Here is a 128936-nt window from a genome sequence, read left to right as displayed (position 1 = left end):
TAATTGCAGTGACACTGAAAGCCTGCTTCTAACAGTGAGTGACACCTTCTAAAAATGATTTTTCGTTATTTTTCCTTCAGCAGCCACACATGTCTTTGGATAAAAATAGCTTGGCTTGCCTTAAAATACAAACAGCATACAAATACACATGCAACGAATGTGCTGATAATGAGCCATTCCCTACTGTGTCTGAACACTGCTTTCTCGGGAAGAGCTCTGTGGGCAAACATTAAACTTACACGCTGATCATATCCTTTGGTTTCCACAGGCCTGGGAATACTTGATTTAATTGCAAGCCACTCCACTGAAAAAACCAAATCTTTATGTTTGCATGAAAATATTATGTAGAAAATCACTTCCACAATTCCAGTAGCCAACATCAGAGTTGCTGCTGTCATCACAAGATTATATATATTATATATATATCATATATATTAGGGGTGGTGGTATTCGGATAGGCACGAATATCATGTTTTTTACGAATACTTATTTTGAACAAATACTTTAAAAAATATTTGTATTCGGGAACAAGAAAAAACATTTTATCAAAAAGCTGAGTTTCCTTATTAGACATGCATGCCCAGATGAGTGAGTGACGTGTAAGAGGTGAATGCGATAAAAGTCGGAACTACATCGCTGTTTTTGTTGAATAGATTTTTTTGTACCTTAACTGGGTTCCAGAGGCAGTTTATAACTTTTGCGAAGATCTGGAGATTATTCCATTACGCTGCATTACCGACGTCTACAGTCGGGTGTTCTCATGTTCGCTCTGTTTACGTAGCTCTGTTAGCTCGGTCATTTAGACCAGCGGTCCCCAACCCCCGGGCCATGCACCGGTACCGGGCCGTGCGTGTTGAGGTTCGGGTGTGGAATTTATGGTTTCCAGGGTTTTTATTCGTTTTTATCGTTAATATTTATTGTTTTTGTCGTTACCTCAGTTTCCCCGTGTCTTTTCCCGTGTGTTATGAATACATTTTATTTATTTATTTTTGGTACCGGTACTCGTTTTATTTGGTTGTATTTATGCGCGACACCTTAAAGGCCGTCCCGTAAAAATATTGTCGGACACAAACCGGTCCGTGACGCAAAGGTTGGGGACCGGATTTAGACAATAGGCTGTTGACAGAGTAACGTTAAAGTCCGGTTTGAAAGGATAAAACAATGCTTGTGTAGTTGTGTCGAACTGTATGCACTTGTGGGAATTATATGTTACATATAAGTTACTCTGTCTTGTGCAGACAGCAAGATATAGGCTATCCGGTTGTTCAGTCTGACGTCACTAGCCGTTTCTGGGTCTAAACTCCGCTGCAGGTCCATATATCAAACGATCACTGTGGCATTACTGAGAGTTGAAAAACTGTCTAAAGTCTTTCATCTTTAATAAAATGATCAGCGTTCTGCTCTACCAGGTGTAACAATTGAGTTTAACATCCAGGCATCCATGAAAACGGACATTTATGACATTTAACGGAGTTAGAAGTTAGCAGGAAGTTAGCTTGCTAGCTTCTATCTAAATACAATATAGGATGTCCTGACTGCGGGGTTTTGGAAACAAATTAAAACGTACAGCTCTGTTATCACTTCCAACATATATGAAGACAGAAAACGAAACAGCAGTGACGTTTGTAGGGTCACTGAAGTTTGGCTAGCTGGTATATAATGATGTGCTACGTGACCGCTAGCGACACAGCTATGTTAACATAATATAAACAAGCTAACTTTTTTTCCACTCGATAAAAGTTAACGTGAGTGTTCTCGGTGGTCAGGAACAAATGTAATCGCATGGCAGGATGCTGTAAAAGGACCAAACTTCAGCCAGGAGAACAACTGAGATAATGCAGCCACAATACGAGGTTAGTCATTCATATACTGCTGCATGGGCTGGGCTGTAGTTACATCCTAAGGTTTTAAAAACTGAGCTTAAATAAATGATTAGCGGTAATAAAAGCCGAGGGAGGTCAACAGGGATCACTGACTGTTTTAGGAGCTTTTTGAGATCAAATAGAAGAAAATACAAAACATTAAACATGTTAACAACACAAAAGCCATATCAAACGCAGACTACTTTAGACCCGGAAGTAGGATTCGTCGCGTCATCACTGAACAACCGGATAGGCTAGTTAACCTTAGCATAGCGTTCCGTCGCTCATTAACTTAGCTGAAACTCCCCACATGGATTTGGTCAACCAAATGGAAAAGAGTGTTGCTGCTGCTGAGCCACCTCTTGGTCCTCCACCAGCCAAAACAACTTGATCAAGTTCTGTGTGGAAGCATTTGACAGTCAGTGTTGTACCAAACTGATATGTAATGTGTGCAAAAGTCAGATCAGCAGAGGTAGTTATATCAAACATCTGTCAACATCTGTTATGCATAATCACATGCACTTAAAGCATCTTATTACTGTCTGCCAACCCCCACCAGAAGCACCAATCCCCCGCCAGCACCAATTCATCATCACAGCCATGTTCTGCCCCTCCAAGTCAGTTTCACTGTTTGTTCAGTGTCCTTGGGGGGGGGGGGGGGGGGGTTCATAATGTTCACAATGGTATTTTATTATTTGTTGGTTTTAACCATGGATGAGGCGATGGCTGTTGTTATTTTCTTTTCAATGATGTTCCTTGTTACATGTTCATTGCTGGATTTATGCAAAAACATCAACTAATATTGCATATCCATAATTATTATAATGGATATAATGAAAGAATACTTACACTATAACGTTAATTAGAAGTGTAATGCAAGAAAAAATAGATTTTTATGCCTATTTTGAATTTTACTCGAATACAAATACAAATACCGGCTGCTTTGCACTTCTCTAATATATATATATATATTTTTTAATATATATATATATATATATATATATATATATATATATATATATACATACACACACACACACACATATATATATATATATATATATATATATGTGTATATATATATATATATATATATATATATATATATATATATATATATATATATATATATATATATATGTTAGGGGTGCAACGATATTCGTATCGATATTGAACCGTTCGATACAGTGCTTTCGGTTCGGTACGCATATGTATCGAACAATACAACATTTGTAATTTATTTTATCAATTTTCCTTCTGACGATGCTGTCTGTGTGGAGCGCTCAGTGAATCTGTGTTCGACTACTCCGCCTAGGCTGCACTGTCCAGCGCAGATCCACTGAGCGCTCAACACAGACAGCATAGTCAGAAGGAAGAGCACAGGGCAAGCTAGCGAGACAGAAGTTAAGCTCTCCTTGCAACAGGCAAATTGACCCTCATTCAGATCTGGCGTTTGGAATTATTTTGGTTTTCATGTGATGTATGACCCTGAAGGTAAGCGAGTCATGGACTAAAGTAAAACAGTATGTTGGATGTGCCATGCAATGCTCAATTACATGGGTGGGAACTAGTGTGTTAGCGCAGTTAGCTCGTTAACGTGTTGGCCGTCTAGCCCCATGCACGGAGCGATCGGCGGTAGCTCGTTAACGGAGATTTGCCGTGTTGTGGCGTTAAGGTCATTTCAACGAGATTAACCTGAAAGCACTAGTGGGAACACAACGAATATGACTGCACATTTACGCCGACATCATCCTAGTGCAAAGACAAGTGGAAGCAGACAAAAAAAAGCAAGCATGCTACTAACTTTAGCCGAGTCATTTAGACAGCTGTTAGCACATGATTCTCCTTATGCTGCTGAGAATATAGCCCAGAAGAAGCGGATAGTATAGCTTTTATTTTGGAAAGAGCCATTTCTCTGTAATAAACTCTCTTTTCCAAAGATGAGTGATTCCTCAATCAGATACAGGGCTTGCAATATCGCTAGCCCGACGTCCCGGAGCTAGCGATTTTTTCAGTCGGGCTACCAAAATCTATCTCTTCCCTGCCCGTCGGGCTATTGTAGGAAGGAAAAATATATGTCAATGCTTTTGCATTCTTTCAGAAATGTAGCTGGGTAATTATGTCATTGGCATCGGTGAGCCACTGTCAATATGTGACATATTGAAGTCGCGTTTGAATTTGCGCTTGTTTTTTTGCTTTCACTTTGCAATCGTGCGAACTGTGTATAGAGAGCGACAGCACTGATCTGTGAGTGATGATAATTTGCGCACCAATTCCTCTGACATCGTCTTATTAATCGTTAGCTTACTATGCAAACATGACAAGTGAAATCTCCCGCAGCAAGCTTAAACATGTGAGAGGTTGATCGCGCAGAGAATCGCTGAGCTTATGTGAGTGAGTGTGTAAAAGCATTTCAGTTCTGCTGAGCCAAATAAGACAGGTCAGGGTGAAGAAGTGACAGCCAAATAAAAGCTTACCACAAAACGGAGAAGTTATGACAAATCAGACTATAAGGCAAAAAGAAAGTGCAGCTTTATGGTTTCATGGACAAAATAATTTCTGTGGCTGCAATATGACGAGCTAAATAACCAGGGCTGCACATAAGTGGTCCGCAGGTGCGCATTCGCTGTCAAAATAAAAAACGCGCATAAGGGTTAGGGTTAGGGTTAAATTTAAAAACTGTACTTTTGAGTTAAAATATATATTTATAATTTTAATAAATGACAAATTAAAAATGCATGAACATTTTTTTTGTATCGAAAAAATATCGAACCGTGACACCAAAGTATCGAACCGAACCGAACCGAACCGTGAATTTTGTGTATCGTTGCACCCCTAATATATATATATATATAGATATATACTATTTACTCTATTTAATTTGTAAAATATGTGTACACACACACACACACACACACACACACACACACACACACACACGTAGAAAAATATTTAGTATACACATCCAGAAATGCATATACTATTATATATTGTACATATATTTATTAGTTTCAGATGTAGCCATTCTTGTATTTTGCTTGTTTACATTATTGTATTTTGCACAACTCTGTTGCTTGTGAAGCTCGCACACAAGAATTTCACTCACATGTGCTGTACCAATGTACCTGCACATGTGATGTGACAATAAAAGTGATTTGATTTGATATCTATATATCTATATCTATATATATATATATATATATATATATATAGATATATATATATATATATATGTATGTATGTGTGTGTGTGTGTGTGTGTGTGTGTGTGTGAAATCATAGATTTCATAAATAAACTAAAGTAAAAAGTCAGTTAACATTACCAGAAGGGGGGAAAAAATCAGGATCATTATCTTTAAATATAACGAAGTCCACATTTATCTCTTTAGCACTCCCTGCAGAGTTAACAGCTGGGGGAGCAGATGAGTTCATTTGTGTGTAGCAAACAGCGAGAGCTTTAAAAATAATGCACCAATATGAATTCTTATGCTGGTTGTCTGTATGCATGTCATGAAATCCCTGAACTCTTACAGGGGGAAAGAAAGCATACAGGTTACAGACACCATCCAGAGGATCAGAGTGGTATTACAGGAAGTGAGCACAAAATGAGTTGCAGTTGAATTTCTGTCTTTGCTCCCCCCCCCCCCCTCCTCTCTCTCATTCATATGTGAGAAGTTTCCCTGAATCTCTGCAGTCGTCACCAGATGGTGCTGCAAAGGCAGGTTTGATCCATGTGTTGCTCACCCAGGCAGGAGCGTGAAGGAATGAGGAAGTGCAGGGGCGCTCGCATCAACGTAATCATCATAACTCTGGCGTCTGGCATGCAGACAACTGACTGGTGGCGGCTATAAATCCAGACCAGGAGAAAAGAGGCTATTATATATGCTGTGGAGGAGAGTGATGCGTTGCACTTTGGAAATTAGAGAGGTCCAAGGGGGGCATGACGCTCCTTACTTCCTAATGGAATACCCATGTCATCACCACAGACGCTTCATAATGTACTTGTCAGCTTGAGCAGCTTGAGCATCAAATGAATGGGGTGTTGTTGTGCAGCACACCACATCTAAGATGGAAAATGTGCCTGTGCTTTAAAGGATCTGCTTTTATTTACAAATGTGGTGAAAAGTGAATTAATCCTAGGCATCTCCATAGTTTTTTTTTTTTGAAAGAGCCATAGGAAGCAGAAAACAAACTTACAGGACAAAGAGGCTTTTTTGTGCTAAAGGTAAACATGAAAGCACCGCCTGAATGTTGCTGGTGCCATAATGTGGTTCAAGGGTAGCATTACATATTGAATGTAGTTATATGAAATGTACTCCCTTTGCATATTTGAGTAAGATGTCAGCCATCCGGTATATAACACAATACACAGTGGATTGCTGGTTTCATCAAATCTGATCATTTGCTCTTTGCTTTCATCCACCACAAAAGTTGGAGTGTCACTGTGCATGATAAATACTGTCATGATATGATGAGATGCCATTTAGCAGCGGAGCTCAGGACATTTTCTAGAAGCCCAGAGATTGGAACAAGGATGGGTGGCAGGCAGGAAAACAGGAGCAGCAGATGGAGTGTCCCATTAGCAGTTGTCCTGTTAGCCACGGCCAGCTGCCACTCTCTGGGTCTCTCTCTGGGCCTGTCCTCTCCCCTGAGTCAACAAAGTAAAACCTACTTTCATTTCAGGTTTGTTGCTTTTCATGGGTTACTAGTTACACAACATCTGCACGTACAAAACTGCAATGCACGGAGAATTATGATGTCAATTTTACAGTCGTGTACCTCGCTTTCACGTCCTGGAAAAGAGTAGTTTAAGAAAAAACGAATGCATGACACGAAGATTACACAGAGCGAGAAAAAGGCAAATTCCAAGAATAAAATAAAGCAAACATGTGGAAAAATTCACATTAAATGTGGCAAATGCCTTTTTTACTTGAACCCACAGATTAGTAGGAACCAATTTATCATCACTCACTTGTTCTTTTTAACTTGTTCGTTTTTTTTTTCTTTGCGCGTTGCATTATGGGAGCATAGAGTCAAAAGTGCAGTCAGAAATCAGCCATATTGAATATGCACGGGGTCTTTAATGTAACACATTTCTACTCAGAAGCTGTCAGGTTTGTGGTATGAAATCACATGCCACGAACACAAAGCATGCCACATCTAATACAGACACACAAATGCAAACATACTGTACAGAATGAGAATACGAGCAAATTGTTGCTTTCTTGATGTCATTTGGGAATGATGGGAATTTCTTGCTCAGACAAGCTGGCTGTATCTTTCACTAACTCCACTCCAGTGTTTAAAGCATGGTCGTGTTGTGGCTTCACACCTTTTTCATTCACCAGTCAAAGATGTACACAGATAACGGAAACACTCATGCCCTTTGATACACACACGTCACACTTTTTTCCCCTCACAACCTTTCTTCTTCACTACTCTTGTCTTCTTTTTCTTCTTCTTTTTAATAGCTCTTTGTTCTCTGCCCATGTCTATTTTTATCTCAGCGTTCACGGGAGGAGTCAGAGAAATGACGAGGCTTGGGAGACTTGCTCATCTCCATGGCAACTATATTGCAAGCCTTTATTGTCTAATATAGTCCCCCCCCCCACCCCCACATTGTATACATTTGCAGCACTTATCTTATTATCAGATTTGTTCAAGTCTCTATTTCGGCGCGCTCCCTCACCGGAAGATCTGTGGAGGTCCTTTTTCTTAATTATTATTTTTTTCTATGCATGCTTCCTCGCTTGGATCCTCCACGCTGTCCACCTCTCACCAGCCCCTTCCCCCCAGGAGCGGATTGAGCTGTCTTTTCCTCTCTGAACCAATGGGCGTGCTGTTGTGGAGTAATTCTGCACTAACCCATGCCTCACTCATGAGACACACTTTGGATGCCATTTGTCTTGCTACCACTGTGAGGCCTGCTTTCATGAGACTGAAAATCTCTGTGGGTTTTGTTCAGTTCATGGGGGTTTTCCCATACCTCCCTGCCCCACCTCTCCAAACTCCAGCCCCCCACCCCTTTACTGGATCCTGCTGAGACAGCAGATTCACTGACACATTCCCCAGCCAATAAGTGTGGTCTGACACCGTCTTTTGAAACACTCGCCATTCCACGGACCTAGTTTATGATTCGACCAATTGCAAACATCTATCACTGTGAAGTCCACAATGCTTTTTAACATTGTAAATCTACCTGGGGGTATGATGATGGACCTTCTAGTAATTTAAGCAGTACAAAAATATATCTACATTTTTTTCACTATGGATTTTCCCCTTATTAGTCACCTCTTCAAAAAATATTTTCAGCTGTTGTAACATCCTGTCTCTTTAAAAAAAACAGGACATGCATTCAGTTCCACATGTGGGATTCCTTCTTGTCACGTGGCTAGGCAGTGCAAACATATGCTATCAGCAGAAGCTTGTGTGTTCATGGCATTAGGTGCACAAACACACATAAGGGAGAGAAGTGGAGACAGTCTTATGAGCTATAATGGTACAAACATGAATGGGGTGGGAGCTTCTGAAGGAGGCGCTCAAACATGAGAAGGAGACAGAAATATACCTTGGAGGCGAAGAGAGGACTGATGCAACCCCCTCACATTTAACACAACCTGCGCCACCATTAAAGCATTAAGAATATGCTAGCAGCACCCAGACTAACAATGCCAGGTGAGATAATGAAGTTAATTATGTGTTTTCTTTCGTGCCAGTCCACAAGTGCCAGCAGATGCCAGCCCTGAGGATCTAAGTGCTCACCCATGGTCCTCCAGATTGCCCTCTGAAAGAAACCCTTTCACCGGTCCGCCTGTTCCCTATAGCAACAGTCATCCCCCTCTGCGTCACCTGCCAGCCAGGGAGCAGGTGGGCCCAGCGGGGCCAGGTTGAGACTTCACCTGTCACACTTCCAGAGCTGTCCCACGCATGCCAACACAAACATGAACGGAGGCACAAATAGTCCCAACCTGCAATATTTCAAGCAGATTTTATTATGCAAAACACATGGAAACAGCTGAGCACACACCAACACATGTAAACACACACAGGCATATATAAATAGACGTATCTACATGTGTTTAGAGCACATATAGTTGTCTTTAAAGGTGTTTTTTCCCCAGAGGCTGTGTCTGAATGAATCTGTGACAGTGCATCTTAAGGCCGGCCAAGCTGAGTCTATTTGGATTTCACAGCTAATTTAATTTGTGAGAATACTTTTGTTTTATTGCAGCAACATATGTTCTTCTGCTCCATTTTTCACCCAAACAAGGGCTGTTTATTTGTCCTGTTTCTTCTGCTTTAAAAAAATGTGGTGGAAAGAAACTACTGTAAGTACAAGTCATTAGATGTGCCTGCTTTAGTATAGTAAGGCAACAGTTCCCCCTGCCTTTAGGACCATATATGTTTTAAATGCAAATTTTGTCCAAACAACTTCATGACATGCAGCTGCAAGGACTTGTGTTCATTTAGCATGTGACATGGATTCCAGTTTTTGTGCTGCCTAGAACAGTTTTAGAGTTTAGCTAGCAATGAGCCACCAAGACTCTTGTAGCCATTAATCACATCCAGCTAATATTCCCCTTTAGTCTGGTGGCTAAATATTTAGTACAGGTGTATTCCCATTACGCTGCTGTACAAACACAAGTGGAATTCTGGGAATTCTGGCATTAATTTAATAGCTTTTACTTAGACCAAGCATTTCCACCACTGCAATGTAGAAGATAGCTTTGCACATGCACAGCACACTTAAGGTAGTAATCAGTCAGAGTGCTCTTCATGAACAATAGAAGGCGTGAGCTTATAGGGGTATGGCAGGGTTGGGCGAAGGCTGTGTGTGACCCTTGATGTGAAGGAAGTGACAGTCAGGCAATCCACAACAGTGTCTGAGGTCAGAGCCCCCCACCCTCAAATACAGCACGATCAATACCAGTGATGAGATATGGTGTGACGAGTGGTCTATCAATACTGCAAGGCAGAAGGAGGTACATTCATCAATCAATCTTGTCTTTCAAGTTCTGATTGCACAAGAGCACATTTAGCAGCAGAACAGAAAAGGGATGTCAGCAGTTTACTTGTTTTTTTGTTTTTTTTGGTCAAACAGAAACAGTCCTTCCAAGCAGAAAAAATGATAAAATAACATAATTTATTACCTTCTATATTGTACATCTCAGGTATCTTTTGTTCTTAGTAATATACTATATAATTTTTCATCTGCTTATATAGTATTCTAGGAATGAAAGAAGAATTGCTGAATGGAGAAAATGAAAACATTACATTGTTAGATTTTAATACATCTTGACAAAAAGTGATGGAAAACTCCAGGTCCAGAGAACAGCACTTGATATTTTAATATGGACAATGTAAGTTAAATCCAAGTGCCATTAAAATTACATGTTTTTTTTCTTCCTTCTTTTTCAGTCCCTGGCTGGCCTTTCTTGTCCTTCACTGCTAATGGCATGATAAATATGCAGGGAGACAGTTGCACGCCACTTCTGGGTTGATAGTGTGGGACGAATGATGCAGTGGCTTCCAAAAGAAACCTATAGCTTGTCCTGGATCAACCACAGGATGAAGTAGGCCACATCTGATGCAAGTCTTTTACAAGTTTTTTCTATTTCTTTTCCATATGGGATGAGAGCTGACACTGTGGACAATCTGATATTAAACTCGGTTGCCTACTAACTGGGTACATCTTATCCTCCTAAGAGGGGGAATATCTTTGCAAGGGCATTAGGGTCTGACCTCTGCTTCCGCAGTTACCATCAGTTGGGAAATCAATGAAGCGCGTGTGCAAAAGGGCTCCCATAGGACTGTTCGCATCTGCACGAATCAGCACTGTTTTGTCGCCACCATTTTTTCTCAACTCTGTCAGATGAGATCAGAAGGCACAAATGTGGCACATTTCACACACCTACACTGGATCTTCACACATAAATAGGCATGGGATACTCAGGGGACAGGTGATGCTGGTCATATGTCACGCATTGAAACAGTGAGAGACATAAGCCACAAATTTTAAGTTGCTGTGTTTATTTGAATATTTTGATGCACGACTGCAGCATCGACAAGCACTGATGTGCAACCTGCGCTTTAGAACTTCAAGTCTCTTTTCTCCCTTGCAAAAACTTGTATTTACTTTCCAGGCCCTGTAGTTGGCTCTGGTTTTGTCTTTGCTTGATACTGTACAGTATATGAGTTTCTTCCCTCGGGTCTCTTAGACATGCAGAATACTGAGCCGTGCACATTTAGGTTGACAGATTAGTTTGCATTTGGTTTGACACCACAAGAGAAGGCCTCGGCTTGCCTGCAGTAATGGCTGATACTTTTCTGGATTGGTTTAGTGTGAAAGCATGGCCTGCCAGGGGAAATATGTAGGTTCAAACCCTGACCCAGTAGGACCTGCCCATGACTTCACAGTTCCCTGTGCTTTGGGAATAAGAGGTGAATCATCTATATGTGAATCCCTATATACCAAGCAAAGCAGACAGAAGCCCTGGGGAAGATTCTGTTTCTAAATTAGTGGCCACTGAAGGCTGCGTTACGGAAGAATGCATAATCAGGCTTCAAGTGCGCTTAATTCAGCACTGACCATCTCAGACAGAGAGAGGGAGAGAAAACAAGTCAGTCAGTCATGTGCTTATTTGTAATACTGACTGTGATTGTAGCATAGGCCTGTGCAACGTGTCCTTAATGACGGCATAAATCATTTCATAACCAACTGAGTCTGATGCTTGCTTTATGAATATTTACACAGTTTTAATCAATTTATGCATTTAGAATCAGATTCGACGTGATGACAAGTTTGTCTCCCTTTAAAAAAAAAAAAATTTGGCCCATGATGAACTGCCATATCACACTAATATGTGCTACTTATACCTGATTAATTTGTTCCCATCTATGTGAGGCCACCTCTCTGAAAGAGTAGCACAGCTGCTTTGAGATAGCTCAAGTCCCTTAGGTGAAACTACACCACACAAACACACAAATGCGCATGGACAGAGACACACACATGCAAACACATATGCACACACCTTCTTTCCCCTAGTGTGGGCTCTGCAGCTGTTCCTGTTATGATTTGGAACACCAGGGCCATGCTAAAGTCTACAGGAATCTAGAAAAGTAGGAGCCAGAAGGAAACCTGATACAAATGAAAAGTAATGTTGGATATTAAGTAAAACATACTCCAGAAAAAGCCTCACGTTCCTGTGCACTTATACGCCCCAACCGATGCTTTTGAGAATGTCTCATGAGCCACCAAGTAAAGTGTACTCAAAGAAGGCATTTAACCTCAAGATGCCCCAGCAGAGATGCCTTGTGGACAATACATTTGTTTCTGGCTGTATTTGTACACTCTTGCTCTATGGTAGCTGGGCTAGACTCCAGCGACCCTATTGGATGGATGGATAAATGGATAGAAAAGTGTGTATATAAATACAAGACTGCACAGAGTCCTGTTTATGAAAACTTTGTTTTTCACATGATGTTATTAGACCTAGGACTTCATGACCCTGTAACGTTAGCTCTAATGCTAAGCTTGACAAGTTTGAAACTTGAAGATTCAATAAAGAAAGAAGAAACAATAAAAATGGTGTTATAGGATGAGCGTGAGGGTATTGACTTAAACTTATGGTTAAACTAAGACCTGCTTAACAAAACAATAAAGAAATAATGATATTAATTATTTTAATCAATATAATTACTAACAGATACATTGTTATGTCTCTATGTATTGATGTAATTACAATCAGCATGAGTAATGAGGCATAAACAGCTTAGTGGCTGATAATTACTTTTGACTTTCATCCTTTTTTTAAAAAAATTACCAGAGCTTATAGATATTAACAATATACTATAGCTTACTCTGAGCCACCCACAGTGTCTCTAAGCTAATACCTAATTCTATTACAGCAGCAAAGCAATAGCAACAGTGACAGTATCCAATTCAGTATCTATGCAGATGAAGAGAAAGAGAAGAAATCTATGAGAAAGTGTCAACAGCAGAATTGAAAGTGGCAATATGCCACTGCAGCTATGTGTGTGTTGGTGTCACATGAAGGCTCTATGCATAGTTAGCACATTGTCAAATGGGCAGACAATGGTGGCCTTAGTTGTTTTACTACAATTTCTATCATCCAATTATGCCAGGGTAGATTTAGCAGTGGATCTGGATAGTTGAGTGCAAATTGATGATCCAGATGATGTCCTTTAGTGGTTTGGCTTGCACACTGATCTGAATCTTATGGGTGCCAACCGGTCACACTTTGTGTAGTACTTGCTTGAGCAATGTTAGACTGCTGACAAGAAGAAGGTCAGGGGATAGTAAAAGGATTTCTAATCATGCTTGTTGTTCTTAACTGCTGATTTACAAATAAAGTTTGAAAAAGTTGTCATAATGAAGGGTTTAAATGATTTCTAAATCATTGCATTCTTTTTTTATTTACATTTTGTACAAAATGCAGGTCTTTTGGGATTGCAATGGCCGGATATGTTACAGATGTGCATGAAAGGCATACACAGCTAGACCTGGACAGTGGATGGTGGTGTAGTAGGCTTCAATGGAAACCACAGAGTAACCTATGTGAAAACAAAAGTGACACTGTTTTTTTTTCATGGAGACAGATGTCCTATTTTGGAATCCTAGTAAGCAGCATCTAGTTGTAAATGATTTATTTAAGAAATATAATTAGCCATTACACCTGGAGTCAAATATTTTATATTTTTTTATTTTTTTTTTAATTGGAATTTGATCTTTCAGAGATCCACACAGAAAAGTTTTTGAAAAGATTTGATGGAAGACTAGCACAGAATGTATCTGACCCCCTGTTTGTCCAGCATTGGAGCCCTTCCTTCCTGATGATTAAATCACATACTTTCAACCACGCACGAAATTCAGCCTATTGTGAAATATGGTAACAAAAGCCTTCTAACCTGCTGAAGATAATATCATCCCAGATGGAGCATTTTATATCCATAGGAAGTTGCAGATCCTGGCACAGATGCCTGTTTTGTGCTTTTAAGCATGAAGAAGTTCTTTATTTTCAGAAAAAGAAATGGTTAAATATTTTGGTCAAACATTCAGACCTGTGCAGGTTAGGATAGTTTGCAAATACATTTTACAATGTATTGACGCATTCACAACAGATGAATAACAATTTGGCAGCCAGTCTTCTTGTAATGTTGCAGGTTTATGTGCTAAGTTCCAGTTACAAGTTAGTAAGAGCAGTCAGTTTTGTTGGTATAAAGTGATATACCACCATATCTTGAAATTTTCGGCTGGTTATTAGCTTGGTTGGCAGACACAGATAGCTAGGAAAGTCCTGCAGGCTTGTCCGTTTAGGGACACATGCAGAGGCTATCATTGTTCAGACTGTAACTGCAGAGAACAGGCAGCTATGTTTTTGATAGTGGTTCATTTAACAGCCAACCTGGACATGGCGGCCCTGGGCTGTCATATTTGTTTTGGACTTTGTCCATGGTTTGGCTGAGTAGTTCTCTCGAATATAGTGCACTCTACAAGACATGATGATAGCGGTTATCGTGGGTCATTATGCATACGCCATCTGTCACAATGGCCCACTGTTGATCTCTAATACTCTCTAACCCATTAACTATGATTGCATTAAACAGGTTCCAGACTGCGGTGACCACCCAGAGCTTGCTTTTCTTCTCCTGTGGCCAACTTTTGGTACGGGTCATATTGTAACATAATGTGAAGCTTACACTCAGTATTGGGAAGGTTACTTTTAAAATGTATTCCACTACAGATTACAGAATACGTTACTCAATGAGAGTAACGTATTCGGAATACTTTGGATTACCTATTATATTATCATGCTTTTTACAACTACATGAATGTACTATTATCGTATGATTTATTACTTTTACTGAAGGTTACTTGCCATACCAATATCGACTAGATTTTTAAATCTTAATATAAAATGAGTAGGGTAGGGTGGACATTAGGTAAAGCTGCACTTTTTGCAGAGATCTCGTATAGAAAACAGTTTCACGCATATATAAAACAGGTCCGCGGCTCCAAACCATAGTAAAGGGACCTCTGGCTAATACGTCGGGTTCCGTGTCGGGTTCCATGTCGGGTTCGTAGACGAAAACTAGCTTTACTTTGTTGTCTGGGTCAACTTTGCTAGCGAGAAACAGAGAGAGCGTTGAAAGGCTGCTTCAACAGAACTTATTGTTGTGGAGAAAAACATGAACACAGTGTACAGTCAAGTCTTAATAGCTTACTTACAACTGGGCTCGTCAGTCACTCTTTTTGGCTGCAGTGGTCATTATTATATTTGCATGCTTCCATCTCCCGCTTCTGGTCGTACTTTTCCACTCTCCTTTTTCTCCCTCCCTCGCGCTCACAAACACATAACGGGTATGGCAGTCCATTCTCCCTGCAGCACTACACTGCCCATGAGGCCACATTCTTTAGGGCGATGCCTGTAACACTCTGCCTATTGCCTTCGTATTAAATCATTTTTGTGAATAATTTTTTTAAATATTTCTTCAAGTCATTATGCGGGCCACAAGTAGAGGTGACATGGGCCGCGAGATTGAGACACAGGCATCAGAGCCTCTTAATGCGTGTTTTGTTTGGGGCGTGGAAACCAAAAGTAGAGAGGGCATAGCCGAACATATGAAACAGGAAAATACCGCCGTTTAATCCCTTTATTTATAGAGTGCTTTGAGTACTCCATATGCTGCCTTTATAAGTTCAGTACTGGCCCTGTACTTACTTGATATCAAATCAATACTGAAATTTGCAGTATTGCACAGCACTACTGCACAGAACAGCATTTCAGTATAACTCAATCCAATCCAAACCAAGATCACATAACTATGGTCAAGCTATTATTTCCAGTCGACCAGTGTCCGTGTGGGTAACCAGTGAAAAATGTAGGTCCATCCTCGTAAGAAGCAAGTGACTTTCTGTTGAGTGTGAGAAGTAATGTTTCTATCACATGGGATCTTAACAGGCTCCAGTTTTAGTATAATATCAATCAATTTCACAAAATGAGAGAAAGGCCATGGTCCATGCAGTGCTAACTACAGCGTCTCACATGGTCTACACTCTCTCACTGGTATACAGAGTGTAGAACTTCAGGCCCACAGAAAGGTTTCCAAAGTGGAAGACAAAATAAAAGGCAGAACAATTGTTTTCCCTTCAAAATGCCTTTCCAGGAGACAGAGCTTCAGGAGAAAACCACAGTTTCTATCATTTCAACATGATTCATTCTAATATACTGAATATCCTTAAAGAATATGTAAAAAGTACAAGACTAAATGATGTTTAGATGAGCAATATAAAATATTCATGTAGTATATACTGTATGTTTTAGTGTGGTGTCAACATTTCTGAGGAGTTACAAAGGACTTTACAGATTCATGGCTTTTTTGTGCAACCAAATGGTTGGCTTTGGATTGCCTTCCATGATTTCTGTGAGAAAAACCCAGTCTCAAGATTTTAGCCAAGGATAGCTTAACTGCATTCTTGGGAGTACCCAAGAATGGGTTTAGCTTGCTGGCGAAGGCAGGGCAATGGGAATAATTGTAACTGAGAAGGGAAATGTGCACCAATGATGCAACCAGCCTTGCCAAAGAAGCATGAGAGGACAGAGGTTGTTCTTTAGGCTGACATGCGGCCAATAGCTTTGGCTATGATCACCCTGGCAAGGATGAAGCCTTTTAAAAGAGCTGAAGTAATAGAATAAAAATTACATTTTTAAGTGGCCAGTGATGTTTTAGGTTCTGGCAGTGTTAGTGAAAAGGGGACTGAAAATATATGGTGTACCTTTGTTTTAAATACAGATTCCTTTCTTTGGAAAGGAACCTCAGAGCCAGGGCTGGACCGATAATCTGGCATACCGAGCATTTTCACGGTGGGCCAATGTACTTTTGGGCCGATGGGCCGGTTAGAATGACTCATTTTGACTCATTTTCATTACTGATACAGGGTTTCCCAATCAAATCTCTGAATGCGACCGGCCCTCCCCTACCTTCAATGTGAGCTCACGCAGCTTATAGAAAAAGTTTCGTGGGCCAGAAGTGGCGAAAAGGTGGAGCTGAAAAAACAAAGACAAAACATTACAAGAAACTAAAAATAGATGCAGCAAAATGTGTCAAATCAACAAGTACCAGCAACAACTAGTACCCAGCCCTCACAGTCACAGGAGGCTACTGCTGTTGCTAGCACCAGCTGTGGAGAAGTGAGGAAGAAACAGAGGAAGATGAAGTTAATGTAAGAAAATAGATGGAGGGACATAATTAGGAAGGGAGAGATTCAAAGATTTAGGTCAAATGAATGGCTACTTTGACCATGAACCACTATTAATAGTTAAAGTGTAGCTTTTAATTATTGTCACATACTGCAGTGCAAGTAAGAAATAGCACAACAACAACTCTATCAACTTGATTAAATCCTGTTTCACTATCTATAATCAAACAAAATGAAATGTGTATGCATGTTAGGGGCAATTTTTCTGTCCCAGTCCAGCCCTGCTCAGAGCGGTGTTTATCCGTGTTTCCTTCAGTGGATAGTAACAGCTTTGTGAAGCTCTGAAATGTGGAGATTCTGACAGAAACTGGTAGGTGTGTCAACAGAAGTGGACATGTTGACAGAAATGCGCATGTTGACAGATTAGCTGTGAATAGCTGTTTGGGTTTAGGCAAGAGTTTGAAGGTCAGCAAGCAGCTGTGTCTGAAGACGTGCCCCGAACCATGGCATGTGCTTTGGATTATACAGCATAAAATAACACAACCATCTCACTTTTCATTAAATAATGTGATGCCACTAAAGGCGCAATGGAAAAAGAGTTACCAGGGTGCAATAGTTTAATGATTCCAAAACTTTCTGGCTTTTGACCCCTAATAGAACTTCACCATACGTTATGATAAACTGGTTAATTTTATTGTTTTTATAGTCATTCATTAATATTCCGGGAATAAGTCAGTGACAACAAATGCAAAACGAAGTCAGATAGCACATGAAAGGGTAGAGGTGGGTTGCAAAATGGCTTGTAATGTACAACAAGAGTGGAATTAGTCAGATTACATGGTGAGCCTGATATAACATTTCCACAGGCTGGCACTGACTGACTGATGCGAGGTAATTAGATTGTCAGTAAAGATTTAAGACAATGTTTCATCCATGTAAGCTGCCCTGTTTTTTTCTTTCTTTCTGGTTTTAAATGAAAATATTAAATAATTAAAATATGAAGTTGACACGCATGGATTTTTGTACTTGTCCTTTATAGCAGCGGTCCCCAACCTTTTTTGTGCCACGGACCGGTTTAATGTCAGACAATATTTTCACGGACCGGCCTTTAAGGTGTCGCGGATAAATACAACAAAATAAAATGATACGACCAAGACAAAAACTATGGTATTCTGTAAATGTAATAATAAACACAAATTCACTCTTGCAGCTCGGTACCAAATGGCTCACGGACCTGTACCCAGCGGTCCTCAACCTGGACACAGCTATTTTATTTAGCATTTTTTTCCTTCTTTTTAAATTTTGGAACCCATTTTATTTGAAAAGTACCCTGAATAATAATTGTGTGCCCAATGGACAGGTATGTATTGTGAAAGGATTGTGGTTGAAATGCAGGTTAAAGTTCGGCATATACAACAGGAAGTGATTCAAAAGTGAAGCAGACTAAATAATGCATGCAATAAATAACGGCTGCACATTACTGTAACGGGGTAATAAGTGAGATTTTACTGCCCCGGCATACAAAATGACAACAATATATCTGGGGTGGGTTGATCAATCAATTCCAATGAATCAACGCAGCTTAACAGATACAGATTTCCTCTCTGTTCAGTGGAACCTCAAGACATTCCCTCACTTCTCCTTACCTCCAGCTTCACCTGCTACAAGCTGGAGGACAGAGCCATAAGACCTACTCCCATCACAAGACATTTTGTTCTCATACCAAAAAATGCTCCTTGTGATTTACCTTTGAGTTTATGTTACTTATCATTACCCTATACTTTTCTTTAACAACCCCACTCCCAGTTGGCAAAATAATTAGGAATTCTTGAAATATCACTTTATGTCAGTTACAACTGGTCTTAGTCATGATTCTGGAGGTGTGGATGGATGATGGAGACTTGTGACTTGACAGCATTTGTGAGAACCACCTGCCAGCTGAAAAGTGCTGAGATACATCACAACAAGTTGCAAAAAACTATGATTTTTATTTTTTCATTCTTTGTAGTTTGAGGCTACAGTTAAAGGCTCTAAATTCTTAATAATAGCAACTGTTTCAAGGGTGAATATTAAGAGAAGATTTTATCTATATCTTTAGGATCACTAAATTTATCATTGTAACTCTGATGAACGATGACTTGGGAAACACATTGACTCACTGATAGATTATTTATATTAAAATAAAACTATACAAAGTACTACAATATTTCCAAAGCTATTAGGATGATTCAATAAGGATAATCTTTACTTGCTGTACCTCTAATGGTGAAATGCCATAAAACTATAACAATGGAACAAGTTTAGTACATCACCATGGCATAGCCCTCACTTCATTTTTCATTTTCATCTTTTTAAACTTTGTCTAAAATCTACAGCTTAGAAACTGATTCAACTGTGCATTACTTTAGAAAATTGTTGTATAGCTTAAATTGTAAAGGAAGGGTGTTTTCTTTGACTATGCACCACCTCTCCAATAAACTCCATGAAAATCTGTCAAGTTCTTTTCTACAAAGTTCTGCAAACAAGCTTCAAATAACTAATGTGCACTCTAAGAACCTTCGCTTTCTCTTAAAGAATTGTTTGACGTCTTGGGCCTCCATCACACAGGCCTAGACTGATTGGCAACCAACTCGCAACCAACTTTGCTTGATTTCCAAGAAAATCATTCACAAAGGAGGTGCTGTGCCAAAAACCTCCTTGTCATTGCTTTGGCCGAAAGCAGATTTCCTCAGTCACTCATAGTTTTTATTGAAGATGGTGACCTTTTGCCAAAAACTCACTAACTTGCCAGTTAGCACTGAAACTTCAAACTGAACTATTCATCTTCAGATTAAAAATGGGAACAATAAACTTTTCACACTTTCACTATGAGTCAGCTAGTAGCTGGTAAGCTGTTCCTAACAAGTCAGCATTTTCCATGCTAGGAATCGACGAGCGCTGCAATCTGCTGGTTACCAACGCAATTACAAGGAGATTTTTGGTGTGACACACGCTTTGTGAATGATTTCACCAAGGGACAACCAGCAGTCACTCACCAATTGGTCTGGGAATGCAGTTTTTGTTTCCTTGTGACTGATCTCTGGCCCTGTGTGACTAAGGCTCTACGTTTTATGTGTTGTATGTGTCAGACTATGTCTTTGTCCGAGGCAGTGACATCCCATAGTAGCCTTTGTGTATGATGTCATGTAAAAGCAGTTCATTTTAATGTTTTCTTTTTTTGTTTGGGATAAGAAGTGCCTACATGTTAGCTAATTAGCGCTGCAGACGCTGCCGGCAAATTTGTTACCTACACACAAATCCAACTGACTGCTTTCTTATCTCCAGTGGAGATCCTAAGATCAGCTAATCAGCGTCTCACTGTATCTTAATATCTGCTGTACAGACTTGACTCTTGCATCAGTCTTCTTACTGAACTCACTAAGCAAGAAAATAAATAAGTCTATTTCTTTAAAAAAACAAACATCTGGGAAACAGTTATTTCCTTTTGTACTGCCTAAACCCCTTTGTGTTTATATCCTCATTACTCTTCCTGTGCTACAGATCCTTTTTTTTTTTTTTTTTACTAATTTCTCTTTCTTATGAAAAGAAAAGATTAAATAAGATTATATTTGATTTATTGACTGAAAAGACCTAAAAATGTACTTTAAATGTCTTTATGTAGGGCTGCCATGCCATGTCAAGCTATAAAAAAATGATAACGTCCATTCACAGCTCATTTAGCAAAAAAGACAATATCTCTTCACATACCTGCCCGACAAAGTCACCGAGCCTCTGACTAATTTGCTTTATGACTTAGCCTGCTTCTCCGTGTCTGTGTGATAAGCTATGATAGTCACCTAATCTTGTAACTTCTGGCAGCTGTGAGCTATCTCATCAATTAAAAATTCCCATGGGAGGATCAGATCCCAAAAGGAATTACTAAAAAATATTATCCAATTATGATCTCCTTACAGCTGTGTAATTATGCTTGACCACAGTTCATGCTGCTGTGTGACGAGATGGAGAGGTAGCTGAAGTCCATCACTTTTTAATTAACCTGGATGAATGTGGTTTTAAAAAAAGCAAAAAACTTGCACTGGTCTGGTCCCGTGTGATCCCCAACCTGTGACATTTACTGAATAACTACAGCTGAGGTTGTGTTGACTTCTGCAAATGACTCATTTTTGGTTAAATGAACATAAAGGTGTGATGTAAGCTGTGGCTGACTGAATTCATTTTAACACAAGTGGTTTCTACTCTCATTGTCTTTAGAGGTGGGCAGATCAATCCAAATATTAATAGTTGGTAACAGATCGATAGTAGCGTGTTAGCATCGATACTTTGTTTCTATTCTCTATGTTCAGTATGTATTCCTCTGACTTTTTTTCTTTGGAAATAAAAAATATATATACCTCACACATGTACTATGAAAAACGTCTGAACCTTTTTGTGTTGACTTTAAACAACAGAGGTTTAGGAACAGGCGCATTTACGCTTCAGTTCGTCAAAAAAACCCAGTTTCAAAATATGTAAAAAGCTGAGAGGTGTGTTTTGTTGTATGAACTAATTACTGTGGAAAGTAAAAATAACGGGCATTTAGTGCTCATGAAAATGTGTTTAGAATTTGCAAATTAATGATGATTCATCTCAATAAATCATGACACACCACTTTCCACTACAAAAGCTGCTTTATAGGTTAGTATAAGTATCGGTATCAATATTGGTATCGGCAGTACTGGCCCTGGGATCGATACCAAAATTCGCAGTATCGAACAGCACGACTTTTCTTATAGCCCTGGTGAGTTATGTGGTTGCAAAGCATGAAGAAAGTTGAGTGTGTTTCTAAAAAAAAGCACATAAATAAATGGAGCATGCTACACACGTCCCGTGTAATGGGACCCGTGAGACGCATGCTGATGGAATGTCCTTTGGTTCCAGGGAGACTCCAAAGTGCACAAGGACCGGGTCCAAAACGGACAAGAAGCAGCAAGTTGCAAAGCAGGCTTATCCTCCTTTAGTGTCACTACTTGTCCCTGTTTATATTTTCTATCTCTTTGTTTGCTTGTGTACCGACACACCGCTCTGTGCTGCCTGCACCTACAGCACCTCACATCACTATGCTAACTCCTCTCTATGGACTTAAAAGCTTTTTCAATGCGTCTGAAAATATTTATGAATCTAAACACAGTTATTTTGCTCTGGCAACTGAGTGCCAGTGGTGAATGCCTGCAGAAGCCGACCTATAGAGTCATATTTGCAGACTCAAGCATAAAAGTCCATTTGGACGGAGACTATTGACTCAGTATTGGGAGGATGGCTAATGGCACTAAAAGAGCATGTTTTTGTGCCGAGATGGATTAGGTTTTCCCACCAGCACACGACGTGCCGTGCTGCCCATTTTCAAAAACATGAGCAGGACTGTATAATCTTAAGGGACAAATAATTATTGCGTGTACAAATGCAGTGTGTGTGCGTGCGTCTGTGTGTGCGCGCAGGTGGCTTTGATTGATTTTCAATCCATTCCTTCTTTTTCAGCTCAGCTGCGAGGCACATTGTTTAAGGTCTATTTCATATTGTAAATTAATTATTTTCTGCTGGAATTGTATTAGTGTGTGTGTGCATATGTGTGTGTTTGAGTGTCTGCTCTGCATGCATTTACTTTGTTATTGCAAGCAAAATGACATGGCACAGTATTATTTCCCATCTACAATATCCAGACCTCACGCGTGTGTTTTTTGTTGTCGTTGTTGAATGCATCAGCTCCGCGGCCGCTGCAAATGCATCTCCAGTGTCAATCACATTTCTTTGAATTTGGAAGACGGAGAGCAGGAGATGGAGGGAGGAAGCAGGGGTGGAGGTTACAAGGTGGCTACTCCTCACTCACAGTTGCTTGTTAAAAAAAAAAAAAAAAATCAAAATTCAAAAATCTTAAAATGCAGTTGTGTGCACTGGAAAGCCTCTGCTCGCTGAATTTCAAAATACCTTTGGCACCATTGTTTTTTTTCCCCTCCTGTGTGTATACAAGCTGCAAGCAGTCACGCAGCTGTTTCCATGGCAATATCTATCTGTGTGAGGAATTCATTAACCCTTTCTCGCAGGAGTTCCATGTAGAAATCCCACGTAGAATGCAGATGGGGGGTGTGTGTGTGTGTGTGTGTGTGGGGGGGGGATGCTACAGTGCTATTTTTGACAAAACCTACTATTTATGAAGTGCAACGCATTTTTTTTTTAGTATATAGTGGAGAATCCATGTCTGCTTTAGTATTGACATCCATTGTTTCCGTGTTATCCAGACACCAAAGGCTGTATTGCAACAGGCTCTGACATTTGGACGTAAGGAAAACTGAAGTGATGACACTTTGAATGCAAATAAGGGCATCACATGAGCTACCCTTTGCCAGATGGATAGCAGAATAACCCTTTGCGGCTTGAAGCCAATCCTCAGAGAAACATAGTAAGGCTGCGTTTGATAAAAGATAAATCATGCTGAAGTCTGGAAGGAGAAATATATATATGGCACGTGCATGCCAACAGCATGTCCTTAGAAACTGTTACATCCGCTTACTCTAACGCTAAGACAAAGACTGAGCCTGCTAAAGACCTCCCTGGGTGTTGTTGGCATTACAGACATGCTACTTTGATATTGATAAACCATTGAAGAAGACTAACCTGATGCCAGACCTTTACAAACACTTAATTATTCATTGTGATTGTATCAATAAAAGGCCACAAAGGTCTGCTTAAATATGCCCCCCCCCCCCCAAAAAAAAAAGTGCTATAAAGTGAAATAGTGCACTGAGGGCTGCAGAGGGACACGGGTGAGGTAAGGGACAGAATTACAGATTCCTATTAGTGCTTCTCCTCCATCAATAGCTATTTAGCATCAAGTGTTGCGCCTCGCCCATGCTAATTTTGGAGCTGGCGTGCCATGTGACTGCTTGAGATGTGCACTCATCTGGTGTGTGGAGGACAAATGAGCGTTTCAGGTCAGTTATTTGTGTGCCGCCTGCAGGGGTTGCGAGCCTTTAGTTTTGTCACTTCAAAGAATGAACAGGTAAGAGTGTGTTAAAGCTGCCGGCCTCCTGCGGACTGTGCCACACGAAGCTGCACAGAAACACACGGGGTGGGTGGGTGAGGGGGATTATTTTACAATTATGACGATACATGTAACCTTTGCTTAATCTCATTAATTATTCAACTCCCCCACCCCCTCCCCGAGGACAAGCGCCACATGTCATCATTTTTTATCTTAAAAAAAAGAAGAAGAAGATACATACTACATTTTAGCTCATTTCCTTCAGGCTCTCTTGTTTTTATGGCCAATCAGAACATATCTGTTAATTTCCAGTTATGTTGGAATATGCTGCTGTGAGCTCACCAAACATCAGAAATAAACAAATCGAGCCGTGTGTGGAACACCCAGTGTGTTCGGTTTTGATGAGCGTGTTTAATAATCACCAACAGATGTCATTCACGCCAGTCTGAGGTCACGAATCATGAGCAGGATTTCCACTTAGCATCCTGCAGTTCATACTTTATCTGAGCAGAGGTGGATTATTCATGTGATGCATCTGTCTGACTTGTTTACATGTATTTTTTTTCCTTTCTCCCCTGCAGTAACCCAAGGCGGACAGAACGGAAGCATTAACGCGCATTTCTTTCTTTCTTGTGTGCAATCCACGGTTTGAGTGTAAACAGCGCTCCTCACAAGTATTTGGAACACTGCGGTGCAGTTCAGCCTCAATGAGCAACACACTGCACTTTGATTGGGCTTTCTGTGGTAGCATAGCAACAATTGCCTGGTAGCCTGCTTCAAGGTAGTGCTTCAGAGTCGTGTGCCGTGTGCTTTCAAAGCCTCCGATCTCATCGCTGCGGTCAATGAGCGGCGTGATGCACACTGATGTTAAACCTTGGTTCTCTCAGAGGTTTGCAGCGAGCGCGAGGTGGTGAGCTCCCGCAGTGCCGCTTTGACCTATGAGTGTAATCATAGTTTATTATGGCGAACAGAGGAAAAATCATAGAAAAGTCATGCAGTGCATACATCCAGTGCCAAAACAAAATGCTCTGCTGCACCTGGCGCTGTGCTTTTGCATGGGCTAAATGCTTCAGCTCTGCTCTGACTCTAGGGGCCTTTTGGAGGGTTGTCCAAGTCATTCTTAATTAGGTCATGAGTCAGGAGGGCAGCAAAGCTCAGTTTGGCTTGTGTGTATCTGCTTGTGTTTGAAGACCTGAAATCACCTGTGGATCTTTGAATGCTGCTGTCAGACTTGTGTGTCTATTTGCACTCATCTTGATCCCATCACTCATATATATAAATGCACTATATTGGCAAAATTATTCAAAAGTATTCAGGTGTTCCAATCACTTCCATGGCCCCAAGTGTATAAAATCAAGAACGTAGCCATGCAGACTGCTTCTAAAAACATTTGTGAAAGAATGGATCCCTCTCAGGAGCTCAGTGAATTCCACAGTGGTACCATGATCAGAATCAGAATCAGAATCAGAAAGGGTTTTATTGCCAAATGTTGAGCGGGTTTACAACATTAGGAAATTGCTGCGGTGCTTCAGTGCAAACATACTGTTATAAATACTGTTATAAATTAAGCTTAAATAGACATGAAAATAAAAATGAGAATAAGAATTAAAAGTGCTAAGTAGATAGATAGATATATACATGAGTGCAGGTGGTGATCGGTGCCAAACATGAAATGATGCAGTGAACACAGCGTAGGGTCATGTGTTAGTGGTGGGAACAGTCATACGGTTATTGTTCATGTGTTCAACAGCAGAGGGGAAGAAACTGTTCTTATGGCGAGAGGTTCTGGTGCGAATGGACCGGAGCCTCCTGCCTGAGGGGAGCAGGTCAAACAGTCTGTGTCCAGGGTGAGAAGGGTCAGCTGAGATCCGAGCTGCACGCCCCAGTGTCCTGGAGGTGTACAGGTCCTGCAGAGATGGGAGTCTGCAGCCAATCACCTTCTCAGCAGAGCGCACAACACGCTGCAGTCTCTGTTTGTCCCTGATAGTGGCTCCAGCGTACCACACGGTGATGGAGGAGGTGAGGATGGACTCGATGATTGCAGTGTAGAATTGCATCATCGTCCGTGTTGGCAGGTTGAATTTCTTCAGCTGCCTCAGGAAGTACATCCTCTGCTGGGCTTTCTTAATGACGGAGGTGATGGTGGGCTCCCACTTCAGGTCCTGGGTGATGGTGGTACCCAGGAAGCGGAATGAGTCCACAGAGGTGATGGGGGTGTCAGTCAGGATGATGGGGGGGAGTGGGGCTGTGTGCTTCCTGAAGTCCACAATAATCTCCACTGTCTTCTGGGCATTCAGCACCAGGTTGTTGTGGCTGCACCAAGACACCAGACGTTCAACCTCCCTCCTGTAGGCAGACTCATCCCCGTCCGAGATGAGTCCAATAACGGTGGTGTCATCTGCAAACTTGATTAGCTTGACAGACTGGTGGGTGGAGGTGCAGCAGTTAGTATACAGGGAGAAGAGCAGGGGAGAAAGAACACAGCCCTGAGGGGAGCCGGTGCTGATGGTTCGGGAGTCCGAGACATTCTTTCCCAGCCTCACATGCTGCTTCCTGTCCGACAGGAAGTCAGTGATCCACCGGCAGATGGGATCAGGCACATTCATCTGGGAAAGCTTGCCTCGGAGATGGTCTGGAAGGATGGTGTTGAAGGCAGAGCTGAAGTCCACAAACAGGATCCTGGCGTAGGTTCCTGGGGAGTCCAGATGCTGCAGGATGAAGTGTAGGGCCATGTTGATGGCGTCATCTACAGACCTGTTGGCTCTGTATGCAAACTGCAGGGGGTCCAGGAGGGGGGCCGTGAGGGTCTTGAGATAGGAGAGAACCAGGCGCTCAAAAGACTTCATGACCACAGATGTCAGAGCCACGGGTCTGTAGTCATTTAGTCCAGTGATCCTAGGTTTCTTGGGGACAGGGATTATGGTAGAGGACTTGAAGCAGGCAGGCACATGACATGCCTGCAGTGAGGAGTTGAAAATGCCAGAAAACACTGGGGCCAGCTCGTTTGCACAGTGTCTGAGGGTGGCAGGAGACACACCGTCTGGGCCGGGAGCTTTCCGAGCATTCAGACTCTTAAACTGCTTCCTCACACCTGCTTCACGAATATGAAGAGTTGTGGTGGGAGGAGGTGGTGTGAAATCCTCTTTTGTGTGGGGTGAGGAGGGGGGTGTTGTAGGTGAAGTGTTTGAAGGTGGTGATGGCTCTATGGAAGGGGGAGAGGTGGGGGAATGAGTGTCCAAAGTGTCTCTATTGTTGGGGCTGTTGGAGGTGTGAAGGCTGCCTGATGACTCATCAAAACGGCAGTAAAAGTTGAGTCATTCTCTGAGATCTGCTGCTGCATCTTCTCAGAGTGCTGATGTTTAGCAACGTCCACTTCTTTAGTGAACCTGTACTTGGCCTCTCTGTAGCAGTCCCTGTCTCCGCTTCTGAACGCCTTTCTCTTTTCCAGCCACAGCTTTTTGAGTTTAGGAGTAAACCAGGGTTTGTCGTTGTTATAACTCACCCTGGTGCGTGATGGCACAATGCTGTCCTCACAGAAGTGGATATAGGAGGTGACAGTGTCCGTAAACTCGTCCAAGCTGTTAGAAGCAGCCTTCATTGTGTCCCAGTCTGTAGACTCCAAACACGTGCGAAGCTCCTCCACAGCCTTGTTGATCCACAGTTTTTTGGTCCTCACGACAGGTTTGGAGAGCTTCAGCCTCTGTCTGTACGCGGGGATTAGGTGGATCATGACGTGGTCAGAAAGTCCGAGTGAAGCGCGGGGCACCGCACGATAGGCCCCGCTGATCGTGCTGTAACAGTGGTCTAATGTCTAGTGGTCTCCTCTCTGGTCGGGCATTTAATATACTGCTTGTATTTGGGAAGCTCATGGCTCAGATTGGCTTTGTTAAAGTCCCCAAGAGCAATGATGAGAGAGTCCGGGAATGTCCGCTCCATGTGCAGTATCTGCTCCGCGAGTGCGCACTGAGCTGCCTGCACATCCGCATCTGGCGGGATGTAAACAGCGGCCAGGATGAATGAAGCAAACTCCCGCGGAGAATAAAACGGTTTGCAGTGAATAAAAAGGTATTCCAGAGAGGAAGAGCAGTGCTGAGCAATCACTGTTACATCTGTGCACCAGCCACTATTAATGTAGAAGCAGACACCTCCACCTTTGGTCTTACCAGAGAGGTCCGCGCGCAGCAGATGAAAGCCCTCCAGCTTGAGCGCGCTGTCCGGGATGTCCTCACAGAGCCACGACTCCGTAAAACATAAGACACAGGAGGAGGCAAAGTCTCTGTTCATGCTTCTCATCAGGGCCAGCTCATCTATTTTATTCCTGAGTGAGCGAACATTGGAAAGGAAGATCCCAGGAAGAGCAGTTCGCAGTCCACGTCTCCTCAGACGCACGAGTGCGCCGGCTCGCTTACCTCTCTTTCGGCGTCTCACTTTCCTGATCAGAGTCTGCAGTAAATCTGCCGCAGATGCGACAAATATTGGAAGTAAATCCACAGGTGTTGTAGTCCTGCAGTTAAGAAGCTCTTCTCTGGTGTAAGAATATCCAGAGGAGTGCCCAGACACAGAAGTTATGCACAAAAACAAAACAGAAGTAACGCACTGAAGCACCAGGGCATCCATACGCGGCGCCATCTTGGATATCAATCAATAAGTGATAGGATGCCACTTAACAAAGTGGAAGCAACTGGGAACAGCTAAGCCATGAAGAGATTCATCATGTAAACTCACAGAGCAAGGTCAGCGGATGCTGAGGTGCATAGTGTGTAGAGGTTAGCAGCTTTCTGCAAAGTGAATTGGTGCACACCTCCACATTTCATTTGGCCTTCAGATTAGCTCAAAAACAGTGTGTAGAGAGCTTCATTGGAATGGGTTTCAATGACCAAGGAGCTCCATTCAAGCCCAATATCACCAAGCACAATGGTGTTGTAAAGCACTCCGCCACTGGACTCTAGAGCGGTGGAGACGAGTTTTCTGGAGTGACGAATCACGCTTCTCTGTGTGGCAATCCAATGGACAAGTCTAGGTCTGATGGTTGCCAGGGAAATGATACTTGTCTGACTGTGCCAGGAGTAAAGTTTGTGGATGGTGGATTATGGTGTGGTTTGTATTTCAGGGGCTGGGCATGCACAGAGTCCTGACCTCAAACGGATAGAAGACCTTTGGGATGAATTAGAACAGAGACTGCGAGCCTGGCCTTCTCATCCAACATCAATGTCTGACCTCACAAATGTGCGTCTAGAAGAATGGTCAAAAATTCCCAGAAACACACTCCCAAACCTTGTAGAAAGCTTTCCCAGGAGAGCTGAAGAGCTGCAAAGGGTGGGTCAACATCATAGTAAATGCTAAGAATTTGAATTTGAAGGCATATGAGCAAATACTTTTGACACGTATTTATGAGAATATTGTAAAGCCTGGTTTCCAGTTTCAGACCAACATTGCTATCTTTCCAAATATTCAGCCTCTTCAGGTCATCAAGCTTCTGTCCTTAAACTAGTCACAGGGATCCCTCTTACAGTGAGAATGAACAAACATGAGCTAAAGCTTTTGTTTCACCTCACAGTTAAGGACTTCATTGCTGTAAATTAAACCCCTTCGCGAGAAGCCTTGATTGTGTTCTCTAATCAGAGGGAGTGTAAAAAATCCCACAACAAATTAATGTTAAATGAACTCTCATTAAGTTCCCTCCCCCCCACCACCATTGAAAACACACCTATCCACTCATGTCCCAGACTGATGGTGAAGTTGTATGAAGAAAGGATAAAGCATGTTGTCTAAACACTTGAGTTAAACATACAGCATCATGTGTTACTAAGAGTCGATTGGGGCGTTTGACTGATGCCTATCAACAGCAAGAGGAAAAGCGAGTGACTGGAAGGCACCAATGCATTAACCATGTGATACTATTTATATCTGAGGAGCAAGGGTGACCCAGTAACTCACACGTGTTATGCAACATATGAATGGCGCAAAAAAAAAAAAGTGCATGGAACATGCACATCTCAGGGACTTGGGTCTCCTTGTCATAGATGCCAATGAGAGTTAATCGCATTAATCAGGGAATGCTGTGGATGGGAGAGAAAAACTGTCTATAATGTAGAGCAGACTGTGCATGCCCAGACACTGGAAGTATTCATCTAGCTTGCTGTCAGACAGGTTTCAACTCCATATTACGCTCCATTATATACTGCCACTGCTCCACTGTGGCTCAAAAACGTATCCTATGAGAGCTGAACTGCCTTCAAATGAAACACATGTGGACAAGTAGCACTTATCAAACCTACAATTCCTGTTGCCTTGGCACGTAGACATGAGCAGACCAATTAAAAATGAGAATACATTGAGCTAGTTTGTCTTCAAAGAAAAAACTTGAACATTTTAGCGTTGAACGTCTCGCTTCTTTTGAAACCAGATATCACATGTGAGAGATGGACCCAACTAAAAATGTTCGCTAGTTAATCACAAGTTAGCCTCACTCGAAACCATTCCCTGTTTTGTCATCACTTTGAGTCCAAATAGGACCACATTCAAAATAATGAACTTTATATTCTATTAAATATACTATAAAACGACATACTGAGACAACTAACACATGAGGAGAGTGTTTATTGAGGCACTTCAGTTGCACAAACAGAGGAGTAGCCCCCTGCTGGCCATCGCAAAAATGCACATTACAGGATTCACTTTCCCAATGGAGGATTTGCTTCTTTTATGTACAGTTGAAAATCAACCTTAAGCTATAGCTAGGCATTAATCATTAATTAGAACATCTACAATCATCTTGTACTCGTAAACTAATAATGAGGAAACTAGTGACTCTAATTGTATCACTGTTATACTTTCATTTTTTTTGATAAAGAAAAAAATAACAGACATGATCATTAAATGATCCTGAGAAACAATGTCCAATTATTGTTAATATGAGTTTTTAGGGCCATTCAAAATCACTTCTCAAGTATCCAGGTTTATGACAGGAGAAATATTCTGCAGAAAAACAAAACAAAACTAGTGTTCAGCTGCCAAGTGTTTCCAACATCATGAACAAACTAACACTCAGTTTGCTGAATCAGATGCTTTACACCAGATTTGGAGCCATCACACTTTCAAGCTTGTCTGACTATCAGCTCCTGTGATGCAACAAGTATGAGTGTGTGTGAGAGCCAGTCGTAATTGCCAAGCCCTTGGGTTTCAGGTCACAGTCAGTCATGATCTTACCAAAGTCTTTTTTAGAATATTTATTATATAATTGAATGCATCTGGTGTTACTCAGTATATAAATAGCGATGCAATAGCGATGATGGTTATGATGGTCAGAGACAGGCCGCTCAATGGTCTCTTCCGAAGCTAAAGCCAAAATACAGCAGTGGCATGCTTTATTGTGTACATTTAAGCATCGGTTAAAATAGGATAATTAAACGGGATAACTATTTTCCTTCTCTGCCACTTCCTTACCCTTTTGGCTCAGTGCTGTGACATCACCTGTGGGGGAGGGACAAAGTGAAATTTCCTTAGAATGGAGGACAGCAGAGTTGAGGCAGAAGCAGCAACAAATGCTTTGAGTGTGCTGAAAAAGACATTAAAAGGAGAAAAAAAGCAAGAAAGGAAGAAACTAGAGACTGGTTGCCTGGTTATTCGTGACAGTGCTTATGGCCATGACAATGACGATGATGAGGCGGTTAAAGTACAGTGCGAAACCCCGAGTCACACCACATTTCGTTCTTGCATGCATTTAATGTAACACAAATGCCTCGGTGGTCAGCTTCATCAGTCGCTGTTTGCTTTTGCCCCACTGACACCACAACGGCGACAGAGCCGGGTCTGCTCCTTTAAACGAGCCTTTGCGCATAGCCTTCGAATCACCACAACTGCATCAGTGCTGGCTGGGTTGCCTAGCAACTGGACAGCACAGAGATCCCTGAAGAATACCTCTTCCTCTGTATAAAACACAAGCTCGTGTGATTCTCCGATTGTGGTGTGCGCGTGTTGCCAATTTCCCAGTGTTTATGTTACTAATACGGGGGGGAAAACATGCTGAAGAGGAATGAAATAAATAAATAAATTCGACGTGCGTGTTTCCATGCCGTGGGTGCGCTCGCGAGTGTGCCCGCATGCATGACTTGTGTGTGGGTGAGCGCCTTCATGCGTAAGTGCGCGTGTTTCAGAAATGTGGCAAAGTGGAAGAAACGCACGGAAACGCACCGGCACACACTTCCAGCATCCTAATGGGCTTCAGAGAGACAATTCAGCGCATGAACAGCCTGTCGCTAAGGAATTCACCTTAGGTGTCCCCCTCCCTCCTCACCCCTTAGTAGGATATTTTATTTTATTTTAAAAGCAGAGATCCAAAAAGAAAAGAAAAGAAAAAACAGAAAGAAAACACAGGAGACGAGATTCCCTCATCATATCTCTTTGGTCATTGGTTCGGTGTTTCCAGGAGAAGACCACCGGACCCTAATAACGTATTCAAGCGCCATTTAACGCCGGGCAGCGGAGGCAAGTGGACTTTTCGAATAGGTTTGCGTCTTTAACATGTAGGCTAATCCGACGTTGTGACACATTGCATTTGGCGTATCGGGGGGGCCATCCATATTTCTCGGCATCTAATTTTTTTCTCCACCAGAGGAGTGATATAGCTTGCTCTGACGTCTGCATCAGATATTACCCAGTGCTTTTTCAATGTGCATTTTCCCCTCAGTGACTTTGCGCTGATCTACATCATCATCATCAGCAGCAGCAACAACAGAGGGGGAAGACAAAAAAAAGAAAAGAAGCGGGGGAATGAAGATTTAATTTTTTTCTTTTCTTTTCTTTCTTTTTTTTGTAATACAAACCCACCGCTCCCCTCCAGACGACGCGCGTTTCCAAGCTCAAACAAATATCTTTTAACAACATCACGTTGTGGAATAGTCTGGCGCCAGAGCATCGCTGGAACCATGCCTCATCTGCAGATTTGGACTGGGAAATTTCATCCACCAATTTGATCGTCAAGAGGCTGCTGCTCAGTCACTCATGCCCGTGTTTGTTTGGTTTGTTTGTTTTTAAGGGGGAAGAACACTTGTCATCACTTTTTAAAAGTATTAGGTATGCCGTTTTTTGAGCAAGATGTCTGATCTTCTGGTGTTGGTCGAGGGGCTCTGTGACCTGCACGGATTTCCATAGCCGGGGAAGAAGCAGCGGGGGCCAATTACCAGATTTTTTCTTTCTTTTCTTTTTCTTTTTACCCCCATCCCTAAAGCATATTTTAATGAAGACATCGCATGCATAGATGTAGGCTAGTTTATTCGGCATTTTTAAAAGGCAATTATTTTTTGATTGCCGATTTTTACTTTGTGCATTTTCGGGAGGACCACTGGACCGGTTGGATTATAGGAACTATATAGAAGGATTTGTGGAGATGTTGGGTCGCCAAGAAGATAAATTATGTGGAATTTTCTCTGCTCTGGCGGCTTTGTCCTTCGTATGCTTTGTTCAAAGGTAAGAAAATGTCGCTTGGAAGAAAAAGAAGAAAAGAAATTACGAACTGTCACACCCGTAGACGTGATTACCGGTCAATAAAAGGCTCAGATGTGGCAAATCGCATTAACGGGGTACCCAGGCCTACTTATTAGGGGCATTGCTGCCGATATATGCCCTATTAGACGGCGCTTTGGCGCGCGCGAGCGTAAAAACATGCGCGTGCACAACCAGAAGCCCATTGTGAAACGTAACCTACTCCCGATATCAAAATGGGGATATACGTGTGTGTGTGTGTTGTCTGGGGAGACTGTGTAAAATGACAGCCCTGAGTAGGCACTGTAGGCTTGAGCGATGATTAAGCGATACAATCAATCAGCCGATCATCGATTGATTACGCTGTTCTAAACAGCTGTCCGCAGCTGTGAACTACAGCACTGTATCCAGCAAGCAAAACCCTTTTAATTTTCAACGCCAACTAATGTTCGTATTCATACTGCTGTCGCCCACTTGCTCCTTTTTGTATATTTATATACGTGTTTCAATCTGATTTTGAGAAGGAATCCTGGCGGGTTGTCATCCTCTGCTGCTCTCCACATAGATGACAGGGTAGCCCTTTAACGTTGCAACGTATTTTTTTTTTTTAATTCATGTGCCATGGCTTTTAAATGTTTACACCATTGCCAAATTACTGCACAAGACTTCATGGATAACGTCTCAGTGTCAGTCTCCTGATCAGTTCCGTAGTTGTTTTGATCTTAGAGGAACTGATGTAGCTTTCATCCCTTGTGGCCTACTCCTTTTTCATGGTCTGCAGCAACCTGCAGCTTCCCTTATGAGAGTGAAATGCTCACTGAGAACACTGGGCTGCACCTTTTGACATCTGATTCCATTACAATAGTCTGACCCAAGCAAATGAAAGGGTTTGATTTTTGCAGATTCCCTCATGATGCTGTCAGGTGTCAAACCCTCCGGCCCTGCAACTGCCCAGCTTGATGAACAGCTGCACTGCCTATGAGCTAATTGAACAGTGATTCCCTGACTGAGCCGTGGGCAGTAGTGCTCCTGCCATACCAAGGGAGCAATTTACCCCCCTCACACACGCATGCATGCACACCCTCCCTCTACACTCATTCAGCCCCTTCCTTGTAATAGGGAACCTCAGCTGGAGAGCTGCTCTCTGCTAGGTGATGCAGGTCATGGCACCAATGTTATAGATGCCACTCAGACTAGAGTGGACTATGCAGTTCCTCCTGGGAGAGGTGGTCTGTCTCCGGGCTCAGACTGATGAGGCCCGTGCTTCTGACGGCACGATGGGAGGCTTTTTGCTATAACCTCGTGCTTATTAAAACACACGCCACTGAATCACGCTGGGCTTTTAGCTGATGGCGAGTCAAATAAACTGTGACGTTGTTACACTTAACACCATTGTTTCTGAAGGACTGGCATCAATATAAAACGTTTGACAGGTGCACCATCATTGCACCCCCTCAACCGATTTGATGAATATGCTGTAGGTGGGGCAGAGGGGGATAATGCACAATGCAAAGCACGTTTTTCAAGCATTTCCAGTTATGATACAAACATGGGATTGTTTTAACATTTTATCAGGTGCACCTCAGAGTAACACAGAAAATAAAAAAGCATCTGCATGGATTTAATTCTTTGCAGTGCTATTTTCTTTGCGTTTTGATTAAATCTGGAGTCTGGTAGTGAAATAATGTTTACTTTGAAGGACGTGGGAAGCACGCGTGGATGGGATTATTTGTAAGCGAGGTGTTGTTTAACATCCAAAGTCCCCTTCTGCCCTTTTGCTAACACCTTATCAGGGCTTCCTTTTCAAATGTGACATTTGAAAAGGAATATAGAGTATGTGCAGCACAGTTTTCAGGCTACTATCACTCAGTAGGTGTGCTGCAGAGATGCGTAATGTTTGTGATAAAAGTATTGGACACTTCTGCTTTTGCTGCTTAAAAATGCCTCTTGGATTTTCACCTCCCCTCCAGCTCCTCCATTGGAAGCGCCGGCATGTCTGTGGCCAAGACCACCGTGGACAAGTTGCTGAAGGGATATGACATCCGTTTAAGGCCTGATTTTGGAGGTACGTGTCATGATTACATCTGTTTATGGGTCGAGGGTCTTAACAATTCAGGGTTTGGTCATGATGATATCTACGAGTCATCCCTAAGCCGAGAGCTGCCGAAGAGTTGGCCTGTGGCAAAAAAAAAAAAGAAATGGGGATGAGCTTTGAAGTGACTGCTACCATGTCATTACTATGCATCTATCCACATAATCGAAGATGGCTGCTCCTCTAGAAGTAGGGCATACATGGAGACGAGCCGTCAAACGCTATGTCTTTTAAAATCTGGCAGACTGAATGCACTGATTTTCAATACTTTTCTGAATGCACTTCTGATTAGAGATGTTTTATGGCCTCTGCGTTGCACATTACGCCATACATTTGGCCCATTAACTTTTACTGGAAATTATGCATTTGCTCATTACAATAATGTTTGCTTTTATGATTCTTTAAAGTATACAACACGGAGGACAACTCGTTCTTGTTTGCTACGTAGAGTGATTGTTTTACTGAAGCTATTTAACTAAAGCGGAAGTATGAAAATAGCTGGACAATCTATATTAATTTGTTGGTACTTTAATAGGTAATTCGTTGGGTCTCTTTTGTGTAAAATGAAGGTTTGGGGAAAAAAAATCAATAAGAATTAAAGCTTTTCTTTTGCAAATTAAGTAGATCATGTGTACTTACAATATACAGGATGAAAAGCCAGTGGTTGGTTTCCTTTTGACATTTAAGTTATTGAGATAACATAAAGTTAACATTTCCAGCTGTGGCAGCGTTGCTTTTGTTTTGCTGTAAAAAATGTTCAGGGTTGTAGATTTGATTGAATTTCATTTCAAATGTAAACAGACATACATTTGCATACATTTAGGAGGCTTATTTGGCTGATAGTGGTTTTCTTTAACATACATGATCTAAATTACGCTTATTAAATAGATGCACACTGTTCACCAGTACCTTTTTTAAAATATGCTGCAGGCTGCAGCTTGTCAGCCCTGTGACTACACTACACTTGATGAGAATGAGAGCAAGCAGTGAAAAACATATAGCAGGTGTGCCTCCTCATATAACCTTCGTCTGGTTGGCTGCTCTGATGAAGGCTTATGTGCCAAGATGCGTTAGGCTGATGTTAGCTATTGTAACAAAACAAAAAAACCCAAACAAACAAACAAACAAACAAAAAAAGAAAAGAAAAGAAAAGAATTTTTTTTTTTTTTTTAAATATGCTATGTTATAGTTGAGGTTAGGTCTTTGTTCTGTGTTTTGGAGTGCTGCCATTCCAGAGTTGTTTCAAAGACTCAGTGAAAGGAAATAAGACAAAGCAGCAACGAAATGCCATTTTCACTTTGCTTCCGACTGTTGAAACAAGCTCGTTATGCCTAGCAGTAGTTTTGGACATTGCACATTTCATTTTAGTTTTGCAGCCAATTTCAGTTGGGATATTATCACCCAGCAAGACCCAGCCCCGTTTGACAATATTAAATATCACTCAAATACAAACAAATGTTTCAAAGTCAATGTTTCTGCAACAGATTCACACATTCCTCGGTCCCATTTATGTAGCGCCATAGCTGTGTAGCTGGTGCTTGCAAATGCCAAGTCTATTGTGTTTTCTCTCTGGCGTTTTAATTTGTGCGTTCATGACAGTTGGCAGCAATTTGAAGAGTGTTTCGGGTCTGAACTCATCCTTATTGTCCCGCTCACCAGCAACAGTTTTGTAGCTCACCAGTTCCGCCATTCAAAGCAGACAAAAGAATTAAATGTGACCAAGAACTGTTGAATCTGTGTAGCGTTTTTGCTGTTGTTAAAGGTCAGAAAAGACAAAAAAAGCTGGATTCGGCATGTCGAATTGGCAAGCAAGCAACAATCACTTTACTTCGCCATAATGACTTACATAATATATAAAAACACAATGCCATAATTCCCATCGCATATCTCTTGTGGGTGAATTACCAAAGTATGTATTAAATATCAGAATATAATCAGGAATTTTGTGCATAGATTTTGAATAAAAATAAAGGTTTCTGTTCCGAAATGTTCAATGTTAAGAAGATATAGGCAGCGTTTTGTGTTATGTGAATGATTTCATTTTTGTGCAGCTGAGAAATCAGCAATGTTTTAAATTAATAAACAAATGGATTAACACTGCAGCATCCTCTTTTATCTCTATATTACCATCAATTCAAGTAATTGCCTTGATTTCTGGTTCGACATTGAATGATATTAAATATCTATATTGATATTGATTGCCTAAAGATTTGTTAGTCACAGGCTGCTATTCTGTAGCAAGCTGCGAATGTGTTGGAGTAAGTAGAGCAAGTTTTAAGGAGTGAGTATCCCAGGCAGGGAGTAGCTGTGCTTTACCCTCGGGCCAGAGAGCTGTAGTCCATCATGTCTTGATATTTCCAACATCACTCAGCTGCTTCTGCTGTGCTACTGCTGCTGATGACCTTCAGCACTGGAGATTCAAGAAGGAGGATTTTAATTTGGCACAATGCAGGACAGTGAGTGTGATTGCTATCGGCCTGGCCAACACCCATATTAGAAGTAAAGATCAGCCCAGAGGTGTATGTTGGTGGAAAAAGCTTGTGCACTGAGTGGTCAGAAATAGGACGATGATGCGTGATATTATTCAGATCGTTTATTTAAATGGAAAGTCCACTCTGCAGTCATTCCATTTGAACATTCCATTGATCTGTGAACCGACTGGAATTAAAGATAATAGCTCAACAGTCCCAAATTACTTCTATACTATCATGATATTGGTTGAATTACTATTACTGTTTTTCAATTTTGCAGAAAAAACAGTTTGATTAGTGATCTCTTGCAAAAAGGGTGTGCGTGTCTTCTCTTTGGATTGTAGTCCTCGGTTGTAACCGCCTAACAAACCGCCCATGGTAACAGTGCTGATTTTTCGATCGCAATTCTGAATGATGCATTACATTGATTTAAATTCAGCCAGCGCATTGCAGACCTGGTAAAGAAAGAATCATTTTTTAAGCACAGCAATATTTTTTTAAACACATTTGCTCTTTTTGAATCAGTTGTGTTTTCATACCAATGCAATTGCTGCTACTCAATCCAGGACCTGATTGTACGGAAATCTGTGTCTTGTATTAAAAAAACAAAACACTCACAAGTTACCAAAAAATGGACGGTTGGTTGATCGTGTCGCTGCTCAGCTGCATTTCACAGCGTCTGCCACCAGTACTTGCTTGTTTGCTGCATTGATACTGATGAGGTCTATCTTTTCCCACTTAATGTTGAATTATAACGAAATAAGGATGAAACATAGTTTTAATGACATTAAATGATTCTAACTAGCTTGAACTAAGCAGCAAATGGTGCATTCAAATGCTTTTCTTAAAATGTGCTCATTCCATGAGAACTTTCCAGCATACTGAAAAGTGTTGTGTGGACTTGTTTAGGTGTGTTGTTCATGTAAGGCAGATGACTCACAGTGATGTATGACAGTGTCTTACAATTAATCGGAAAATAGTGGATTTTGGGAATATGCCCAATTTGGGGATACTAGTAAATCTGCAAAGAGAATCAAAGCTTGAACACATACTAAATGGAAAATAGGACACACTAATGAGACTATACATTTTAAAAGTTCACAGACATTGTAGGGAGTAAGAGCAACCACTGAAGCAGTAAAGCTTTATTAGTTATTGGAGCACAGTGGTGTTGGTCATGTGTTTAATGATATCTTCTAAAACTGGTTGGTCTTTATCATGATTCAGTGATGATGATGCACCTTCTGTTGGGCTAGTCCCTGTCTTTGATTTCATAGAAATATTTGTTGGGAAATTCAAGGTAAGTGCAAAAATACTAGAAATAGTCATGGAGGGCTTTGGTTGACTATATATGTTTTGGGTTATTACATTTGAAAGAGATGTATGTTATCATAAGAATGAGGGGGTTTAAAAGAAATATTTTCTTCTATTCATAATGAAATAAAGAAATATTGGAAATTGAATATTTTTTCCACTTTCATATTTAACCACAGGTACAAGAATCAGATCCAGAATATGTAACATTTACACTCGTCTACTGTTCCACAACCATCCCATTTGACAAATCTGATAAATGATTTAGTACTCTGTCGAGAGGAGCAGGGGCTGTGGATGCACATGCATTTATTTTTCAAATCCATAAGCCGGTTAAGCTTGTTGAAGACTTGCAATTGTTACAATTACCTAAAATGATTTGCATTTTTTTTTAACTGCAGCACCAGACTTCATCTTAATATACAGATACTAATTTCTTTGTCTAGTATGAGTGATCAGTTGATCTTTGAGAGTCTTAAGTCTTTCTCAGGTAACAGTGCATCTAGCGTCTATGTTTTCACTCTTTCAGAGTAGCTTGTAACATCAAAATCTACACAAGAAGGAGAACCAAAATGGCTCCAAAGCAGCCTCACTGGCAAAGCATTCTGTAGACAGATATGCTTCCTTAAGCTAGCAATATTTTATCATTGCAGGTTTTGTTCGGGTGCAACCACTCAACACATGCCAATCGTATGCTACAGAATGCCAACACTCTTGAAATTGGCCGCATGTTATCAAGCGAATCAAAGAGTAATCTCGCAGACTGGAACTCTGAGCCAGTGGAGTGAAGTAACTCATCAGTAAGATCACCTGCTGGGGAAAACAGACAGTTGACTCTCCATGGCACATGGTCGGCTGCTCTTGACCAAGTGTTTTTGACAGTAAGCCCCATTTTTCAGTGAACACGGGAAGCTCTGCTGCAAGGTATTCCTCATGCGCCTCTGCACCTTGACAGCATTTAGATTATATAGGTTACAATGGCAAAGCCCCTTGGAAACCTGGGGCAGGTGCTGAAGAGCCAAAGAGTCTGTGTCATGCCTGAAAAAAGGCAATAGATCAGGTACCTAGTAAATAATCACAGTGGACTTGTAACTGGTAAAGGTTCATTGTAGAAAATTGCAGCTATCAAGAAGACCACTGGTCTCAAGATACTTGTTGGGCGCAAGGTATTTTTGCACATGGTAAAGTACTCTGGCGAGTTTTGAGATTGTTTTTTCCTGCAGTTGACCCCACAATACTACCAGGTTCACAAAGAAATGAAGTATAAATAGGGCCCAGAGAACTTACAGAACTCATTGCTTTACATTCAGTATACCTGCTAGATTATTATCATAAGCTGTAGACATCATTTTAAAAACAAAGGTCAGCATGTCTAAGAACAGACATTCATGCTATGGTGTGTAAAATATCTGAGTATGAGAACATTCAATTTATACTGTGCATAATGTACTATGCAAAAATCTTGTGGGTGCAATATGGATGCAAATATGGTCCAGAATGGTTACACCTCTCTTGCATCTAATGACAAGTGTCAAATTTCTATCTGAAAGAGCCCGGGAGGTGCCAGACTCTCTCTGCACTCTCTGCTCGACATCTCTCACATTTTGCCAGCGGTGGCAGCACCAGTCCGACAACAATGTATCTGGTACCATGACTGTTGTCAGACATTAGACTTAAAAGGTCACAGTGATGAAGATTAATTTTGGTTATCATCATCTATACTGAGACCTGTGCTGGTTACCATTTTGAATGTATTGAATATATCACCCAGTTGACTGAATTAGCAAACTAGGTAGCGAGTTAGCGAGCAGAGCTACCTGTCAAGCAGAAGACCATTGAATCCTCCAATCACTTTCTGCTGGCTGCAACAATGTTAAGACAGCAATAGACCACTTCCTTATTGCAGCCTTTTCATGTACACATTTTGATCTCCAGAACTTCTTCTCTTTAGTTGTCCTTTTAGACAACATGATTTTATTGTGAAGAATTGCTCTAATGTGTATGCCGATTGCTATGAAATCCTGATGGTTTGGTCTGTTTTGGATGGAAGTCTTATCAATGACATGTTCAAGGTCCAGTCAAAAAGACCTAGAGAATGGTTGATGACTTTCTGGCAACCACCAGTCACAAGGGTTCCACATCAAAAATGTCTCTGTAATTGCTTTGGTCCCTACTAGACTTGTGTGAGATGTCTGCCTTACTATTGCAGACAAAACATTTCTCTGTTTCCGGTTTTCACATTTCACAGTTAGTTTCACTACTGCCTTGAGAGTTTGCAGACAAGTGAGGACTTCCTTACAAACTGCAGGCAACCGTGGCAATCTGCTAGTGACCAAAGCAATTAGATCTCTGTTTTCTGTGATGCACTATATACCACTTTGTGACTGATATCACTTCACTACTACTGGTAACCTCTACCAAGCACTCAGCAGTCAACATTTTTTTCCTAATGACCCATGATTGACAGGGGGCCACCAACCAATTTCTAGGTATTCATGATGGGAGCTTTAGAAATCAATTTTACAGCAATTGCCATCAGCCACTTGCCAACCAACTTGGGAACACACCTTCTTCCCTACCCACCAGTGGTTGCCAGATTATCACAGACTGGTCTTTAGGCCCATGTGACTGAAGCCCTAGTTTTTTCTCTGCATCTAAGATTTTCTTTTAGAAAACAACTCAACAGCTTTCTTTGTAAGCTAAGACTCAAATTTTAAAAGACAAGTTTGACCAAAGCAAATGAATGCCAAGTAATGTAACTAACTTTAGCTAGGTAGAGAATTAGCAAACAGCTAGTGCAGGGGCTGTAAAGCTTTCTGTCAAGCCGAAACTGAGAAACGTCTGCATCCATCTTCAGGGCTTTGAACTCTCTGAGGTTTCTTTACAGCAAAATGAATGCAGCTTTTCATTACTGCCTGATTTTAGCTCATCTTGTAGAAATTTTATTCTCACAAACATTATCTTTCCTTCTGTGATTTCATTGCGATGCTCAGCATGTTAATACATTCCAGTTTTTTGCCCCTCGCACTCACAATGATTCCTTGCCCCCACAACGCCTTTCCGCTATTCAGTGCATGAGCTAGATCGCCCCCTGTTGCTGACAGGCAGGCGCTATATAGATCAGTCTGGCATATTACTTTCATTAAAGATCCAGTATACACCTTTTTCCTGTTTGTGATTTCATTTCTTTGTCTAATTTGTCGCTGTTACAAATTCTGCAAAATTGCACATCTTCCTTGTTGATTTTATATGTAAATGATTAATTAAGGGAGTGTCTGCATCCCCTTATGGCTAAATCAATCAGGCTTCTGCTTGTGCGTACAATTACTCAACAGCTGAGATTTATAAAAGAGGGTCATGTGTATGCATGGCTTTATAAAACTGACGAAAAGAATGCGCATTCCTGCCTTTACGCATACACAATTTTAGCCATTCGAATGGTTGCTTTTTAAAAAAAGATACCAATGCCTCACAGAATGGATAGGAGACCATGAGGAGATATTCAAGAAGCCAGATTTAAAAAGTGTTCCAGATAGTGTACCCACTCCACCTTTATGAAAGAAAGAAGACTGTTTACAGCTGCTACAATTTATTATACAGTTTATCCCAACATTAGCCTGACCCTTCGCCAGTATAGCCTGTTGTATGTTGCAACATTGTATGCCGATAAACAGGTGATAAATCAAAGAAGTTACAGAAATTCAGTTTATCTGCAGTTTGAAAACCATGGTTTGTTCATCTCCTCTGCCTTTCTTCTTCCGGCTCACCCTTTTATCTCACCCTTCTCTCATTTACGTAGCCTTGCATGCATGCACACAAAGACACTCAAGTGTGCTCGAGAAATTGCATGTCTCCGCATTAAATCATTTTTTTCTCAGTCAAGTTGTCCGACACTTCAATAAAACTTGACTACAAATGCTGCTTATCTTGGATAACACAGCCAACCTTGGTAGTCATGCACCACAGGCCACACTTTGAATCACGGCTTCTCTGACACATGGCTTTAACGTGTTACACAATGACTTCATCATTTATTATGTAGGTTTTCATAAAAGTGATAGTCCCTAAAAAAAAAGTAGTATGTGAATTACCCAAACTGTTTCTTAACAGACCTCATAATCAGTCACATAATAAGTTTATAATACTGTTTGGTGGTACCTTGTAGTGACTGTATTTTCTAGCAACAGCAAGAAAACATTTTTTAAGCAAGTCATGATACCGTGCTATCATGTTGGTGACAATATTGTGATACAAGGAAAGTGTGTCTGTCTGTGTATATGCTTATCATGCAGTTTAAAAATGTGACAGTATTATTACCTGCCCGATTTTCCTGCCACCATTTTATATACTGTGATTTTTTTTTCTTTCTTTATTGCAAGTTATTTAACATCATTTACTTTGCCCTGATTTATCTAAAAAATAAAAACAAAACAAAGGACTCAACAAGGAGTACATTTCAATTCAGTTTGATTCAGTGTATATAGTGGCCAGCACGATCTGATATCGTCGTGTTGGTGTTAGAGCAGGGCGATATGACCAAAAATATTTATCACGATATACATTTGAAAATTTGCGATAACGATATAACTGACGATATAATTGACACTAGACAAAATACTTTACAACTCCACAATTTTATTAGTGGAAAAAAAAACATCAATGTATTTTCACTTTTCACAAGCAGTTGTTTTTTTATGTGCATTAAAGTTATATAATATAAAAAATTAACAGTGCAAATGGAAATTCCTTGCTGACAGTTTAACCAAAAGGCATTTCCAGTGGAAATTAGAGCTGGGCGATATGAGATTTTTTCATATCACGATATGTTTTTTTCATTTCAGGCGATAACGATATCTATCACGATATAAGCCAAATAACTATATTTGTAAGATTTAAATGTGCCGTTGCTCACAAGTAAAATGTGAAATAATCAGCAGCATGTTTTGATTTAAATATTTATTTCCCATAATAAGTTCAACAGGGTAGATGTACTTAAGGAACATGAGACTTTTTCAGATAAATAAAGGCAAATATTGCAAACTACACAAAAGGCAGCCACTAAAGCGTTTAAGTTTCAAAATAGAAAAAACGAAACAGACTAAATTGTCAATTCCACTTAGAAACAAAATATTAATTCTAAAAATAAATCTTAGTTTGTTTTACAGAAGAACAGACAAAACTGACTAACTTTTGTCAATATCAAATAAACTGAGAACTAAAAGGAAATTCTCAATCTCTCCTTGTTGTATAGCTGAGCTTTTCAAACAGTTTTAACAGTTACTTTAGTCTGACAAAAGCCGAATGACGAATTAGCGCTTCCAGTCAGGCTACGTCCACACGTACACGGGTACTTTTGAAAACGGAGATTTTCCGTTTTCGTTTTAAAAAATAATCCCGTCCACACATAAAGGGAGAAATGAAGGAAAACGCTGCTATAAACATGCCAAAGCAGCAGGTGGGGCTAGATTCCTAACCGTGCAGAAATGTTGGCCAATCAGAAGTCTAGAAGCCTCGGTGGGAAAAAGTAAACAAAGCTGGGGCATAGAAGCAGAACCGAGTCGTATGTGTGGACGGACAGTAACTGTGTGTATATGTAAGCATTTAAACACTGCAGAGAGTAGAATTAACAGTAACAGTATTGTAGAAATTCATTTCACCGAAACAATAACGTGGCGCACAGTGTGACGCATGCACCAGTTTATTGTATTTCCAGACTTGCTTTCGGCACATTTACAGTGCACGCTACTCTGTTTTTTGTCAGACTTGAAATAGCCGAAATACCTTCACACTACGGAACTTCTATGGCTCTTCCGTTCGACAATCTCTCCGGCATTGGAACCATCATCTGTTTTCTCTTCGGTCACGCTCGGTTGATTTTTCTAGTCGGCACACTCATTTCCTCCATTACGCGCTGGCTCCATTACCCGCTGGCTGCTTCCCAAACAAACACACGTGCGGCTTGGCACTTGTGCTGTACGTAACAAGTCACGCGACGTGACGCTGCGGCTGTGATTGGTTCGGCTCTGCGTTACTTAATTTGGATTGGCTGACCTTTTTTTTTTTTTTTTTTTTTTTTAAGAGGACAAGAGCGGCGAGGTCTATCGCGATAGCTTAATTTCTCTATCGAGTAAAAGTTATATCGCGATACATATCGTTATCGTTCTATCGCCCAGCTCTAGTTGGTGTTGTTCCCACATCATCATGAAAATGTTGTTCCAGGTTCAACATTGCAAGTGACCAATCAGAATGTTGTGACGTCATACTTTTGCGACTTCGGGAAAAACCGCCGTAAAACAAAAAACTGTACTTAAGCTGCGAGAAACCGCCTCTGTCCGCCGATCAACGGACCCTGACCCTAACCCTGACCCTAACCGTAACCCTTTAATAAACGGTAAGTCGATTTGATATTTTCTTTGCAACATTGGAATTTCATAAATGCACGAATGGCTTGGTGCGCAAAAGAATAACGCCACAAGAATGTGATTGGTCACTTGCAATGTTGAACCTGGAACAACATTTTCATGATGATGTGGGAACAACACCAACACGGCGATATCAGATTATCCATAGTGGCCAAGTCACAACAACAGTCGCCTCAATGTGCTTTATATTTTACGACCCCACAATAATACTGAAGGCTCTACAATAGTCATGAATAGAGACTCTGGTTAGGCTAACTTGGGGGAGTCTGTCCTGATATTTGGTTCCTGGGTATTAATTATTGTATCACAAGACAATGTACTGCAATGTTGATTTTTTTGTCCCATGGTATGGGGATGTAGCTGTACCAGAAACTTAGTAGTTCGTACCAATACCAGTCGAAAAGTGTGTATTTCAGAATAACATAAGGATATTTCATAGTTTGGATGATGTGGCTGAATTGAAATTAATTTACTTTGAATTACTTTAACAGGTCTGGATTTCATCTCTTAGATGTTTTTCTAAATTCAAAGATGTGAAAAGCATGATGGCATCATTTGCATATAGCCTTTTGCATATCAGTTATAACCCCTTTTGGCCTTTTTTTAAAAGTCTAGATCGAAGTACGCTAGTCGCTATTTTCCATGTGTAATATGTGCTGTGCAGTGCATAGTGTTTTTGCTCATGTGCATTATTTTTCTTACATGTCTGGATTGCCTACAGTACTAAAAAAACATGTACATTTTCAGAGTATTGTAGTGAGCATTGGTTTTGGTACTTCCCCTGCACAGAAGCTTTACCCTTTTTTATAAGTCGTATAAGCAAAAAATGTAAAAACAAACTAGAACACTTAAAATAGCAACAATCTTTGATGGATGGATGCATTTTGGGCCACATTACCCCACCATAATCTCAACATAGTTTGAGCCCAGACAGCAAAGGCAGCATGGTTTGAGACTGTCCACCAAAGCTCTTCATCCACTGTAATTTTTAAGTGATGCATTTAAAGATAGTTTGAAATTTGCAATTTTGTTTTTTCATTGCAGTATGCAACCACAGTGTGACTCTAAAAAAAACATGAAATTTACAATTTTGACCACTGTGACTCAAATACTGTATTCCAGCTCTCAGGAGAAGCTTATCCTCCTCGTTTAATCAGAATTTAAACAATGGAAATAATATAGAGAGATACATTTTGGTAATGATACCGCCACCTATAGGTGTTACGGCATTTTTACAGTTGTAACAAAGTTGCTGTTTCTGCAGACGGATCCTTCATTTATCCCCCTCCTACTTACACAGCCATTTTGTCTCTTTGTTCATTAACCTTTTGTGAAAAGAATACTTATCAATAATACTCGACAGATCACCATATGTTCCAGTAAGAGACCTAGCAGAGGTCATGCACTGTGCTAAGAATGGTTTGTACTTTCAGTCAGGAAAAAGGGCATGGTGATCTGACAGTTTCATTCTGGCGAAAACAATTCCCTGTCTTGCTATCAGTGTGAACAAGCTAACAAATGGAAAAACAAACAAACGTCCAGTCAGTTGGAGACGATAAGAGGGCCAAGCTCAGCTCATTCACACATTCGTCCTTCTGGAGGACACATTTCAAATCAAGCTGTCATCATCACAGGAATGGGTTTTATGATCTCAGCTTCCACCATTAACACACCATGACAGGTGACATATCACAAATGCTGTAAAGATGTCATTCTTCCCGCAGAGCCGTGACCAAGTGTGGGACATCTCTAGATGACAAAAAAGTGCATTTACTCAATCCAGCACTTCAGATTTTATGGATATACATGGTTAAATATGGTCTGGTGGGCAAATGTTTTTTTAAGGGTTGGCAAAAAGGGTGTTCAAGTTCAAGTGTTGATCACGAAGAGCACTGAGTGAAGTTGAAAGCCCGGCCACTAAATATAGTCAGTAGATGTCCAGGGGGTGTTCTGAGGCAAGCAATTTTCAAATAGTGACTTTGAGATGAGCTTGTAATCATGGAGCGAATGTATTTTTAGATGACCAACCAATGTAGACAATACTTCATCATATCAGAGTAGACTAAAGAAACAAAGAACCAATCCTCTACCTACCTAAACGTTCTTTTAATTAATAGGTTCAAATGGTTACAAATAGAAATCTTTATAAACATCATTAAATGGGGGAAGCTATCAGTGAAAGTGCTTTCCACAGTGTTTAATGTGGTTGCATAAAACGGTAAGTTACGCTACATGGGAATTTAATGGGAAACCACTCAGCAAAGACTTTAAACGTCTTTATTTGATTAAAATGCACATTTCATCTTCCTGCCTTCATCATGCAACAAACACAGAAATAAGGAGCATTTGAATAGTTAGGAAGGTTTGAAAAAAACAAAACAGGTGTAACTGTCCATCTACCCATTAGGGTTGTTGGGAGACACTGAAGCCTGTTGCAGCAGTCACAGGCTAAGAAGTCAGGTGCACTCTGAACTTGTCACCAGTCCAAGGCTAGTGCAGAGACAGGCTACTATTCTTGCACTGACATTTAAACCTATGGCAAGTTTAACCAATTAACCTAATGTATTTGGACAGTGGGAAGACAGAGACAGAGTATCGGGAGAGAACCTACATGTGCACAGGGAAGATGTGCCAATTCCACACTGGACCCAGTTTTCAAAAATATTTCAGTCAGTAATTCGTTATTTTTATTATTATTATTATTAGTAGTAGTAGTAGTAGTAGTATTAGCAATCATTATTATTTGACCAAATTGTTTTGGCAGCATGATTTTAGCACAGCACTGGTATAGAGTAGCAAAAAACAAAAGCAAAATAGACAATTAAGTGCCTTGAAGCAACCCATATGGAAAAGAAATAGGAAAAACTTATAAAAGACTTGCATAAGATGTGGTCTACTTCATATAGTGAATCATATAAGGCAGTGGTCCCCAACCTTTTTTGCGCCACGTACCGGTTTATGCCTGACAATATTTTCACGGACCGGCTTTTTAGGTGTCGTGGATAAATCCAACAAAATAAAACTAGTACCGGTACAGAAGAAAAATAAGATTTATTCATAACACACGTGAAAAGACCAAGGAAAACTGAGTTAATGATAAAAACGATAACAAAATAACGCTAAAAACCCTGAAAACCATACATTTCACACCCGAGCCTCAACTCTCGCGGCCCGGTACCAAACTACTCCGGTCCGTGGCCCGGGGGTTGGAGACCGCTGATATAAGGCTTATATGATTTACTCAAGAAAGTGGCCACTTTCTCATTACTTTCATATATAGTTTTAGTAAGTATCCAAAACATACAAGTTTCATTTATATAATTTTTCAAGGGATCTTATCTCTGTTTTCACTCTTGTATGCTTTTCATACAAGTTTCACACAAGACAGATACAAACTTTATAAGATTTATATATATCTTTCCATATGGGAAGTGTTGTTGTGATTTGGCGCCATACAAATATAAAATTGAGGTAGGCTGTGATTCAAAGCCAGTCATTGTTCTTAGAAATGTAGAGTGTTCAGTTTCCCATGAAGGCTATATATATATATATATATATATATATATATATATATATACATATATACATATATATATATATATATATATATATATATATATATATATATATATACATATATATACGTATATATATATATATATATATATATATATACATACTCTTAAGCACTCTTAAGCATATTTTATATACTCTTGAAGCGGTATTTTGCATATGCCATAGTTTATAAGGCTGTTTCACAATATTCAGCTTTTTTCAGTGGATCTTGATTAGGTCAGCGTTTACATTGTCTTTCTGTCGTTCCTATACTGAACATGGGAAATAATTTAGATTATCAGCACAAAAACAGTTCAGTGATGCTTTACTAAGCTACTCTCCTACCTTACTTTGTCCTTGTCTGGTGTAATAAACAGTGATAGTGGCTTAGTGTGTCTTAAATGGTATTTTGTTGGTAGTGCAGCAGGGAGAAAATGAATTTCAGTGAGCATACTGTAGATGTGCATAAGCAGGATGACAAAGAAATGAGCCTGCAAAGAGAGCCTGTAAATGTCTAACAGAAGGTGCTGTGCAGGGGTAATTTATGAAGTGTTGTCTCGGTGTAGACTGCCCTGCAGATTTTAGAAATACATGTGACTAGTGGAAATTGCAAGTGGTGATCTCTTCTGTTATTTTTTTTCTCTCCACGACTTTAAAGGTTCACATGGTTCACGGGATGGAGAATTTTTCTGTAACAGATGGATTAATTAAAGTTCAACCGTGTACCTTTTAGGGAGAAAGGACAATAAAGGACACCCTGTCCGGGGACTGGAATGTCACAGCAGCTCCACTGGGAATAAATCTGAAACCATTACAGAGGTGACTAAATCTCTGGGGAATTCTCTGCGGTCGTGGGGCATTTTATGTTTTATGGTGGTTATGAGCATTAAAAAAACAAAAATGAAGTAAAACAAAACCAAATAAAAGTAGCACAAAAAGAATTTGGTGTTGAAAACCAATATGTGATTTTTAGTTTAAAATACAATATTGTGTTACAGACACAAACATCAAATGACATCAATGCAATTTTTTTATTTAATACATTTAATTGATATTATTAGTTTAAGGCTTTTAACCTTGGTCCCTATGACAGTGTCAGAATGCACCATCTGTGAGCAGCTGTTTTAAAGGTGTGTCAAAGTCGGGCTGCTAACAGTGAAAAAAATAGTCTAACACTGCTGTGCGTTCGATTATTTACTGTGTCACAATAAAGGGAAAATTGTTCCAGTCTGTAAATAGAGCAGCATTTCTCACATTTATACTATAATTATATGCAGAACAGAATGTGCTAGTTGGATGATAATAATAATTTAAATATTTTTCATGTGCTCCTACTGTACATTGGAATTGTCTTGGAGCAAGAACATCAGTCAGCTATAGAGCTGCTGCTGCTGCTGCTTGATGCTACCATTAACAGTTCTGAGGTGGTACGTATTATTTATCATTACACATGAAACGACATGAAGACATATTTTTAACAACAATAAAAAGGATCCGCAATTTGACTAAGAAATGAAATACATCACATTCAGATTACATGATACAATGTTTCTTTGTCGATTTGTTATTAAGTTACCAAAAGTTTAAACAGCTAAAATTATAAGAAATAAAGGCTAATTTTTTTGAGTGTTCAAATTTCCAACAAGTGTTGCTTCTGTGAATGAAAAGAAAACCCCAAATCGATTCTATTTCGTATTTAAAGTGTCAATGGTGTTCCATAGACATGTACCAAAACACTGTAAGAGGATAAAACTTTCTATATTTATTGGAGACTTCCGACTGCAGGAAGTCATATTGCTTCCACAGTCGATAACAATGCTGCGTTCTTGTTTTCTCCACAACATGTATTTTGTCTTGCATCCTACCATAAAGTCATTTTGACACAAGACTTTAATGGTTTCAAATAAAAGAGGATCACGGTAGAATTTTGCAGTTTAATGATCTCAACCATTAAAAAACATCAATGGCTTTCAGGACCACTCGTCAAAGCGAATCAGACTCTCTACCTGTGCGGCAGTTTGTGACAGCAACTGTAATTGCCAGATCCCGAGCTATAGGCGGTCCAGCCTGTGGACATGTCATCAAAGAACGGTCACCTGCCATATCTCTCTGCCATATGCAGCTCGGGTTTTGCTGATCTCATTTCCCATTGACCTCAAATGAGTCCCAGTTGCAGCTTGATCTTGTGTGTAATGGATAAGTGGTAAATGTAGCCATGAAACAGCACATCGGTTTCAGCGAGAGTGGTGAGTAGAATGGACACCTAATTGACTGCATATAAAAGGCGGGACATGTAAGTAAGAGCAGCAGCTGCAGCACTTTATATTCAGCTTGTAAGATGCTGTAGCGTAATGTAAGTGTAATTGATATGAGGCTATCCCGTGTGTCCTTTGAGATGATAGACTAAATGCTGCTCACATACGTGTGTGGCTCTTTACAGAAAGTACTCCCAACACTATTACTTTACCTTCTGAGAACACGACCACTGATTGATGCCCGCAGGACGTCGGATGCAACCTGCAGTTTGGCGGACGCAGATATTAAATAATATGTGGTAGCAGGTAGATCTATCAAGGTTAGCAGGCAACACTTGGGACAATCTCTTAGTCTGTGTGCTGCGACATGTCAAATGTTGGGGTGTTTTGCATATGGGCTGATGGCAGAGGCCATTGTAATTCAGTCTCAAAGTAATGCCTATTCAGCGCAAAACATAAGTGTGTTGTCAGAATCCCAGGATGGATGTTGGGGCATGTGCAAGTGAAATCTATCCTGATGAAGAGAGAATGCCCAGTGATTTATTACAGAGGGAACGCAGGAAAAAATGCTCAAGCTGGGCACTTTTTCCTTTTCCCTTCACTTAGATTTTCTATTTGAATTAAATGAGGTGTGTATGTAGGCAGGCAGAGGGGGGGCAGGGGTGGTGAGAGATAGCATGCAGGAGAAAGGACATACTTCATCTTCCCATTCAAAGTGTTGTTTTCAGCAACTTTGAAATGAAGGAGAAAAATGCTGATAGAATTGCACCAGAATGTATCGCAGTGGACTGCAAAGTACAAAAACCCTAGGTCAGGCGTTGGTGAGGCATCCTGCATGCAGGGCATTTTTCCTCTTTTTTTTTAAATTCCTCTTAAGGTCCCCAGTGACTCACTTCTTGAACCTGCAGTGATTGATGGGAGGTGTGTCCTTGACAAGGCCATGATAGGGTGGCCAAGGGCAAGATACAGCTATCAAATTGTTTCATATACATAAACAAGGATTAAAAAAGCCATTTACGGCATCTGGAGAGAGATGCTTTCACCCTTACTACTAGGAAACATGCTTAAAAGCCCATCTCATTTCTGAACTCAAACAGCTGGCCACAAAAAAAAAAGGTTTCCACATAAAAATATTTTGTGCATAGTGTAGGGCTAAAGGAAAACGCAAGATGGAAGCGTGGCTCAACTTCTGTGAAACAGTGTTTACACCTCTTAAAGCATCAATAAGAACAATGCAATAAAATGCAAATTATTTATATTGAATTCAGTGACCATTTGAGAGTAGACCAGTGTTGTAGCTCTGAAAGGGAAATTTTTTCGTGTTATAATTATTATCAGTTCTGCACTGAAGCGTCGCAATTCAGTACCTGGAGGTTTTTACTGCTGTTATAACAGGTGCAGAACATAGCTTGGCATTGTCTTCCTGAAACAAGCAAAGTCTCCCCTGAAGGAAATCTACTTCAGCACTTATGAGACCTTTACAGATAGCTATGCACGTTACACATGCCATGCACAGTAATGAACATCATGCCATTACCGATGCTGGCTTTTGACCGTGTGCTAATAACAACCTAGACAGAGAATTTCACTGTTAGCCTGACAAATGTGGCTTCCAGAAATATTTTACTTTTTATTTAGTCAGAGTACCCAACATGGTGGCACAGCTAGCATCACTGTAAATATGCTAGAGACTGACAGCGATAACAGAAAAAGATGATTCTCTAATTTTGTTTCATGTTGCATACACCATAATTGTGATCAGTGCTGGGATCGTTACTTTAGTTTCTTAAAAGTATTGTATTATGTTACTTAATCTGTTATACTACTCATTACATTACATTACATTACTTACCAAAGAAGACCTGCTGAAGATCAGTGTGTGTTCTTTGCTAACATTGCGTTAGCATGCTATATGTGCAGATGCTTCCAAATACAGAGCAAAAGTAGTGCTGGCAGCACGATGCAGTTGTTTATGTCGTGGATGCAATTTGTAGTTTAGCGGACTACCTCACGTTTGTCCTTTTGTTCAATAAATATAAAAGCAATGTCCATACCGCTCCACCATTTTCCTCCTCCCGGCACATGACCTGAAATCAGCTGACTGCAGCACAAGTGAGCAGGAATAAGAAAAGTTTTGTTGGATGTTTTTTTTCTTTCTATCCACCCAGCATTAAGATAACTGAAGAATTAATGCAAGTGATGAGATAATTGTAGCTGTAATGTAATCACTGAATTTATTATATTACTGCGTTCCTGAAAAATATGATGTCATTACAGTAACGTGTTACTTTGCAACACTGATCGTGATAATACGTTCTCAGGGTGTCCGATACAGATAATTACCTTAATGCTGTTTCGTATGAACTGTTCTGGCATCTGTATGCATAATGGTGATGTCAGTGGTGATGCTTTCATTTTCATATTACAATTCAGGGCTCTCTTGTTAATTGTAAATAGAAACAGGAACTGACACTGTAGGTATACTTTACCAGGTCTTGTTAAGTCTACAATTTAGAAATAACTTGAATAGGTTTTCTTATGTCAAACTCCATTCTCCTGTTTTGTGAAGCTATAGGTATGTCAAAAGATATGCATGTATAAACTGAAAGATCTGAACTGTAGTTGTGTTTTTAGTTTTTGATTTTCTGTGTGATCACAAATAAATGGAAGACATTTGGACAGATGTATCCATCCTCCTGCACGGTCACATGTCTCTGCAGTTCAAGTGTACAGTAGATGTATGTGTCAACTGGCTGATGAGTTAAACTTACTGAAGTTTTCCTCTAGTGGCACAACACAACTTCTCTATTTCTCTTCCTGCCCTTCTTTCTTCCTCGGAGTCTTTGAACACACAGCAGCACTCGCTGTTACTCTTCCTTTTGATTCCACTTTTTTCATCTGATCTAACACGACTTTAGTTTGTTTTCCTTCTTTACATTTATGCAGCTTGTTTTTGTTTTTCACATACTATTTTTTCTCCCCCTTGTTTTTGAGTTTGTCATTTAGAGTCTGTTATCCAGCTCTGTTGACTTTTGTTTGTCGTGTTGCAGGACCTTTTTTTATTCCTCGCTTTTGTTCGAGGTGAGATGTTTCTTTTTTTTATCTCACCTGCGCAATGTGACTTTCTCTGTTCCTGTGGTCTAGCAGCATTTCATGTGAAAATAAATGAACTGTAAACTCTAGATGGCAATTCAGCTAAAATGAAGAAGTAGTGAGATTCCTGCACACATGCCTCACACACATCTCGCTAATGTCTTGTACTGTTCACCCTTTGATGACCTTGGTTGTATTCACTCCTGATGGGTTTTTCTTGTTTGTTTTTTTGGTAAATTGTAATTTAGTGGCTTGGACAGAACAGCAGAAAGAACACGAGGAACACTAAGAGTTTCTTTACTAATAAAGAACTAATTCATGTATCGTACTCTCTTGAGACATATTAGTCTTGATTGGTGAGGAGGATCTACACATAATTACCACAGGTTAATGTAATTACACAGACATTTAAAGCGGGACTTACCAATGCGTGCACGATGATGCTGATGCCATTGGATATCGTGGCATCAATTAAAAGAGACAAAAACAGATGCCCTTTTGTAAAGAAAACATCCTGTATTTAGCAGCACACATATCTTATGACTTTGCTTAAGCCAATTTTTCAAAATGTTCAGTTCACGATCAGAAGGGAACATGAAAATAATGGCATTGATTAAAACTGTCAATGTGCGACTGAATAAATTAGGCCTACGAGTAAATAAATAATAAGCTGGACCACAGAGAACTGATGAATGAATTATACCCTTTTTTAGCCAATAGTTTGCTAACAGCTTCAGGGGGAAATCCTGCAATGGACACACTTTGTCCTCAAGTACCCATACATTGGCATATTTCCTTTGTATCACAGAAAACAAACCTTTCACAGTCTGCAAGTTGTTCCTTTTTTAAATTTCTTCAAAACAGATTGGTGACTTACCCTTTTTCTGTGCGTACAACAATCTCAGATCTAGCTCTGTTCATCTTTGGAGAGCACAAAGCGTCATATTTGAAATTTCATCTCGAATAAATACGCTTTATTTTCATTTGGCTGTGTTCAGTGATTGAGTTACCCTCGTGATTAACTGTCTGCTATTTTAGTGTCTCTCAACAACTGCACTTGCTTCTAAAAAAAAGAAGTCAAACCTTTCAATTCACTCTTACTCCCCTCAGACTACTTTAATAATGTTCCTTGTGGGATTATAATGTAGGAGTTGGAAATTTCATTTGTAATATGTGCAGTGTTTCGTAAGTAGGAAGCGTCTTCTGTTTCCAGCTTTTTAGTGCAGTATCTAAGTAGGTTTCATACATCAGGCCTGAGGTTTGTGACAGGATAGGACGATAAGATGAGGCCACCTTTACTTATCCTCTGTCTCTCTGACTTCCTGTGATGTACTGCCTCTGCTCTCCTGTTTCACCTCATCATTTTCTTTTGTCTACTCTTCTGTCCTTTTTCAGGCCCCTTTGGTTTAATGATTTCGCCTTATTTACTGGCTCAGGGTCTTCGGTTTTGGCGGCGCTTGCAGTTTTGCACTTGGTTGCTTTCCTTGGACAGTGCAGAATGCAACATTGGTATCAAATAACTTATTTTGTCTGTGTTTTAATGAGAACTAAATGTTACAAACAAGTGTGAAGAATGAATGATTAAGACGGGACAGAAGAACGGGTTGCAATCATGGGATACGCACAGGACGCAAATATTAAACAAACTTGACATTACATTAATTTCAATTATTTTGAAATTCTAAAAATTAAAAATAGGAAAACAACCTGATTAAATGCTCAGTACTTGACATATTTGACCCTATCGATGAGACCTCAGGGAAAACATTAAGCTGCGCTGGGTTCTGAAAGAGTGATCCAGTTTCCTTCCACAGACCTGATATATGCACAGCAACTGGAAACTCTAAATTGTCCGTAGGTGTGACTGTGTTCATCCGTCTATGTGTGTTAGCCCTGCAAGAGACTTGTGTCCTGCCCACTGCATGCTGGGGTACAGACTCCGGGTCTTTGCTACCCTGAAGCTTGTAGAAAGCAGAAGAAAAATACTAATAATTAAAAGTAATAAAAACCTAGCGTTCTGCACAGACCTAAACTGGCTGCACACGTTACGACTGAAACTGCAGTTTATCATGTTTTTTTGGGGTGTTTTTAGACGTGTGTCTAAAAATGTCAAAAGATGACTTCTTCACTTATATAGCTTTGTGAGGATATTTAAGTTCTTGAGGGTTTAGGGTGAATACGTTCAGTCAGCAGTTACATTAGCTCCCTGTGGTGACCTAAATAACTTCATTCATAAAGACACTGATACATGCGGGGAAACGTGAACGTACAGAACTGCCTCCCTCTCAATGTATGCGTTTCCTAAAGCAAACATCACCGCCTCGTTTCAGTTTTAGCCGTATATTGTTCACATGTGCTCGTGATGATTACTTGATCTGATGCATTTGTTTCTTTCCAAGCTGATCCTACTTTTAGCAGCCACAAAATTACAGTAAATCTAATGTATATGATGTGTTCATTTGGAGTTCATAAGGGTCTTAGATTATAATTTTTAAAAAAAGACACGTTGTTCCTTCCTCAGTGTTTGGGATGAATGTAACATGAAAGCCGGTGCACTAGCGGAATAGACCTGCTGTATAATTAGGCTGCTGAAATATTGGATTTTAAGATGTCATGTTGTTTTGTAATCTTTTGCTGATGCATATCAGAGACACCCTTTGGCTTCTTGAGCAAAGGTAGCGTTTCTATTATTTATTGCACTTTCCGCTGTTGTTTTCGGTTGATCTCTATCATGAAGCAGCTAACTGAGGCCGCTGTAGTGAAAGCATTTTGTAGGACACATTGTTGTGTTGTCTTGAAAAAAAAGGTTTCCATTGAATAAAACCAAAACATAAAGAGAAAAAAACAAATGAAAAAACAAAAACAAATACAGATTCAGCTGGATAAATCATCACGCTTCTCTTGCAACACTGAAGGGAAAATGCTGCACAGTTGCTATGGAACCCTCTGTTGCTAGGCAATAGGTTTATTATCAGAGTTTTATTTTTTTATATAAGAGGCGGTGTTTTCTTTGGCATCTCGCAAATTTGTTTTCAGAAGGCTTTTTTTCGACTGACAGGTTATGAGGAATAATGCTTTCTTTAATTAAGATCCAAGTTATTCTCTTTTGTTTATTTTCTGTGTAGATGATCAAATGCAAATGTCCAAACACAATATAACTTATGAAGTATTTCATCAGAAACCATTGCTGCAAGAGAATGTCACACATTTATGCAATATTAAACCACATATTTAGCGGTTAGCTTTCTTAAGGAGGATTCTATATCGAGTTCACCTTATGCTGGTCCTGTGTTGAATGTGCTATTGATCCTCTCTTTCTTTCTTTCTTTGTAATTTATCTGGCTTAATTTATGAAAACATCCAAATTATAAGCGCAAATATGGAGGGAATATTATCATGATGCCCTCTTGTGGCTGCACCCAGACATCAGACTGATTAAGGTTTACATTATTAGACATGTTTTTAATATATAAGAAAATACAATCGTAGTAAAGACCCAATTTAGGGAAGCCTGAATCTCTTTTTCTTTCCTCCCTGACCTGTCACGCTCTTACATGTACTATGCATAGAAACTGACATGAATCAAAGAAGCACTATTTTGACTTCTGATTATGATAAACATCTGTAATAGCAACTCCAACTGTACTTTGTAGCTGATTATGTTACATTATGCTAACACATTAAAGGAAATGCACATATTGCACATATATGTGTTAAACACATAATAAAAGTAGTAATTCTGTGTTTGAAGCATAGCATAGAAGCGGAGCTTTGGATGTTATTAACACTTCATAATGGAAGCAGTTCGTGATTTTTGCTAGTCATCAAATAGCCAGCCTAATAACATTTGAGGGACCATATATAGTCTAGAGTGTCCAAAAAAAAACAAAAAACAAAAAAACCCCAAACAAAGGCATTTTTTTAACCTGCTCTATTTTCTTTATAATAAATAACGACTTTTCAGATATTAGTCAGGTTAGGATTATCAGCTAAGATTAGAAAAAAAAAACATGATTAGCAGTCAAAAGATTAGTTACAAAGACATGTGTGCCCTGCCCTCAGTTGAAATCAGGATATGCCACTCCCCAGCAATGAACGTACTTTGTTTTGATTTGAACTGCCATTGCCATGGAAAACATTAAGTGGGGCAGCTCCACTGCCCCCTACATCGGTTGCCCTGAGGCAAAATAAGGCTGTTAGACTGCAAGCTAAATGTGGCAACACATTGTTGGACTCAGAGGACAGCATACATAATAGATGAAAAGCAAAGGAGGGGACGCAAGGGCTCAAAAAGAAAAACAATTGTCATCAAGGAATGAAATCAGATTGGCTTATTTTCTGTTTATGAACCATTTAGGAAATGTACTGGACACCACTCCATGCTAATGAGCCATGACAATAATGACTTCAGCTACTGGCAAGAAAAGAAACACATTTATATCTTATTCGTTTAAAGCAGTAGTTCTCAAAATGTGGGATGGGACCCACTGTTGGGGTCCCATCACAGTCACTGCAGGAGCAAGGGGGAAAATATGGAGTGAATGAGATCACTGACTGATTTGTATTTTAAAAAACAAAGATGAGTTTATTGATCCTTTGCCTTTTATTGACCTTTATTTTAATAAAATTCAACCTGATGAAAATTGTGCAAGTTTCTCTTTGGTGCCTGCCTTTCAGTAAATGTGACCAGCATAAGCTTCTCCATCCTTTAAGATAGCGCTACTGGTCTTTTCATCCATTATTTTAACTAAATAGTCAGCGTCCTTCTGGGGAAAAAAAGACAACAACATACGGAGGTCAGCCTTGAGAGTTTGAGAGTTCCTTTCAAACCCGATGTCATGACTGATGAGTCTGACTGAATTCCAGGACAGGACGCTACTTGACCAAACAATAATGATTTGTCATCATTGCCACCATCTATAGTATATTTATGGTCTGTTTCAATCTAAAAGGCAGCATCATTTGCAAAATTACCATTCGAGTACATTAACTACAACTTAAAACTAGCAAACGAGATTAGAAATCCTTCAGGTTTCCTGGGGGTCACACATGAAGGTGGAATTAGGATTCTTTCTCATAGACTGCCCCCTGCTGGCCGCTAGAAAAAATGTAGGTTTAAAGCACATTTGTATCATATTCACTTTTCAGACCCAGAGGCAGTTGCCATCTTTTATTTACATGCTATGGGCATTAAGAAGACTTCAGTCTAGTCACCTCTGCTGATACTGTGAAAGCTTGGGAAAATATTATACATTACATCTTAATGTCCACCTAAAAAAAAACACACTAAATTGTGTTGTGATGTTAGAGTACAAATTCACCCAAATCAAATGAAGAGCAAATAAAATAAGAAAAACATAGTATTATGTTTATAATCATGATGCCCTGCTACAGAGAACCCATTTTAAACACTTACATTTAAAATGATTAATGTGATTAATTGATTCTTTACCACCAACAATGCTCGCCTTTACAGTCAACCCATGTAGCACACACGCACAGGAAAATCTTCATGCTGTTAGAGCATGTGGTCATTACACTGCCATGCGAGTGGACATCAAAAAACCCCACAGGGTGACTTTAATTTAGTAAAATTTCAGTAAATCTGTTCTGTTCCCTGAGTGATGTCCCTGTGCCCAGTTTCACGAGGAACCACATGAGGAGAAACCAGTAGGCGACTAAAGATCAACTCATATTGTTTTTGCCTCTTTTCCATTTTAATGCACCACATCTATGCCCAGACCATCATCAGACATGTGCTACAAGCTGTTCCTACTGCGATGCTGGCCAGCAACCCGTCAGCGAGCCAGAGCAGGCTGACACATTCAGAGGCTTCTTGAAAAACTTAGTGTTACACGCTAGTTCGCTAATTGTTCGCACACAATATGGCTTGCCTTGGGACATTATGATCTCTTCCTCTTATTCGCACCCTTCTTTTTCCACAGATCCCAACCTTTGATAAATTATTAAAAAGACAGACTAAGAAATGGTTGGAAACATTTGCAGCGGAGAACAAGAAAGTATGTGGTGGCTACTGTTGGGGTTTTTTTTTTATTTTTTTTTTATGAAAATCAACGTCTAATGGTGTTTGTTTTCGTTCCAACTTGTGAAGTGCAAGTGCAGGCAACAGTTTTATTTCAAGAAAGCTGTGGTAGTGAAGTGAGTGACTCTGCTCCTCTAAAGCAGGGTCAACATATGCAGAGGGAGACAGGGAGGGAGGGTGGGAGAGAGAGAGGTGAGATTTGGTGCTTTCTGTTTTCATCTAGCGAACGAATGTACTTTGGCATCTCTGGGGAAAACAGTTGCTGGTTGCTTTCACAAAGTGTGATGGAAAATGGCCCTATTTTTAAGGAAAAGATGGGTCAGGAAAGATGACAGAGCTTTAGGGTATTTAGAGTAGTGGGACGAGTCAAAGAAGAAGAATTTGCAGAGTATAGGAGAGAACGTGTGCGGGTCTTTCAGTCAGATCCCCAGAATAGTAGCAGATTCATTCATTTTATCACATTTTATCATAAAATATCATAGAATGTTTGTATTGTTGCTGTTTTTTGATCGTCTGATTCTGTTGTGTTTTACAGCGGACATCTGATATGCCTTTTAATTCTCTAAAGCCATAGATTGTTGCAGTGAGGCTTCGGGGGTTATTTCATGACCCTCAAGATTGCACCGATCAGGCATAGTATTATGAGCACTGACAGGTGAAGTGAATAACACTGATTATCTCTTCATCGTGACACCTGTTAGTGGGTGGGATATATTAGGGAGCAAGTGAACATTTTGTCCTCAAAGTTCATGTGTTAGAAGCAGGAAAAATAGGCTAGAGTAAGGTTTTGATAGGTAGACGACTGGGTCAGAGCTTCTCCAAAACGGCAACTCTTGTGGGATGTTTCTGGTCTGTAGTGGTCAGTATCTATCAAAAGTGATAATACTCTCCTGGGAAACCTTGCTGTCCTGCCATCTATGTGGATGTTACTTTGACACGTACCACTTACCTAAGCATTGCTGCAGACCATGTGCACCCTTTGATGGAAATGGTACTCCCTGATGGCCATGGTCACTGTCAGCAGGATAATGCGCCCTGCCACGAAGCAAAAAGTGTTCAGGAATGGTTTGAGAAGCAAAACAATGAGTCTAAGGTGTTGACTTCACCTCCAAATTCCCCAGATCTCAATCCAATTGAGTATCTTTAGGATGTATTGTACACCCAGGTCCGAAGGCTCCACCTCTCAACTTACAGGACTTGAAGGGTCTGTTGCTAACATCTTGGTATCAGAAACTACTTTACACCTACAGGGGTCCAGTACAGGGTCCATGGGTCTGGGCTGTTTTAGCAGCAAAAGAGAGACCAACACAATATGAGGCAGGTGGTCATAATGTTATGCCTGATGTGTAGTACGCAAATGGTAACACAGTTCTAATCCCATTAACTAATTTGCCAATCCAACTATTGTGACCACTTAACATATGTGCTAATATTTCATACATGACAAAGCTGCCACAGGTTTTGTTTTTAAATTTAACAATGTTTTACCCACACATGTGTGTCAGTACAGTTACACCTATAGGTTGCAGATGATAGTTTAAGCAGAATGATGCACTGAAATGTGTAACATAAGTGTCGTTAAGGAGGAATGAGGTGCAAAATGATTTATTGGGTATGATCGTGATATAAATCATTTGTTTTAGCCACATTCAACAACCGTCTTGGCTTCCTGGTCACGTCAGTGAGCACTCTGTTCTGAATTGCTTGGAGATCTCGGACCCCGCTGTATTTTTAAAAAAAAAGTTGTTCCAGAGTGCTGGAGTACAATTAAATGTTCTAATGCGGTACACAATTAAATATTTAATAAAGGAAGTGGATGTTGCACCAGTATGAAAAGAGAAACACAGACAATCTGTCAGTGCCAATTGCAGTGTTATTTAGTATAATTGATGAAGTTTGTCAAAACACAAACAGTTTAAATAAGTCGATTAGTCATCAAAGCTAATTCTAGCAGAAATGTTTATTTCATTCACCTTTCTGCTGAAACAAAATGTTCCTAGTCATTATGTTGGTCAGAGTTGGTCATGAATTAGACTGCACAGTTTGTTCCACGCTCTAAGCTACAGAGGCAAGACATAAAGTTTATGGATCGATGTTTGTATCACAGAAACACACACTATAGTTATTGAGAGCAGACTGACAGGCTAGATTGAACTCTATTTTTAGCCATAATCAGAAGCATAGTCATGGGGACTCTTTATGCATCTAGACTCTGTATGGTGAGATTATTTGGGCAGATCTGGGTTATGTTAGTGATTTTTATACACTTAAAATCCTTATGGCCTCTGAACTGTGCAAGTTTCCAACCTTTAACATCACCACAGCTCTCGTCATCTAAAGCAGCTGTCAACTTTTTTTTTCTTATTAATATATATTTTTTTTATTTCAGAGTGTTATATTTTTAGAGGATCCAGAGGTGAAGTCTTAGATCTGTTTTGGGCAAAGAATCTGTCTATGTGAACTTGTGCAGTATAACCATCAGCTGTATGTCACTCTCTGACTCTGTGACTCACAATAGGCTATAACAATATACATATTCATAAAATGTGTTAATTATATTGTGTTATTACAAAAAAGTAATTATTGGTGGTGCTTTCTACTTGATACTTCTGTCCCAATGAAACTCCAAAATTTTTTTTTTCACTTTCAGTACCTATTACCAGCAGCTAATGCTGAGGAATCTCACTGTGCAGTTAAAACTGTGCAGGAAATGATGGCCTAGTAAACTTTTATTTAAAAAAGAGAAAATTCGAAGAAACAATCAGCATAACAAACCAGTCATTGCTTGTGATAAAAAAAAGTTATCATGCCGTCCTTATTCCTTTCTATTTTCTAATTAATGTGTGCCACCAGTCCCTGAAAAATGATATACTGTAGATGCAGTATATCCATGCATATGATATACAGTAGTATATCACATGCAGTTCACACAGCAGCAGTGCACTAATAACGTAGCTATCGCATTGATTCATTTTAGTAAAAAGCTATAAGTCTGATGTCTTTCGGGTATGTATGATGATATATTAGATTGTACACACTGCAGCAGAGTTGCTTTTTTTCCTCTCGTAGTTATGATTCCTATGCAAATGCCACTTCCACTATAAAACTGTGGCACATCATCTGAATTCCCTGATTCAGCTTTGCCACATGAACCAATCACTGATCTGCTATTGCTGTTTCTGTTTTCCGTGTCAGCAAATTATATTTTGTGGCTCCATCAACCAAAATAAAGGTGACTTAGTTTGAAGAACAGGGAATGGGAAGGCTGTATTTTGCACCAATAAAACACTGAGAACTAATGGTAACAGATCTGTTCCCCCAGTTAAGGCCAATGCAAGGCATTAAGAAAAGAACAAGCAAGCGCTTATTGCAGTTATGTATCTACGTTTTTTAGTGTTACAGTGTGCCTTCCTGTATTTGAGGCAATGTCTCATGCGTATTCATGACTGTATACAGCACAGTCACATGGTGTCACTGGCTGTTGGTTGCAGCGACTGTGGTTTTATGTGCACTGTGAATGCATACACCTCGTAAACCTAAAGTTGTGTGACGACTGAAATGGGTATGTGGTTATTGCATCTGTAAGAAAGTCAGCATGCATATCTGTCACATGCACTATAATCATGTAAATGAGGCGTGGTTCACTCTTTTCGTTCTTTTACATAAACTGCTAGTATAGAAACGTGTATGTACAAGAGCATTTTCTCCGTGTGGTTTCAGAGGCTTCTGAAAGGGGCTCATCTTTACGCTGGGCTTTGCATCCACCCACTGGCAACTGCACATATTAAGCACTAACCTTTATATTTGTGCTCAGTGTGATTTTTTTTGTCTTTTTGGGGATGGGGGTATTTGAGCTGTTGAACAAGGGTACAGTGCATTTTCGGTAAAAAAAAAAAAATGGCTGTTTTCATATGCAAAAACATAACACAGTGTCGATTTTTGCATCAGTCAGTACACAAAATCTGATGTGGCTGGGTGGATGCTGCTGAATTTATCAAGCAGTTTAATGTTAGAGCATCGCTTCAAAATATGTGTGTTTAAGAAGAAAAGAAAAAATAAAAGCGCTTTGGTGACGCCAAGTTTTCCTTTCTCCTCAGGTCCTCCAGTCGTCGTAGGAATGAGCATCAACATAGCAAGTATAGACTCCATCTCAGAAGTAAACATGGTAAGTTCAGATCTCATTGTTTTAAGGAGGGCTTCACACTAGGAACTCCCAACCTTGCAAGAAGAGACTAGATTCATGCTAAACCATGCAAATATTAAATATCAGATACCAAAATTCCCCAAAAATATATCTCAAACACTCGCTATGAAAAATATCTGAATATTTCTGTGTTGACTGTCACATCTATTTTTATTTATAGCCTGCAGCACATTTAAATAATAAAAGATGATCCAAAGTGCTTTAGAGACAAGCACATTTAAATTCCAGGTCTTCAAAATTAGTGTTTTTTGAAGACTTGAAAATACATGAAAAGCTTAAAGGTGTGTTTTGGTGTGCTCACTAATTACTGTGGTATCCGATCACAGTGATTTAGTGGTCAAATTGCAAATTAATGATCATTCTAATCAGTATTGGCAATATTATCCCTGCATTTACTTTGCATGGGATCACTACCAAGTAAATAACTATCACACAGCACTTGCAAATACCAAGGCAAATACTTGCTTACAGAATCAGCAAAGGCAGGATTGCTCAAAGGCTTTCCAGCTACAAACACTACTAACTGTGTTTTGTACAGTTCAGTTGGACTGAACGGCCACACAGACTGTGGATACGTGTGATGGTGGACAACCGCTTCTGCTTGTTACTGAATGAGACACTGAGATTTGACTGCAGGTTCTTTTTTCTTTCCTTTTTTTCATCATTACTCCTCACACTAGTTTGCAGGTAATATACAACGTGTTCGTTTGCTCTGACAAAGACTGTCAGAGAGGCAGGCTGGAGTACTGGATAAGGCAATATGGCTGATGTCTGAAAAATGACATCATCCTGTCTCTTAGCGTTCTTTTTCTTTCACTCAGCATGATATAGCCGCCCACATAGTGTGGCAGCTTTTTAAAAATTATGATTATTGTTATTATTTTCTGCTGTATGGCTTTTTTTTGCTTCTGGAGTGATGGAATAATTTTCCAAAAATTCAAAGTTTATTTGTGATTTGACATACATCTAACAATCCCCTAAAGTTGATTCTGTTCATCTGGGCGTAGCGTTTTGTAGGAGAAATATTTCATCACTCATCCAAGTGACTTCTTCAGACTCAGCTGACTGCAGGTTTCCCCAATCTTATAAACAGTACATTTGCATAATGACTGAAACCAGCCCACTGAAGGAACAACGGGCTGGGAGGTCAGATGTCAGGTTAATTACGCAAATTCTCATGACCATTGATCAACAACCACTAACCAAAACCCACTGATCAATGGCCATGAGTACCATTCACAGAGAGTTGGGGAATGGCTGCAATCACAGCATCAACTTTTGGAGATTTACTTTCCTGGATGATTGAGAATGCATCAAGACATCTAACAATCAGTCACTCAGACTGATTATTAAAAATTCACGGTCTTAATGAAACAAAAACATAAAATGTCAGTGTTTTCCGCCCGTCGATGCGTTTGCAGGTTTTTGAGTAGCAGAAAATTTCATTGGGTTGTGTTTTTTAAAATGACGTTAGAGTGCCTTTCCTCAAATTTGCATCTAAAATTGCTGATTATTAATGAGAAATGTCACTGAAAGGGGTGATTGAGTTGTTTATCAGTAGTTTGGTTTAGTTCTCATTACGAGCCCCGTGGCCATTCATTTGTACACGGGTGAGGCGTTTTCTGAAAAAATATTATGTCATTAATAATAAATCAGAAAGGAAGGATACCAGATCTCTTAATAGGCATCATGCTCAAATGCAGAGTGTGGGTAAACTTGTTATTTAACTCTAATAATCTGAGATGCATCGAAAGCCGCCGTTTTTTTTTTTTTTTGCACTTTGTAGGTTTTACATTAAGCGCCTGTACTCGTGTTTTTCTCGGCACTATTAACAGCACAGCCCTTTGGCTACAGGGGATACATTAGCTGCAAGACGATATTTCTCCACTTCACTGCATTTCTCCTCCTAATCCTTCTCTCTCACGCTTTTCCTTAACACAGTCAGAAACATTAGATGTTTTTTCCTGATCTGAGATTCACTTAAGCATCTTCTAGTTTCTTCTGCACTTAACTTTTGAGCAGCAGTTAATCTAAAACAACTGTCTACTTTTCCCCTTGAGTACAGTTGAGTACTTTTTTGTTTCTTTGTTTGTTTTTTGCCTGTGGTTTATGTTGGTTTTTCCTTTACTTCTTCCCAGGACTATACCATCACAATGTATTTCCAGCAGAGCTGGCGAGATAAACGGTTGGCCTATGGTGAGCTGAACCTAAACCTAACTCTGGACAACCGTGTAGCAGACCAGCTTTGGCTCCCTGACACCTACTTCCTTAATGACAAGAAGTCCTTTCTTCATGGTGTGACAGTAAAAAACCGTATGATCCGACTGCACCCTGATGGCACCGTCTTATATGGATTAAGGTAAGAGCAGTAAAAACGCTACGCACTACGTGGGTTGCTGGTTAATTTTAATGTGGCTTATCAGGCAAGCATCGGTGCTGTGGATACATTGTGCCACACTCTTCTGTCTTTCTTTTTCTCTGTTTACCGTCCAACTGTTGTTTTATTTGCTTTCACATCATAATAGCAATGCTGTGACACTAAGAGTGCAGTTAATTTTTAGGTTGATGACTATTGGTTGCTGCGACCGTGTGAAATGAACTTTTAAGTAGACCAGGTCTACAACAACCCGCAAACAGTCTCTGTCTGCAGAGCAACTTTGGTATGTCAGGCTGGGAAAACATGGCAATAGGACAGAGTCAGTGTACTATCAGTTTGCTATCATGTCCTATTGAATGGGGTCAAGATGGCAATTACATGTAATCTGTTTGTGATAATATCCAGTTAATAAAGTAATCCAGCCCAAACCAATTCCTCCAAAAACAGTGACATAGGTGTTCCAGGACTTCAACTGAACTACAAAATGACACAGGTACTCACCAGCCTTGCTGTTGAACAGCAATATAACCAAACTACAACCAGTTGAGTTGATCCCCCTGTTGGAAAGTGGCCTGTCACAGGCGTGCCCTTATCAGTGAATACTGACTCAAATAGATAGCAATGCGTTTGGAAGTTAGTTAGTTATTTTGTCTGCAATCTGTCTGAGACTGACTGTTTAAGTCAGAATTGCTTGCCTTCCACCAGGCAACCTGTGCAGTCACCTTGCTGTTGCCACAGCTATTCACAGTTGGGCACCAAATCAGAAAAAAAAAAATCAATCCAATCAACTTGCAACCACCAATCTTTTACAAGGAGGTTGCTTTCCTGTCTTTGCTGTAGCATGACTGAGCCATTTAATGTTAATACAGATGAGACTGCGTAATTATTATTTATCATTTTTATCATTACCAAAGTTTGTTACACAGCTGAACTTAGAGGCAGATTGGCTCTTGCAGTCTCAACAGGTCAAGTGAGAAGGAACTGGACACCATGAAATGTCCCAGTGTGAGTGTGGCTATGTGCAGCTCCATTTTCCTCAGCAACTGATTAGAAATCTTTCCAGGATGTTTCTCTGCCCACAGCCTGGAAGGAAACTGGACAGAGTTCTTGTTGCCTTTTACATTTTACTTTTATACTAGAAGAAGTCTAAGCCCCAGAAAATATAATGTGAGCACAGAAAAACATTCCACGTGTGCCAGTAAAGGACCCGTCTCACTGTGGCCATAAACAGCATTAGCCGTAAAATAAATAGTACAGCAGAATCATAAGTATTTCGATATTGCTAAAACTTTTGCAAACTGCTGAACATCCATACATACAGCTCTTACGATCACCTGAACAACTGTTGCTGTGCTGCCGGCCATTTCCTTCATCAAGTGGTATATTTTACTAACCTTAAACCACATTTAAGCTGGAAAAACAAGATCACCTCTGCTAGCCCATATCATCTGGTCCTTTGGCAGGATGAAATATGACAGATTTATTTTTGGTAACAACAAACAGACTTTCAAGTTTTATTTTTAAAGTTAATGGTCTGCAAAGTTATAAGCTTGACCTGAAACAATCACAATGTTTTGGAAGCAGTGACGAATACATTAAAGCAAAGGTTCATTGACCCAGAAAGGCTAAAAAAAAAAGGTTTAAAATGCTCACCACCTCAATGTCCCAGATCACTGTGACGAACCAGACAATTCAGTCAACAGCAAATGCGCACAGAGGGACCCATCTAAAAATCCCCTGGGCACTGCTTAAAGTAAGGTTTATGGAACTCACAATGGATTGCTGCTTTTCTTAACACAAGTTATTAAAATAAAGTAGTGTGACAGAGGCAAAGAAGCTGGGAAGGCGTTTTGTTCGCCGAATAAAGGAAAATGTCAGCGACAGGGTTTACATCATATGAAGTAATGAATTATTAATGCGATAATCAGCATTCAGAAATGCCAAATTACCAAATTGGTGCTGACACAAAAGGAGATGTGACTGCAAAAGTATTTCTTTTTCTTCTTATGACTCGTCACAGGGCTATTATCACTTCAACAGAAATGCATCCTCACTGATGCAGAGGTGGCAAACAAATATCTGTGAGACGGTTTCATCTGGATCTACTGTGACAATTCCACACAGGCATGCCAAGCTAATTTTAGCTTCTGACCAGACAAGTACAATCTGTACTTGTGTTTCTGTTCTCCAAGTCAGGAATAGGATGAATATATTATTTTAACAAAACAAAAAAAAAGAGTTGCTGTTTGATGGGGAACGTTATATATCCAACATTGTTTACATACATCCAGCTGATGATCACATTGGGAACGACTAGAGGGGGACTTGGAGAGTACATCCTTTATGAAGGCGAGTACACTATTTTGGTATTTTAAGGAAGGGAACTTGAAAAAAAGTATTTAAAATTGTTCCATGCAGGTACTAATTAAGCAAACAGAAAAATAGCACGGACAAAATAGCATATACCAAGTGAAATCTCTGACTTTACCCCATTAAATATTTAGCTTTGTTAGTTTTTGAATGTGTGTGGAATAAAATAACAACTTTGTGCAGCGGCCAATTTAAGCAGGTGGAGACTTGTGCCAAAATGGTACCAAATGACACTGCGCCACCTGATCTGAATAAACATTCCCAGCTGCTCCACTCAGCGCAGCTCAACACATGCAGGTTCCTCTGCGCCCGCAGAAAGAGGCACAAGGGTAGCAAAAATGGACCAGAGCCAGAAGAAAATTGCATTACACCTGCATTTGCACTTCGGCTGGCTTTTTATTCCGCATGCACGAAATGGAAAGCGAAGTCCGTTCCAGGGGATTTTAACGTCAGCTAATTCTTCAACAGCTCGTCCTGAGACGTACTACAGTTTGGTGTTGTCTGCTGTAAGCTGTATAGTAGATGGTCTCAGATTTGATTTTTGTCAGCAGTGTGTAATTAGAAAAAAGTGCATAATCGTACATGCAGTGGTGATTCCAGGGCCTTTATAAGCTTCCCATGAGCGTGTAATGAAATTGCTTTCTTGATTTGTTCGTCTTTTGCCCAGAGGTTGTGAGGACAACCAGAACAGACAATGCACAATAAATGTTTGTAGTCTGAGTTCAAGCTAATTGATTGTTGTGACTCTCAAATCAGAGTGCCTGAGGTTTTCGGTGTCTTTAAATGGATTTTATTGCAGCCCCTCCCCGTTTGAGTCTATCCCCCACGTCCTGCTACTGAGCACGACGTGGGGGATAGACACAAACTGTGGACAATCACATTAAACACGCTACTGCACCTTGTCCTGTTCTCTACCCACTCACTGTGAAATGTGCTAGCACTGGTGTTTTTTTTGTGTTTGTTTTTTTTTAAATGTGCTTTGTTTCGTACAACTTACTGTGATTCTAATCTAACTTGCGTTCTTCGACTACTTCTATTTTTATAATCATTTTGGGTAAAAGCTTAAAATTGTCTCTGCTTCACAAAGGCACCGTCATTTTTTACCCACTGATGTGGCTTTGAGTGTTGAATGGTGAATGATTCTTTGTACCAGCAGCCTTTGTTCTTCCAGATTACCAGTCAGATTGCACCAACTTTTTTTTTAAATCAATTTTTCTCATGATCAAACACACACGAAAAAGATATTTTAAAAGATGCTATATTCAGACCTATAACTCAAAGACTACTCTGTTCTGCGCTACAACTTAATTTACTTTAATAAAGTAAACGGTAATAATTATCCTTAGTTCTAAATTTTCCGTATTGTAATACATAGATTGCAATGGAGAGTTGTGGATGCAGCAATGATCAATGCTCCAAGAATGGTTCGGATCACAAACCAGTTCTTCTGATGTGACAGTCTAACTAGGCTTGTGCATAATTTCAAAGTACTTGTGTCTCTTTTTTCTCGTACAGCAATAAATTTCAGTGGGATAAAAGGCATTACTTTTATTCATAGATTTAATTAACATTTTTTTAGGGTAATACTTTAACAGGATTATGCACTGTTCAAGTAATAGTCCATACAGTTTAGCTTTGAACCCTTTAAAGCAGTTTTAACACTTCAGTTTCTAGTATATATTTTTTTAATTTCAGCTATTGCTTGAGGATCAAGTTAGGTACCCATACATGCACACAGAACAGTTTTGAACTTAATATTTTGAGTTCAACACTTACTTGAAATGCTTGTGACACATGAATTATTAGTGCTGTGCTTGCCCACAAGAATCCAGAGATGAAGGAATTGTATGAATGCAAATACAAAAAAAAAAAAGCAAACAATGAAATTCCATCATTGCAACATTTTGGTTCTTTAAGCTCTTTGTTTTCGGTTGTACCAGGTAATTCTACAGATAGATTTGAACCTTGTGCTTTATTACGTATAACAAACCGCAAAAGATGCATGGGAACATCAGGGTGTTGCACGCAAAGTCACTTCCAACATCACTAAAAGAAGATGTATTCAGTAAAAAACTGTTGAGCAGGTTTTTCTAACTTGCCAATGGGTTCAGAGGCTGAATCATCACCAGCAAACCAACGAGCCAATATGAGCATTGAGGGCTTTGTTGAGCTAAGCTCTCGCCAGATTGTGTTCTCTCTCTTCCCGTTTCTGTAAATCTGCTCTCTCATGTTGCTCTGTTTATTAAGCCAAGCATTGTGATACTACAGTGATCTTCTTTGGTAAGCAAACTACCACACAGAGATGGATACAGGAGTAGACTGCGTAGGCGTCACAACTTTTGCTCAGATATCTGAAAGCCTACCAGTCTGTAGTGCCGAGCCTCTGGGATCCACCTCCAGATTGCTTTTAGTAGTGGTGTTATGTTGGCATAATTCTTTGAAATGAGTGGAATGAACCTTTTATTTATTTATTTTTTATATTACTGGCTGCATACTAGTCAGCCCTTTTGTTCATGAATCATTTTTGCAATGCAGTGACTTAAAAGATGCTGCAAAGTTCCATCAAAACAGAATTTTGACCACAAAGGTTTCTTTAGGCGTTAGATGCCAATTCCAATGGCCGGCCCATTGAGATGGCTCCCTTCCCCATACCTCACTTTCGTCTTTTACCTCCAAAGACAACTAAATTGCATTGCATATAAACTTAAAATCCAGAGCGTAGAGAGTGCTGAGTGTCAGACTGCAGTGCATGCACAGGTCTGAGGCTGCTGACCATCTCTTGTGGGACTGGAAGTTGCTGACCTACATCTGCTGACATTTCCAAATCCCAGCCCCTCGCTGTGAGCCATCCAAGCTTGTGCCTACTCAATGATGATTCTCTCCTGACTTGTTAACTGTCACATATAAAGTCAATTTCATTTCTTGTGGGCTTCTCTTCTTTTTTTTGCCGAGGGGTAAAGAATTCATTTCTGTCCATTACTCTGAGCTGCTGTTTCTGCAGCTGCCTGGATTCCACTGCTCCGCTGTGCTGCTGTATCAGGGGTATTGTCTTTTAAGAATAGTAACAGTGTCTTGACAGGATTTGTCTTCCTGTTTATGATCAAAAAGGACCCATCGTATTAGTTTTCTCTGGAGGGGGGGGGGGGGGGTGGCTCTCTTTTTTGGATGTTTTGTTAATGTTTGCTGTGCAATCATGAAAAAAAAGAGAGAGTTATGATTTTAACCTTATTTATTTTAATTAATAATTTTAACTGCAGTAAAGGAAAATGTTAAATTGATCATTTAATCAATGTAAAAAAACAACACAGTGTTTGATGGGATTGCATAAAACTGCAGATATCTGCACTTCATGATGAATAATCTATAGGCAAGAGACAAGATTATTGATAATGGAAACTGGCTGCTTTCTGTTTGCATGAGGCTATTAGCTCAAATTCTGTTGACTCCTTGAGTTTTCAGTGCAATTTCAGCACCAAGACCAAACCTGGCTAGTATGTAGACTATCTATAACAGAAGCCCCAAATGATTTGAAATGATCTCTGATAATTTATCTTTCTTTTTTGTCTCCGTGTTCTTTCTGCGGTCTGAACTGCAAAGGACTCAACTTTTAATATGATGATGCCTTTTTTTAAAAAACCATCTCATAGGCAAGTAGTAGTAGTAGACTGTAGTGATCACAGGTAAAGGTATGTAGGGAGGTGGTCTGGGTGGATGGACAGGTTTGCTAAACACAAGAGGAAACATTCAAATGTAACCCAGGAGACCTCTGTTTGTTTCCAACTGGTAGCCAATGTTTCTTTTAACTGTGAATGTTCTACTTTTTCCTTGTCTTTATTATTGTAATCATGATATCGAAGGACTGCTGCACTATCCACTTTCAGCTGTTTATTTTATCTATGAACTTCAATCCCAATTGTATGTTTGCATAAATCTAGTTTACTCCAAACCCTGGTCTTTCTCTAACATGGTGTTCATGGTGCTCATATTACAAGTGCAGGGAGAAACCGACTAAATGGACTCATATAGCAATTCTAAACTGTAATTATTGTTAACTTTGACTTTTTTCAACTTTTGGTCTCAAATCACGATTGCCAAGGGACCTTTTCTGTTAATGTAATTAGGCATGATGTTATCTTGTCACAGTGTGTAACAATAGTGGCCCTGCTATACCCTCTCAGCAGAAGATCGCTGTGAGACAACAGGGAGGTGCGGTACAGTAGAGCAGAACAGCATGCAGATTGAACAGCTTACTGCTTGTGCAGCAGAATGCAGCACAGTGTTATTGTGAATAATAAACACATACGTGTCGCACACTTTGTTTATGTACATGTATAATTTTCTTTACCCTTCATGGTGCCTTTTGCCATCATGGCTTTAGTAGCCACACATGCTGGGGTGTAAATATAGCCAAATCAGCTTCAGCAGAACATATTTTGTTTTCCAATTACCTGCCAGCAGAACTGTGTTCACGCCACCATGACCAATTTACAGACTCTGTGTTCAAGCAATATATTTCCAGCACAAAGAGCTTATTATCTAATGTATTTCTAATTCTAGTTATGGTAGATGGTTGTGTATATTTTCTTGCTATATTAGTATAAAACCATGGACTCTGGCAGCATCTGTGGCTTATATGATTCAGTGTATCCCGAAAGTATTGCATCCCCTAAAAGCTGAAACTTTGTGAGGTGCTATCATGCTCTCACATGAATGTGCTGCTTGCTTCTGTCACAAGGCGATGACCTGAAAGTTAATTTACTGTAAATATATTTTACTTGCACAGGGCAGCAGTAAGCAAATGAGAACTGGTGTGATGAACACATACCAGCTGGTATAAACCGCAGAAATGTAATAACTAAAATCTGCTGCACCGGTGAATATCTCAAAGACCCCCACATGTGTAATTTGTAGCCAAAGCTGCTTTCCCGTGCGCCTTGATTTATTGGCATTAAGCTACTATGCATACATTTTTCTAAAGCTACCTGGCAGAAATGCATATCTCAGAGCAAGCAATAAATAACATAAATCGACAAAATCCTATGCAGGCTCTGAGCAGTTAGTGATCCACATAAAACGAAATAACGTCACCAGACCTCAAAAATCACAAATGTATAAATCACACTGAAGTCTCACATTTTCCCCTTTATAGAAAAGAACCTACAAAGCTATGTATGTTCAGACCCATAGGGACAGATAGAGTATTGACAAACTGTCATCAAATCAATGACCTGCAGAATAATTACTCTTAAAGGGAATTTTGATTATGGAATCGTCATACTAATGGTTCATTATTATGTACAACATGACAAATGATGACCTCTATATTAAAGGAGAAATATAAAAATGTCAAGAAAAGGAAGAATTTGAAAAAAGAAAATCTACTTCCTGCAGATCTCCTGACCATGAGCTTCACATGTGCCGTAAAAAGGTTAATGCAAGTTTTGGATTCATGCAGGATTAGAACTTGAAACTTCCAGGTAAAGGACCACTCCTTGCCCCACTGCACTATGTCTTCCTTGTTGTTGGACTTTTTACTACTCCCCTCATCTGGTCTTTTCTGTACCAGGTCTTCATGTCTCTATTCTGTCTTTGTCTCACAGGATAACCACTACTGCTGCTTGCATGATGGACTTAAGGAGGTACCCTCTTGATGAACAGAACTGCACCCTGGAAATTGAAAGCTGTGAGTAATGCAAAAGACCCTTCAAAAAAAAAAAATAACATACCTACAGCCATAAGTATAAATTTTTGTTCTCAGTCAAACTGTGCAATGCTCAGAGAAATAGCAAAAAACCCAAGAGCTACTTCTCAGACCCTACAGGCCTTAGTTAGCATGTTAAATGTTAAAGTTCATGACACTACAATTAGAAAAAGTATGCAAGAATGCACTGCATTTGGAAAAATCCAAAAAACCATATCAGCACAAACATGTAGGCACGGTGGTGGAAGGGTGATGATTTGGTCTTGTTTTGGAGCCATGACCAGGACCTTTTCTGTATATCAAATGATTGTACAATCAAATGTGAGGCCCTCTGTCTAACAGCGAAACCTTGTCCGGAACTGGACCATGTAGCAGGACAATGATCTCAAGCAGGATGGATGAAAAAGAATCAGTGTTGCAGCCTCAATTAACTAAAGCAACTTTTAAGGAGAGTGGCCCAAACTGTGAGGGGGAAGAAAAGCTGAGAATAATTATTTAAAAGCAGTATGGTTTGTCTGGGAGCTTAACTCTATTTTATATCAGAATTTTTGTCATATTTTTACTCCCCAGGCCTGATAATAATTTTCCTTCATAAACTGATGCATAAAAGGTTCAAGAGTTTCGCATAATGCAGACGGCCCCCAGTATGCTCCACCCTAATGTTCAACCATGACTTTTTTGCTAGCTAATCACTACAATACAGGTAATCTATATTGAATTAGGTGCAAATACATAAAGTTTTGTTTTGGTTTATTTTGTAGCATGAGGAATTAGAAAGATATTTGTCATCTTTGCACATGTATGGCAATTGTCTGATGTTTAACCCTCGGCGTATATGACTTCATGACTGCCTTCAGAAAAAGAAAAAGTTGCAGTGCTTGATGATGTGCATTGATTACTCACCTCCAAAAGAGACAGTAATCAATCTAAAAGGGTTTTTAGGGTGCATAGATCAGCAAAGAACGCAGAGGAGAGAAACTAATATGACCGTAAATGACTGCAAAACTGAGCTGAAATGAAATACACGCACAAAAATTAGATAACTTCTTTGGTTCCTTTCAGTAGTCTGGGAAAACACCGATACACTCGAACTGTCTGCGTTCTTTACAGGAAAAGGGAGGAAAATTGAATCTATTTGGATGACGACATCACTTAAGTTGATGAAATAGGAAGTGAGGTTGAGATATAGTCCCTATTACTGGCAAAATCTTTTTCCCGGTTGCTGCCTTTTTAATGTTGCGGCTAAGTTTTGGCTGAGCTGAAGTCCCAGTTTTAATAGTCACAGTCCGCCATCAGTGTGACAGATGGACCAAGCCAGCCGTGGATTATTCAGTGGCAAAGGCCAGTAATTAATACTGCAAACCGTAGTGAACTTTCAATGTGTAACATAGTGTCCACATTAATAAATAATATACTAACTCTACCCATCACATCCACATCATACATTTCAATGAATAATTTGTACATAAGACATGTAACCAATATATCGGTAGCAAGAAGGTAGTAATTAGTTATTGGTTAGGTTCCATTTAGCACCAGATTCAGGGCTTATCAGCAATGATTCATTTAGAAGGTAGTCTGGACCCAGATACTTTGAATAAGGTAGTATGTTTCTTTCAAAAATCGGAACTTTTTCAGTATGTCCTAAAGGGGCAGTTTGATATTTTGGGAAAGACTAATAAGTTAGCCATGCTCACCGATTAATAAACAGTCTTACCACTACCACAACACAAAGCCATCAAACAATACTTGTGTTAACAAAGAAAACAAAGTAAAAAACAATCATAAACTCAAAGTAGCGTATCCTCTACCCATAATTTGCCAAAAGATGCACAATGCAAAACTACAAACATCAACAAAGTATCAAAAAAGACCAGGAAGGGTTTGGGATATTTATCAATTTCCTGGTCTCAACCCAACAGTGCATGCTTTTCAGTTACTAAGTACAAACCTGAAGGCAGAGAGAACCACAAACAAGATTTCAGCCAGTCAAAGAATTTTCATCCAAGTATAAAAAACAATCCTTATATTTAAAATTGTGTCAATTCATAATTTTGATCCTCTGAAAACGAGTGGGCTGTGTTTAAAAATGTCTGTAATTCCCAAATAGTTATTGAAAAAAAAAAGCCCTTGAAATAAAAACTAAAAGTCTGCACTTCACTTTAAACTTTCCTATAAAATACAACTCCTAACATTAGCTGGCAGCTGTTTCACATATTATTTTCCCCCAAATGCTTTAATTTCAATAAATCATTATCCGAGAGAAAAATATGCTTGTGGTGTAATTAAAAATTGTATTTGCTTGATCATTTTCATTGACCGTTCCATCAATCAAATCCACTTGCTCAATACACCAGATATTTTGTGGTTCATGTTGTTCAAGATAAAACTGCCTAGCATTTACCCTCGGGGATTTCAATAAGCAATCAAATATGGACAGGCTGTGAATTAAAGACTTGCATGCATTTCTGCTATTTACAGTCATGGAAGCTATGCACTAGTGAATGGTGCACATTAAACATCAGTTTGATTTATAAGTCAGCCACTTGTTTCAATTTCATGGACAATGTCGCATTTCCTATAACCTAAAAGAGAGATTTAATAGTAATGAATCCTGGTCCCTTACTGAATGCAGTCCAGGTCTGAGCACAGAGTAGTAGAATGTGAAATGGAGTAATACTTCTCAGACTGAGAAACGGCTCTGCAGTGAATGCATGCTGGCCTACTGACATAAATCTAACTGTGGTCACTTTCAATTGCACTGCCAGTTGAGAATATGTGGGCGCGTCATACCTATGATACAGTATATGTTAATTTATGTAGATATTAATGCATACGGGGCTATATCTTCACAGGAGATGGGATAGTGAAGCATGTGATTATGGATTGGTAGATTTAAGTCTTAAGCAAAAATGTGTTCTTCCTGCTCCCACTGCTTGACTACACTTGATCTTTTACTTAACAAATACACCAAATGAAAAACTACAACAAAAACATGAACGTTTGTTACACGTAAATGTTCTAGATCGTGAAACAAATTTTAATATTAGACAAACATAACCCAAAATAGTTTTTAAATGATGATAGCTTTTATTAAGGAGAAAAAGCTATCCGAATCTACCCGTCCCTATGTGAAAAACAAATGCCACATGCACTTTTTTGAGCCACCCTTGGCAGCAAGAACTGCAGTCAAGCATTTGCAAATACTGGCAATGAGTCTTTCAAACCACTGTGGAGGAGCTTTGGTTCACTCTTCTTTGAAGAATTGTTCTAATTCAGCCACATTGGAGGGTTTTTTGTTTAGTTTTTTAGCAGGAATGGTCCGGTCCTTTTAAGGTCTTGCCAAAGCAATTCGATTTAAGTCTGGACTTTGACTGCTACATAACTCCAGTATGCATGAGCTTCAGGATACAAACTGATGGCAGGGAATTCTACTTCAGGACATTCTAGTAACGAGCAGAAATCCTGGTTGATGCTCCCGAAGTAGCAAAGCAACCCCAGATCATCACACTACCACTACCATGCTTTTCTGTTTATATGATGTTCTTAGATAGATAGATAGATAGATAGATAGATAGATAGATAGATAGATAGATAGATAGATAACTATTATCTAGGAAGGCAGTCAACAGACATATAAAGACACCATGTTCCTGAACTCTCAGTGACTTCAAAGCAGTGCAGGCCCTGACTTATTATCCATACTCATGTATCAGACTTCATACAGAAATGTGGTTGACTTTAACGAGGGTTTCTTTATCACATTTACACCTCCCTCCCCTGACTTCTCATTTTCCCCGACCTTGGCACAGATGGATATACCACAGATGACATTGTATTCTTCTGGGAAGGAGGAGACAATGCTGTTACAGGCGTTGACAAGTTAGAGTTACCTCAGTTCTCCATCGTGGCCACCCAATTGGTGTCCAAGGAGGTCATCTTTACTACAGGTAAGAATGCTTCACATCTATTTAGACAGAGGCTGCATACAAGCACAATAAATCACAATAAAAATGCAGAAATTTAGAAACTGAGCTGCTGGTTATGAAAGCCTGAAATGGTCCAGCAAACATCTTTTTGTTTCTCACAAATTAGAGATTATAGAGAACTGTCTCATCAGGATTACTCATGCAACACTTCTAAAACTCTTGATTTAGCTTTTATTTATCATTATTGCTATTAAAAGAATCATAACTACAAGAAAACTACTGCTGTGCACAGTGAGCTATGAAGATGGAGAGCAATGATGAGGGGGAGGCTGTTTTTTCCAGGAATTAAACTACCAATTAACAAAACATATCTTGTTTACTTTAAACAAAAAGTGCAAAAGCAGCAGCTTTTATATTTGTCATGGTCCTGGGTCGTGCGACCCAGTGTTTTGTGTTTTAGCCTATTTTGATGTTTATTCTTTGTTTAGGGTCACTAAGGCAGTCCAGCCATTTGTACATACTACCCGTGTATTAAGTCTCCCTTGCCCTTCGTGTGGTTATGTCATCTCCCCTGTACTACGTCTCCCCGGTTCATGTGTCTTGTCTAATCTCCATGTTTCCTGGTTTACTTTGAAAGTCTGTATTCACGGTCAGTGTATTCAGTTTCACTCCTTCTGTCCTGTCGTTAAGTTCATGTGTGTCAGCTGTGTTCCCATGTGTGGCCACTTCCCCTGATCATCCCTCATGTGTATTTAGTCTCTGTGTTTCATACAGTCTGTCTCGCGTCGTCTGTGTTATCTCCCCTACCCCTTGTCATAGTATCCCAGCCATAGTTTGTAGTTTGCAGTCTAAATCTCATTAGAGTCATAGTTTCCCAGTCTATGTTCAGGTTTTCCCTCAGTTACTTTGTTGTTCTTTTCCATGAGTTTTTCAGCCATAATAAAAGGCTCGTTTTGGTTGGAATCCACTCCTGCATCCTCGTTTGTGTTCGCACCTGGGTCCACCACACACCTTTCCGCACGGTCTGCCTCCGCAGACCTTGACAATATTGCCTTATACTGTATACTTCTTGGCCCGTGGCAGTGCCTCCTTGCAATCTTGTCAGTTTGCTCGGCAAACGTCAGTGACTCCGGGGATGAGATGTGTTAATTAGAGCGCTTGAGAGAGATAAATAGCTTTATTAGTAGGTGAGCTTTTTCCCCTCTGAATACAGGCATGCTAGCTCATTATCCTTATTTGCAGTATTTATGTTAACCTAACACTTCACTCTATCTGTGCTTCGTATTCAGCGTACGGATTATTAATCTTCTCATCGGACTTTCAACAAGCAAAGATGTAGAAGCGACCTTAGACGTGTAACATAAATGTCCTTTTAGTTGTGTTTCAACTGATTCCAACTTCCCTTAAGCAACCAGACAAGGGTAAACAGAGGAAAAAGTCGAATGTATGATTAATAATTCATTGAGTTTGACGACTTCCAATAATATTTGTTGCTGCTCTTTATCTGGCATGTATTTATCACATTTGATAAGGCATTTATGCGAATGTCCATTAAAAGATTTACAGGTAATTCGAGGTTGCTACATCGACAATACAATACAAGTGAAAATCATGCAAAGAAAAAAAAAGTGGAAAATTGTCCTTTGGTGAGATGACAAGATGACAGATCAGTGACTTAAAGGTGGTAAGTCAGGTAACACATTGGTCCAAAGCCAACAACTACAGTTTCTATTGTGTGGTGGTGCATTAGTGCAATGGCACAGAAGCTCCCATTAATACTCAATAAAATTCATGAAGATTTTAGAGCAGCACTTTTTGCCGAAAGTTCTTTCAGCAACATAATGTCCAACCAAATCCTCTTGGAGTTATAGCATCCAGAGTAAAAAAGTAAAAACCAACACTGGATAACACATTCACCTGTTCAGTTCCCAAATGCTCATCTTTTTGTGTAAAAAAATGACAAGATGTAACACGGTGCCCCTGTCGCAACTTTTGCTGACAGTTTCACACTCAAAATGAAATTCTGTTAGACATAAACATGCCCTTGCACGATTTCCAATTAAATATTGTGCTCAAAATCTTTTGTACATCATTGTATTCTAGTTTTATTTACATTTTTTTTTAAAAATATCTTGTCTAGACAGCAGAGAAACCACCCATCAGTGTTTACATTGGCTGATAGTTTTCCTAGAAAACATTTTCTGGTAAGATTCTGCAATAAATGACTTACGGCACACATTTTTCTTCCTCTCAGCATATAGGCATGCACTGCAATTATCCACCTTTAAAAATGGCCGTTTGTTAATGTTTAGAGGACAGAGAAAGTGCAAAAGAAAAGCAGAGCAGCTCACTGTGACAATTCTCAGAGGGATGCTGGAGCTGCCTGCTGAGATAGGGGTTGCAGAAAAATCTGCCTCGTTTGCGACTTTCTGCCATGTTTAATTGGAATCGAACTTGTCCCTGGAAAGGAATCCATCGCTTTGGGGAAATTAAGTGCTCCATCTGAACAAATGGAGAAATGACTACCCTGCGTGTTGTCAAAGTGCAGAGTTTGGAACACTTAAATTGTGCCATGGTTTCTCCCTTCTTTTTTCCTTTCTTTCTTTTTCTTTTTTTTTTACTAATGTGTTTTCACTCTTCTCCTGCTCCAAAATCACCCATCCTCCATCCTCTCTCCTTACAGGTGCATATCCAAGGCTTTCACTGAGTTTTAGGATTAAGAGGAACATTGGATATTTCATCTTGCAGACATATATGCCCTCTATCTTGATCACCATCCTCTCCTGGGTCTCCTTCTGGATCAATTACGATGCCTCTGCAGCTCGGGTGGCCCTGGGTAAGCCGCAGCCACTGCTGCATTATTAAACTCATAACTATCTCTGCTAGAATATATTTATTATCACAGGAAGGAACAACATGTGGCTGTCGTGCAGTGTTACTTGTTCCTGTGTAACTCTGAAGCATATACAGGCAAATGACTGATAGATAATTACAACAAACGCACACCTAAAGGTCACAGCATCAGCTATTTTCAATAGGACATTGCGGTCATGTGGAATTTCTTTTGTTCCCAGAAATTAGTCCAAAAACAGAATAACACAACTATTTCAGTGAGACAGTATTAAAAAAATCTTTATTTTAAATATAATATTTTTATTGCAAATAATTAGTAATGACACAAGGCCCAGCTACACTACCAAAATTGGTAACTTTCATGACACTTATCCAATTTCTCAAGTATTCTCAGAGCATTGTCTGCCATGATAATTGAATAAACCGCATCAAAGTGACTAACGCTATGATAGTTAGACTAAGATGTGATCAGGGTGGCACGGTGGCATAGTGATGGTGCAGCGTCCTCTGTTCAAATCCACCCCCCAGCTGGGCCCTTCTGCGTGGGGATGTTTTCATGGTCTTTCTCTGGCAGTCCAAAGACAGGCTTATGTTAGGTTCACTGGTGATTGTAAATTGGAGGTAGATGTGAATGGTTGGCTGTCTCTCTGTGTTAGTGACAGAGGCCCTGTGAAAGCGGCGAACTGTAACTCCTACTTTGGAGCCAATCAATGAACTCTAGTAAAAATATGTATCCGATTACATTTACTTAACAATCCCACTTTTCTCCTTATCTCCTCTAACACGCATTAAAGGCAAATATTACTTAGTTACCACTATATTAGCAAAGCAATGCAAGATTAAAAGGGAGAAAAGAACACTGGAATGACATTTTTGTCTAAATAAAAGTAAATTGTGCACTCCTTTCACCACTTCTATCACCACGCAGTAAGTAACGATACACAAGTACAGTTTGGAGTAAAAGTGTGTACATGTGCAGTATCTGACGGTCTCTGTGTTTCTTTTCTGTGTGTGTGTGTGTGCTGCTGTACTCAGGTGTGACAACGGTGCTTACCATGACCACTATTAACACCCACCTTAGGGAGACTCTCCCAAAGATTCCATACGTGAAAGCCATCGACGTCTACCTCATGGGCTGTTTTGTGTTTGTGTTCCTGGCCCTGCTTGAATATGCCTTTGTAAATTACGTGTTCTTTGGTCGGGGCCCCGCGCAACAGAAGAAACTCAGCGAGAGGCTGAACAAAGCCAACAATGAGCGCACAAGATACGAAGAGAAGCGCCTGAGGGAACAGGTTTGCATCTTCATCTGCCGCCTCTTTCTCTCTCTCTCTTTCCCCCCCCTTTTTTTGTACTCCACCTCTCTGTGTCAGTCAGAGTTCAAGTACAAAACAACGATGTTCTGCACATAAGATTTCGAGCCACAGCCATTTTATCCAAAGACACATATGCATACACTAGTCCCTGAAGTAATCTTCCACAAGCATACTGATGCCACCACAGCCTAATATGCATTCACCGACCATCATCCATTGCTTCTCCCTCAAGCACTGACTGCTTTTTATCGAACATAGCCTTTTTCATTGAGATACCTATTCATCTAACTCAACAGTGGTGTAAACATTCCCATTTCTTATTTAGGTTGTTGTCTATGTTTATGCTGTAGGCTTTATTCACTCTCACTCGGCCGGCCTTATATTTCAGCGCCTGTTTTCCTGCAAAATGAAAAAAAGAAAAATTGGATAAACATCAAAACGTAAGATAAGGAAGCATCAGCACTTATGCAATTTGCCAATGACAGATGCTAAAATGGAGTGAAAAAAGCCCCCCCCCCCCCCCCCCTTTCCTGTTTTCCTGTGTGTGAGGTACTAAAAATGCTATGTTTATTCAAAAGTTGTTCCTGTTAACTCTATGTCTTATGCCTTGTGTAATTTCTGAGAAAATGTGCTTATTTGCCAGTATTTTTATAGCCGTTTAATGTTCTCTTCATTTTTCTTTCACATTGCAAGGACTCCATTTCCGTGCCGTTTCAAACCAACACCTTCAGGTCATTTACACAGCGAAGAAATCTGTATCTCGAGGAACAAAGAAAAGTTGGGGTACATTTATTTAGCAATCATATCAGCTGTAGGCCAGACCTCACGATAAAGTAACTTGTGTTAAAAAAAAAAAGAAAGAAAATAATAATAGCAGTAATATATAAAGAAAGTCTTGTTAACTATTTCTGTTGCATGCGAGAAATGACATTCCATATCATCCCTGCATTTTGCTTAAGCTTGACAGCTTGTGGGATGGGAGGGGGGGTTTAACATAAGTATCAGTTTTAATGGGATTAATGGGGCTGCTCCTTGGCATTTCAGACCTCGCTGAATCTTTGTGTCTTTCGCCGCTTTGCACAGGTGGATGCTTATGGAAACATCCTCCTCACCACGCTGGAGATGAATAACGAAGTGATGCCTTCTGACGTGGGGAGCAGCGTCAGTGACTCTCGGAATTCGGTCATGTCCTTTGACAGCTCCGGGGTCCAATTCAGGAAGCCCATGGCCCCCCGAGATGGCTTCAGCCACCATTCGCTGGATCGGAGTGCCATGCGGAGCCGGGCCAACTGTCGGCTAAGACGACGCTCCTCCAAGCTCAAGTTGAAAATCCCCAACCTGTCAGATGTTAGCACCATTGACAAGTGGTCCCGGGTCATTTTCCCTATCACCTTTGGATTTTTCAACCTTATCTACTGGTTGTACTATGTGAAATGATGTGCATCCCACAAGGAATCATGGGCCATATTTTGAGAGCACATTAAATTGGCTTTGATACAGTTCCAAAATATGTATACACATATACGAGTTGAACATATGTATATGCATATTTCTATATATTATATTTATATATACACATGTGAAATCCGAAAGACCTTTCTGCTGTACAAAGTATTAATAGGATGACTTGAATGTTTAAGAATAATTGTGAAAGAAGAATTTGGAGACTTTGAGTTTCTTTTTCCTGCTGAAACGAACAAAACAAACACGAGATCCCACCAAGGGGGGTTTTGGAACTAAAGACTGCATGATATTTTTGCTAAAAAAAAAAAAGAAAAAAAAGAAAAGGGGGAAAAAAAGAGAAGAAAAAAAAGAGAAAGCGAAAGCTCTCGAGAGAGAAACGATGTCTCAGAGTCCCATTGACTTTTTATTGATACTTACTGTAATCAAAAATCCTCTTCTGCAGCTCATGAAATCAGTGGTGGCTTGTCTGTTCAGGCATCAGCTGAGTGAGATCCTTGGCACCCCCCCACACGCACCCCTACAGCCGAATCCCCCACCTCCCCCACCCCTGCCATCACCCATGGATAACATGCACGGAAATCTCCGGTTCTACTATGTACAGCAACCTTGTTTGGATTATGTGTTGTTCCTTGGGTTTTTTGAAGTGATATCGTTCTCTTTATCAGACATCAACTCTGGCCTAATGGTCTCCATTAGAGGGCCGCTCGGATGGGGGACGACCGCCGCATTCTCGACGAGAGTCAACACAACCCTTGTATTCCTTTCTCTTCTCATGTTGTTTTTAGAAACGCGTCCTCGTGGGAGGGTGGGGATTGGGTGGGGGGTTGGAGGTTGAGGGAGAGGGCTCCTTTTTTTCATTACGGTTAAAAACAAAATACTGATTATTGTAGATATGGTTTTGACTTGAAAAATACTGTGATTTCAGAGAGTGTCAGAACATGTTCTAGAGCTAGGGCATTACAAGATAAAAGAGTCAAAGGTATGCATTACTCATTTTGATTGTTTGGAGATTAAAAAAAAAGCATATTCTGTACATTTTATCATTCAGTATTCTCATGAAAGTATATTTGTGCTGTTTCTTTCCTCCTAACGACGCTCTTTAGATGCAGCGTTCATTGACGTCATATCCTGCTTTGTGTTTGCTAAGAGGAAACGGAGGATTGCTTTTGTGATTCGTTTGAAATTATTCTGCAGTGAAGATGTGCGAACATGTATATTCAAAAGAGTCAACATATCCGCCTACAGTTTGACCAGTTGTCATTGAGTATATAGTATTCTTTTTTTGTTTTGTTTTGTTCGTTGAGCATTCTTCTCAGTGTCGGAGGCTCTGAGGTCGAGATTATTTGATCGGGACAGTATCGGGCAGCGCGTTCAGAAGGTGTTGGGGAAAAAAGTATTCAACGTTTCAATCTTAAACTCAGTCAGTGCCATCCCACACATACGCCAAACCCCGAGGATCAGAAACGACAGCCTATAAGAAGGAAGGATTCTTGGGGGGGAAAGTGTCCCAGAAATAGCCATAAATTGAATGATGTAACAACCAAAAGGCCTACAATCCATATGGATTATTGCTGTTTTGCTCAAACACAAACACACACCTACACACACATGCAGACACACACACATTGCATTTTCAGTGCTCAGGTTCATTTGCAAAGAAAAAAAAAACCTCTAAGATTTTGTATTTCATTAATTAATTCATTGTATTTTTAGTTTTTTTAATAGGCCTGGTTAATAGTGTATATAGGTTGAAAAATTGTAGCCACTAAAAAGCGTTTTATGATATTAAAGCAGATGGACAGCTGACACTCTGTAAAAGTTTTGAAAGACAGAAAAGAGAGCAAAAAGCAGCAACATACACAACCAAACCTAGTTAGGGGCATTGGCCCCGGAGAAAAAAAAAATAAAAGTTACAAAGAGAGCAACTACACACAAACATATTAATGAAGTTAAGGTGTCTAAGGTGTGTTAAAATAAAAGGAGTGCTAATCAGAAACCAATTTGTCTCCTTACATCTTAGTGAAGTTTGTATTGTGATGTGGCCCAAGCCTTGAGCTGAGTTTAGTATTCCTTATTGTGTACATTTTATGCATTGTTGTCTTATTCTCTAGAAGCAAAAAAGAAGAACACTCACTGTTGAATATAAAGCAACCCATGAAATCTTACAGAAAGACAACAAGAGTAACACAAATACATAGTGTAGTGTGTTTATATCGGATATCTTGTCTTTGTTCCAGCAGCCAAGTAGTCTGCTGTCTCGGTGATCCTAAAGTCTAATCATGCGGCTAGAACACAGCGATTACTGAAGAAAAGGAAATAGTTATTTATGAGAAAATTTGACCAAGCCCGGGAGCAGGTTCTCTTGTTAAGTGAAGATTACATATTCAGTGGCGTACTGTAGCAAGGGTAAAGGATAAAAAGGGGGTGGGGTCTTTTAAAGTTGCCAAATGAAAGTGAGTTAAGGCTGTCAACAAAAAACACAGGCAGTGGTTACGACACGCCTAAAAAAGCCCAGTACCAGTTTTAAAATAGCATTTCACTGATTTAGCATCACACTCCTATCAGACTGATGGACAGTTTAGAGCAAAAAGAAGGAGAAATGTCTGTTTTTAAAGAAAATTATTATTCTCATAAATCTTTTCATGTTAGAGTCTTGCATCTACGGAAGAAACTCCACCAAAATGGCATCACTTGGAGCACAAAAGCTTTATGCAGCTTCGTTCACATATGCAGTAGTAGCGCCAAACACCCGCCCAACTAATGCTAAAGTGGAGTGCCCCTTTGACATAATTATACGCATCCCTGTTACACATATGCTGCAATTTTAACATATGAGGATGTTCTGATGTAAAACATTCAGTTGACATCATTACTGTACACAGTCCTCAGTTTTCCAGTCGTTTTTTTGCAGTCAGATTTTGATTGCACTCCCACAGTGTGGACAGTCGACATTAGGGGTGTCACGATAACCGTTTATTAGCATTAACTGTGATATTTAGGAATGCAATATGGATCTTGTGCTAAATATGCACATGTAATAAATGTTTTGCTTTTGTTTTTTTGTATGCCTCTGTAGAGTTACAGTCACAGTCCCTCATAACTTCCATGCAGTTGTATTATGAGTTTAATTAATTTGCCAAAAAAAGAACCCAAAATAAACAAAGTTATATTAGAATTTGACCAACAGCATTAGTGCCTTTTTTTTTATTTTGATAATGTTGTTGATTTTTTTTTTTTTTTTTATCGTGACAGCCCTAATTGGTAAGTGGTACACAGAGTTCTCTGAGTCGGGGAGAGAGATATACATATTCCAATTTATGTTGCAGGTTACAATAAAACAAGAGTAATGATAAATGGAAGTTCATACCAGTAACACACAATTTACTTCTTTTTTCTTTTTTTTTTTAATGAATTTTTGTCATTTCATCCTGCGCTGCACACTAACAGCTTGTCAAACTGTTTGAATGGAATTTGGTGGATCTTCGCTAAGAGTTTGGTCAACCTATGAGGCCAGATTATACCGTTTGTTCTAGTATAAACAAGCACTTTTTGTTTGTTAAAGTATCACAACCACAAGTGTTTTTAAGTAAATTGGTGGAACGCGTTTGACTAGGGTTCAATGATTTGCACTTACACTACATTTTGTGATGTAAACTGACACAAGTATCACATTCTTGTTCAGGTTGGTTTATTGACAGAAATCAATTCAAGCATCCATTTTCATATATATATCTATATATATCTATATCTATATATATATATATATATATATATATATATATATATATATATATATATTTTTTTTTTTTTTTTTTTTTTTTGTCAATAGTAAATGCATATCTTTAATAAACACCAAGCAAATACGGAGGGAAAACATTAGCGGCCCTTGCATGCTCGCAGAAGAAGAAGAAAAAATACAACAACAAAATTCCACCACTCGTTTCAGGGAGAACATGTATTACCTGCTTTCTGAACACGAAATCAGCACATTGTTCCCCAAAAAGCTGTGAGGATCTTCTGTTCTATGCTTTCACTTTAAATTTTTTGCTTATATGAGAGAGAAAATAAATTTCTTTTGACACATGTTCATGGAGTGGAGCAGGAGGAGGAGGAGAAAAAATGTGTTGAACTGATTTCAATGTGAATTTTCTTGCCTCTAGTGTATATGTGTAATTACATGTGAATTGTACTGTAAATATGATATCTTTCACTTAATAGTTCTTAATGCATGAACAAAAACATGGCAGTTCGTAATACCAGCTAGCCTCACTGCTAATGGCATGGACAGCTTCTCTAGCATTGGCATACTTCTGCAAACGAAACCTAAAAAATGAAACAGAAGAAATACACGGTGTGCACAAAATAATGGAGAAATCAATGCAAAGTCCTCTGACAGTGAAGGAGTTTCTGGTGGTCCCGAGCTTGTATCGGTTCACCCATTCCCTCCAGAACAAGGCTAATGCTAATGCTGTTGAAGATGCCTGGAAATTACAGTATGCGGCCTTGGTGCACTCTCAGCGAATGGGAATTTCCTAATAACTTTAGGATTTGCAGAAGATTTCAGTACAGGACACCTGCTGCATTTACCTCAGCCATGGATAAATCACTCAGTCATCCGCGAATCCTCTCAGAAAATTAAGGGCATGATTGGCTTGCTGGCTCGTAGAGGCTAGAGGAGCAGGTTTGCCTTAAGAAGGCGAGTGGGATGTTCTTACCTGTTCCTCAACAAGACAGTCGCATGTGCCCTTGAGCAAGGCACTCAGCCAGTTGCCTAAATGCAACTGCTCAGTTGCACAAATCTGTGTAGGATGGTAGTGAAGTATTTTTTAGCGGGGGTGAGGGTATTAATACAAAATTATTCCCTGGGTGCATGTAAAGATCCACGAATCTCATAGTATTATTAAACAGTTTAGTTAATGTGGGCTTGTGCTCTTTTCGATGTTCTATAAAGTGCCACGTTAAATGCCATTACACATCTTACCAAAGTTTCATCTCCAGTCTCCACATTAGCTCGCTTCATGTGGCACTGAAAGAGTGAACCACAACCACGCGAGCATGTTGAACCAACCAAAACACCAGAACAAGGCTGACTGGCTCCTCACTGTTGGAAGAACTTTTGTTGGTGCATTCATTATTTTGTATGTACCTTGTAACTGGTTTTGTTTTGCATGACCTGAGTTTTAAAAGGTTAATTTTCCTACATTTTTACTCCGCACCATCTGATTCATCTCCACAGCCAGGAAGAGAAAGATCCAGTGTTTACATGCTCAAAATTGCACTTGTTTTACAGCCAGTTCTGCAAATCTTGTGAAAAAAACTGTTCATAAAACTGGAGGACGTATCGCGCGATTGTGGCAAAACGCGAATATGTACCTCTGCAAAAGTAACTGTAAATCACACAATTTGGAACAGATGCACCAAGCGGATGCTGTAGTTTTATCAGGTTCAGCATAAGCATTAACATCAAACGCCCTTCAGCAACAAAGGATGTAAAGGATGCTTGCTATTAGCATCTGAACGTAAGCCATGTGATTGCACAGTGAGTTGGTGTTCCCTGTATTTTCCTCTCTAAAAAGTTGCCTCTGGTTAAGGTCTGTTGTCGGTTACTGTACGAGGATTCCCGCAAAGAAGCTGTGCTGATTCCCACTTACGCATCAGTTTACTGTACCTCCTTCTTTAAAGGAGGAAGACTAGATCATGTTTAACCAGTAGGTAAGAAAATTATCCAACACTTTTTAAATTTTGGCAATGGAAGAAAACAAAAAGAAGAACCCCACAAGATAAACAGCCCATTATTTTGCTTTTTCCTTTTGTTTCGGTATAAATTAGTAAATGATTTTTCTTCATTTCTGTGTTCATTTCAAATTTATTGTATTCGTTACATTTGTTATGGATTGTTATTCTTACTGTTGTTGTTGTTTTATCATAAGAAGGAAATGTAATTCATCTGATATACTGGCACTGGAAGAAAAATGCATTTGTTTTTTTGTACTGTAATTGTTTTGTTCACATTGGGCGCTTATTTGATTCAGTTGTTTAATAAGGTGTTTGATTTCATTTGGAGTACCAGTACTCATGAAATCAACATTTGTGTAGTATGAAGTTGTATTTTTTTTGTCAGTGCAAAATTAATGTTATAGTGTCGATCAGCTTTTTTAGGTGTTTGAACAAAATGTGTTTTTTACAAATACAAGGTGTTCAAGTATGTGGTATAAAAAGGGTTATCATTCAAACAACCAACTTTTTACAAATAAAGGCTTATACAGTAAAGAAAGCTAATGTCTTTTCATTTGCCCTTTGTGGACTAATATATGACACTGTTTTGTTTGACTTTTGATTAATTTCTTTTTCAGATATTAGTCCCCAAAAGGTAAATAGCATAAATACAATGTTGCAAACCAAGAGGACAAAATCAGGTATTTGCCATTGCTACTCCAGGTTGTTGTCAGAGCTCTCACCGCTTAGCTGGTGTCTTGCTTTTGATAAGGACTGCTGGATATGAAGACAGTCTGAAAACAAAAAAATTAAGAAAAATCAAGAGTGTCTTCTTTTAATTTGATTACAAAACATTGCGCGTTTATGAGAATATACCTCCTTTCATACCCTATTTCCTGAATAAAGACGCAAAGTGACTCCTGCTGACAAGTGTAATATTTGCCCCTTTTTCAATTCAGGAACTATTAAGATTCATTTTTCTTTACATTCTTTACAGATGTATGATAATAAATCAGAGAGCAGGAATGCCTTTGTGGGGCAGTTTGCATTCTACAAAACACATGATGATTAATTTGCTCTTTGCTAAGACTCTTTGTCCTCTGGCTGAGGGCATGGTGCTATATATGGTTGCACATTAGGGTTGTTTTTTTCCTGGATGCAGTCTGGGCTTGAACTTTTAGGTGGTGAAAGTGAATAGAATGGGCTCTCAATGTAATTGCACCTTGAGCAAAGACAGCAGTAATGATCCAGAGAGAGAGATTTAAAATATGTTGCACAAAGGAATCTAAACTTTAAGAAACATTCATTACTGTCCAAATCAGCTTATTGATTATGCAGATCAAGTAGCACGGTGGGTTTGGAGGGGCTTTGGGATGCAACCTGTGTCCCAGTCGTCAGTCTCATTTGAAGCAACAACCTGAATAAAAGCACATCAGTGTTTTAAATGTAAAGCATGTACTTTTACCACACTACTAACATTCTGTGACCTCCAAATGATCTAACATGCATAGACAAAATGTATTAACTCGTTTCGATGCTGTTTAAGGTCTGTTCATCAGCTGCGCTTGCAGTCATACTCAGAAAGCACAATATTTTCCACTGTGTGAAAGCCATGTTCCTCCCAAAGTGCAAAGACATTCAGTTCAGGTCCACCAGAAGCTTTAAATAGCCTTGTAGGTGTGAATGTGTTTGTCTACATCCATGTTAGCTATGTGATAGACTGGAAACATGTCAAGGTGAGCCCTTGTCAGATCCCTAGTGCTTGCTGAAATGGATTCCAGCCCACTCCTGTGACCATGGAGAACATAAGGTTTAAGAAGCGGATGGATACTTGCACTTTATATGTCTTTAAATACATGTAGCTATCTGTGTAGTTGCAATTACATAATGGAAAAAATCTTTCTTTAAAATAAGTAACCAAATCAGCACATACCAGAATGTGCTGTTATTTGTGTATCCGTAGATTTAAAGAGTCATCAGTTCCATGCCTCTTAATGATTTTTAAACACAGATATCCTGAGATTCTAACATTTCAGTGTTGTGCACTATTACAAACTAGACTAGGTAAAGTTTTAAGTGCTTATTAGCTTCAAAGTTCAGCTCATTAGTCAAGTTCATAACAGAAACATCGATGCTGCATTTACTATCCTCACTGGTGGCTTTGGCTGGGGACACGACAGAATAGATGGATTTTTCATAATTTCCAGATGGGTTGCATCACCCGTCAATAAAATATTCAAGCAAAAACTTCTATATCTTATGTTAAGGTTCAAAATTGAGGAAGGAAAGTACAAACCACCCATGGTCCAGAAGCTCTTGGTCAAACAATGATTTTAATGACTACACACGTGTGGGAAGACACTCTGTACGCAGACAGCAAGTAGTCTTCGACTTCCTCAAAGCATACACAGATTTTATACCGTCAGGGCTTGATTTACTGACGCCCCTTCATGCGTCACAGATACATTTTATACATACGTCAAATCAACACCACAATGACCTTTAACACAGAACATCATCTTCTATTTTCATGGCCGATTCCTCCGGTCAACCTTTCAGTTCCTCTTTCTTGCCGAGAAGACAAGGACGGTTCCTCTTTTACCGAGACACTTTCACCGTTACAATCCAGACATGACTAATCTCTCTCTCCTCTAAATAAATCTAACTCATGTGTGTGTGTCACGACCTCACTCAGCCTCTATGTCACCTCTCGCACTTCTGACCTTTTACCAGACCAGAGGCTCACTGAGACTATGTATATGTCATCTGCTAAATAAATGTTCTAATCAAAAACCTCTAATGAAACCTTAATATAAAATGACCTGATATAAGTGTTTTGTAAGCATGTATTGCAATTCCTTCTATGTTCTAGTTTTCCCTCAGCATGTATCACCTGAACAGTCACGTCAGTGAAGCTTAAGACCTTTAAAGAACCTGAACATCAACTCAAATAAGCACAGATATGCAATATGTATAAAATAGTTATAACTGCATCTGAAATACAAGGTTAACATCATCATAAACATCTTAAGGCCTTCTTAAAGCTATCTGTTACATTGTTAAAGCAATGATCATACTGCAGATTTATATTATTAATGCAATGGTACTGATGATAATTATTTAACAATAGCAGTAAAATAATTTCCCTGCTCCACACTTATTACCTCAGTTAACCCTCTCAGGCTCAAATTAAACTTTTTTTTGCTAATGCACAACCAAGTCTTGCAGTGGTAAAAAAAAACCCATAAAATATGTATGTGGGGTAATCAGGTTGTTCGTTTTTAACTGTTGCAAATCGGCAACGCCTGCCTCGAGAGGGTTAAGAAGCTTAATAGAGTTGTTGATCTTTTACCTGTTTAGATATATTGCCTGCCTACAATAACCTAGCTGCTTAAGCTAACATGTCTACTTGGATTGAATCATGTTTCTGAGAAAAGGTTTTTCTCCCAAGGCCTAAATACAAATGCAAACTTAGGTCATCCAATTCAAGGAATTCAGATACACACTATTAACGTGAATCTATTTTGCCTTTCATGCCTGGTGCCCGCTAAGCACTTGCATGCTACTGGGGATTTATCGAATTTCAAATAAGATGAACTTCAATCACAATGCGTGCACACAGCGGTGGTAGCATCGTTGCCGTTGACACATCCTGTTTGGAGCCCCAGTAAGACTCTATACCCATGCTAACTGCAGTGTCATGTGGCTAGATTTATAAATAGCAAGGCTTGGGCTAAAAGCTAATATCAACTCTTTTTTTTTTTTTACAGTTTCTATAACCAGCTAATTAGGATTAAACAAAAGGTAGAAATTAGACTGGAAACATATAAATATTGGGACTAACTAAGTTCTGAACCATCCAAAGAACAGCCAACAGTTCAAAGACCCCCTCTAATGAATATGACACTTTTAAGCCATTTTTACCATGTTAGCCTCATTGCCTTGGAACATCATGAAGAAAAAGAAGAAAAAATATGATTTTGACATTTTAGACATTCAGCTTAATTAACAGCAGCCAGTTTAGTGTGATTGGCAAACAAGGTTTTATCTAACATTAGTAATATATCAAAAGCTGTTTCCCTAACTAACTAATCAGTAGAGTTAACAGAACTTATGTTAGTGCAACGGAGGCTTAACTGCCTGTGTTAATCTAGATAGCTACCATGTTTTCAATGAAACATTCTTTCAATTTATTTATTTATTTATTTTTTGCCCGTCCCGTTTGGCTCTTTTGCCATCAGAATTATTGTCTAAAGGCAAAGAAAGATGCCCAACGGATTTACTTTACCAAATTGACCATCCCAGCCTTGCCATAATGGTCCATTTGATTCACCTTTTATTGTTTATTTTGTTTTCACTTGCTGAATACGGGACAGACTTGACTGGGGGAAAGAAGGGGAGAAAGAAAGAGGGAAAGAGAAACAGCTGAGAAGAGGGACGGGGGAGAAGGGCAAAAAACAAAAACCAACAGAACGGGCAGCAAAAAAAAAAAAAAAAAAAAGAAAACCATATATCGATCACCTGGATCACCTGTTGAGAAAGAAAAAAGAAAACAAGCAGAAGAGAACAAGAGTAATAGAATAAACAACATCACAATGATATATGGGAATATGACAGTAAATACTAAATATTAAACATTATTGTGCAGCACATAAGATCAACAGAACACAGTGTGCTTTGAGGTAGGAGCCAAAAAGGGTGAGGCAGAAGCCAGGGGGAGTTGCAGTGACGCGCCCGTGAGCTCCGCCGGCAGCCAGCTGTGCCTGAGTGACCGAGCCCCAGGCCGAGAGGCCGGGGGCACCCCACCTCCGAAGTGGCCCGAGCGAGCCCCAGGCTCCAGGCCCCGATAAGTGGCCGCCAAGGAGTGAGCCGGTGTGTACCTGGACGCCCATCCCCAGACACAAAGAACCACCAACGCACCGATGTCTGAGGGAGTCCGCCACTGGCAGGGGAAGTGGTGGTGGGGGGACGCCATCTCAGGCCCTCCAAACCTTGGAGGGCCTGAGATGTCCCCAGAGAGGTGGCGCCTGACACCCAACCTGACATATAGACACAGACATACAGGCACACACAGACACAAACATCCATTCCCACCCTCATGCTCTCATATGCACTTACTCCACACTCAACCAACGTGGAGACAAACATAAAGAGACGCTGTACACACGATCACACTCCCCAAGCGTACTCTACGAACCGGGTCTAGGTACCCTTGCCCCTGGAGGGGGGAACTGCACCCAGACCTAGGTGGTGTTACCCTTTTCCCTGCGGTGGGGAGAGGCAGACTGCCCCGACTCCGCAGCAGCAGGGAGGCCCCACACCCCAGACCGCAGTCGGACGGCCAACTCCTCCTCCTAGCCCCCCCGCTCCAGCAGGTCGCAGAGAATGGGGGTGAGAGAAGACTCCAAACCTCCCTCCACCCGCTCATTGTAGTGTTGATGCATGTGTGTTCTAAGGTGCATTTAAAACCCAGGAGGGCATGGAGCTACCTGCCAGAGAGCAGCAGGTAAGCGCATAGTCCCTCCTGCTAGCCCTCAATGTCTACGTGTATTTAACATTGAGGGGTGGGCAACGATGCCAGGGGTGAGGTGTACACCCTGATGGTCTTTTGGAGTCCGTGTAGCGTGCCCACCCCCAAGATCCTATATGTATGTGTAATGAGAGTGTGAGCAATGTGAATGTCTAAGTTGTGGGATAAAATTGAGGCAGAGGCAGCCAGAAGGGGACAGGGGGGGGGGGGGTAGCCTCCTCTGCACCCTGGTGACACACCCCTACTCCAAGGCCCTGCATGTGTGGGTGGTTGTGGTGGAGCGGGAAGAGGGAGGCAGCTGGAGATGGGGAGGGAAGGAAGGGAGGGGCAAGTGACCCCTCCCTGGGGCCAGCTCCCCCGCTGACCCCAGTAGGCACCCCCATACTCCGCGAGGGAAAGGGGGCCCAGGCCCATCCAGACCGGGGCCCAGTGCAGCAGCGCCTCACGGCCCCACAGAGCCCAAGACAGTCCACCCAACCCCACCACAGAGAAAACTGCACCCACCCCACCATCCACTCATCTTCCAGACTACATGAGACAATAGACGCCCAGGCTGAGATCTTCCTCCACCTCTCCTGTATCTCCCCTTCCTGCAGAGAGAGTTCCTGAAGAGAGGAAAGCTCCTGCAAGATGTGACAATCTCCCCCACCAGTTGAAGAGCCCCCCAGGTGGCTCGACGCACCTGCGGCACCCTGCGCCAGGGATGGGCCCCCATGCACCCACCCGCCCACAACCCCGGCAACACACCAACCAGGACCCAAGCCCCCAAGGCCCGGCCAGGGCCCCAGCCCAGAGACGGAGCGCCCCCAGAACCTAACGCCCATCCCGGACCCACCCAGGGGCAGACAGGCTACCAGGTCAGTAACCCACGTCCGTCAGCACAGACCCTCCCCTAGCCCCGCTGCACGCAGCCACGAGGAAACAGTCACCTGAGAGCCAACAGAGCCCCTAACCGGACATGACCGCTACCCCGGGTTGAGCCCCCCAAGGAAGATGCCTCCGGGGAACCCCCCGACGCCCTAAGCCTGTCCCTACCCCCACACCAATCACAACAGTGAAGGCGGGACCAAACTAAGACCCCCCACCCCCACTAGGTGATGGAGCTGATCAAAGGAGCCCAGAGCAATTGATCTGATGTGGTGGCAGAGGCTGTATCAAGACTAATGTAATCTAATAGGTAATTTCTATATTGGTTAGAATTAAGATTATTTTTATTTTTCCAGTTCATGAGGACTGTTTTCTTGGCTATGCATAGGGCAGTGAAAAACATATGGGCTATATTCTTTTCTGAAGTGACATTATCTAAGCTGCCCAATAAACACACTAAGGGGGAAGTTGGAATGTTACATTTCAGACACTTTGATAATTCTTCACATATCTCGCGCCAAAACTTCTGAACTGGTGGACAGAACCAAAGAGCGTGGATATAATTGTCCGGTGAATTGGTTTGGCAGTGTGAGCAGTTGTTGGTAGACGTAAAGCCCATCTTGAACATCCGATGACCTGTATAGTGCACTCTATGTAATATTTTGTATTGAATTAATTGAAGACTGGGATTTCTAATTAGATGAAAGGTTTTTAAGCAAATCTGAGACCAGAAGTTTAGGTCTAAGTTAACTGATAAATCCGCTTCCCATTTTGCAATAGGAAGTGATATTGATTCATCTGTTTTAGAAAGCATTCTGTATATTTTGGATAGTAATTTGGGGGTTTTAAGAGTAAGAAATTGAACCACACTTGGTGGTGTTTGCAGTTCAACTTGACCCGGTTTAAATTTCTTTTTTACTATGGATTTAATTTGTTGATATCTATGGATTTAATTTGTTGATATAGGATTAAACAAAAGGTAGAAATTAGACTGGAAACATATAAATATTGGGACTAACTAAGTTCTGAACCATCCAAAGAACAGCCAACAGTTCAAAGACCCCCTCTAATGAATATGACACTTTTAAGCCATTTTTACCATGTTAGCCTCATTGCCTTGGAACATCATGAAGAAAAAGAAGAAAAAATATGATTTTGACATTTTAGACATTCAGCTTAATTAATAGCAGCCAGTTTAGTGTGATTGGCAAACAAGGTTTTATCTAACATTAGTAATATATCAAAAGCTGTTTCTCTAACTAACTAATCAGTAGAGTTAACAGAACTTATGTTAGTGCAACGGAGGCTTAACTGCCTGTGTTAATCTAGATAGCTACCATGTTTTCAATGAAACATTCTTTCGATTTATTTTTAACATCTAGCAAGTTTTTTGTTCTTCCTCTGCTACTTCTTTTTCTAACAGACATGACTTAACTGTGCTCACCAGTAGGCCTGAAGACATTTTGACCTTTTGTACTAGAATAAAGCGCAAACGTAACTAATAACTACAGCCTTGGCAAGTGTACCAGCAGGTCATGCTAGAGTAAATACCAGTAACCTGAAACTGAAATCGTGAAATGTATATTGACAATATTTGTTTCTCTGTTTCTTCATTTGTTTGCATACTTATTTTTTTCAATGTAATGTAATTTAAAAATTGGGACGCACGCAGACCTCTGCATGGAGCCTCAGGCTCACCATCCGATGATGAAACTTACCCAAGCAGACACTAGCATACTCGCTGATGCGGAAAAGCATAACATGCCTTTAAGTCTTTATATTTAAGACTTTATTGTTTAATATATGCCAATGTATATATTTGAGATTATTCATAGTGTTCAAAAAGCATTTTTAATAAGCCACTGATGCACAGTGATCCACTTATTTTTAACAAAAGCAAAAGAAAAGAAATGCTTTACTTACACTGTAGCAGTTTGAATAGCAGTTGTAAGCCTCGGACATGCAAAGCAGGCTTCTACTAGCCACAAATAGTATCAACAGCCCACCTCTTTCTTCTTTTTCCCATGTTCCCTATTTTTCTGCTCCATATCAGTTCTTTTTTGAGGCATAGCTTTTTTTTACTATGAATAATTCACAGGACCAAGAAAAGGCATGCAGTAACACGGTTAAAATGGAAGAGAATCGGTCTCAAAATTTCCAGCGTATACTGTAAATATTACACACATGTATATAAATGATATAGTAAGTAAGAAAATGTAGCCTGAGATTTTAGTTTTTTTTAGTTTTTTTTAAAACACCATTAAGGCTAATGTACCGTTTAGCTAGGATTTACTTGTTACAATATTGTTTCTTGTTGGAAAGGGTTAAATAAAAAGAAAATAACTGGATAGTTTGAAACACGATACTACAATATTAAGTTGCAAATGAAAGAAGAGCACATTTAGCAATGTAAAACATATTTATGGGCAATACTGAAGCAAGTGTGGTTAGATTAAACAAAGATACTCTTATTCCAAATCACCTAACATCATGTATTTAAAATGGTTTATTTTGTCTGTTTCATTTCTTTTACGTTAGTTTCTTCATTTCTGATTATAATGTGAGATTTGGGTAAATCTACTTATTGTTTACTTCAAGTGATACTGATCTTCATCCTTTCAGGCTGATTTGATATGTAGTCGTGACAGACTTGGTGTGTTTTCGTCGTTGCTGCTTAGCCTTCTCTGGTCGCTCTGGCCTGTGTAATGATGCACTGCTGACGCGTCCTCCTTCAGATACGATGGAGATTTAATGCACAGGTTTGTCTCTTCCTAATTGATTTCTTTTAATTTACTCTTGCTAGACTCCCCCAGACACTTCAACGGCTGATTACGCTGCCAAGTGAGTTCACCTTGAGAAGAGCTAAGGTTCACATACAGTATAAATAATATGTCTAACACGCAGTTAACTCATGATTAACCCATGGCCTGTTACAGCTTATTAAATATGCTGGAGAAAAAAAAATCATGTCATTTGATCTGTTTTTTTTTAGTGTACATAGACATTTTTGCATCCTATATTTTCATCTTACTGTCAGTGCACGGGCTCTGTCTGCATTGAAGTGCACAGCTTTTCTGAGGAGATGGATACTGGGCTGGTGAAGTAGCTCAGCGAAATGTGCCTTCCATTTCCGTGTTCTATTGTCAGCTCTCCATATAAAAACATAAAATATTGAAAGGGTGCATTAACATGGATCAGAAATTGATGGCTGTTTCTCTCAGAGGGGAAAAAACAGCAGTTAAAAAAGCACTGGATTCTTTGGTTTGTGGTTCAAACCACCAAGTTTGTTTCAAATGTTTTTAATAAATCATCTTTACTAGTTGTAATTATTGCATTTATGCTTGACCTAGTCAGCCTCACCAGATCAGTCCACTATTCCAAGAAAAGGTCATGTGACCGAGCATCAGCTTGGATTGGTTGAATGGATAATGATCAACTATTCAGCTAATAAACACTTACATCTGTTACTTTACGCATCATGTTCATTCTTTAAGCATCTAGTCTGACACGATCGCTGCTATAATACTTGGTGAGCAGGTGTTTTAATTTTACAGCATGTTCATCGGTGTTACCATGGAGTTTTTGTTTGTGACGTGAAAAGAGAGTGAGGAGCTGAGAAGGAGTGGAAACATAATGCGTGTAATATTAAAATATTAATATTAATATTACTGTGACCATGACTGAACTACTAAGACCACTATGTAGAAAACCCTATGTCTAGGAAAACACACAAAAGGGTTAGGTCAAGACTACATATCCCAGCACTGCATATTTTTGTGTTTAATATACCCAAGGAAGAATATGCCAAAGTCATTTTTAAAAACTAACCTATAAAGTGTGGTTAACAACAGCTGATTTTTATCTCTAAAATTTGCTTCATCCCCTCAATAACGACCACTCCAACCACTCCAAGGTCTCAGTATTCTAAGCTGGACATAAAAAACTGTGAATATCTCTTTAAAACATTAGTGTACTTTGTGGAAAACACACATTTCCACTTGGCAAGAACCATCTTTCAGTTAAGTGTTGAGAAGATCACGGCTCTAACGCATAAAATTATACTTTTGCTGGCAAATCTAACAGCTTGCCTCTCAATTTATTTTGGCATTTCCCTTGTTGCTAAAGGACAGATTTTAGACGATCAAAAATATCATTAGACAAAATGGATGTGGGGACGTTATGCATCTTCTGAAAGCGTAACGTTTCTCTGTGCCAGAAAGGGTCATCTGTGCGATTGCTCCTTTTCTTTTTCTTTTTTTACTTCTGGCATTTTACAAAAGTTATAGTCCAAATGCAGCACTGACAGCTTGTCGATTAGACTGTTTGCTGATGTAAATGTACTCCCCTTCTGCGCCCCTTGTTTCTCTTCCTGAGACAATTCGTCACAGGTCGCCCTCTTCAGTGACAGACTCTGAATTTCAGAGATGACAAAAGTATCAGGAGATGTTGCGTCTGACTGACTGTATCCCACTTCTTTTAGGTTTGTTTGCACAATTGTGTCAATCTCTGTGAAAGCGGCGTCTCATGCTAGCATTTGATGGCAATGTGAGATGATAGTTCAGTGTCACTGCGTGTGGTTTTTAGAGGCAAGGGGAAAATAAAAAAGCAATGCAAAGGAGACTTTTTCATCTGTGTTAGTCAGATGATGTTTCACACTACACTGTTGTTTTTTTTGTTGTTTTTTTAAAGTTCTTACTCTCGCATATGATTTGGTTTTGTACCATCACTGTTTTTAGAAGTGGTAAGGTTGCTTGGTAGCTGTGGGGACATTAAGCGAAGCCACGCTAAATGCCTGGCCTATATATTTTTGTTATCCAAGTGGGAGAGGAGGGTGAAGAAGAGCCAGGCCTGCTGAGGTTGAGGAGTGTGGCATTCTTGGCTTCGTTGCATCAAGCTTCCCCCACCCAACATGTACATGTACATCCACATGCACATACTTAGAGAAATGCTCATCACAACACATCTAACAGGCTGGCCTGCCATCTATTGTCCAATGACTGAATTGCACCCCTGTTCTCCTCAATAGCAGCAGTGTTAATGCGAGTACCTTTTACATGACATCATTTATCTGACCGCTTCATCTGCAAGACAAAGCAAGAGCGCAGGAGGAAAACACATTAAAGAATAGATGATATTTGTTTATAAATGGCTTTGAGCTCTTTAAATTGGGGGACTTGGGGGCATACAGTGCATTTTGACCTTAAGTGGGCCATACCAATAAACATTTCTGTCAGTGTAAATTAGTTTAGCTGCACATTTAATCACTGAAATATCTCAAAATAAGAAAAAGAAGTGCAGTTTCAACAGCACGTCTCAGATTTACATCATAAAGAAATGATGCTTTATTTAATGAAAGAAACCTGTCAGCATGACTCACTGGGCTTTAAGGATAGGAAATAAATGTGTAAAATGACAGAAAAAGTTCTGGTAGCTCATTGCCCAGTAATTATTAAGCAGAAGGTTTTTTGTTAACTCACAAAAAATGTTGATAGTGAAAAAACAGGAACTTTCATCTAATTGTTTATCCATTACTTTGGAGCAGAATGAAACACTGTGGGGGAAAAGTTGTAAATCTTCATGAAAGATTGAGAGACATTTAAGTGCAGAACATTCACAGACGTCTTCTTCTGCACTGGGTACACTTTTATTTTCAGAGGTGCACCTTTACAATTACACTCATATACTTTTAATTGATTTGTGTTCTAAGCAGCACTTGTCATAACTTACTACAATGGTTTGAAAGTGCTGTGGTACTTTTCCACCATGAGGGGTTCAAATACTTCCCCCAGCACTGTGCATTACTACAACAACCAGTCGGATTGTTCAGATAGGTCCGTCAAAAAAAAGCAGAAGAAAATACCACTCAATGTGTACTCACTCTTTCTGAGCTCGGAGTTTTACGCCCCCTCGCAGTCTGCCGACAGGGAAGCACTGTTTGCAGTGGGTGGATGAGTAAGTCTGTGTGGAGGTATTACACAGAAACCTGCCGGAGGTTTGAGGAGGACACAGCTACAGGTCCAAGCAGCCTCGTGAGATGACGCTCGCGGCTTGGTGGATGCTACAGGGTGCATGCATCATCAGCTCTCCCCTCTGATTCAAACTAACTGCAGAGCCATTAATGTGACTGGAATAGAAAGAAGAGTCAGTATAGTGTGGCTGAAGGGTGAAACAGTCAGAAAATGGCAACAATCTAATCTTCCCATTTTATTATCCATGATGGCTAAGTTGCGGTCTTGCTTGCTCGGTACAGGTGCAAGCATTTATGTTCCCCAGAGCATTTATGACAATGACTCTGATGATCCCTTTCTCCTCTAAGGCTACCACTAAAACAAGTGGTCAGGATTTTGTGAAGCATTCTTTAACAGGTTCCCAACATATTTTAACAGTAGATTTTTTTGGATTTCTTCTGAAGTGCTTCAATAGCTAATGGGTAATTTTAGTTTTTTTGTTTTTAGTACAAGTATTCAAGCGTCAAGTGAATGAATCAGGTGATGAATCAAATCTTTATGCTAAAATATTAGTGCTAAGCATTCAGTTGAAAGCAGCAGCGTGATCATTTATAGCATCATGGGGTAAACTCTTAGACTTACTCTAACAAAGAGGCTGTAACTGGCCCCTAATGGCTGTGCATGTGAATGTAGTATTATTTTTATTTTATTTTATTTTAATATATTATTTTCCCCATGACCCTGTAAAACTGTATAATTTTTTGCAGTAATAGTGTAAAAAAAATGACTTCTTTGAATCAAAATAAACATAGCCAGCCATAAATGAAACAGGCCATTGTTTTGCTGAACGTGGACGATCCGTCACCTTCGATAAAATTTAGCTAAAACAGGAAGCACAAATTTGAATGTTTTATCAAGTTCTGCCAGATGTCCTATTACAATGTCAGCTTCTGTCACTCTAATCTCTAAAAACAGATCTCTGCGCATGAATATGTAACACCTGTGGATTTTCTAGTACACAAAGTGTTCTCATTTACATCTGTAATTCAAGTGCTATTGTTAAATCAAGCCTGAGTGGGCTTTGGTTGCATGGAGGTCAAAGAGTCTGCGTGGAGAGCTGGAGAAGGACCGAATTTGCCAGAAATGTGATCTAAAATCTGCCCTCAAATAACAAGGGATCTGCTTATTGTGTTTCTATAATCCTGATCTCAACTTATGTGGGAATAAGCATTTCCCAAATGTAACTAACTGAATACATTATTAATGGTTCTACTCATTCATTAGTGGTTTTCCCACTTGACTTGTCATGGAATCAGAACGCTCTCAGACTCTGATTAGCTGGTCGTGAGTCATGCTGATGCATTTATTTAAAGACTGGCCCCTTGTTGTTTCACTCTGCAGTTCTGCCCAAACACACAGCTGCCAACACTTTCTTTTTCTTTTTTTAAATTTTCAGACAAAGCCTACAGACAGTGATATTGTGTCATTTGCCAGCCTATCACATAAACGTCTTCTGGATAATGAGCTCTACACGCCTTCCTCCGCTTCCCACATCATGCCGCTGCCTCCCTCCCTCACCCCTCCAGTCACCCCTAATCAACATTTTTCACATTGTTAATCACTTATGTCAGCTTCTGGTAATTATAGACAATTAATCATGTATGATTCACTGTCTCTCCCTGTCAGCATTGTGCTGCACGCTGTGTGAGCGAAAACGACAAAGGTGAAACTGCCTTTATTAAGTAGGCAGCAGCACCGGGGAGTGGACTCCCCAGTGATAAGCGGCATGTTGCAGCGCTTTGGCTTACACTTCCTCGAGGCAAGCGATAAAGGCCAGGTGGAGATTAAATTACATTAATTCCTTTGCCAGAAGCCCTGACCCAGAATGACTTACAAGACAAGGAGGATGAGCTGTGGTGAAATTACTGCCAAAGTACTGAAAAATGAATTAACCATCATTGTCAAAACACCTGCCATGTACAGTCAACATTTCAAAACACACACACACACAGAGCAGACTTCACTCAGTCCATTTGTTTCCTTTAAGGTCACGTTGTATCTGCCCAAAGCATGACCAGATTAGGGGTTTTCTTTGCCATCATTTCTCATTTTAATCCACCCTGATTTAAACTTTTTGAGCCCGAATGCCCAAATCTATAATTTATGAAAAACAGTTCTCTACACACCCAGTGTACACACCTTGTCTGGCAAACATGGAAATGCAAACATGCGCATTATCAGCAGTTCTGTTACCATGAATTCCCCGACCTTGCCTGTGATACTGTAATGCATTTACCCCTTCCTCTTCTAGACCTGCTTGCACGGCGAGTATAAAGTTCAGTTCTTAGGACATTCTGTGAGAATCCCCACAGCTTTTGTAAAGATGTGCTCTGTGCAGCTCTTGTTGGTGCTTTTAAGCATTACAGGTAAGCACATTTCTGTCTTACATTATCATTTGTTTTTTTGTAGCAAGTTTACATTTTATTGGAAACCTACTTGAGCTCTGATATTGTTTTACAGGATGTGTCGAACTCATCACAGTGACGACCACGCAGAAATACGTCAATGTGACAATTGGTGGTAGTGTCCTGCTCGACTGTACGTTTGCCACTACAGTGGCGACAACTGCCGACCTAACAATCCAGTGGGAGTTTCTCTCAAAATCCGCCATGACTGCACAGCAGGTAGATGGAGTCTATTGTTCGGATTACAGCCATGTGCCAACTAATTTGTAGTTTTATGGACCAGGATGATGAAATGTCTTTCAATTTAGTAGCTAAAAATAGGGTGTGCAAGTTGAAGTTCAGGCCAATAAACTCATGCGACTACACACGGTGATCACTTCTGAAAGACATGAGTAATTTTGTGTTTCTTCCAAGTTCTCCAGAGCAGATAAGAATCGCTTTCTCAGAACATAGCATCATCTTCGAGATGCTTCAAAATGCTTCGAAGGAATTGATTCTCATCAGAGCAGCAAACATTTAGTTTTTTCCTGTATTTTAAATATTTTAAAAACATATGTCTACGCACAGCTACACATACAGGTTTGCGCCTTTTCCTGCTGTGCCACGTTTTCTTACCAGCTAGCAGACACACCCAGTCTGGATCGCGAAGCCTGTGACTGAGATCGACAAATATCTTTCAGGCAGTGCTCATTTAACCTACAGCCACAGACTCACAAATGTGCTGCTTCATGCAATGTCAAAAAGTGCTTTTAAAGACATCTACTACATGCTGATGTGAAAAAAAAAAAAAAACGTCGGTCCTGTAAATATCATATTAACTGGAGAACTAAAGGTTTCATCTCTCCAATTATTTGGATCACTCATGCAAACTAGCTCGAGGACAGTGAGTTTGTGCAGCGATAGCCAACAGATGATCGGATCTGACTTCTTGCCATTTGCTTTCAGATCTTTTACTATCAATCAGGAAAGGTTGTTATTCCCAAGTCTTACGAAGGCAGGATTCAAACTCCAGCTGCTCCAGGGGCCACCATGAATGCCTCCATAACTATAAGAAACATGCAACCATCGGACTCTGGGCTCTACACGTGTGAAGTTCACAATTTGCCCGACGTTGATGGACAGTCTCAAGCAAATATCATCGTGAATGTCCTCGGTGAGTTTTGCCCACTTTTGAAATAGATTTTTGGTGTTTGGTATATTATTGTGTTTTTATGTTATTACATTTTCAAACCCTGTTTGATCCTATTTGATCATTTTTTAAAGACAAAACATGAACCCTAACACACTTAGGCCACACAAAAGCACGGGTAAAAGTGAACAAAAGGAATGAGTCATGGAAAGGAACCTACACACATTCTCACAGTCCAGGAATCAGAAAGGTTGCGAGGGTAAACAGTGGGTGTGTAGGAGATTTCATGCTACCTGATTACACCCATTAGAATGCTGCTGCTTCAGCCATTATTCTCCTCCTCTAAGTAAGCGTGTGTGACTCCCTGAAAAGGGAGTGCCAGTGTTTTTATCGAAACTGTGATTTCAGTAAGAATGTTTCAGCTATCTTTCCTCACCTGAGATTTCTGTATCAATTATCAATGTTGTAACATTAACAAACCTATTAAAGTAGTGGCCCTGAACAGTGTAAATAGGGAATTACATTCATCTCAAATCCCCTCATTCACCGAGTTACCAGGACAACCTTGCAGGCCTCAGTAGTTTCCATGGTTACTTCAGCAGTCTCCTCATTGTCAGTGTTGGAAATTAGAAAAAGGACTGTGACTGCATCCTCGTACTGCATACAGAATATATATGAGTGTCTGCTGCATGCATGTGCTACCTAAATACTGTACAGCCTTTATGGAAAAAAATGACTGGGGAGTGGGGCACTTTCTTTCTGACTGTGAGGCACAATATGAATATGTATGAACACACTCATGCTGATTAACATGGGCTCAAGGCTGATTTGCATCACTTATTTTCACATAGAACGACTAACACTGGACAGCTTTGCCATAAATTACAAATACATATGTATAGAAACTTTGTTTGTTTTCCTGATGTCTTTTTTGTGAAAGTTAAAACGCATGTGGTATCAAACATGATTTTGGCGTACAGTTTGTTTCCAACTGTCTTACTGAACGATCTAATAATCAGCGGGCAGCAATGAAACACAGATTGCCTCTTCAGTAGCTGCTGAGCTCACGATGAGGCCACTCCTAACGTATCCTGAATCACGATGACTAATGGCTAGCCACGTGACGTTTTGTTTGATTAAAAGGATTTGCTATTTTAACGAACAAATCTGTTAACCATCTTTGATAAACAATCTACAATACACAATGAATTGTTTAACCTGAAAACTCCAAGGAAAGACTAAAAAACACGCTGGTGTATGAATGAAAATAAAAAGGGCACCAGAATTTGCCTTCATCCCTTCATTTTCCATTATCTACTTCCTATGGTCTACAAAATGCATCTAAATTGCCAGTGCAGTGTCAACAGTTCACACAGATAGGGCAGAGAGGAGAGAGGACCCTCATACTTGCGATCTGCTCTGGCTGGTGATTTATTCCCTCAAGATTAAAATCTGCCAATCAGGTGTTGGAGAGACACTCAGCAGTGGAAGCCAATAATTGATGGCACCTACAGGGAGAAACCAGCATAAACAGGAAAGAAGAAAATACACACTGATAAACACACACAGAGCTGCGGACTGGAATATAGCGGTAATCAATACGGTGTAGACCATCTGTTCTAAAGCAGCGACTGAAAGAGCATCTAGAGGCACTTGACCATTGCTGCTTTATCCCACTTCATACTGCAACAAATTTCAGAAAAGAAAGTACATTTTTTTTATCTGACATATCTACTAGTTGTTTCCAGTCCTCAGTATCTAACTCAGTCTAAGAGGATTATAAAACAATGTGGTGTTAAAGAATAAAATCAGCACTTTCAATGTGTTTTGCTTGCAGTCCCATCAGATGCTCATAAGCTGTCACAAGTGTGATTTCCCCTCTAAAGTTACCCTGTGGTTTCACTGAAATAACATCAAAGCTTGCGGTGGTAAAACTATACAAAAGTAATAAAAAAGAGAAGAGAAAGAAAAAGAAAAAAATAGTAAATTATTCATATTTCATCAAATAATAACAACAGTCGCCTCAAGGTGTCATATATTATAAGGTAAAATCCTACAGTAATACAGAAAAAACCCCAACAATCAGATGACCCCTATAAGCAAACACTTGGCAAAAGCTGTTTTGACCAGTTTGTGGGTGGGGGTGAGGGGAAGGAGACAGGACAAAAGACAAGCTGTAGAGGAGAGTCAGAGGTTAATACTAACTAATTATTAAATGCAGAGTGGTCTATAAACACATAGAGAGGGAAAACGAGGAGTGAAGAAGCATCATGGGAAGCCCCCAGTAGAAGTGTTGCAACTAAAGGAAGGTTTGGGGTCACCTGATCAAGACCTAACTATAAGCTTTATCAAAAAGGAAGGTTTCAAGGCTATGATGATGACTGGATTTCCTTGCCAAGCCTCAAAGGGAAGCTGATCTCTTTATTCAGGAGCTGCTGTTTAAATGGCTTGAAAAATGTCAGTGTTTTCTCCAGGCTGAATGTGTGCTTTGTAATAATGTCAAGTAGCCAATAAAGCCTTAACTTCCCTGTGGTCCGCCAGAGAAACCATCTGCTCCTTACTGCGCCGTCCATGGCAATGTTGAATCGGGTCACCTGGTCACTCTGACCTGCCACAGTGAGCAGGGAAACCCAACACCGACCTACAACTGGGCCAAACTGGATCAGACCAAGACAAGGAGGCCTGTGCTGGGAAGAAGTGAGTCCAGCATCTATATACACACACGTGTATGTGTATATATATATATATATAAATATATATGTATATATATATATATATATACACACACACGTGTATGTGTGTATATATATATATATATATATATATATATATATACACACACACGTGTATATGTGTATTTAAATATATATATATATATATATATATATATATATATATATATATATACACATATATATATATATATGCGCGCATTAGCACATTTACCATCTCATGAATCTGAGTGAACTTTGTTTTTTCTCAGCAACCACAACTGGAATACTGGAAATCAAAAACATCTCCCAGTTTGAGTTTGGGGAGTACCAGTGCATTGCTACAAATGTTGTGGGCTTTGCAACATGCACCATTGAGCTGAGTCCTGGTTTGTCCTCACATTTATTTTTTGGGGAGCTTTAATATGTGTGTTTGTGTGTGTTTGTGTGTGTAATAATCCCCCCTCACAGGTATAAAATGTTTGTGTTTGTATAGAAGTGGCAGATGGGGTTATCGCAGGCGCGGTTATCGGAGCGCTGCTCGGGTGCGTGCTGATCGGCCTTGTTGCGTGGTTCATCGCTCACACAGTCAAGAAACACAAATACAACGCTGTTAAAATGGCAGAGGCCAACGAGATGAAGTGAGATTACAGATTTTTGATACACTTCTTCCATCGATTTGGTCATTTAGAGTTCAAGGGTGTAACGGCTACTGTTTGTTTGTCCACTAGGGGGAGCTCTCCTCCAGCCCAGGAGGCCTATGAGAGCATTCCCAATGCAAACACGGCTGACAACGTTCAGGATGAGGAAGAAGGCCCTCAAGCCTAAATGCCACTTTAAACAGCTACAGCATTGCATTAGCATCACTATTATGTATACCAGTCTTTGATATGGAGAGAATTCAGATGTAATGAGAACAATGGAGCTAATCTTCATGTTTGAATTTGCTTTTTCTGTGCTTACTCAAATTCTGTCAGTTTTACAGCTTTTTTTTTTTCCAATTTCAGTTAAGTAATGAATGTTTTAAATTTCAATCTTTTTTCTTACATTGTGTGAAAAAAATAAACTGTATGAACATGATTCTAAAAGATTTTTTACATAAAAGAAAATCAAATAAATCACATTGATGATGTCATGCCTATACCAAGGGACATTAAATCAGAGCCCAGTTTTGAATGTACTGTATTCCATAGGCTTTGTGAATAATTCAGCATTGTTTGATTGCACTCGAATCCTATTGTGGAGATCAGGGAAATATTTTACTGCTACTATTCATAAGCATCATCATTACCATTACATTAATTATCATTTCATCAAAGCATTTATTCAATAGATTACACATGTTCTTAGTTAAGGTTATTACACCTACCACAGAGAGCTTCTGTCTGGTAAAAGGTTAGAAGCGCCAACGGGCGGGGTGAGGCTGATTGCGTTGGAGGTCGAGACATACACACACACACAAACAGTAGTTAGACTCGTGTTTAGGTAAGAGTTCAAATAATAGTTTGCAAAAGCTTGTGACTGCAAAATTGTGTTTGCCTACGGGACAGTTTGTTCCAGGAGATAAGCGAGAGCTAGAAGATTAATAGGAAGCACCTGGCCTCGAGACGGAGAAGATGTCCTTTTAAATGTGTCAAAAGTCGTCCACAGAACATTTGTGGTTTTGAAACTTATGCATGTATTGTATCTGCTTTGACGCATGAGGGGGCGTCATAAATAATACCCTGATGTTATAAAACAACTGCTTGTGTATTATTGGGCGGAGATCGATGCTGTCTGCGTGCAGTGTTCATCTCCCCACGCGTGTGTTCATTAAAATCATTGTTTGACCGACTCTCCTGGACCAATTGTTGTTTTTGTGCTCACCCTCAATATTTGAACTCGTAACACTATGAATGATCAATATGCTAAGTTCCTAACACTGAGGTCGCACCACTTTAATGTGCACAACCAGCTCAGTCTGTGATTTTGTTTTGTCTTTTTTTCTGATTTTTATCATAACCTGTGTTTTAAATGTTTTTTAAATAACCTTTTTTTTCAGTAGTAACAGAAGTAATAAATGTAAAAAAGTTACACCATCAATTTGTTTTGTATCACATGCAAACTTCACAGATCATGATTAAATAAAACATTTCTGAATCACCAGAGTGCTTCAAGATTTGTCACATGAGTGTCAGAGGCTGTGTTTACTGAGTATTGTGAGAGTGTCGAGGATATGCTGTGTGATAAAAACAGGATCAGCACATGGAAGTAGAAGTAACACTGAACGCACAACACATCACGACACAGTTTAATAACTGGAAGCCATTTGAGGATTAAGACATTTCATTGTTTCAAGTCAAATTCGGGACACATTCACACTCTAACTTCACATAAACTGCTTAAAAAAAATCTAATGTTAATTAAAAAATACAGAAGAGCAAAATAAAACATGCTCCAGCAGTATCGGTGCAGTGTTAATTAAACCTGTATTGTGGGCAGAGTGATAAGGCAGTCAAGTGAAGAAAACTTCACGTTCAGGCCTGGAGCCCGAAGCAGCGGGCAGCACTGAGGACGTCATCTCTGGTCAGATAGCATCCACAGAGTTGCCTCAAGCCAGTGAAAGACTCCCTCCCGTGTAAGACTCGCCAGTTGTCTATGAAAACAACCTTACGGGGAAAAGACAGGGCAAAACACTCAGATTATAAAGCAACACTGACATTTAAGTTGTCCTGTGACTTGACTACGAATTCATTTTAGTTGGAACTCGGAGAAGCATTTATGTTTTGACTTTGTGGCCTGCACATATCTTACTTTTCCCGGAGTTAGCTTCACCCATAGCTCGTTCTCTGGCCTCCTCAGCTCTGTGGTCAGCTCTCGATGTGCTGCGTACCAGCGCTGAACCACATCATGGGGGATTGTGTTTAGCACAGATCGATCGTAGTTGTTGTATCTGTCAATACGTAAATACATCAGTTGCGCTAATTAAATGGACAACCACTAAACAAGTGAACACAACATCAGAAAAATAAAAACTACACTAAATTTCAGCATCAACATACCGTATAAGATACATTTCATTGTTCCAAGGATACACGTTGAGCAGGGGGCCGATGCCTGTGATGTGGTTTTGGTGCCTGTCGGTATTTTCGATGTAATCGTGCTTGACGGGCACCTGAGCAAGCAGCTCAAAGCTTTCAGGTGAGCTCTGACGTAATTTTTCTGCAGCGTAGAACCCATCAACAAGCAGCGTCCTTCCCCCGGTTCCCTCATGCTTGAGACAGTGGAAAACCTGGATTCTGCCATAACGAACAGAAGCATCAAATATCCAGACATAATCATGAGAAGTCAACGTTACACCAACAACCCCATCTCTGCTGCACCTACCCACACGGTTCCTGAAAGTAGGAGGTGTCAGTGTGACGGTCCAGGGCCAACTGGCTGTAGGCAGTATCTCCCCTGGAAAAATCTGAAGTGAAGCACCACATTCTGCCATAGGTAGTCTCCCTTTGTGAGAAACAGATGAAATTGAGGATAATCAACAGACAGCTGGTTGAACGACGCCACTGGATACGAAGCGTTAACGTAAAGATGAGAATGTGATCTGTAGGCCAACAGAAGCATACCTGATTAGACTGACCCTCTGGGTTACTGCCTCTGTGGCTTCCACTGTGGTTGGGACATCGTCTATAAATGCGATCCCGTACAGAAGATAATTTTGAAGAAATTTCTTTAGCTCGTCATCACAGCTCATGAACGTGTCCCATTTGGATGAGGTTATGTTTGCATTTTTATAGATGTCTGAATTCCAAAGGATGCGCGGTTGTTCTGTACTCTGGTACTTTCTCTCAAAGCTGTTCTCAGCAAGCCAACTGAGACTGTACCTGGACATGTGACCACCAGGCCCTGGAACATAGACATGCAAAATAAGGTTAAGCTGACTTTGACAGATTTCTACTTTAAGGTTATATTGGATGATTCTACTTCCTGTAATAAACATTTCAGATAATGATGTAATCCTATGTGCAAGTACAGTATCCCCTATGAGCAGTGTTGGGTGTAACGCGTTACTGTAATTAAATTACTTTTCCACTGAAAAAGTAGAGTAACTGATTACTGTTCATTTTTAGGTATTTTAATTACAGTTACTTACAATGTACTTGCGATACATTGTAAAATAATTAAACTCGCTGAATATCATTATTTAATTTCAATAATTTATCTTCTAAAGGTAAAAGTAAATTCTGCCGCTTTAACATCGCTGTAGTGCAGCTGCGCGTCATCTTGCGCCAGTTTGCTGCGTAGTCGTATTCTAAAGCGGAAGATGTCGGACTCGGCTGAAGCGAGTGGCTGTTTTATGAAATGGACATATTCCCGTCTCTTCACTTTTCTGAAACAAGCAGACAAGAACATTACAGTAATATGTAAAAACTATCGGCTGCTGTTAATAGCATGAGTAGCCTACTGAAGCACCTGACACGAGAGCATAGACGAACCTTTTAAGATATTTTCAGCCGAGAATGTAGCTGTGTAATGCTCAAATATCTACTTAATTTATCAAAATATCACATATTTGCAAAAGTGCTTCCACGTTTTCGGAGAGCTCTGTTATCCACCAGCGGAATAGCTGACCGGGAGGCCAAGGCTTGATAAGAGTCCGCGAGCACAGCTAACTCCTGGCGTATTGTTTTTTTTGAAAGACTACACTGAAGAGTGTCAAGAAAGGAGATTACATGCAAGCAGGGAAGATGTGCAGCATCTGTCACATGTAGTACTCGAACCCTTGCCACCAGAACTCACGGCAGCTGTGCTGCCCACTGCGCCTAACCAGTTCTGGCCTCAAAACAAAGATATGATGAAAAAAAGCTTAAGAAGCTGGAATTTGTGCTGAAAAGTAGTGAAAAACTGAAAATTTTGCTAAAAAGAGGTGAAAAAGCTGAAATTTGTGTGGAAAGGAGTTTAAACAGTTGAAGTGTTAACTTTCTGTAGTATTCATTCCACCTCATTTCATTTCTGTATTTTATGTATATAAGTTTAGATTAGTTATTTATAGTTGGTTTACACAGCTTTGTGTATGCATGTGTAATGTATATATAGACACGCGTGTGTGTGTGTGTGTGTGTGTGTGTGTGTGTGTGTGTGTGTGTGTGTGTGTGTGTGTGTGTGTGTGTGTGTGTGTGTGTGTGTGTGTGTGTGTGTGATTTACATTGCTGTGCTTGAGAGCCACCATCTACCGGAACCAAATTCCTTGTATGTGTCTGCACATATACTTGGTCAATACACACGATTCTGATTCTGAAGAAAATGTTGCCATAAGCAGGATTCGAACCCTGCCCTCCTGGTCTGAGAACGGCTGCTCATCTCACTGAGCTAAAACATGGCTCAGCCCAGCAAGCAAAACTGGTGATCACACTGATAATGTGGTCTCTGACAGTAAAATGGGCCAAAAAAATGGCATAAAAAGCTGAATATCTCAAAAAGTATAAAAGTTATTATCACCAAAAGATATAGCAGTCGAAAGCAGAAATAGCAGAACAGTTTAAAGTTCGAACGGTGAAAACCGAGGGAGTAGTTAAGCGGCAAAGAAACGGAGCAACTAGAATAATAAAGGATAAAGAATAAAGAGAAACAGGATCTCAATAGTGTGAATGCCTGTGAGGCAAACATTTACTCAACCAAGTCAGTGAATCGGGTAAAGATTCACAGCAATGACAACAATAATATCTTGAGCTGACGCTTTTCCAGGTTTGCTCAACAAATGCTGGCACCATGAACATGCGGACTGATCCGAGAGGGAGGAGGACGGTAGTGACGGGGCATTTTCAAAACACATCTTTCATCCTTCCGCACTGAGAAGCAAAACTTCCATCTTACTTAGTTAAGACAACTCAAATAAATTGAGTTTATCAGAGTTTTTTGCATAAAAAGTATTTAAATCGAGCTCTAATAACAAATTGATAAAAACTGAGTTCAGCCTATTTAATATTTTTAATTAAACACAATATTACATTTTACAGTGCAGTTGGAATGTTGGTGGTTCAATCCTTGGCTCCTCCAGTCAAATGCTGCTAGCCAAGATAGTGAATCCCGAGTTGCTCCCAATACATTAATCAGAGTGTAAGTGTTAGATAGAACGCATTATTAAATAAATTATCGGCTGAATTAGACATTTTTAAAACAGTTTGAGTGAATGGTTGTCTGTCTCCATGACTGTATCCAAGGTGTACCCTGCCTCTTGTGCCCTGTGACAGCTAGGCAGTATACATACAGGATTGCAGGACATTAAGAGGCCTGTAAAATCCTCCGTCTGTACGTACATATGTAGCAAATGAGTTGCAGGGACTCTTATTACATACAATTTTCTCTATAAAGACTCTACATGAGAATGTGTGTAGTCATAGAAGAAGTTTTCTGGATTCTGTTTGTAGTCCTTGCTCGCTAGGCTAATTAAGCGTGTGTGGACTTTGGCAGAATACAGGAAAACAGCCCATGTACGGTGCAAAACAGGAAGCCATTGAGCCAAACAGCCATTTAAGCACCAATTTCTATTGTCCGTCCATGATTTTGCTTTGTATTTTCTTTTTCATTTTATCTTAAATGGATCTGTATTCTAGCTGTACTGTGAACAATAACAACAAACAGGAAGTCTTGGCGAGTAACTGCTGGAAGCCTCGAAATATTGACTGTTGCCACCAGAGTGCAAGCAAGCGTACAATAGCAGAGGGGTTCTCAAGATTACCTGACTCGGATCTGAATGCAAAATTTATAGCAGGCGGTCCATGTGCTGCTGTGATTTAGCATTTGCTAACCTAACTCTGAAAGCCCCCCTGTTCACAAACAGAATACATGCTCAGAAACTGAGCTGACCTTGAATATGTTCCACTAACAGGGAGAGGCATGCATGCAAGAATGCCTGCATCAGCAGCTGTCATGGGGTTGCCACACCCACATATGTCACTGTATGTAAGACACCGTGTCACTCTTGTGCCTGCATAAAACCATAGTGAGAGTATTTTTCAGCAGCTGCACAGTCTGTTTTTTTTTTTTTTTAAATGAATGGTAGAGTATAATCCAGAGAGATTCCCACAGAGAAAAGGGATCTCGGCTCTACAACACTCTGACGGGACTGCTATGTTCTTAAAAGGTTAAAGGAAGATGGAGTTTCCCGGTCTGTACACTGACTCCTGTACTAAAGAGTGAATAATTCCAGCTTGTGTCTGAGTCCCATGGGTCAGAGATTAACATTTTTTCAAACTAGAGCAGAGGGAGTGAATAGTTTCCACTGGTCCACACCTGGCATCTGCAGGACCATTTAATCTTCGGATTTCCCAAAGCAAGGGCAACTAAATCCCACCTGACTTTTTCCACTTAGCAGACAGAATAAGTAATGACTCCAGCTAGCCAGTGCTTTGTGCTAGTTAAGCTAGCTCGCCCTGCTGGGGCTCTCTCTGGGGAACAGCACTGTGAGCTGAGCAATGGCTTGTGTCTACAGTAGCTGGGCGATTATGTGGAAGATGAGGTGTTAGAGAGCATGGAAAGGGTTTCTTCAGTGGTGGGCAGGAAGAGAAACCCACGATCCTCCCCCTGAGTTCTGGAAACGAACACCATTTTCGCCAGATACAAGTTTAATGAAAGACTCCAAGGTGAAGGGGAGTCATTTGAACACTTTGTGACCGAGTTAAAGTTACTCGTCAAGCAGTGTGGCTACGTTAACAGTGATGAAATGGTCTGAGACAGGATTGTCTTTGCAACCAGTTTACCACAAGTCAGAGAAAAGCTGCTGAGCCAAGGGTCAGATTTGACTCTAGAAAAAGCCATAGACATTGCACGCTCCTATGAGATCGCACGAGAGCAATTGAAAGCCATGGTTGACCCACACACGAGCCTGCAGGGAGCAGCGCCCGCGCATGCAGTATCCGCTAAGCGCCAGAGTACGCAGCAAAAAGATAGGAGGGCACCTCATTATAATAAGATGGGAAAAGTGTGTGGAAGATGTGCACGAGCACACAGCCAGAAGGAGGAGTGTCCTGCAAAAGGGAAGAGGTGCAAAAAGTGCAATAAAATGAACCACTTTGCCAAAGCATGCCGTTCACAAGCACCACACCAACCCAACCCAGTGTACTCTATTAACCCTGACACTCCAAGCGATGAAGCGGAGCTATTCATAGATTCCATAACAAAGTGCAACGAAGGGGAGGCCGATGAACAGGCTTACGCCGACGTAGAAGTAGGCTCACTGCATCACACCGTGAGTTTTAAGCTTGACACAGGAGCCACTGCTAACGTCATCCCTGCCCGATTGTTTAAGAAGTGTTTTAAGCAGGTTAGCTTGGCACCGCCCACACGCACACTATCTGGCTATGGAGGAGAAAAACTCAACATCAAGGGCACATGCCAGTTGAAGTGCAGGTGGAAAGGCATTCACAAGATGCTGACATTTGACATAGTAGACACTGCAGCACCCCCCATCCTAGGGTTGAGAGCATGCCTGGATCTAAACCTAGTCAAGCTGGTCATGTCAGTACAGATCACAAATGTCATGGAGGAGTTTGCCGATGTGTTCGAGGGCATAGGGAAATTCCCAGGAGAATGCGACTTACACATTGACCCAGACGCCATGCCCGTTGTGTGCCCCCCCCGGAGGATCCCTTTCACACTGCGGGAACGACTGAAACGGGAGTTGGATGACATGGAGAAAAACGGCATAATCATCAAAGTAAAAGAACCCACAGAATGGGTAAACGGACTGGTGGTCGCAGAGAAGCGTACTGGGAAGCTCAGAGTATGCCTCGATCCTCGCGAATTAAACAAAGCCATCAAAAGACCTCATTACCCGCTTCCAACATTGGATGACATCACACCAAAGCTGGCAGGAGCACAGTACTTCAGTGTCATGGATGCTCGCTCAGGCTATTGGGCCATCCAACTAACCACCAAGTCATCGCTCCTCACCACCTTCAACACGACCTTTGGCAGGTACCGTTTTCTGCGCCTTCCTTTTGGGATAATATCAGCACAGGACATTTTCCAAAGGAAAATCGATGAGACGTATGAAGGGCTCAATGGAGTGGCAGCCATCGTGGATGACATCCTCGTGTTTGGCAGGACAAAGGAGGAACACGACAAGAACCTCCGTGCCATGCTTGAGCGCACACGGGAGCGAGGAGTACGTCTCAATCCAGAGAAATGTGTCATAGGCGCCACAGAAGTGAGCTACTTTGGACACAAACTCACCCGGGAGGGCATCCAGCCAGACCCAAAGAAACTGCAGGCCATAAAGGACATGCCACCTCCTGAGAATAAGAATGAGCTTGAGACAATCCTTGGAATGGCGAACTACCTGTCCAGATTCGCACCACGACTATCAGAGGTGAACGCACCGCTGCGTCAGCTGCTCAAACAAGACTCAGAGTTCATCTGGGATCAGACCCACGACAGAGTCTTCCAGCAAATGAAAGATCTCATAACCAGAGAACCAGGCCCCATACTGGCATACTACGACACGACCAAGGAGCTACGGCTACAGGTAGATGCATCAAAGTATGGTTTGGGAGCTGTGTTAATGCAGGACGGACATCCAATAGCATATGCTTCAAAGACACTGACCCTAACAGAAGTCAACTATGCACAGATCGAAAAAGAGCTCTTTGCAGTGCTGTTTGGATGCAAGCGTTTCCACACGTACATATACGGCAGGAGAGTCATCGTAGAGTCGGACCACAAGCCGTTGGAGCACATACTGAAGAAACCAATCTCTGTAGCCCCTGCTCGTCTGCAGCGCATGCTGTTACAGCTGCAGAGATACGACATAGAGATCGTGCACCGGCCCGGAAAAGACATACCTGTGGCCGACACACTGTCCAGGAAACCATTGCCCGACCAAGACAGCACGCTGAGTGAAGGCATGGAGGACCAGATCCACTCGGTGATAAACAGCCTCCCAGTAAGTGACAAAAAACTCTCAGAGATACAGGCTGCAACAGGATGCGACCCGCAGCTCACCCTGCTGAAGCAAACTGTGCAGGATGGCTGGCCTGAGGACAGAAAAAAATGCCCCAAAACCCTTTTGGACTTCTGGACTTTCAGAGATGAAATTTCACACTCCCATGGCATCATCTTCAAAGGTGACAAAATTATAGTGCCAACAGCCCTAAGAAACAACATGCTGGAGAGAATCCACACTGGGCACATGGGGATTGAGAGGAGTAAGCAGAGAGCAAGGGACGCCCTCTTCTGGCCAGGCATGGGCAAGGACATAGCTGCCACGGTGGAAAACTGTTCCATATGTCAGGAGAGGCGCGCGGCGAATCCCAAAGAAACTCTCATCCCACACCAGATCCCTGAGAGGCCATGGCAGGCAGTGGCCTCAGATCTCTTCACATGGCGTGGACGGGACTACTTGGTAGTTGTGGACTACTACAGCCGCTACTTTGAGGTCGAAAGGCTATTCTCTACCACTGCAGGGTCCGTCATCAAAAAGCTCAAGGCCATATTCGCCAGACATGGTATACCAGAGACGCTTATCTCAGATAACGGCCCACAATACAGCTCTCGAGAGTTCAAGGATTTTGCAGTCACATGGGACTTTGTCCACACGACCTCAAGTCCTTTGTACCCGCAAAGCAACGGCCTTGCCGAAAGAACAGTCAAGACGGCCAAATCAGTTCTGGATAAAGCTCATGCTCAGGGAGTAGATCCCTACCTGTCCCTATTGGAGCAAAGGAACACGCCAGTCGACAGCTTCAGGTCACCCGCGCAGCTCCTCATGAGTCGACGTCTACGCTCAGTGCTTCCTGTTACCGGATGCCACCTGGTACCTCGCATCATAAGCCCGACGGTTGTGCAAAAAACACGGATGGAAAGACAAGAGCATCAGAGGCGTTACTACAATCGCAGCGCCACACCACTACCGAGGCTGCAGCAGGGGGACCACATTCGCTTTCAGCACGAGTCCGGAGCCTGGAAACCGGCTGTCATCATCCGACCTGCAGAGACTGCCCGCTCTTTCGTGATCCGCACTGGCGAGGGACAGACTATACGGCGTAACCGACGGCACCTGAGAGGCGCCAAGGCGTCACCGGCACCTTCAGCACCAGCATCCGATCTGGTCACCCAGCCAGATAGTGCAGCTCAGCAACAAGCAGAGCCCCTGTCGCCATCTAGAGACACTAAAACACCAACCATGGACACTAGCCCTGCACTGACCACCAGATCAGGACGAGTGGTCAAACCGAGGGTTATTCTTGACCTGTGATTGTAAAGGGTGTAGGCGGATCGCTGCCCTAAAAAAAAAAAAAAAAAAAAAAAATGGAAACATGTCAAATGTCCATGTACTAATGAGTGCATATCCCGCATTGCATTGTTGGTGTTAGTTTTATGCCCCAGTAATTTTACACATGGCAGTGTTGAAAAACTGTTCCTTATCCTCAGGTTCGGGATGTTCTATTTTGAAATGTATACCAGCTGTGTCACTGGTGGGCATCTAAAAAAAAAGGGAGATGTTGTATTGCTGATAATGTTTGCACTCCGTGCTTACTGTCCCTTGTGGTCCACCGTAGTGGCAACGGGGAGTGGTTGTTTTCACCAAAGTGGGTGTGTTTTATGTTGAAATGGACGAGCGGCAATAAAGATAATGGTGGCTCACGAAGCAGATTATGAACACGTTATTCATAAGTTTGAGACAGAATATTACAACAGTGACTGCTGATAAAGGCTGCTATCTAAAGCCAGCTTAGGCAACATTCCCTGTACGTGTAAATCAATTTTATGGTATATAACTAAAACTGTCTATGTTTTTCTCCTTTGGATAATTACACCCTAAGCCTTACTGTACCTGCACATGAAGTAAATCTTTACACAAATACAATGTGCCAGGGGGCAAAGACCACTACAGTATATTTGGCTGTGCAGAGAACTTCAGACGAGCCGGTCCTGGGCAGTTGTTATAGCTTTGCTTTTTCTAATTAGATTTTTTTTTTATTTCAATTTGAATTTTTGTTTTAAATTCAGTTTAGTTTCAATAAGTTTCCAGAGATGGATTCTCTTGTTTTAGTTTAGTGTTTACTGCATGGAAAGTTTTGCCAGCCTTGTACACATCTAGTCTCAATAAACATGTCTATCAGCTCCCCCATCAGACAAGCTGTAATACAATTTTTACCAAACTAACACTAAAACGAAGAACGATTCTTCTATATTTTTATTGTAGTTTACTTAATTGTTTCATTTAATTTTTGATTTTTCAATATTTTTTTATGTTTTAGTTAACTAAAATGTTTTTTTTGTATGTCGAATTGAGGGAAGGTTGAAGCTAACATCTATGTTTACTCCTATTGTGAATAATCTTGACTTTCAACCGGGGATGTTTGATATAGGATTTAAGGAATGGAAGAACAAAGGAATTCAGAGACTGAGGGACTTATTCTCCGATAATGTAGTTATGCCATTTGACCAAATGGTTGAGAAATATTCTCTCCCCAAGCATGACTTTTTCCGTTACTTACAGATAAGGCATTATATTTTGCATAGTACTAACTTTAGTGAGAGTCATGAAGTCTCTCCTGTTGAAAAATTATTATTTTTAACAGACAAAGAGGTACCTGTGAAGATATTTTATAAGGCTTTATATTCTGTACTCTCAGGGACGTCACAGAGGCTTAAAGGCAAATGGGAAAAGGAATTAGGTATAGTAATTGATGATGAGGAGTGGGAAGATGTCTGGAGTTACGCCAAATCAATATCAGTTTGTAATCGTACCAAAGCAATACAGTTAAAAATTATACATAGAATGCACATATCTATGTTTCGCAGACATCAATATAATCCTACCCTTTCACCCATGTGCCTTAAATGTAAGACAGTAATTGGTACCCTAACTCACAGCTTCTGGTCATGTTTGAAATTGCAAGAATATTGGTCTAATGTGTTATTTGAAATGGAGAAGATTTTCGGTTGTGAATTGGAGATGGACCCTCTGTCTCTCATACTGGGCCTCCCCAGCCAGCGATTAATATCCAAGAATAATAGGAGATTGTACTGTGTTCTCACCTATGCGGCAAGGAAGAATATACTACTCCAATGGATTTATGAAAAAGTACCAACTATTAAAGGTTGGAAAAGAGTAGTGTTGGATTTAGTGCCACTGGAATATCTTACATCTATATTGCATTCAAAAACAGATCAATTCTTTAAGGTGTGGGAACCATACTTGAACTATGTGGAACCTGATGTTTCTAATATTATGTTACAAGGATTCTCTTGAGTGTTTAAACTGTAATGGAACTGAGCTGGGTTTTTTGTTTTTTGTTTTTTTGTGTGTTTAGTTATCAGTTTGTTTGTTTTATGTTTGTTTGTCTGTTTGTTTATTTTTTGGTTTTGAATTGTACACTGTATTATGTTATGTAATTATGTACTATTTGTGAAAATAAAAAACTAAAAACTAAAATGTTTTTACACGTTTAGCTTCAGTTTTAGTTGAGTTTCAATAACCTTGCTCCTGCGTTTAGCATGTGCCATTTTAATGCAATTTAACTAAAGAAAATGTGTTATTTCCAAACTATTTTGTTTTACAGAAATGGCCACATTGAATGAAGATTCCATTTAGAAAACAGATGATGGCCATCCTTCAAAAAATAATACTAAGTTGCACTTCAACAATGTGTCTTAGTTCTTCACACAATTTAAAGTCAATTTTCATCATGTTCTCTCCCACCCGCCTGTGCAACCCACTGTTGCACTTATAGTGCCCCACTTACAGGTGATAACAAGGTGCTCTTCTTCCACTCGTGTGCTTTCGGGACGTATAGTCAGATCTATGCTCCCAGTGTCCAGGTTCCTCTGGTTAGTTTTGGAGTTGTACGAAGCAGCAGAGAGGCAGTGATCTCGCAGCCACACATAGTTAAAATGCATCTGCGTCCCTCCATAGTGCAGTTCTGGTGATTTCAGAAATATGTGTTCAGGGGGTTAACAGCGAAATTTGTGATAACATAAAAACAAACAAACAAAACCAGGCATGCGCAAACCGGGTTAAAAGGTTACAGCTAAACCCACCAAGACACTGCTCGTGTGTGCGGAAAGTAGCACAAGCCCTCCGTGGCAAAGCCGTGCTCCTGCTGACACCACGCAGAAGCTGAGCCTGTCTCAGCACACTCCTGTGCAATCTGCAAAACATTTCAGGTGCAAACACACACAGAGATGCACTAAAAAACTGAACTGAACCCCAAAATTTAAAATGGTTTTCCGTTAAGCCTCCCAGCAGTAATCCGACCAACTAAAACCACAGCGGCGTGCTTTGTGCATGCTGGTGTGTGTTTCTCCCGTCAGCCCTTCACTTGCACACAAGAGAGTCTTAAAACTTGTAAAAATTTCTTGGCATGGCGTAAAAGTCCAAATTAATTATTAAGCGACTCCTCCTGCAGAGTTGCTGCACTCCTCCATCAGTTGGCTCTCTTCTAAAAAAAAAAAAAAGTTGGCTCTCTTCTTCTTTGAGCTTTTCTCTTTTGTAACCATCAGTGAAGTTGCATTACTGCCATCTTCTGGATTTCAACCACATCAGAGAACCCGGATCTGCTTCCCCGCCGTCTTTACACACTTTAATTTGAATTAAACACACGAAGTTCTTTTTACTTATCATAACCCACAGTCCCCTGGCGGCTGGGATAGGATTCAGGACCCCGGTGGCCCTGAACTGAATAAGCGGAAAAGATTGGATGGATGGGCATCTGTGTTAAATGGCAGAGCTTTTGATGGCACAGTTTACCACCTTTAATAAATGCGCCGTTTAAAGATTACTTTCCAGCTCGGCGATAGGAAGCCTTTTTATGAACCTGATGGATATCTGCAGGAGAAACAGAAATGAAGCCCAAATGTAGCTTGCCGACCTGTAAGAGTCCGGGTCATGTTAGTGAGTGGACAGCTGATAGAAACATGCTTGCTGGCTCCCTCTGGAGTTGAAACTGGCACTCCATCGGGGAGCTTAAACTCATTAGCTGGCTTAATACCTATTTCCTTGCCTCCTGTTTACTACACGTTTTTTTTTTGTACCACGCAATAAAGAGTTGGCAGCTCGTGGTTTGTTTATACTTTGCATATACAAGAGGGTTTTGGCAGGTGGGGAACTTTAAGTTCCAAAAAGTGATTTCCGGTATTTGCCAAATAACTTTTGTCCGTATTTAAACTGTTGTAAATAACTTGTTGGCCTATAATCTGTGAAACATATGTCAAATATATCTTTCATGAATGATATCAAGTCACTTTGAGCCAGAAACAATATCCCTGCCACAATGTAGAAGCCGCAATCTGTTTTATTGTTGTTTTATTTTTTGTTTTTTTTGTTGTTAAAAATACTTTTATAACTCTTTTATTTATTCCAGTAAAAATCACTGACATTAAAAATGGCTTTTTAAGAGAGATCAGCCCAAGAGGGCAGGAATTGCAAAAAAATAAATAAAAATAAATGTAAAAAAAAAAAAAAGAAGAAAAAAAAAGAATCGTTTTATAAAGATATTTTGAGTGGTCAAAAAGGACTGGGTTGATTATAATGGGGTACAACACTGCAGAGACATAAAAAAAAAAAACCTTAAAAACAGGTCCTTTTTAAAAATATAATAACCCTTCATAAATCCTGTTGATTACAGTTTATTTAATAATATAAGATGTCACACATAAAAAAACACACAGAAACACCAGAAATCACTATTTAGCCCAACACAGAAACAACAGATGGGACACGACTCTAAACAGCTGGGATGAAGGTCAAACTTGGAATTCTTATATTCGGATTGATGACTCCTTCTGGAAGCAAGTTCCGTTAGTCAGCAGACATGCCGAAACATCTGGGCACTTTCATTTAACTTTTATTTTAATGAAATAAAAACTGCATATAATGTCAAGTCAAATTTGATCAAATTAAATGTTTTCTGATGTTGTCCTCAAATAAACTTTTAAAACTTTTATCACCATCTTTGCTGTCACAAAAGTCTCCAATACAATTCACAGTTCTTTCACTGCTCTCTATTTTATAATATCTCTGTAGTTACCCACGACCTAACTTACCACAATCCACCACAACACTGCAAACCCATCAGCCTTCACTATCCATCTAAACTTTTGAATAACATGAAATTATTATCGTGATATTCCACATTATGAAATAGCCTGGTAACTTCTATATGGTTCAAATGATTGGAAAGTCTAATATGGTTTAATTTAATCTTTTAATTTCCAGTATTGGTAGTCAGGGATCGGTCCGCCAGGACCTCTGTTCCTGGCCGCCGCCCGGCTCACATTGCACCCGACCCCTACATGCCTCCTACGGGTGGTGGGCCTGCAGGAAGATGGGCCCATGTCCCTTTTTCGGGCTGTGCCCGGCCACCAGACGCTCGCCCTCGGGCACCCTCCCCGGGCGTGGCTCCAGGGCGGGGCCCCGCTAACCCTATCCCGGGCAGGGTGAACTGTTCCCTCGATGGTCTTTTCATAGGGGTCCTCTGAATCACTCTTTGTCTGGTCCCGGGAGGAGGCCCTGGGGCAGACCCAGGACACGCTGGAGATATTATATCTCTCAGCTGGCCTGGGAACGCCTTGGTGTTTCCCTGGACAAGCTGGAGGAGGTGGCTGGGGAGAGGGAGGTCTGGGCTTCTCTGCTTGGGCTGCTGCCCCCGCGACCTGGCCCCGGATAAGCGGAAGAAAATGGATGGATGGATTTCCAGTTTGTAAGATTTCCATTGTGGAGAAGTACACACCTTTTAAGGACAATTTCCCATCTTCTTTGCCAGGAAGCATCTGAAATATATATTTTTGAAAAATAAATGAATAAAAAAAAATTATGGATAAAACCAGGATTAATTTGTATCAGAATGATCAGAAGAGAAAAGTATGAAGAAGGAACGTAGATGTCATCCAGACCTTTATATCTTTAAGAGATGTCTATAGTTTAGCTAGTTGATTTGTATCTTCTGGCTTCACAAATGAATAAAGCTGGGTATCATGATGTGACAGCTGATAGAAGCAGTAGGATGAATTCTGAGTGTACAGGGCTATTCTCTCTGTTCAATTCAATTCAATTCAATTGTGCTTTATTGATATAGCACCATTATGTACCAATATTGTAAGGTAAGACCCCATATAATAGAGAGAAAACCCCGACAATTAGATGACCCCCTGTGAGCAAGCACTTGGTGATAGTGGGAAGGAAAAACTCCCTTTAAATGGAGTAGAACTGGGCTCAGAGATGGACAGCCATCTGCCATGACTGGTTGGCGGTAAGGGGAAGAAGATTCAGCCAACTTTCAGGCTCCTCTTCTGTGGAATCAGTTCCCAGTTTGCATTTGGGAGACAGACACATTCTCTTTTTCTGAGATTAGGCTTAAAATGTTCCTATTTCAACAAATTGGGGCTGGTTTGGGTGAACCTGAACCCTCTCTTAGTTAATCTGCAATAGCTCCGGACTGCTGGGGGCTTCTCATGATCCACTGATTGTTTCTTCTTCACTCACTTCTGTTTCACTCTCCATGTTGTATTTCATCGTTAATTTTAAACTCTGGCTGTCTCCCATGTGTGTCTTTTGTGCTATCCTCTCTCTGCTCTCTTCACGGCAGATGGCTACCCCTCCCTGGTTTTGCTGGAGGTTTCTTTTTGCAAGGGAGTTTTTCCTTCCCACTGTCACCCAAGACTTGCTGCTAGGGGGTTTTCTGATTATTCGAGTTTTCTATTTATTATTGTAGTCTACTTGCAATATAAAGCTCCTTGAGATATAGTGATTTGTTTTCTATATAAATGAGACTGAATTGAATTGAAAGCGGTGTAATATAAATCTATTTAAAGTTCATTAAAACAGTAAAGGAGATGAAATCCATGTGTTTTTGTGAACCAGCCCTCAGTTCACCTGTCAAAAAGACTGCATACATGCTTGTATATGTTGTATGAGTACACAGTGGAAATAGACAGGCCATTTAAGGACGGGGCTTCCTGCTCACAGTCTCCCACAGCTGCACTGTATTAAACCTAATCACATGCAGTGTGCATGTTGCAACACTGATGTCATCTGTAATCACTCAGTAATGTATCAGTAATAGGATCACTCGACTTTCCCACTGATTATTTTTTGTTTGTTTGTTAAATTAGCACAGAGAGACTATCACACTGCAGCTGGGTACACTATGTTCCAAACTGAAGTTCTTGCAAGCTAGCTGCTGGAATCACCGGGACTACGTTATTTTTTGCTTCTCTGTAGCTTGAGAGGGTAGCCCTGCTGAAAATGCTGCGGTAATGTTGCATTCTCCGCCTGTGGGACATTTAGCATTTTGTGGGGCTCAAAATGGAAATTGATTTCCGTGTTGGCCCATCAGATTCCAAAGGCTTATTTAGCACCGGTTTTGAATTATTTTTGTACTCTTTTTAAAAAAATAAAACGAAAAATAAACAAAGAATCTTTAAAAGGGTTTTTGTGACACATAGGTAGATGATGTTTGAATAAACATCGCAGTTTAGAGAAAGCCTATAGATCAATAGGGATATACGATGCCAACGTAGAAATATCCAAAGAAAATAACAATAAGAAGCGCTACATTATCGTTTGTAATTCTCTGATTTCCGCTCATTTTGTGATAATAACTTTAATAATGAGATTCCTGAGCTCGCACGGGGAACTTGAACGCATCAGCAGCCAGCCCCTCAGAGCACAGCAGCAGTCAGATGCATGTTTACTTGCTTTGTCAGCGGTGTCCCTGCAGTAGTTATCGCATGAACCTCACCTACTGCTGATCACATCTTTGGACTTTTATCTCCGACAGTGACTTATCTCATAGTCACTCCTTATCAGCAGTTTGTGGCCAGTGTCTTGAGGACTTTGATCGAGGGGGCAAATCGAGTTCACTGTGTATGTTTTTTTTTTATCTAACGGGAAAGATGACGTTAAAATCCAATAAAAACGATCCCACTGTCACACTGGAGTCCGTGAACAGCGCCCGGACAGCCCTTTCCGATCTCTACCTGGAGCAGCTCCTTCAAAACAAACCAAAGTCTGACAAGGTAAGATGATCTTTTTTGTATATATATACCTTATTAATTTATTTAGACCCCTCTGATTTCGCTGTTCTTATTTGCTTCCGGGAAGCAGATACGGGGACATGTGATCGTTGTTTATTTCCGAACAAGATCTCTAAGAATAGACCCGTTTATGTTTTCATACTGCAGCAGCTGAATGTGTTGATCTCTTAAACAAAGAACATTTAGATCTTTACTGTGTTAGCAGCTTCTTCATTGCTCAGCACTATCGGTCAGCCTCAGCTTGAAATCAGCAGACATTGCTGTGGCAGTTTCAGTTCTCCATTTCTCACAAATTCACGCAAGTATTTTGACAACTCGGGGAAAACATTAGGGAAGGGTTTTTTTTTTTTGTTGGTTTTCTTTTAGCCATCATAAGACTATGTTCCTGTATTTCACAGAGTAGTATGAACTGTCTCACTAACCAGCTGGGAAAAGATGTCCCAGAAAACATTTAGAATATGTCGGAAGGGAGAAAGCCAGAGTTAAATCTCTGGCACACTTTAGACCTGGATTTGA

The 128936-nt window shown here is 40.3% G+C and overlaps 4 protein-coding genes across 5 annotated transcripts in view; 3 read left to right on the top strand and 1 right to left on the bottom strand.

The window, feature by feature from the left end:
* Nucleotides 1-32043: 32043 nt before the first annotated feature.
* Nucleotides 32044-85832, top strand: gabrb4 (gamma-aminobutyric acid type A receptor subunit beta4). 2 transcript variants are annotated; one of them, XM_085288541.1, is made up of 10 exons: nucleotides 32044-33564; nucleotides 35550-35644; nucleotides 64922-64989; nucleotides 67167-67387; nucleotides 75376-75458; nucleotides 79289-79426; nucleotides 82089-82241; nucleotides 83294-83550; nucleotides 84265-84354; nucleotides 84655-85832. In XM_085288541.1, exons 1-10 carry the CDS (start codon nucleotides 33485-33487, stop codon nucleotides 85006-85008), a joined length of 1539 nt encoding a protein of 512 aa, XP_085144667.1. In that variant the 5' UTR covers nucleotides 32044-33484; the 3' UTR covers nucleotides 85009-85832. The 2 variants fall into 2 exon arrangements, with proteins under 2 accessions (XP_085144667.1, XP_085144668.1); XM_085288542.1 differs by lacking the exon at nucleotides 84265-84354.
* A 19560-nt stretch (nucleotides 85833-105392) lies between these two features.
* On the top strand, nucleotides 105393-111558 carry LOC146565408 (V-set and immunoglobulin domain-containing protein 1-like). The gene is made up of 7 exons (XM_085288540.1): nucleotides 105393-105521; nucleotides 105616-105779; nucleotides 106506-106713; nucleotides 109231-109386; nucleotides 109673-109789; nucleotides 109897-110041; nucleotides 110132-111558. The coding sequence occupies exons 1-7, from the start codon at nucleotides 105479-105481 to the stop codon at nucleotides 110226-110228; spliced, it is 930 nt and encodes a 309-aa protein (XP_085144666.1). The 5' UTR covers nucleotides 105393-105478; the 3' UTR covers nucleotides 110229-111558.
* A 111-nt stretch (nucleotides 111559-111669) lies between these two features.
* Nucleotides 111670-123845, bottom strand: tmlhe (trimethyllysine hydroxylase, epsilon). Its single transcript, XM_085288539.1, has 7 exons — nucleotides 123426-123845; nucleotides 123131-123307; nucleotides 113006-113285; nucleotides 112767-112886; nucleotides 112442-112678; nucleotides 112194-112332; nucleotides 111670-112048 (listed from the first exon to the last, which is right to left on the bottom strand). Exons 1-7 carry the CDS (start codon nucleotides 123544-123546, stop codon nucleotides 111917-111919), a joined length of 1206 nt encoding a protein of 401 aa, XP_085144665.1. The 5' UTR covers nucleotides 123547-123845; the 3' UTR covers nucleotides 111670-111916.
* Nucleotides 123846-128064: 4219 nt separating this feature from the next.
* Nucleotides 128065-128936, top strand: part of mpp1 (MAGUK p55 scaffold protein 1) — a 9654-nt gene continuing 8782 nt past the window's right edge. Inside the window, exon 1 of the mRNA XM_085288538.1 lies at nucleotides 128065-128402. Coding sequence (XP_085144664.1) covers nucleotides 128253-128402 — 150 coding nt within the window. The 5' untranslated portion in view covers nucleotides 128065-128252. The remainder of the gene's footprint in view (nucleotides 128403-128936) is intronic.

This window comes from Mchenga conophoros, linkage group LG10, assembly GCF_057382185.1.
Source record: "Mchenga conophoros isolate Kocher_MC1m ecotype Shallow Benthic linkage group LG10, M_conophoros_male_GT1.1, whole genome shotgun sequence".
In the NCBI taxonomy this organism is placed as follows: Eukaryota; Metazoa; Chordata; class Actinopteri; order Cichliformes; family Cichlidae; genus Mchenga; species Mchenga conophoros.
This window is presented reverse-complemented; position numbering and strand designations above follow the sequence as displayed.

What these genes read in the sequence shown, in the direction of transcription:
- tmlhe (XM_085288539.1), bottom strand. Translation starts at nt 123,546, where the DNA reads ATGTTTTGCAGATTGCACAGGAGTGTGCTGAGACAGGCTCAGCTTCTG. An exon ending in AGAGCACCTTGTTATCACCT is followed by an intron (nt 113,286 to 123,130) that starts GTAAGTGGGGCA and finishes TCTATGTTCCAG; the next exon opens with GGCCTGGTGGTCACATGTCC. An exon ending in AATGAAATGTATCTTATACG is followed by an intron (nt 112,333 to 112,441) that starts GTATGTTGATGC and finishes ACGTATTGACAG; the next exon opens with ATACAACAACTACGATCGAT.
- LOC146565408 (XM_085288540.1), top strand. Translation starts at nt 105,479, where the DNA reads ATGTGCTCTGTGCAGCTCTTGTTGGTGCTTTTAAGCATTACAG. An exon ending in CCGCCATGACTGCACAGCAG is followed by an intron (nt 105,780 to 106,505) that starts GTAGATGGAGTC and finishes ATTTGCTTTCAG; the next exon opens with ATCTTTTACTATCAATCAGG. An exon ending in GCAGAGGCCAACGAGATGAA is followed by an intron (nt 110,042 to 110,131) that starts GTGAGATTACAG and finishes TTTGTCCACTAG; the next exon opens with GGGGAGCTCTCCTCCAGCCC.
- gabrb4 (XM_085288541.1), top strand. Translation starts at nt 33,485, where the DNA reads ATGTTGGGTCGCCAAGAAGATAAATTATGTGGAATTTTCTCTGCTCTG. An exon ending in TTTAAGGCCTGATTTTGGAG is followed by an intron (nt 35,645 to 64,921) that starts GTACGTGTCATG and finishes CTTTCTCCTCAG; the next exon opens with GTCCTCCAGTCGTCGTAGGA. An exon ending in AGAAGCGCCTGAGGGAACAG is followed by an intron (nt 83,551 to 84,264) that starts GTTTGCATCTTC and finishes TCACATTGCAAG; the next exon opens with GACTCCATTTCCGTGCCGTT.